Source organism: Durio zibethinus, chromosome 9 (genome assembly GCF_047325235.1).
Source record: "Durio zibethinus cultivar Kanyao isolate XHJ-2024 chromosome 9, ASM4732523v1, whole genome shotgun sequence".
Lineage (NCBI taxonomy): Eukaryota > Viridiplantae > Streptophyta > Magnoliopsida > Malvales > Malvaceae > Durio > Durio zibethinus.
The window spans coordinates 1,269,814-1,389,518 of record NC_143170.1 but is presented as its reverse complement, the minus strand read 5'-3'; the positions used below and the strand labels follow the sequence as shown (position 1 = coordinate 1,389,518).

At 34.7% G+C, this 119,705-nt stretch overlaps 15 protein-coding genes and 5 pseudogenes across 31 annotated transcripts; 12 read left to right on the top strand and 8 right to left on the bottom strand.

The window, feature by feature from the left end:
* The first annotated feature begins 465 nt into the window (after window positions 1-465).
* On the top strand, window positions 466-994 carry LOC149516688 (uncharacterized). Its single transcript, XM_089766168.1, has 2 exons — window positions 466-588; window positions 701-994. Exons 1-2 carry the CDS (start codon window positions 466-468, stop codon window positions 992-994), a joined length of 417 nt encoding a protein of 138 aa, XP_089622294.1.
* A 7,387-nt stretch (window positions 995-8,381) lies between these two features.
* Window positions 8,382-11,377, top strand: LOC111314716 (uncharacterized; annotated as a pseudogene).
* Window positions 11,378-14,275: 2,898 nt separating this feature from the next.
* LOC111304338 (secretory carrier-associated membrane protein 4-like) lies at window positions 14,276-18,604 on the top strand. The gene is made up of 12 exons (XM_022900887.2): window positions 14,276-14,713; window positions 15,437-15,532; window positions 15,624-15,686; window positions 15,879-15,912; window positions 16,014-16,136; window positions 16,621-16,683; window positions 16,782-16,875; window positions 16,981-17,026; window positions 17,106-17,173; window positions 17,517-17,565; window positions 17,852-17,917; window positions 18,363-18,604. The coding sequence occupies exons 1-12, from the start codon at window positions 14,657-14,659 to the stop codon at window positions 18,393-18,395; spliced, it is 792 nt and encodes a 263-aa protein (XP_022756622.2). The 5' UTR covers window positions 14,276-14,656; the 3' UTR covers window positions 18,396-18,604.
* Window positions 18,605-19,788: 1,184 nt separating this feature from the next.
* On the top strand, window positions 19,789-23,340 carry LOC111304319 (phosphoribulokinase, chloroplastic-like). The gene is made up of 5 exons (XM_022900864.2): window positions 19,789-21,119; window positions 21,882-21,966; window positions 22,065-22,149; window positions 22,457-22,701; window positions 22,857-23,340. The coding sequence occupies exons 1-5, from the start codon at window positions 20,554-20,556 to the stop codon at window positions 23,106-23,108; spliced, it is 1,233 nt and encodes a 410-aa protein (XP_022756599.1). The 5' UTR covers window positions 19,789-20,553; the 3' UTR covers window positions 23,109-23,340.
* Window positions 23,341-23,906: 566 nt separating this feature from the next.
* LOC111304329 (hyperosmolality-gated Ca2+ permeable channel 1.8-like) lies at window positions 23,907-30,660 on the bottom strand. Of its 3 annotated transcripts, XM_089765262.1 has the most exons (12): window positions 30,212-30,660; window positions 28,810-28,962; window positions 28,597-28,732; window positions 28,261-28,362; window positions 28,000-28,119; window positions 27,763-27,843; window positions 27,270-27,610; window positions 26,439-26,684; window positions 25,249-25,573; window positions 24,725-24,958; window positions 24,544-24,583; window positions 23,907-24,420 (listed from the first exon to the last, which is right to left on the bottom strand). In XM_089765262.1, exons 1-12 carry the CDS (start codon window positions 30,523-30,525, stop codon window positions 24,371-24,373), a joined length of 2,142 nt encoding a protein of 713 aa, XP_089621388.1. In that variant the 5' UTR covers window positions 30,526-30,660; the 3' UTR covers window positions 23,907-24,370. The 3 variants fall into 3 exon arrangements, with proteins under 3 accessions (XP_089621388.1, XP_022756611.2, XP_089621387.1); XM_022900876.2 differs by lacking the exon at window positions 24,544-24,583; XM_089765261.1 differs by having other exon boundaries at window positions 24,335-24,583.
* Window positions 30,661-32,343: 1,683 nt separating this feature from the next.
* Window positions 32,344-35,033, top strand: LOC111314896 (myb family transcription factor PHL11-like). Its single transcript, XM_022916516.2, has 6 exons — window positions 32,344-32,914; window positions 33,648-33,724; window positions 33,828-33,891; window positions 34,020-34,095; window positions 34,296-34,365; window positions 34,490-35,033. The coding sequence occupies exons 1-6, from the start codon at window positions 32,755-32,757 to the stop codon at window positions 34,898-34,900; spliced, it is 858 nt and encodes a 285-aa protein (XP_022772251.1). The 5' UTR covers window positions 32,344-32,754; the 3' UTR covers window positions 34,901-35,033.
* A 6,542-nt stretch (window positions 35,034-41,575) lies between these two features.
* LOC111304310 (isoflavone reductase homolog) lies at window positions 41,576-43,877 on the bottom strand. Its single transcript, XM_022900854.2, has 4 exons — window positions 43,439-43,877; window positions 42,519-42,759; window positions 42,168-42,371; window positions 41,576-41,952 (listed from the first exon to the last, which is right to left on the bottom strand). The coding sequence occupies exons 1-4, from the start codon at window positions 43,766-43,768 to the stop codon at window positions 41,789-41,791; spliced, it is 939 nt and encodes a 312-aa protein (XP_022756589.1). The 5' UTR covers window positions 43,769-43,877; the 3' UTR covers window positions 41,576-41,788.
* Window positions 43,878-45,702: 1,825 nt separating this feature from the next.
* Window positions 45,703-48,213, top strand: LOC111304301 (LOW PSII ACCUMULATION protein (DUF1995)). Of its 2 annotated transcripts, none has more exons than XM_022900845.2 (9): window positions 45,703-45,842; window positions 46,064-46,258; window positions 46,423-46,470; window positions 46,565-46,604; window positions 46,685-46,785; window positions 46,993-47,182; window positions 47,260-47,358; window positions 47,651-47,768; window positions 47,866-48,213. In XM_022900845.2, the coding sequence occupies exons 1-9, from the start codon at window positions 45,792-45,794 to the stop codon at window positions 47,984-47,986; spliced, it is 963 nt and encodes a 320-aa protein (XP_022756580.1). In that variant the 5' UTR covers window positions 45,703-45,791; the 3' UTR covers window positions 47,987-48,213. The 2 variants fall into 2 exon arrangements, with proteins under 2 accessions (XP_022756580.1, XP_089621386.1); XM_089765260.1 differs by having other exon boundaries at window positions 47,877-48,035.
* Window positions 48,214-49,287: 1,074 nt separating this feature from the next.
* Window positions 49,288-60,366, bottom strand: LOC111304272 (protein ENHANCED DISEASE RESISTANCE 2-like). Of its 2 annotated transcripts, none has more exons than XM_022900816.2 (22): window positions 59,397-60,366; window positions 58,871-58,945; window positions 58,382-58,435; window positions 57,840-57,905; window positions 57,548-57,651; window positions 56,833-56,900; window positions 56,633-56,749; window positions 56,433-56,473; window positions 56,226-56,326; window positions 55,973-56,068; window positions 55,105-55,169; window positions 54,937-55,008; window positions 54,686-54,841; window positions 53,926-54,146; window positions 53,803-53,842; window positions 53,524-53,678; window positions 53,315-53,416; window positions 51,693-51,737; window positions 51,470-51,610; window positions 50,125-50,220; window positions 49,932-50,033; window positions 49,288-49,554 (listed from the first exon to the last, which is right to left on the bottom strand). In XM_022900816.2, the coding sequence occupies exons 1-22, from the start codon at window positions 59,532-59,534 to the stop codon at window positions 49,447-49,449; spliced, it is 2,163 nt and encodes a 720-aa protein (XP_022756551.1). In that variant the 5' UTR covers window positions 59,535-60,366; the 3' UTR covers window positions 49,288-49,446. The 2 variants fall into 2 exon arrangements, with proteins under 2 accessions (XP_022756551.1, XP_089621385.1); XM_089765259.1 differs by having other exon boundaries at window positions 56,833-56,894; window positions 59,397-60,145.
* A 1,185-nt stretch (window positions 60,367-61,551) lies between these two features.
* LOC111314694 (uncharacterized) lies at window positions 61,552-62,807 on the top strand (annotated as a pseudogene).
* Window positions 62,808-63,749: 942 nt separating this feature from the next.
* On the bottom strand, window positions 63,750-69,091 carry LOC111304256 (MOB kinase activator-like 1A). 5 transcript variants are annotated; one of them, XM_089765258.1, is made up of 8 exons: window positions 68,781-68,934; window positions 67,606-67,654; window positions 66,547-66,655; window positions 66,154-66,247; window positions 65,260-65,393; window positions 64,871-65,034; window positions 64,162-64,243; window positions 63,750-64,045 (listed from the first exon to the last, which is right to left on the bottom strand). In XM_089765258.1, the coding sequence occupies exons 1-7, from the start codon at window positions 68,801-68,803 to the stop codon at window positions 64,184-64,186; spliced, it is 633 nt and encodes a 210-aa protein (XP_089621384.1). In that variant the 5' UTR covers window positions 68,804-68,934; the 3' UTR covers window positions 63,750-64,045; window positions 64,162-64,183. The 5 variants fall into 5 exon arrangements, with proteins under 5 accessions (XP_089621384.1, XP_089621382.1, XP_089621383.1 ...); XM_089765256.1 differs by having other exon boundaries at window positions 67,606-67,693; window positions 68,781-68,907; XM_089765257.1 differs by having other exon boundaries at window positions 64,165-64,243; window positions 67,606-67,693; window positions 68,781-68,907.
* An 848-nt stretch (window positions 69,092-69,939) lies between these two features.
* LOC111314887 (beta-galactosidase 15-like) lies at window positions 69,940-74,818 on the bottom strand. The gene is made up of 19 exons (XM_022916504.2): window positions 74,305-74,818; window positions 74,090-74,185; window positions 73,890-74,002; window positions 73,716-73,782; window positions 73,510-73,602; window positions 73,263-73,406; window positions 73,091-73,179; window positions 72,860-72,965; window positions 72,667-72,754; window positions 72,392-72,510; window positions 72,137-72,304; window positions 71,836-72,029; window positions 71,642-71,736; window positions 71,456-71,553; window positions 71,179-71,295; window positions 70,968-71,078; window positions 70,615-70,826; window positions 70,254-70,530; window positions 69,940-70,159 (listed from the first exon to the last, which is right to left on the bottom strand). The coding sequence occupies exons 1-19, from the start codon at window positions 74,461-74,463 to the stop codon at window positions 70,052-70,054; spliced, it is 2,454 nt and encodes an 817-aa protein (XP_022772239.1). The 5' UTR covers window positions 74,464-74,818; the 3' UTR covers window positions 69,940-70,051.
* Window positions 74,819-76,194: 1,376 nt separating this feature from the next.
* LOC111314877 (protein PAM68, chloroplastic) lies at window positions 76,195-77,915 on the top strand. The gene is made up of 2 exons (XM_022916493.2): window positions 76,195-76,380; window positions 77,049-77,915. The coding sequence occupies exons 1-2, from the start codon at window positions 76,339-76,341 to the stop codon at window positions 77,760-77,762; spliced, it is 756 nt and encodes a 251-aa protein (XP_022772228.2). The 5' UTR covers window positions 76,195-76,338; the 3' UTR covers window positions 77,763-77,915.
* A 311-nt stretch (window positions 77,916-78,226) lies between these two features.
* On the bottom strand, window positions 78,227-83,488 carry LOC111304238 (cyclin-dependent kinase F-4-like; annotated as a pseudogene). The gene is made up of 18 exons (XR_016344911.1): window positions 83,335-83,488; window positions 82,388-82,648; window positions 82,271-82,320; window positions 81,616-82,170; window positions 81,453-81,531; window positions 81,291-81,359; window positions 81,124-81,213; window positions 80,896-81,034; window positions 80,709-80,811; window positions 80,542-80,594; window positions 80,389-80,455; window positions 80,110-80,218; window positions 79,899-79,964; window positions 79,685-79,753; window positions 79,498-79,561; window positions 79,289-79,405; window positions 78,851-78,952; window positions 78,227-78,641 (listed from the first exon to the last, which is right to left on the bottom strand). The product of XR_016344911.1 is annotated as a cyclin-dependent kinase F-4-like (transcript).
* A 577-nt stretch (window positions 83,489-84,065) lies between these two features.
* Window positions 84,066-89,148, bottom strand: LOC111314866 (putative methyltransferase PMT21). Of its 4 annotated transcripts, none has more exons than XM_022916484.2 (8): window positions 89,013-89,148; window positions 87,156-87,455; window positions 86,923-87,071; window positions 86,605-86,800; window positions 86,175-86,385; window positions 85,216-85,891; window positions 85,007-85,084; window positions 84,066-84,540 (listed from the first exon to the last, which is right to left on the bottom strand). In XM_022916484.2, the coding sequence occupies exons 2-8, from the start codon at window positions 87,432-87,434 to the stop codon at window positions 84,315-84,317; spliced, it is 1,815 nt and encodes a 604-aa protein (XP_022772219.2). In that variant the 5' UTR covers window positions 87,435-87,455; window positions 89,013-89,148; the 3' UTR covers window positions 84,066-84,314. The 4 variants fall into 4 exon arrangements, with proteins under 4 accessions (XP_022772219.2, XP_089621378.1, XP_089621379.1 ...); XM_089765252.1 differs by lacking the exon at window positions 89,013-89,148 and adding an exon at window positions 87,740-87,944; XM_089765253.1 differs by lacking the exon at window positions 89,013-89,148 and adding an exon at window positions 87,725-87,894.
* A 1,418-nt stretch (window positions 89,149-90,566) lies between these two features.
* On the top strand, window positions 90,567-93,492 carry LOC111314855 (uncharacterized). The gene is made up of 5 exons (XM_022916476.2): window positions 90,567-90,966; window positions 91,194-91,324; window positions 91,663-91,788; window positions 91,889-92,016; window positions 92,915-93,492. Exons 1-5 carry the CDS (start codon window positions 90,768-90,770, stop codon window positions 93,195-93,197), a joined length of 867 nt encoding a protein of 288 aa, XP_022772211.1. The 5' UTR covers window positions 90,567-90,767; the 3' UTR covers window positions 93,198-93,492.
* Window positions 93,493-94,554: 1,062 nt separating this feature from the next.
* On the top strand, window positions 94,555-98,519 carry LOC111314685 (uncharacterized; annotated as a pseudogene). Its single transcript, XR_016344909.1, has 7 exons — window positions 94,555-95,536; window positions 96,061-96,138; window positions 96,387-96,731; window positions 96,903-97,015; window positions 97,206-97,370; window positions 97,517-97,656; window positions 98,229-98,519. The product of XR_016344909.1 is annotated as an uncharacterized LOC111314685 (transcript).
* Window positions 98,520-99,631: 1,112 nt separating this feature from the next.
* On the top strand, window positions 99,632-103,787 carry LOC111314677 (protein root UVB sensitive 1, chloroplastic-like; annotated as a pseudogene). The gene is made up of 7 exons (XR_016344910.1): window positions 99,632-100,511; window positions 100,600-100,879; window positions 101,043-101,099; window positions 101,305-101,501; window positions 101,588-101,703; window positions 102,504-102,680; window positions 103,110-103,787. The product of XR_016344910.1 is annotated as a protein root UVB sensitive 1, chloroplastic-like (transcript).
* A 388-nt stretch (window positions 103,788-104,175) lies between these two features.
* Window positions 104,176-108,496, top strand: LOC111304224 (ribonuclease H2 subunit B). The gene is made up of 10 exons (XM_022900759.2): window positions 104,176-104,445; window positions 104,543-104,602; window positions 104,716-104,817; window positions 105,303-105,379; window positions 106,013-106,136; window positions 106,523-106,587; window positions 107,024-107,093; window positions 107,652-107,727; window positions 107,883-107,973; window positions 108,181-108,496. Exons 1-10 carry the CDS (start codon window positions 104,394-104,396, stop codon window positions 108,301-108,303), a joined length of 840 nt encoding a protein of 279 aa, XP_022756494.1. The 5' UTR covers window positions 104,176-104,393; the 3' UTR covers window positions 108,304-108,496.
* A 998-nt stretch (window positions 108,497-109,494) lies between these two features.
* Window positions 109,495-114,768, bottom strand: LOC111304208 (WAT1-related protein At4g19185-like). Of its 3 annotated transcripts, none has more exons than XM_089765251.1 (7): window positions 114,209-114,768; window positions 113,844-113,906; window positions 113,611-113,727; window positions 113,190-113,475; window positions 111,362-111,517; window positions 110,155-110,306; window positions 109,495-109,965 (listed from the first exon to the last, which is right to left on the bottom strand). In XM_089765251.1, the coding sequence occupies exons 1-7, from the start codon at window positions 114,406-114,408 to the stop codon at window positions 109,815-109,817; spliced, it is 1,125 nt and encodes a 374-aa protein (XP_089621377.1). In that variant the 5' UTR covers window positions 114,409-114,768; the 3' UTR covers window positions 109,495-109,814. The 3 variants fall into 3 exon arrangements, with proteins under 3 accessions (XP_089621377.1, XP_022756474.2, XP_022756467.2); XM_022900739.2 differs by having other exon boundaries at window positions 109,495-110,025; window positions 113,328-113,475; window positions 114,209-114,767; XM_022900732.2 differs by having other exon boundaries at window positions 109,495-110,025; window positions 114,209-114,766.
* Window positions 114,769-119,705: the final 4,937 nt, after the last annotated feature.

The following is a 119,705-nucleotide window of genomic DNA, read 5'->3' as shown; positions in this document are numbered from 1 at the left end:
ACTAGATATCAAGGACATATTGATATATTGTGCTAACTTAGAAGAGGAAAAAAATGGCAATCATTGGTATAATGACATTATGTGATATCTAAAGAATCAGTAGTAACCAGATCAAGCAACAAAAAATGATAAGAGTCTTGAAAAGATTGGCTATGAGATTCTTTTTAGATGAAGAAATTATGTATAAAAGAGATAAAAAATCAAGTATTATTACGTTGTTTAGGTGCTTTTGAGGCCAAAAAGATTATTGAGAAAGTCTATAATGGCATATATGGAGCACATGCAAATGACCATATAATGACAAGATAGGTTATGTGAGCTGGATATTACTGGTTGACAATAAAAAATGATTATATCGATTTTGCTAAAAAATATCACAAATGCCAGATTTATGTTGATAAGATTCATGCTCCACCCAGCACTTTACATGTTATAGTGCCACATTGTCCATTTTTTATGTGAAAAATGGACGTCATTGGTCCTATTATCCCAAAAACCTCAAATGGGACTAGATTCATTTTTTTTATGATTGATTACTTCACTAAATGGGTTGAAGCTACTTCTTTCACTACTGTGACAAGATCAATGGTCTGTAAATTCATAAAAAAAAAAAATCTATAGATATGGGCTATCAAAAAGGATTATCTTAGACAATGTAAAAAATTTAAATAGCAATATAATGCAAAAAGTATATGTTCAGTTCAAGATCAAACATCACAACTCAGCTCAATATCGTCCAAAAATGAATAAAGTAGTAGAAGCTGCAAATAAGAGCATCAAAAGGATTATAGAAAAGATGACTGAAACATATAAAGACTGGTATGAAAAACTACCTTTTACTTTACATGCGTATCAAACCTCCATGCACACTTTTACTGGGGCAATTCCTTTTTCCTTGGTTTATGAAATAGAAGTTGTATTGCCAATAGAAGTAAAGATCCCATCTTTAAAAGTCTTAAGGGAAGTGAGATTAGAAGAAGTTGAATGGGTCTAAGAGCGCTATGAATAATTAAACTTTATTGAAGAAAAAAGATTAGCGACACTCTGTCATGGCTAATTGTACAAAAAAAATGATGAGAGCTAATGACAAAAAGGTCTGACCTCGTTAATTTCAAGAAAGAGAGTTAGTATTGAAAAGAATTCTTCTAAGTTAACATGATGATAAAGAAAAATGGATTCCAAATTGGGAATGATAATATGTTGTTAAAACAACTTTTTAGGAAAAGCCTTAATCTTGTCAGAAATGGATGGAGATGAACTTCCTAATTTTGTTAATTTCGATGCCATGAAAAAATACTTTGGTGAACAAAAAAAAAAAGAAAAAGTTCAAGTTGAAAACCCGAAAGGATGACTTGAACCAAAAAAAAGAGAGAGAAAAAGAAAAAGGGTTTAGTTGAAAACCTAGAAAGGTAGCTTGAATTGAATGAAAGCAAACTTAGATGAATAGAATATGATATCACTTGAAAGGTATACCAGAGACAGTGAATTTCAAAGAACTCTGAAGTGTCAGGGCATTGTATTTTGGTTGAGTTTTTGAAAAAATCCAAGATTTGTTGTCATGATTATCTGATCATATGTTTTGGGGCATTGCTAACCCAAATAGCCATCCCTACACACTCTCTTTTTATTTCTATGTCATCATTTGTAATTTATTGTTTATCCGAATAAATGATAGTCGTCCTATTTTCCTCTCTTAATTTTATACATCGCCAATATATATATATATATATATATTTGTCCCTTCTCTTTATACCTTGCCATGAATAAAAAAAGTGCATGACTTGCATCTTATATTTTAAAATTGAGATAATGATCAATAATTCAACAAAGTCATAAGAAGTTGTGTGTTACTTTGAAGAATTAAATGAGACAAAGATCAAGGATGAATTCTTTCAAATAAGAGAAAATCACTGACTTCCATAGCTCTTTTTGGGATGAAAATAAATATTCACGGTAATGAAGGATGGTCCCTTTACCAAATGTGTGCAGAAATGATAATGTAGAAGCCTTAGTACTATGATTAATGTTTCATTCGCATCCTAGATAAGGCATGCATTTACATTACTCATTTACCTGATCTTGGCTCAGTCCAGATCATTCTTATGATTCGTGGTTTCATCCTGGATATTTATTTTTGACCTCAGTAGGTCCTAGTCGTTTCATTTTTTACCTATGGTTTCGTCTCGATTACTTAATCTTGGCTTAGTTCAGATCATTTCTTGTAATTTGTGGTTTCATTTCGGTTATTTATTTTTAACCTCGACTTGATCCTGGTCGCTTTATTTTGACTCTTGGTTTTGTCTTAATCACTTGATCTTGGCTTAATCCAGATCATTTTTTATGACTCGTGGTTTTGTCCTGATCATTTATTTTCGACCTCGACTCGGTCCTAGTTGCTTTATTTTAAACCCATGATTTTGTCTCGGTCACTTGATCTTAGCTCAGTTAAGATCATTTTTTATGACTCGTGATTTTATCCCAATCATTTATTTTTAACCTCGACTCGATCTTGGTCATTTCTTTTCTAACTTGTGGTTTCACTTCGATCCCTTAATTTTGGCTCAGTTCAGATAATTTTTCTGGCTCACGACATCATTTTAATTAATTTCACTCGATGATTTGACTCGAACATAATGGGTATCTAGGTTTTTGCTCTATCCCTGTATAACAGTGACATACAAATAGGGTAGCTATAGACACTCAATTGTGTTCGACCCAATTAGATCGATTTCTTTTGTTGTTAATATTTTTGTTATTATTATAATAGATATTATAATATAATATTATGGTATACTATTGTAAATTATTATAGTATTATTAATATTATTGTACCATATTATTATTATTATTATTTTATTGCTATTTTCATTTTTTCTTTTCATTTTTCCTTTTGCTCTAATCCACACGTGAACAAGAAATCTAGAATTAGAATCAAAATCTCACTAGCTTGGTCAAGGTTTTAATGCAAAATCGTATCAATAGGATTGCTAAGATTTTAAGACCTAAAATCATGGTGGATAGGACTCAATCCTAGGATTTAAGCCTGGGATTGATTCTGTCCATTTCCTAAAATTGGTTCTAAAGTTGCCTATAAATTGAACTAGCACTATAGGGGATGAACACACTGAGATTTTTAGAGAAAAAAGGTTTGAAAAAATTTTGGTAGTAAAAGTTTTTAAAATTTTGGTATTGGGATTTGGGTTTTGATTTGTAGTTTCGGACTTGAATTTAGGCTTCTGGAGTTAGGTTTAAGGTTTTAAAATATTTTGGGAGAGATTTGTCACTTTATGGGAAGGTTTGAGGATTTTCTGGGCTTTTCTAGGTTTTTTTTTTTGTTTTTTATGGGTTTGAGAAGAATATTTGAATTTTTTGATAAAATTTTTTGATGAGGTTGAATTTTTTACGGGATTTTGGTGACTTTTTCAGAAACCGTTGGATTTTTTAGTTTTCGATTGAACTTTTTAGCGATTTTTTTAGAAACTAATAAGTTATCCAGTTTTCGGTTGAAAAATTTCTATAGTGTTCTTAGTTGGGTTTTAAAGAGAAGTCAGAGAGAATTCAGCTAGAGAGAGAAAGGAGAAGAGGCTTTTGAGCAAAAAGGTTCTGAACCTGACTTATATATTGCCTCTGCATGACATTGTTTTGGGTGACTTAAGATCTGCATGAACTTGAGTTAAGATTCGCGCGTTGACCCGACTCGAATCACAAGGTTTAATTTTTCTTTTTTCATTTTATTTTTAGATTTCATTTCATTTCATTTTTTTAATTATTTTTAGTTTTATAATTTTACTGGTTTTTATATTTTTTATTCAATATTAAATAATAATAATAAAAAATCTTTTGTTGAGGAACAGTAGAAGCCAGATTAAAAAAAAAAGGTTTTTTAAAGTTTTCAAAAAAATATTTATAAAAGCAAAAAAATCCTTTCAATAAAAATAATAATAAAATCTTTTTCAAATAAAATCTTTACAAAATAAATTTATGAATTCTACCAAACTATTGGAGAATTTTCATAGATTTAATTTTTAAATAGAATCTACCAAACTATTGAAAATTTTCATAAACCAATTTTTAAAAAAATAATAAATAAAAAATAATTTTTATCCTCTAAACTATCGGATGATTGTTTCATGAATTAAGTCTTACCAAACTATTGAGAAACTTAATGAAATTCTTAAAAATTTTTACAAATCATTTGGTAATAAAATCTCATCAAATTATTGGGAGATCTACTTCAAAATAAGTCTTACCAAACTATTATGAGACTTTACTGATTTTTTGAATAAAATATTATAATAAATCTGATGATGGAGCCTCTTTAGAGTGGGATACTAATATTTATGGATACTCTTGAGGTAAAAAAATTATTTTAAATTACTAACAAACTATTGGGACAATTTTAAGATTAATTTTCAATACTAAATATTTTAGCAAAACATAAACATTTTTGAGATTTGGATAATTTGAAATCAAACTAGTATCATCTTATGGATGAATGTTGTGGGAGTGCTATAATCTTCCTTACGCCTAACTGTACTCCTGAACCTAAAATCTGATTTCGTGGATCAGAATCTGCTTCAGGCGACCAATCACACCTAAACAAAAAAAATTGGTGATAACTCCTCTAATCCATATCTAACGATAGATCCACAGATCTATATGTTATGACAGGTTGCAGCAGATTATATTGAACTTAAGACATATAAGAATATATGACAATCAACTAATCTTAATTCACATATTCCCCTTTTTTTTTTCATTTTTTCTTTTACACTTTTTATTTTCTTTTTGTTGTCCATTTTTTTTCTTCTTTCTTCTTCTTCACTTTATTCTTCTCATTTTTTTTACCTTCCATATTTTATTCTTTCACTTTTTTTTTTTTGTTTCTTATTCTTTTAATTTGCCTACACTCTTTCTTTCTTTACTTTTGCTTTAATTTATTTATTCTCCCAAACTTTTCTTTTGTATATGTTTTCTTTATCATTTTTGCAATGTTTGCATCATTCTTTTACTATTTTTTTGTCTTGATAATTTTGGTTCTCTACTTCTCTTACTTTTTCCTCTTTTCTTTATTCTTAATAGCTAAAGTTAAATTTTTTTTCCATTGTTTACCTTCTTTTTTCTTTACTCTATCACTCTTTGTTGCTCTTTTTTCTCTTTTTCAAAATTTCTTTGTTATTTCTTTTTTTTTTTCATTTTTCTTTAACATTTCTTTCCTTTTTTTTACCCTTCTAGTCTATATGTTTCTTTCCATTTTTTTTTCTTTATTCTTAATTCTTCACCTTTAGTTCCTTTATTCTCGTTCTTTTTCACCATTTCCTTTAGTCTATGCTACTGATATTTGCTATGATAGTTTTTTTTTATTTTTTTTATACTTGATATTATACCAAAATTTGAATTTTAATTATTAGAACTAAGAATCCAGTACTTTATCAACAGACCTTAAGACTTTTACTTTCTTTTGATAGATAAAATTCTTTATAATCAGATTCCATTCAATAAAAATAAGTAATCGAGGTTTTACATTTTTATACCATCAGCAAATTGATGCATACCTAGATCAATTGTGGCTGTCACAAAAATATTAAAAAATTTCAAATGCTTTTATTGATCTTTGTGGAATAGAATTTTAAAAAAATTTCTTATTTTGTTTCCTCTTGCATTTCCATAACTTCTACTAGATATGATGCTATTATAGCATATGCCAAAATGGTTTTCTTTTTGTTTTTGATTAACCTGCGGTGATAATTATTGATTATTAATTTAATTATGGAAATACCCAAATAAGCCCTCAAATTTTACTAAAAAATGAAAATAAGTCCATGATATTTTATTGCATGAAATCAAGGCTATAAATTTTTATTTTAATGTAATTTGATCTTTTGTAGTGTGAAATATTTAATTTTTTAGTTTAATGATTTAATTTGTAGCAAACGCTTGCTTAGATTTATTTGGATGAGTTGAATAACAAATATTTTATGTAATGCTATTCTAAAAAGTTTTTCGTTTGAACATTATTCATTCATCTTAATATCTAATGGATATAATTACAATAAAATAAAAGTTTATAATCTTAATTTCGTGTAATAAAATTCAATGACTTATTTGCATTTTAAAGTAAAGTTTGAGAGTTTATTTGAATATTAAGTTATTTAATTATTACTTATAAATTATAATTTAGTTTGGCATTGGGAGGATTTACAAATCGCATGTTTCATATCTTGGTATGAACTTTTGGCAAAGTTTTCTGATTCATAACCTTTTTCTCTTAGTTGTTCTTATTTCAATCCTAGAACTCATTTTAATGTTGTTTAGTCCTCTGTTGCAGTGTAAATGAAGTTTTAAAAAATTTATTACTAGTTCTTTCGCATTTTCTCAATGCTTCTAATATCTTACAAAGTTTATTTCTGGGGTTCTTGCTGTTGGAGTTCCCTAGGTAGTTCTTTAAGCCAACGAACAATGACCTTACAAATAAGTTTTTTAAATAAAAAAATTCCATGCATATCTGAAATGGTTATTTTTCATCTACTAAATTTGAAATTTAAATTGGTAAATTTTGTGCCATGCTTTTTTATCTGTAATCTGTAAAGTTTAGAAAGTGTAAATGCATAATATAAGAATGAATCATTCCTTCCAATACTAACAAATGTGTTATTTATATAGTTTTCAAGTTGTCATGACTTTTGTTACATTCTTTGAGGTTAAATTGGGCTGCTTCTCCTGACATGTATATATGAAAATAATCATCAATGTAATATGAAATTTGTCGATGGGGCCTGTTAGTATGGGGGAAGCCTAGGTTTCGATAAAACCTGATATTATCAAGGATATGATTTCTTGCTTAAAAATGACAAGAAACTCCCTAAATCATTAGAGGAGATTGAAGATGCTTTTCATTGTCAGATTTCACTAAAAGCAAGTTTAGAGGTAGAAAATCGAGAAAAAGCAGAAACACGAAGAAGAACAAGTTATGATGGTGATTTTTAAAATAGAAGAAAAATTTTGTGTGAAGAAGCAAAATTGACTTGGGATTTAGGAAATAAGCATATTTCATATATATATATATATAAATAGTATACATATGTATTATTTTTATTTCAAATTTTATTTTTCAATTTAGTTTTTTATGTTGTCAAACATGTAATATATTGGTATATGAAATTAGTCTTTTTTTTTCAGTAACATAAATTTGTTTTTTAACTTGATAATTACCTCATATATTTTTATATACACATATACTCTCACACAAATAGAAGGAAGGCACCCAAAGTAATTAAAGGAGAATAATAAAGGATGATAAAGTTCCAAGAAACTTGGTGTATAAACCAAGCTTTAAAGGGCTAAAGCCAATTCCCCTTGCACGTAGCCTTGTACGAACAACAACACAGTGCAAAAAGACCACGAAAGAATACCCAAGCGAGCAAGCAAGCAATATATTCCCGAGCGAACCTTTCATTCAATCCCATCAGTAAATGAATTGCCTTCTCTTAATTAGAATAAGAATTACAAATTGTTCCTTTAACAACTTCTATAAAAAGGAAAACAAAAACGTGTACCTTGACAATTCTTTACTTAAGAAACTCAAGTATACCCTATTAATGCTTTTTCAAGAACCACAGCCAAGTATCTCATGATGCCAGTGAGGAAGCTTTTGTTCCAAAAAGAGAAGCCAATGAGCAAAGGTAGCCCATAGTGAATCATATTTATTAGCCTGTTAGGGCTTATCCAAAAAAAAAAACAAATTGTTTGCATGCTCGAATTAGGAAAAATAATAGATTGAAAAAGAAAATATGATTCATGATATGAATGATAAAATAGAGTTGAATAATCTAATATATTATTCTCTGAATAGTTTGATTAGTGAAACATTTGAAAAATAACATTAATAGTTGCTTTAAAAATTGAAGAAAAATAAATATGATTTGCTTCCAAAACGTAATAAATTGTTATTAAAAACTGAGAGGAGATTAATTTCATGTTTAATTGTCAAATCATTAATTTTGTCTAGAATTATAAGTATGATTTCATGTTTGCTTGGTAGCTATCATAAGCTTTAGCTTTAATGTGGATGAAGACAAAAGATTGAATAGGTAAAATCTTTTGTAAGTAGTAAGAAAGCACAAGCTGCCAAAACAAATTTTTACATAAAAAAATTTTATTGAAATTTGAGTTTTTAAATCCTCTACTTAAAACATCCATTCAATAGCCACGTGTGTATGCTCCCGAGTCTCAAAAGTGAGCCATGCACTTCCAATGGAAAAGTGCTTAAAGAATGGCTTGACTTTGTTTGTAAACTCTATTTTTATATAAATAATTGGCTCTTTCACTTTGTTGTGCTTAACAAGAGCGAAGTGAGAAGGAAAAGAGTGTAGAGGGAAGAAATGGGTCGACATTACATCCCTCTAACCATCCCCTTTGGTTTAAAAGAGCTTTGGAACGAATGGAGCATCCGAGGGGCTATTTTGTTTAGTCCCTGGTTGCAAATCGTGCTGATTTTTATGGCCCCAATCAGAAAATCCACAAGGGCAACATGGGTAATTTCCCTCATCTGGTATGCTTACTTGTTGGCGGACGCGACTGCCAATTTTGCTCTTGGTCTCATTTCCAACAGCCAACAGCGTAACCGATCCAACAATCCTGAGTCTAAACCCAAGGAGAGCTGTGATCTGTTAGCATTTTGGGCACCCTTTCTCATACTGCACCTTGGCGGTCCTGATACCATTACTGCTTTTTCTCTCGAAGATAATCAACTGTGGAAAAGGCACTTGCTTCTTCTTATTTATCAAGTAGCAACAGTTTTTTATGTCTTCTCCCACTCATTTCCCAACGAAAATTTATGGATCCCCACAGTACTCATGTTTATCGCTGAAATCATCAAGTACGTCGAGCGGACAGTAGCTTTGCGTCTTGCATGCTTGGAGAATTTACGGGATTCCATGCTCAAACAACTGGATCCAGGGGCCAATTATGCCATGCTTATGGAGGAATACGCTTCCAAGAGAGAAGCCCAACTTCCAACTAGAATAACTGAGATGGCGCAGACTGATGAACAATTCGAGGCTTCTTATGTTCCAACCGTGGCAGACGATTTGAATAATCTCGAAGTGGTGCATTATGCTTATAAGTACTTCCAAGTATGTAAGGGACTCGTAGTCGATCTCATCTTCAGCAATCGGGAACTTTATGAGAGATGTAAATTCTTCAATAGGAGGACAGCTGAAGAGGCTCTGAGGATATTTGAGGTTGAACTCAATTTCATCCATGATGCTCCCTATACCAAGGTGGAAGTCGTGCATTCCATTGCAGGATATATTTTCCGATTCATGGCTTTTGTGTTGGTTTGAGCTACTTTTGGACTCTTCTATTTCCAAGCAAAGAAAGATGAATTCCACGGAGTTGATATCAGAATCACCTATACCTTGCTCCTTGGTGTCATTGCCCTGGGTGTAATATCCTTCCTCATGCTCATTTCCTCAGATCGGATATTTGCTTCCATTGGTCCACATTCTTTATGGGCTGCTCTCTTCTGCAATTTTCTTGCTCTCAAGAAGCCCGGTGGCACCCTTGTAAATGTGAGATAAAGAATTCTGGCAGTGAAAAGCATAATGTCAAGCATCATATTTTGGCTAATCCCCTTGCGTGTTGAAGGTGGTCTGGATCCGTCTCAGCACAAAACTTAATAACGTATTGCGTGAAAAGCAGTTCGACTACAATCCATGAATTCCCCGGTTTGTGCGAATTTTGGCCTGTGCTGCCAAAGGCAAGCCCTTTAAGGGCAATGGTTTATTGTGCTCTTATATGAGGAAAGCAATTAGTTTTATAAGGAGTATTAGAGAAAATGTGTATAAAATTTTCAGCTCCGTGTTCAGAAAAATCACTATGCCCATAAAGGATTCTGTGGAAATATAAGATAATGAGCAAAGCAAGTAGTTTTGTAAGGTCTATTCAAGAAACTCCTGTTTTCCGAGAAATCACCATGCCCATTAAGGATTATGTGGATAAGATAATGTATGTGTCCAGTGAGTCATTCATTATGGAGTTATGGGCATTTATCTTTGGCGAGCTAAGAAATAAATATGAGTTGCAGATACTCCTGAAATTGCCCAATGGGTATCCTCGGCAGAGGTGATTGGGTTTTGGCAGATAGCAATTTACTGAAACATATGAGTGATGTGTTAGGAAAATGGGTCAGCTTCATGTAAGTAGTTTTGGACCAAATAAAAGTTATGAATCTTGATATTTTATTTTACACAGAGTCCTAATTATTTAATAAAATAGATGTGAGGTTGTTTTAAGTATGTGTCGAAAATCAAGTAAAAAAAGAAAAAAAATCAAAAAAAGCATAGAAAAAAAGGAGAAGGGAGAGTTGATTGAACGGAAGTAAATTTGTGGTTCGATTGAGTTGAAACCTTATCAGGATGTTTATGATTCAGAGTTTTATATTTTGAACGATGAAGATCAGATTTGAAGCTCTCTAAAAACAAATATAGGATGCATTTGTTGAGTCACTTATTTGGTGAGATTTCTCTAATTGTTTTTCTAGTTGTTGTTTAACTAGTTTTAGTTAGAGAAAAACTTTGTATACCTATTATTTGATAATGAAGATTTTTTTGGTGGTCCGTGATTTTTTTTCTCTACACTGAAAAATTTTTCACGTAAATCTTAGTGTGCTTTATTTTTTTTATATCTTTGATTATTGATTGTTATCTATTATTTTTGTATTATTGTGATTATTATTTCAGGTGTAACATGATATTCAATATGACGATAGCCTTTTATTGTGGCACATTGCCACTGATCTCTGCTACTACACCGACGACAAGAAAGTGAAGGACAGTTCACATCGGGAATTCAGTAAGATTCTCTCGGATTACATGCTCTTCTAGTTTTTCAACCAACCGTGATGTCTGCTGTTGCCGGTATTGGAAAAAGAAGATTTCGAGACACGTGTGCTGAGGTTGAAAGATTCTTTCAGAGTCGAAGTTTAGGACCAAATGAAGACAAGAAAGCCTGTGAAGAAATTCTTTCAGTGAATACGGATTATTAACCAGTGACTGTAAAGGGAAACAGAAGTAAATCTGCGTTGTTCGATGCAAGCATTTTAGCCAAAGAGCTAAACAGCATGGAAGGTGAGGAGAAATGGAAGTTATTGAGCAGAGTGTGGGTGGAATTAGTTTCATATGTTGCAAATCATTGTAAAGCAAGTACACTTACGAAAGAGATTAGCAATGGTGGAGAGCTTATTAACTTTTTTTGGTTGTTGATGGCTCACTTTGGTAGTGGGGCACAGTTCCGAACCAGCGAAGGATATGCAGGAGAGAAAGATACGGGGAAAGTAGACGACATGCATCACCCTATTTTTGTATCTCTCTCTTAATTATTGTGAAAATTTTCTTTGTCCTTTTTCTTCTTGTTTATTAATTTCCTTCTCTACTATTTTCCTGATTTGCAATAAATATTATTTAAGGAGATTAGTTTTAGTAATTAATATTCTTTTTTCATGCTTACAAATTACAATTCTCACATATATAGCGCAACACATTTCCAATTTTTAGATATAATTAGTGAGGAATAATAATAAGGAATAAAATCCATAATTAGGAAAAATGAAAATAAGGAGGAATTCCGTTTTAAATCTTAATTCCAACAAGAGAAGTAATTACCTATATATGCTGCGATTGTTCCCTTAAAAAAAGATAAATTAGATATCATGTTTTTCTTGAGACAAGAAATTAAAAAAAAAAGAGTTAGGTAGAAATGATCTCAACCTTTTTAGTTTGAATTCTATATAATGACCAATTAATTAATAGGAGTGTAGGATTAATAAGGTTGGGATACCTAGAATATGTACACATCTCGTGCTTTTAATTTGGACTCACCAAAAATATATATATATATATATATTTGCTTTCATTATAATCCAAAATTTATTTTTTAACAAAATCTTTTTAAACTTCTCATTTTGGTAGAAGAATAAGAATAACTTTGTACCGAAACCATTCTTTTCTTTCCTTGTTTGATGATAAAAAGGAAAATTAGTTTCTTGCGTCAGCTCAATTAAGTTTATAAGATTCGGACCGTAACGAAATAGATTTTTTTTGAATAGGTTGCTTGTCACGTCACCTTAGAAGAACAACTAGCAAAAAGAATTACCAAAAAAAAATATAGAAAGTATCTTTAATTTTATTTTTTAAAAGATTCACCGTACTTTTCTATAGAAAAAAAAATATATATATTTGTATATTATTACATGCATTAAACTTTTGCATAGCTGTTACAACTTACCCACAATCACTTCAATAATAAATAGAAAAAATAATATTATTACATGCATATTGAAAAAGATGATTGATGAAGTGATTGTGGGTAAGTTGATAGAATTAGAGAGTGGAGGAAGTTGTAATTTTTCAAGTCTGTTTCTTCTTTGTCTCTTTTGAAATTTGGGTGTATGTGTTGGCGTGGATTTGATTTTTGTATATGAGATTTTGTCTTGGAATTTTAGACGGATGGGCAGGATGGCAACCGGGAGAAATTTTTTAAAAAATGGTAAATTTTAATAAAGGTGAGATGCTAATAGTTAAAAGATATTTGAGATTATGACTTTCTTGTTAGAAAGTTATCATTGGGGGGTTGTGTGGTGGTTTTGGAAAAATTATGTTTCAATGCCTTTGTTTTTCTGTAACGTCAGATGTTTTTAGATTTAAGGGTGATGAGTGTTTAGGATTTTGATAGTGTGATGATTAATATTTTTGCTGTGTGGGATATCGGTATGAATAATTTGTGGGCAAATGTAATGGATTTGAATGGAATTTTTGCCTTAGAGGAATTTTTAATTTAAAAGGATATTTGATGACAGAAAGTGTGCTTCAACGAGTGTGGTGTTTTGTCAATCTATTTTGAATTTGCAACATTAGATTCTTTTCTTTACTCCTTTTTTTTTTTTTTAATTTATTTTAGTTTTGTAACCTTTGGTTAACTAATAAACTCTTTTGACTTGGAAAAAAAAAAGTCATCAATCTAATGATTTAATTCATTTTTTTAAGTCTTATTGAATCAATCTCTCTTAAAAGAAATAAAAAATTCATTACAGCTTATGAACATTAACCCTTTTCTTAATATGTCGGTTTGGAGGAAGAAAAAGTTTACTTGAGATTTTTTTTTAAGAGATTATTTAATTCATAAAATCTTATATTTAAAAAAATATATATGATCCTTAAGAGAAAGTGTGATTTTTAGGATATCCTTTTTTATTATTGACACATGTATAATAATTACAGTCATTTAGTTGTTATCAAATATTGTGTTTATTTCAAAGAAACACAATAAATAGCAACAACTATTGTGCTTTTAAAATACAAATGCAGTAATAGAGTCTGAATATAAGTCACGCAAAAAATAATTTCTGCTTTTTTAAGAATATAAGCATAGTAATAGAGTATGAATATTAAAAAAAATTATAAAAAATAATTATTATATTTTGTTCATTATAAATGCCATAATTAATTTTTTTTAAAAATTAATTTCATTATCAGGCCGTTACGTTTTAAAGGAATAAGATAAAAAAATAATTTTTTTATTCAAATTAAATGTGAAACTGAAGTAATTTTTTATCCAAAATCATAAAATATTATAAGCAAAATTGAATTTTTTATTTTAAAAATTTTTGAATATTATTAAAAATCTAAAATTTCTCTCAAAAATTAAATATTTCTAAATCGAACTTAAAAATAAAATATTCACAATTAAAATTCCAAATTTTTTTTTTTTTTAATTTCCTCGAACCAAATTTTACTTAAAAACTTCGTGGATCGGAACAACTTTCAACTTTGAATTTATGGGAGGTATGCAATCGGTTCATGGAAAAACCACAACTACACCTTCATGAATTCAAACTAATCAATCATGATGCTTAGATTGCAGTACAAAAATTAGTAGTAGTAATTATTATATCAACAACTTCTTTTCACAAAGGAGAATGTAATTTAAAAATAAAAAAAATTAGTATAAGAGTTAAATTTATGAATATTATTTTTAATTGTAATTATGTCAATTAATTTAATTATAATTCAAATTTTTATTAATATTTTTAATCACAATTACATTTGCTAGTTTCACTTCATATCTGTTTCATTAAAATTAAAATTTGCATTTTTATTACGACATGTACTAACGAGGAAAAAAAATTCTTCGAATCACACGACCTTTTGAAAAGAATTTAAACCTTAATTTTAACTAATTAAAAAGTAATAATAATTCAAATAAGTGACCTTTCTTCATAGCTGAACCGCTGAACGGAAAATGCAAGGGCAACCAAACCAACCGTCGCTCGCCGAAGCTGAAAACACGTGATTATCACGCCTCTTTACTCCTTAACGTGGCAACCGCTGATTTTCCAGTTTTAAGGTGCAATTACACTGGTACCGCCTCGAACAACCACAATATCCAGCTATAAGCAAGCCCAACTCGTAATTATTTCAAACATAAAGGGCAAATCTAGAATTACATCTAATATCCCAATATCCCGCGTTACTCACAAGTCACAAGCCAAAGCTACTTTACAAGAGAGTAAAGTAGTGTTTCTCTCTCCCACTGGAAACCCACTCAACAAAATTTGGCCTAAGTTTGGAGAAATTTTGGGATCTGAAACCGAGAGAGAATGAATCACCACCACGATCCTAACCCCTTCGATGAAGAAGAAGTCAATCCATTTTCGGTATTGAATTTCATTTTTTTGTTTTTTACTTTTTCTTTTTTGCCCATTTCAGATCTGGATTTTTGTTCTGTATACGTTTTGCGGTCGTCGGGTTTCTTGACTTCTCAGGGGTAGTTTGGGAATTAAGTGTCGGGAAGTCTGGATCTAATTGCAATTAATGGAAAAACTTTTGTTTATATGGTTTAACAAGCGAGATTTCAGTGTATATTTTTCGTTAAATGGCTTTTATTTTTAACCTTAAAATGTAATTAAAAAAATTTGTTTCCATATTTGTTTTTTGATTTCCTTTGAAAGAAAAGCAATGTGACAGATAGCCATTGTGAAAGTAGGGTGCTGTAATTTCATAAACCTGAAAATTTCTACAAATTGAAGTTTATGGACTGTAGTTTCAAAAATAGTTACTGTATTTGAAATTTTAAGGACTATAGAAGATTAATATAAGCCGGATTTGAGCCTAAGATGGTTCTTCCTTACCAACCGTGTGACCATCTATGTAATAACGCTGATAGCCTGATACAGGCTAGTCATGTTCATAGTTTATGTCTTGTTTAAGTGATGAGCTCTGGATAATTAATGCTTAATCATGCTTAATTGGCATGATTTATATCTCTGGTACAGATGTAGCTATCTTATTTCTTGTTTGTGTTTTGTTTTTTGGATGTGCATTAAATTTAAATATATTTTACTGTGCTCTTTGGTGTTACTTATTGTTAGTCATTGCAGAATGGTGATGCTGTCGCACCTGCACGACCACCGGCATCTCTGGGCTTTGGGCAGAAACATGATGCTAAAGTGGATATACCACTGGATACAATGAATGTAATGAAGGTTCCATTTCCTGTTCATTTCTATAGCTTGAATTCACATGGGATGACTGATTACTTTGTTGTATTGATGTTGTTAATTACAGGATCCGAAGAAAAGAGTAAAGGAGCTTGCAGCTTGGGAAGCGGATCTTAAAAGAAGGGAAAAGGTTAATTTTAACTTGGTGCTTGTTTAAAAGTGTGAATCACTTGCTCTTTTATTTTTTTTTCTTGTCAAATAAAGACTTATTGACTGAATTATATGTTGTAAAGCCTCCTTTTATGGACAGTGCATTAAGTGCTCTTATGGGTTTTGAGTTTAGTTTGCTCTTTATTTATTTTTTTTCATTTTTATTTCTCAGGACATAAAGCGAAGGGAAGATGCTGTTTCCCAAGGTAAGAGGATGGGAGCACAAGCAACCGTTTACATTTCCTTTCTTTTCAAGTTTTGGGGTAAGGTCCTAAATGTTCTCTCTTTTTCATTCATGGCATATCAGCTGGTGTTCCTACAGAAGATAAAAATTGGCCACCGGTTTTCCCAATCATACATCATGATATAGCTAATGAGATACCGGTTCATGCTCAGAGGCTGCAATATCTTGCATTCGCAAGTTGGCTAGGTATGGAGGCTAATCTTATGCATCCTTGCTTTTTAATGTTAATTATCTAAGTTTTTATATAAAAGACTATCTTGTAGATTTTATGGGTACAAGTGTTTGCACTGAATTTTATTGTTATAGTACCTTTCTGTCTTTATTTCTTTTTTACTCAAATAATCTAAAAGAGTCCTTTTCTTGTTTAATCCTCAAATACTTAATAATATTACTATTTTGTGCATACATGCTTGTGAATAATTCTGGGCAATTTCATGTTCATAAATCTTGCTGAAGCATCACAACTAAACAAGATTCAAAGTAGTTTTTCTTTTAATCTTTTTTTGGTTTAAACCTGAAACTCATGTTGAAACCATCCTTGAATCTTCATTTAAGAGTTATAGTATGTAATATTTTTTACAGTATTTGGCAATAATTGAAAACTTCACACTTTTCCCACCACCTCCTCTTTATTTGGTATCACTGACATGCTTTGATTTTATCGTTCCAGGCATAGTTCTTTGTCTTGTTTTTAATGTTATTGCAGTAATTGTCTGTTGGATTCAAGGCGGTGGTAAGTATTTTCTGATTCTTTGATATTTTGCATTTATTGTGGAATTTGGTCTAGGCATACAATAGTGTTTATATTCTAACTTGGTTCATACATTGTAGGTGTTAAAATTTTTTTCCTTGCTATAATCTACATGTTGCTTGGATGTCCTCTTTCTTATGTTTTGTGGTACAGACCTCTCTACCGAGCAATGAGGTAAATATATAGTGATTGGTTCAAATATTCTGTTTGTAGCATGAAAATTTAAAAATTTTGGTGTGCTGATGGTTGTTCTGCTGGGTATTTTGTTTCACCTTGCAGGACAGATAGTGCCTTGAATTTTGGTTGGTTTTTCATGTTCTACTTGGTGAGCTTAGCTGTGATCAGCCGAGGCATTATATTCTTTGTGGTTGATTTTTGTTTAACCTGTCTATTTGCTTGTGTAGCTTCATCTTGGGTTTTGCATTTTTGCTGCAATAGCTCCTCCTGTTGTCTTTCATGGGAAGTCATTAACGTAAGTTCTTCATTCCCTAACTTGTGCCTGTAGTCAGAAGGACCTTTGAGTTGGCAAATTTGTTGGTTGTCCTAGCAATTTCATGTACATGTTACTTTGTTGTGATTTATGTTTTAAATGCATTTGACTATACAGATGCTCCAGGCTTTTTTAGCTGCTGTTATAGACACTGCTATTGACTGGGACATTCTAGAACCTTTTTGTTCAGTTTTGCCTCATCAAAGTGCCGCTTATTAGCTGTTGGAATGTTCTTATGATTGTATCTTTTAATGCCTCTAGCGAATCACACTTTTAACTTTTTATTTTAAAGTTACTATTTTTTTTCTATTTTCTCTAATTGCAGTGGTATCCTGGCGGCAATTGATGTTATATCTAATCATATGGTGGCAGGGGTAAGTTGTATTACTTTTTCTTGATGGAATTAGTTCTCTTATTAGCGGCAAGTTATAGGAATTAAGGATGTGCATTCTTCTCACCAATCTCAAATAAAAAATTTTCTTATGGACAAATATAATTTTAATAATTTTGTACCATTGTTTGGACAATATACTTCAGAGGAGAGTAATGAGTGATATATGATCATACATGGATGCTTTTGCTGCAGAAGGAGTCCAACTTTTTTTACAACATTATTTTGTTGAATGTTTGGGCTTAACCAATATATTTGTACTTTTACAGATTTTCTTCTTTGTTGGTTTTGGGCTGTTTTGCTTGGAGTCACTGTTAAGCCTGTGGGTTATTCAGGTTGGAGATACCATATCTCTTGATTCGCAACTGTTATAAGTTATTGTCTTTTTTATTGAAATATATATGATATGGCTATGCCATCTGATTTTTCTCTTTAAGAGTTAATTCAACACTAATTATCCTTGTTGGTAAGATAAGTTTCTTGTAGTTTTCATTCTTCTCATCTGACATCTAATAATACATATAATTATTGTCGTGTTGCACTTGAACCCATTCTAGTAGCTTTTAAAGTTGTTGATAATCTGTGAAAATTGAAAAGATAAATATATGATGTGGTAGAGTTCATCAAACCAGTCTCAGAATAAAATAAAACCATTTTATATTTTTGAATGCGTAGCTTCTGGCACCCTTGATGATTTTTCTTGCACGTTTTGCTACTTTGCCTTGATATTTATTTTCATTTTGACTGAGTTTTGCCTTCTTTCGTTGGTGGTTTATGCAGAAAATTTACTTGTACTTTAGGGGGCACAAGTGAGATGTGAAGTGAGGCTGCGGTCCTCCTATTTGGAATTTTGCTGATGCCAAATCTCAGTGTAGTTTAGTATATATATTTTTTACCTTATAAATATTGTGTTGTCTTTTTGTGATTGTTGTATGGATTGATACAATGGGTTTGTATGTATCTAGGATGTTGCAGTTTTACTTTGAGAGAGAGGTCTTCAATTAATTTCCAGTTCTTCACCATCCTTTTACCTCGCCTGATTTTTTTTTAGTAAGAATTTACTTACATTAGAGTAAGTTTTACATTTTTCATCATTAAATCAAAATTAAATTCATGATTAATTTGGATCAAAATAGCACTTTTAATCTTTGTCTCTTTGATTTTGATCTAAAGGTAAAAATTCAAGAAATATAAGAATTATGCTAAGTGGATTTTTCTTATTTTTTGTTTAGCATAATACGATGTTTACCTATAAGGAAGACAGGTGGTCGAGGTGACGCTGCACCCGGTGAAGAGCATAGTGGTGTCGCAGTTAGTGTAAATGATTGAACCAAGAATTCTCCGGTCTGCATTTAAGTACTGGACATGGCATTAACGGTACACCCCCATCAAATAGGTCAGGATCCATTTCATTTATCAAATATAGAGGTCTTATAAAAAGGTTTTGCTCCATGTGATAGAACACTATAGTCAAAGATCGGTTTCATTTGTTTGATATGACAACCTAAAAAGGTGTTTGCCTGATACAATATAGATGTTATTTTCTTCCACTGAAATTGTTGGTGCTGCTGCTTAATTGAAAAGAAAAGTTTTATTTTATTACAAAAGTTTAATGTTGCAAATAAGTAATTTAATACATAATTATAATAATAAATATAATAAACTTGAGATCAATTTTAAATTAATTAATATTTTTAATATTCAAGGACATGAAATATATATAAGCTAAATTTAAATGATATAAAAATTGTTGAAAAACTAATGGTCGCCTCCATCAGCACACCCACCAGTTGTAAAACAACATGCTTCTGTTTCTTTTTATTTTGTTTAATAATTCCTCTTGGCTTCCAATTTCTTTACGTGTAAGTCAGAAGTATAAGTGTGTATATGTTCCCAATTATAATAAAATAATAGATTAAAATGTTATTTAAATCAGAGGCAATTCTATGCCGCCGTTTAAATTTTAATATTGTTGTCAATGTTTTTTGTTATAAAAAATATGAGTTGTGTTTGACTTGTTAAGTGGGAATGTTCAATTTCGATTGTTATAAAATAAAAATACTGATAATTTCAATGTGAAAAAGAACCTAATTTTTTTAAAAATAATATAATGTCAACTTGGGTGAAAGATGTATGCTGTCTATGAGTCTCGCTGCCAGTAGTATTTTATTATTTACTGACTTATTTTAAACTATTTTGATATAAGGTTGGCAAAGCTTCATATTCTATTTTTGCATAAAACATGCAGCTGCAAAGATCAATAGCGCCATCAAAGTATTTGCAAACCATAGGCTGTTCCTTCTGTAATTTTTTTTTTTTTTTATTTCCTTTAATTTTTTGTGGATGTGAAAATGAATATTCCAAAGAATGGTCCAAAGAATGAATTGCCGTCACCTCCGCCACTCCACACCCCAAAACCCTCATCTTTAACCAACCACACCCTTTGTGCCACGTGGCATTACAAATATCCAAACTAAAACAAATAGCTATCAAGCTTCACCGTAGTCCATTCCCCCTACGTTCTATCACATATCATAGCCACCAACTCATCCAGAATTCCCATTATAATATTAACTGAATATCTAGTATATATACTTTCGAAATTGAATTTTGAAATGACCCTTTTTTCCACTGCCAATTCAAGCCCATTCAAGTCCCTTTCATTCCCACCTTAATATCAGCTCCAGACTTTGTCCAAAACTAGGGTTAGTCATAGAAACCCACAAACAAAAAACACATCAGTTTTCCATCCACATAGCTAAGCTGTTTCCTTTCCTTACAAACTGCCATCTGTTTTCTTCAACACCATTTTCCTTGGAAATCAAAGGACAAGAATCCAAACTCGTTTTTATGTGGCATTTCAGTACCATCTAAACAATTTGCCAGGGCATCCCATTTTAACATTCTCTTCCCTGCCTCGAAGCTCTCTAAATTCCCTTTCTGAGTAGACATAACAAGAGAGAGCTAAGCAATGGCAGTTTGCACAGTATACACCTCCCAATCTTTCAATTCTACATGTTCAATCTCCACACCAACAAAAACCCACTTAGGTTTCCACCAAAAGCAGGTAGTTTTCTACAGCACTGGCAAGCGAACCAACAAGAGAGGTAGCAGCAGCTGCGGCCCATGTGTCATAACCTGCTCAGCTGGTGACTCGCAAACAGTCGTGATTGGTTTGGCTGCAGACTCAGGATGTGGGAAGAGTACCTTCATGAGGAGGCTAACTAGTGTGTTTGGTGGTGCAGCAGAGCCACCGAAGGGTGGCAACCCTGATTCAAACACACTCATAAGCGATATGACCACTGTCATATGCTTAGATGATTACCATTCACTTGACCGAACAGGAAGGAAAGAGAAGGGAGTGACAGCACTTGACCCAAGAGCTAACAACTTCGACCTCATGCATGAGCAAGTTAAGGCTCTCAAGAGTGGTATTGCTGTCGAGAAGCCTATCTACAACCATGTTACTGGTCTCTTGGATCCTCCTGAGCTCATTAAGCCTCCAAAGATCCTTGTCATCGAAGGACTGCACCCCATGTAAGTCAAAAACTAGAAACTAGAGCCATTCATTATTTCCTTCTCTCTCTCTCTCTCTCTCTCTCTCTCTTTCTCAGCCATACATCTGTTCATGAAAATTTGGAACTATCCTTCTCCCGCATGTTTTGGCAGTTTCTGATGAAAAAAAGAAGATTCCATAAAACTGATTTTGTAATTTTCTGGGATAAGTAACTCTCTTTTTTCTCTGTTTCCAAACCCGAATGTCAAAGTTAATTCAATTTGGATTATTCTATAGAATTTAGATTAATCAGCAAAGTCCCATGCATTCTTTGCATTCTTTGATTAAAATCGATTGGCTGATAAGTTTTGACTTTTTGGAAAGTTCTTTGTTAAGCCAGTTGGGCCTAAATGAATACTTTGGGCCATTGTAATTATTGGTTATAGCTTCTCAGAAAAAGCTTTCGGCCTCTATTATTTGTTTTTAGTGAATTTCCATGCCTATCGGCGCGGTAACCATATCAAACCAGGAATTCTGACTCAAGATGGGAAAAGAAAAGAGATGCTACGCAATGAATTTTGTATTGTACCTTATAGCCATTGGCTTGAGCTCAGTAACTTTGGAACTGGCCTTTTAGTCAATGCCAATAGTGTTACAGTTGTACTACTGGTGGTCTACTGCATATTACATTATTACTAGTTTAATTTTTATTTATTTCTAGTATATTTTAGTACTTTTTTTTTTCCATTCTACAACAACTATGAGAATTACCCAGTTAATGAGTTCCCTGTCCTGATATATAGGTTCGACGAACGCGTGAGGGATCTTTTGGACTTCAGTATCTATTTGGACATCAGCAATGAGGTCAAATTTGCATGGAAAATTCAGGTGACTAACTTACATGTGCACTAATGTCAAAATTTCTGCAAATTCAATGCCAGGATTTTGTTCATTAGTGTGATTTTACTTTGTTGAAAACGTTGCAGAGGGACATGGCTGAGAGAGGACACAGCCTTGAAAGCATTAAAGCCAGTATTGAAGCCAGGAAGCCCGATTTCGATGCCTATATCGGTAAAAACACTACATATTTCCCTTTCAATATTTAGTTTTTTTTTTTTTTTTTACAAGGAATCCCATTTGTACAAATAAAGCCTACGTGCTTGAGCTGCTGTAACCCCTAGAGCCAGGTGAATCCAGCAAAATCAGACCAAACAATGGTAGAAGTATACAAACTTGCTTACAACCTTGTCAAATCTCGTATTGCTATGGATGTTTTATTCGTATACAAAAGTTAGACAATTAACAATTTATGTGACAATGTCTTGTTTTGTTAGAATAGTACCTAGACATTAATCGTTATTGTGCTTGGTGGGTGCAGATTCTCAAAAGCAATATGCTGATGCAGTAATTGAAGTGCTGCCAACTCAGCTCATTCCGGACGACAATGAAGGGAAGGTTTTGAGAGTTAGGTTGATAATGAAAGAAGGGGTGAAGAATTTCAGCCCAGTTTACCTGTTTGATGAAGGCTCAACCATCTCATGGATACCATGTGGAAGGAAGCTCACTTGCTCTTACCCTGGCATCAAATTCTTCTATGGCCCTGACACTTACTTCGGCCACGAGGTATTCTTTACATGCCTTCTCCATTATATTCTAGCTAGCTCTTCTCGACAGCATTTGATAAGACTTTCAGTTTTTCTTGAATGAACTCAAATTCCAGACTTTTTTAATTCTTTAATGCCAATGTTTCTGTTTCTGTTTCTGTTGCTTCTCTTTAGGTTTCTATTCTCGAGATGGACGGGCAATTTGACAGATTAGATGAACTTATTTATGTTGAAAGCCATTTGAGCAACATCTCTACCAAGTTCTATGGAGAAGTCACCCAGCAATTGTTGAAGCATGCTGATTTCCCTGGAAGTAACAATGGAACCGGCCTCTTCCAAACCATTGTTGGATTGAAGATCAGAGATCTCTATGAGCAAATTACCGCGAGCAAAACTGCAGCTCCACTAGAAGCAACAAAAGCCTAGAAGTACAGTAGCTTCCTTATACATTGGACAATGACTTAGGTTCATAAAAAATTATCCTCTTTTCAGTTTTCCCCTTTCCACTTCCTCTTTCAAGTGTCATTAGTGTTAGCTTGTTCTTCTCATATGTATTTATTTTCTGTTGTAATTCTGTGGAGATCTGTAATATAGAGAAACAAAATCAAAGATCAAATTCAAGTTTAGAAATTCATAGAAAACGAACCTTTTGGCATCATCTATCCTCTTCTATTTTCCCTATTGCTTGTAACCATGATTTATGTAGCTATGATTTTTGGTTTTTTTCTGGAATAAGAGGATTGGGTATGGAGGATGGCCAAAATGTGACGTTTTCCTTGAAGTTGTTGTAACCTTTTTAGATAAAGATTTTACACGCTTACCTAGCTCATCTATGCATTTTTTTTCATTTACAATTCACAAAAGTATAATCCCACGCTTGAAGAAGAGTGAAGGAATGCCAAAAAAAAAAAAAACGAAAAACCTCCGTATGGGCACAAACTCAAGAATATGGTCATCAAGTCCCTTGGTACAGTCCAGATAAGAGATCTTCAAGGCCAAATGGAAATAGGGAAAGGCCATGCTTTTGCGAGGATTCTGGCTGGAACAGAAAACCCTATACGTCGTTATTAGTGTTACAGTTTACAAATGATTCTGACCAAAACCTGATAGGACTTATAGCTCAGTAATCTTCTGCAACTTGATGTGATGATGTCAGATGTGCAAACCGAAAGCTCCCTAAATCTCATGCTAAAAGGAAATGTTGCATAAAGTCAAGGTAAAACATAAAAGCATGGCAAAGGATCCAAACTTTTAAATTTACCAACAAATTTGAAGAAAGAGGGAGAATTTTTTTTATAATTACAGTAAAGGAAAGGACTCCATCATATCAATGCCTAGTAGTAAGTTAAAAAATATGACAAATTTGTTAAGACTCCTGAGCATATTAGTCCCTCGAAGTTCATGGCTCTACTTCATAATGATAGCCATAATGGGGAGGGGAGGAGAGGTTATAGGCGTATAGGGGTGGGAGGCCATGGTGATTGATATCTTGGGGTGGGGAGGTGAGTTGATAACTATAATGAGGGGGTGAGGGGGAACTGAGATCACTAGTTTGGACATTGTCAGCATAAGATTGGTGTCTATCAACTCTAACTTTATCAACTCTGACCTCCACCAACTCCTCTTCCTCAAAGGATCGGAAAATTGGGTGCAAGTAAGCATCAGCTAAGAAAGCTTTTAAGTTTAGATCAGGTTCTGTATCTGTGGTCCCATCCATTATGTCCTTGGCCATTGCTTCCTGCAAAATAATGATGAAAAAAGAACTTTGATCAATGCTTGGACAAAATTTGCAATTCTTATGAGATAAATAAAACCACATCCAGATAAAGATCATAAAAGCAGAAGTGCATCCAAAAGGAACCTCCATCTTCTTTACTAAAACCAACAACTGATTGCTGAGCCTACATACATATTAAAAGAGGAGATCAATTCTGATAGATGTCGAATGTTGTTTGCAAAAGTCCAAAGAAGACTGACAGACCTCACACAAGAAAAAACAAAACCTGTTTGCCCAGTTAGCTATTTGCAAAGATGGAACTTACCTCCAGGGGATACTTTCTGAATGCAGGTTCAAAACGGTTTTTGCAGTACTTGTGGAAGGATAATGTCAATACGGGTAAGATAACAAGCAGAGGAGTGGAATTAGCAGCCTTTTTTGTACTGAGCAGACCCATTAATAGAAGTTGAGAGATCAATAAGCTTGCTATTATGCGGCTGTGAACATGTGGCCAGAATGCAGCACCACTCTCATATTGTGGATTGTAGACGTTAATTATCTGCATGATCAAATGGCAAATGAGATCACAAATAAAATTAAACCTCTTAAAACAAAAACAAAATCCAAATCCACAACAAAATAATATGATCTGCAAATGAATCTTGAAAATATTAGTTGACATTTTCCCTCTTGAGAATTAATTTTTATCAGTTATGACTTACGAGCATCCTAAATAGAGTTAAGTTTAAAAAATGCAGACATTTTATTGTATGCTTCAAGTAACTGATTAAACTACCAAAAGACCTCACAGAAAGCATATAAATATAAAAGCAGTTTAGATAAACTAACCTGATGACTGTAAACCAAGTAGGCAAAGGCAAAGAAGACTAATATAAAAGGAAGAAGAATGGGAGTAACCACAGCATATACAATTCCCAAAAGGAAGTACAGTTGGAGACTTGGGAGAGTTTCTGGATAGTCCACACTGCCAGGGTCCATCGCCCTTTCTCTGTCTCGTTCAGTCTTCACCAGAAACATGTTCTTAACATGAAAAATAACCAATGGCTTCAATCGGAGAATCTCACTAGCTATACCAGCCCATCCATCAACCATTATATACGTAATAAAGAAAGTGGCCTTCATTGGTATTGACACCCCTATTGTTCTAGGAATCCTGCAATAGAATAGAATGGTAAGAACATAGGATAAGAGATCATGAAAGCAGTATACTACACATCATCTAAATTCTAAAATTTGCAAAAAACAAAACTGGCCCCAAAAGAAAAACAATACAAAATCAAAGCAGACAGTGATTGCAGGATGAAAGATGAGTTATATGACTTAATGTTGCTATCAGCTAAATTTATGTTTCAATTTTGGCATGCTATTACCCTACATCACAAGCACAATTCTCAGAGACTAAATACTCTTTGCTGTCTTCATAGTTCACTACTATTCATAGCTTGCTAATGTTAACGGGCACCACAAAATCTTCTGGAACCAACTTTAAATACCACTATACATGATTTGTGCTTGTGTCCGTATCTGAAAAAGTTTGCAAGGGGTGCAGCACGTGATGGATTGCTATCCCCATATTAGGCAGCTCCATCCTAGATATTGAGGTCCACCATCATCACAGCATCACAAGAAGCCCATATTTCAGCATCTTTGAGAGGCTCCACATCAATACATGAGGGACTTTCCTCTCACTGTTTAACATTTGAAAGGATTTCCCATATTAAACCTTATTTGGTACTGGGGACAGTCGGAACTCAAAAGCAATCTTTTATATCAACTACACCATGTTTCCAAGGGTCACTGTTAGGGAGTGCATCTAAGATTGCTATATATAGTAGTCAGGTTCCGTTCAACGGGATCTTGATTCAGAGGTCACTGTCAAAGGGACTTACCAGGCATTCCTTTTGAGATTCATAGGTCACACTAAGAGATACCAAGTAAAAGAAATTAACAATTTAAGACAATTATAAAAAATCTTAAAATAAAATAAAAAAGAGCACCAAAGATGCATGGAGTATTACTGAGTTGGAGATTGGTGAAGGAAAGAATGCAATTGCTGAAAAGCTGTTCCAGTCACTATACTCCCCAAGAACACATTCACCAACATAAAGTAATAGTACTTTGCTGATGCTCGTCTTTCAAGAGTTGATAATGCTATATGTCCCTCAATCCTTGACATGATCATCAAAATCGTAGGCAGTATATACAAAAAGATTTTAAGAGCAAGACCAGGAAGGAAACCTTGCAAGAAAGATTTGATGAAGTTCCTGCATATCATTTTCAGTTAACACTTTATGAGGATACCGAAACAATATATAAAGTTTCAAAATACTAATCTTTTGCATGATAAATAATATTTATAGTCTGAAAGTTTCTATAATGGCTATAATATCATTATGTGAAAGTCTCCTAAGTTCCAGAGACTATGATAATGTTAAATGGAGCCCAACAAACTATTTTTCAGAAGAAGTCCTAAAATTCTTAGCTTATGAAAAAAAAAATGATATATATAATGTACCAGCTTTTCAAATTTAGTCCTTTTATTTAGCTTCCAATAACTTTGCTTTTGCAGGTAATTAAGGCAATTATCAAAGAAGAAAAACAACAACAGTATAACCCCTACATGGCATGAAAGAAAAGCTTGTTGCCCCAATTGTTGTATACAGTACAGTTTATACAAAATAATATAAACTCTCATTTAGCAAGAGATCTAAAGAGATAAGTATGAAAACCTAGTTCTAGATCTAAGGATGAATTTTAGCACAGAATGTTTTGCGCATCTAAAAAATAAATGCATGTAGGTAAATCACAATAGTATTATCTACAAGCTAAGAATTGATAGGCTAACTTACAGTTCTATAACTGGCCTAAGGAAAGGAGCAACTCTTTCAAGACCCTCTAAATTTGCAAGGGATTGCACGAAAGCAATGGGTATCATGTAGAAAAATACCAAGGCAAATACGGATAATGAAATAATTAGTTTTCGAATGGTTAACGAGACAAATGGTATAGCCAGATTCCTCCAATAAACATCACGGGGTTCAGGAGCCCAATTTGTTATCCACAGTGTCGGGTTTTTGCTCTGTTGTGTCTGTGCACAAACAGCTGCCCCCCAACGTGATTTGAATGATACAAAAGCAACTGGAAGAATAGATTTTGGGTCTTTGACAACTTTCTGGCGCTCTTCTGCCATCTGAGACAGTTAAAATCAATGCAATAGACAGAATATCAGAGCAGTCCAATGGTTCAGGAAAATGCAGAAGGAAATTAGGTTAAACCACACGTGGAAAATTTAAATATTGAATGCATTGGAATAAACCAGCAGCAGCAGCAGCAGAAGCTTACTTTTTTATCAAATTCTTTTATTTGTTGTTTGTAGAAATCAATGGAATCAACTCTTTCACCCCATAGCCCAAAAAATCCTGTCTGAAAGTGGAAAGCATTCAAGGCATCAAATTCCCAGGTGCATAAAGTATTGGATGATTTGTTAAGTTGATAAAAATCTCAAAGAACAACACAAAACATAATGCTGATAACTAAAGTTGCTACCAAGAAGGTTTATAAGCATACACAGTGCACTACCTTTTTAGTTGGTCTCTTCTCTGGATGTCTTTCGAACTTCAGTTGGTTATAGTCCAGCCAGTTTTGGAGCCTATTTCTTTTTCTCACCAGTTTAGCGAATTTGTTTGCATCATAGACTGCCTGAGTACAAAAATAATGCCGGAATTATATAGCCAAGTAAAGCCCCATAAGAAAGGACAAGGACATGCTATATGTTTATTATGCATCTGCTACTCTCTAATTAAAAACACAAGAAATTCTTATGCAGAAGAACTGTATTACCTGGTGACAAAGATAATGATCAGGGTGATTTGTTTTAAAGAAGTGGTCCAGAGAATCTGATATTGAGTGACCAGGAATCTGTGGCACGTTCCTCACAACTACCTGTAAAATTCACCAAAATTTACCTACAAATGGTTGAATAAACCACTGAATAGCAAAATCTAAGCATTATAAGAAGTGGAACAGATATTTCTACTAGGTCATTCAACTGAAGTTAAAAACAAAAAGTCCCAATCCTCAAATATTAATGATGACAACAACTACATGACAGTTTCTTCTCAACTTTAAATATGCTGTAATTGTTCCTAATAAAGTAAAATAGAATATTCAACTCACAGTGAACTGTTCTGCACGCCTATGTTGTGAGGCAAAGAAATGCAACCTCATTGTTGCTACATTATCATATTCCTGGTAGAGCATGTAACAAATCCAAATTGTGAACAAGTATTCCAATCCTATATGAACAAAAAACCTGAAATTCAAGCACAACTCATTAGAAAAGCTAGAAAATTCTCAAAGAGATATTTATTGAAGATATACTAAACTTACCTTATAGATTGAGGGCGAACATTTGATATTGAGAGCTTATCAATGTCACTCACAACCAATTCTTTCCTCAGGAAAAATAATGTTCCACTTGACACATTCACTGGAATAAGGATAAGAAGTGCCACAACTGTTATGGGAACAAAAATCTTTAAGCTGTACGAGAGGAAACAACAGTGTTAACCAATGGTCAAAGATATTAAAGATTCTTTCTCTTATCTTGAATGTGGATATAAATTCTTCAATTATCAAAGCAGCAATCAAGGTTCTGAAGCAAAAACATAAAAAGTTAAAAGCATGAGATTTAAGCTCTTGATTATGGAGGCAATCTGCAAATTATTTAAAGAAATTTCATCTTTTCTTAAAAAAGAAAAGACAATATAAATAAAATATAATGTTAGAGTTATAATACCCAGAGAAGATGCATAAAAAATCATCTATTCCACAGAGCTCCATATATGAGCAACTTCAAATAATATCAAGATTTCATGACAGAAAAATACGGTGACCAGATGATAAAACATACTATATCCGTAAAAACCATCATTTAAGAGTTGGATGTACAAAAAGAAACATCATGAACGAAGTCTGCTCATCCTTTCAAAGTCATAGAAACAAGGCTTAATCTATGCAGCAACCAACAGGAGGTTGCAAGGCAAAAGGAATGAGGAACAGTAGTACTACAACAACTCTTAAGTCATGTAAAAAGGCTGCTTCAGATAGTTGTTCTACAACTAGTTGCCAAGAATGCATCTTCAGCTAAATTTAACTGATATCCAACAGTCAATAGTAGTCCTTGAAATATAAAATGCTAGTTATTCGTATACTCCAAATAAAGAGGACATTAGGTTCTAAAACATCTAAAGGGCGTATAAATGCAACTAATGAGACCCTGATCCTCACTTAATTTAACACTTCATGTATAAGTTGACACAGAATTATACTATGATTTTAACATAGGTGGTAACCAGAGACTGTGGTCAGCTTTGATAGTTAAGGCAGAGTTACCGAATCAAATGAATAGGCAACAAGAACTTTACCAATTTAAAGAACATAAGCGATTTGATTCCTAAAATCAATCACATAAATATAATTTGAAACTCTTTTTGTTACAGGTTATTATCCTTCAAATTCCAGAACTTCCTCAAGAAATAACTACTAGCCAGAACCCAAGACAAGTAGAAAGGGACATTAAAGAGTAAAAAAAAAAAAAAAATTGATAACCGTAGAGTATGAATTCTAAAGAGAAAAGAAAAGGCAAAAGTTTTTGACCGACAATATGGATAACTTGAAAGAATGCAAATTATAGTACAAAATTCAATCTTTCTGTCAACAGAAACAACATATTAAGAAGAAGCAACGAGGAAATAAACGCGAGGGAGTGAAGGACAAGAGCAAAGGGTACCCGAGAGTGTAAATTCTGAGGAAAACAGCAGAGTCAAGGCCAGCATGGTTGATAAGCTCGCTTTCACTCATCTTCAAAGCTTGAGGCATCCAATTCAAGAAAGTCAGATAAGTATGGAAATTAAGGTTGACAAACTTGGCCACAAAATTCCCACCCCTTCTTGGGCTTGATCTTCCTCCATTGATATACCACTTTGGGAAGTAAACTCTGTCATTAATCGGTTGAATTCTCAGCAGAGCAAAAGCCAACAAGAATGCAAATGCAATCAGAATATTGATCAAGGCAGACACCCCAATATCACCAAGAGTAGCCATTGGAGAAAAAACGTAAAAGCAGAGCAAAGGCTACAGAGCAAAACAAAACATGTAAAACTTTGAAAGAGATAAGAGAAAGACACAAAGGATACGCAGGATGCGACCTAATGGTCCAAATTAAGTGACTGCCGATGCAAGAGAGGAAAGAAAGTAACAGAAGTTTATAAAAAGAAAAAAAAAAAAAGAAAAGCAACAGAAAGAAAAGAAATATATATTTTAATTTGCAGACTATACTTTCTATCTGTTATAAGTAGGAAATTAGTGGATTTTGATCTGTGAGGCATCTCTGGCTTTGATTCCGTTATAATTAAGTAGTAGTATAAATTAAATGGGGTTCTTAATAATTTAATCAAGGGTGTGGTTTATTTTTAACTAGGAAAGAGTTTTCATTTGCATGTGAATGTGAGAGCATAATTGTTGTTTATGGTTATGGAATTGATTTTGGCATGGGGTTGGATTCATGTGTTGATTGTTGTTAGTTGGATTTGTTTTCTTGTCAAAGTCCTTTGATTGATTAGAGAAAGGGAGTGGGGGAGTCTTGGGTCTTTTTCACTTTCCAACTTTTTCCATGCGATGGAAAAGCTCATAGTTGGATGTCATGATGACAAAGTTGCCACCATCAATGCCTCAAAATCAGGCAATAAAATATGATTCTTATCCAGATTTACTAAAGATGAGAGAATAAACAAAGGAATTATTCTTCATCTTTTGTAATCTTTATATCATTTTCCCACTAAAAAGCTAACATGATTTATTCCCTTGATGAACAAAAAGAAAACTGATTTATTCTACTGGTATTCATAAACCATCAGCTCTTGCAATCCCAAGTCTACTAAATCCCGAAAAGATATTTTGAACTCTTTTCTCCCCTTTTTAATGCAAATTATTTGTTTGTTTTACACCTTTTAATTTGTGTTTTACACAATTAATTTTTATAGTTATTGTTTAAAAACTTAAAACACATAACATTAAAAGATAAAACAATGAATGTGGAAAAAGGCTTTAAGACAGAAGAGGTGAACAGTTTCCTTAAAGCAAAAGGGAAAAAAGGGTAGTAAAAAAGTTTGGTCTGCAGATGAAGTTTTTGCCAGTTAGTAGTAAGGGCGGGGGAGTGAGTCAACTTCTTACAAGTCTAAGACTAAGAATATGTGAAATTAAAAGTCCATTTTTTTTTATAATAAAAAATATATCTGTTCATAGTTTTATATATAATATTCATCGTGGATGGATGGTCCTTCTGCGTTGTACTTTTAGATTATATATCCAGGCACGGTTACTTCAAACCTTAATTGGGCTCAACTCATACATCTTCACTAGAGAGCAAACATGGCCGAAGAAGAGACTTACGAAATTCAAAGCAATCGATAATTGTGAGTCTTTGGTTTTTGGCTATTAGCTTATAACAAGCTGGTTTTTTTTTTTTTGGTTCTAATTCCTTCTTAAAGAATAATAAGCAAATCTAAGGATTAGATTATGAAAAAAATAAATAAAAAGTGGATAGGGCCAAAACCCAAAGGGATAGATTCATAGGATAGCTTATTTCACGGGCTTTGTACCTCCTTGTTCGGGCCGAAGCGAATATTTTGTAGTCTCTTCTAACTCCCCTGTTCCTTACGGAGATATCGACACGTGTACCTCTTGCCGGGCCACTCATGTGGACCCTTACTATAATGCTGCGTCCTCCCCTGTGGGCCCGCCACGTGATATGATTCCTCAAATATTCCATTCCACTCATTCACCGCCGAATATTCCACGCTGGCACTTACGTGGCACCGCCAGGAATCCTTTATACGAATCAGCTACATCGCCCTTTAGGCTGCAGCTGTTTCTTTCTCTCTCAAATCGCCTTTAGATCATCATTCCTGATTATCTAAAAGGTCCAACACCTAATGCAGACGTACACGGGAGAGGATGAAGAAAATTATTCGTTTTGTTTTGTTTTGTTTAGATTGCAATCATGTTTGTTTGCTTAAGATTCGTCGCCGAGCTTTCCTCTGCATGTTCTTAGTTTAAATATAAATATTATCTGTCCGTTTCTCATTAAAAATAAATAAATAAAAAGCTCTGCTAATATGTATGAAGTTGAAACAGCAAAAAAGTTTTTTTCAGTTTACATTCTTATGCTAAGGAGAAATAGGAAATTCAACTCAAATTGATTCCACTCAACAACCTGCTTGAAGAATTTCAGTTTAAGGAGCGAATTGAGGTGGTTTGGTGTGGTCTGATGAGATGGAGAGATTATGCTATGGCGGTGGAGTTGAGGGAGGAGGGAACTATAGGTACGAAAATGGGGTGGTGATGACGAAAGACGCAAAGCCCAGGCTGAGATGGACGGCTGATCTTCACGACAGATTCGTCGATGCCGTAACTAAACTTGGTGGCCCTGACAGTTAGTCTTCTCTACCTCCTTACCCTGTTTTTTCCTTTTGTGAAAAAAACATAATTTTTACCATTAGACATCTTTCTTTTATGAACTGCTGCAAATATATATGATTAATTAAGTATAGCACAAATTTTGGATCTTTGTGAGATAACTAGAAGCGGGTGACATCAATTTCATAAATCATAGTAGTAAAATTGTGATTGTAAGAAACTTATTCCAGTTTTGGTTGAGTATGATCTTATAAATTGTAGCTGTGTCAAAGTTAAAGCTGTTGAATGGGAGCAGCCACCCCTCTGATATAGACTATAGAGGAGCTAATTACCATACTTTAAAGGTCTTATTAATCTTGCTTGCATTTTTTGTCACCGCCAAGTAAATTTGGCAAAGTTTATATTTGTTAAGTCGCTTGCTCAGGGCATTGCCTACATCAATGTAGCTTTTTATGTCTGTAATTGGTTTTTGAGAACATACATCAAACAAGTCCAAGGCTGATTTGCTGCAAATATTTGTTCCTAAAGATCAGAAAGACTTCTCTGAATTAATGAATTTTTTTTTTTTTTTTTGCAAATAATCGTGAAATTCTAATTGCATTCCTTCTTTTTAGTTTTCATATTAATTAAAAAACCAGTGCATGGATTAGTAAAGTTTTACTCTTAATGTAACGCTATAAGCATATTGAAATATCCTCTTGGCATAGTTTACAGTATAGTCTAATATTATTGAGAAATTCTGCTTTCAGAAGCAACTCCCAAGTCTGTCCTAAGGTTGATGGGCTTGAAGGGTTTGACATTGTACCATTTGAAGAGTCATTTACAGGTACATAGGACATGGACATTAAAATTTCATGTTTCCTTTTTGCTTGTTAATTATTTTGAGACAATGCACTGGTGTAATTCTGCTTAATTCTGTTGTTTTGCAGAAATACAGACTAGGACAGCAAGCGCGGAAGCAAAATGCAGCAGACCAAAACAAAGAGAATGGTGGTAAGTTTGTAGATGAGTAATACTTTGACTCAAATTCTAGTAAGTCGCAATTATTTTTCCACTGCGAATATAGGATTAAATCAACTATTAGTACTTCTTATGGTGATTGGTTGCAACTCCTTATCTAGGGAGTTCGTATGTACAGTTTAGCAATCATTCTTCGGATACTATCACCAATTCACCAAGAGATGACAATGAGCAAAGGTAGGTGCAAATATCTTAGCTCTATTTGTCATTTCTGTTTTGTAACCGGAATCTTGTCTAGAGCATTTAATTGTCACGTCAAACTTTATAGCAGTTAGAGATTATGAATCTAGTTAGGATATCTACTTTTCACATTGCTTTTATGTCCGTCAAATGGTTCCTTCCCAATTTCTAAGTGACAATGAATTGCAATGGAACAGACAAATTCCAATGACAGAGGTACTGAAGACTCAACTGGAAGTACAAAAGACATTGCAAGAGCAACTTGAGGTTAATTTATACCTTTAAGGACAAGATTCTTTCTCATTCTTTTACATTAAAACATTATGGCATGGAACGAATTTGCTTGTAATTCTGTTGATTGTTGTTGAATTGGTCTTTGTTATGACTGTAGGTACAGAAGAAATTGCAGATGAGGATAAAGGCTCAAGGGAAGTACTTGCAAGCAATATTAGAGAAAGCCCAAAAGAGCCTCTCATTTGATATCAACTCATGTGATGGGAATGTAGAAGAAACAAGAGCACAACAAGCAAACTTCAACTTGGCTCCGTCGAATCTCCTGGAGAATGTGAACGAAGCAGACAGGAAATCAAACGCAGTACAGATGAATGACGTTTCCAAGAAGACCAACTATTCTGCTTTCCAAAATTATGGACTACTGGGAGAAAGAGAAGGAAGCAAAGATGTTAAGCTTAAAGTTGAAGGAGATTCCATAGATTTTGACCTAAACACCAAAGATAGCTATGAGTTTGTTGCTATAAATGGAAACGAGCGTCAATCACGCATGTTTTCATACAAGGGATGAAATTCAAAATATAGATATCCAATTTATGAGTTATGCATTCGTTTTACATCTGTTTGTATCACGGATCGAGATTTAAGCTCCGATTCGAACGGCTCCAAGATTCGAATATGCACTCATCAGACGTCTTAAATCAGTCTATCTGTCACAATTCAGATTCTAATGAGGTATTATCCGCTTTAATTTTTTTAACCTCACGATTTTATCCTACAAAAAATACTTCATAAAATAGAGGTGATGTGAACCCTTATATGTCCCAATAATCTTTTTTTTATATGCGATATGAGATTCAAAATTTCTCCTTAGATCCATGACACTTACGATTCAGTTAGTTTTATAAACCTATTGTCTACAAAGCTAACATAGACTAATTAGGCTCATATCCTTTGCTAAAGAATAGAAATTTGGTCATTCACTTTTTTGTCGCCCTTTTACTTTATACGCTATGCTTGAAACAAAGAAATCTTAATATCTATTGCTTGATTAAATAATAGAGAGTGAAAGAAATGACTTATTATATTATTTTTTTTAATTATAATTTTTGATAATTTTTGTTTTTATTATAACATTTATATGTTTATATTAATGTATTTTATATTTCAATTTTTTTTATTTATTCATAAAAATAATCATCATTGAAATTTATGAAATTCATAAAAATAAAAAAATAATAAATAATAAATTTATTGATAAATGATATTTTATATTTTTAATCTAATTTTAGAGTTCAAAATCAAATACTTTATAATTTAAAAAAATTAATAAGAATATAATAATTATTTTTTATTTTAAAAACTTTATTATTCTCCTTTCCCTACCTTTATTTCCAATTTAAGGTAATTAAAAAATAAACAAATTGTGAGAAACTACAGGAGCTAAGCATATCTTCTATTCTTTTATTTTTATTTATGTCATATATAAACAAAAAAAAAAAAAATTCCTCATTTTCTTTTGTTTTTTTCCATTCTTTTTTTTTTCTCTCTCCACTTACCTCAGTTCAAACTTAGGCTTACCCTTTAGGTTACAAAATATAAGTACTTTCTGCGGTAGCTAGCTAAGAGCAGCAATCTTTTGAGCTAGCTTTTGGTGATGATTAGTATATGTATTTAAATGGGACCGGAACTGTTGCGCCTGAAGCAATAATCACAACAATACAGAAGCAATAGACAACAATCAATAATCAAATGCGCAGAAAAATAAAGCACACCAAGATTTACGTGGAAAACCCTCCAGTGTAGAGGGAAAAAAAACCACGGGCCGCCAGAAAAATCTTCACTATCAAATAATAGTTATACAAAGTTCTTCTCTAGCTAAAACTAGAGCTAATCAACAACTAGAGAAACAATTGGAGAAATCTCACCAAATAAGTGACTCAACAAATACACCCTGGATTTGTTCCTAGAGAGCTTCAAACCCGATCTTCACCGTTCAGAATGTAAAACTCTGAATCATAAACCTCCTGACAAGGTTCCAACTCAATCGGACCACGGATCGACTTCCGTTCAACCAACTCTCCCTTCTCCTTTTTCTCTCTCTGCTTTTCTTGGCTTTTCTTCTTTCTCTGCTTGGTTTTCGACACACACACAAAACAACCCCACCTATTTTTTATTAAGTAGCTAGGGCTCTGTGTAAAATAAAAGATCAAGGCCCATGACCTTTACTTGGTCCAAAACCACTTACATGGGACTGGACCCCATTTTCCTAACAATCTCCCCCTCCAGCCCCATTAGGAGGAGATTCATCACCATAGCAGTTTCATTTGGAACTTACCTTGGCCAGGGAACTCATTCCGGCCAAGTTACTACAAAGCTCAAGCTTTTCCCTGGGAAGTATCTTAGTCAACATATCTGCCACATTTTTATCAGTATGGACTTTCTTCAATAGCATCTGCTGTTCTTCAATCACTGAACGTAACCAATGATATCTAACATCAATGTGCTTTGTTCTAGCATGGTACATGGTATTCTTACTCAAATCTAAAGCACTCTGGCTATCACAAAATACCACATACTCTTTCTGATTCAACCCTAATTCAAGAAGAAAACGTTTCATCCAAAGCATTTCTTTACATGCTTCAGTTGCTGCAATATACTCAGCCTCTGTAGTTGACAAAGCAACACACTTCTGCAACTTAGACTGCCAAGATACAGCTCCTCCTGCAAAAGTAAACAAATACCCTGAAGTAGATTTCCTACCATCAAGATCGCCTGCCATGTCAGCATCAGTAAACCCTTCTAGAACTGGTTGTGAAACTCCATAAGTCAAGCACATTTTTGAGGTACCCCTCAAATATCTAAAAATCCATTTCACTGCTTCCCAGTGAACCTTCCCTGGATTAGAAAGAAATCTGCTCACTACACCAACTGCATGAGCAATGTCAGGCCTTGTACAAACCATAAGATACATTAAAGAACCGACTGCAGAAGAATAAGGAATACTAGACATAGCTAGTTGCTTTTCCTTAGACACTGGACAAGATTTCTTACTTAGGTGAAAATGGTTGGCAAGTGAACTGCTAACTGATTTAGCATGTTGCATGTTGAATCTACCAAGCACTCGTTCAACATACTTTTCCTGTGACAACCACAGCTTTCCAGCTCTCCTATCCCGGATAATGTCCATACCAAGAATCTGCTTTGCTGGACCTAAATCTTTCATATCAAAAGACTTAGACAATTGTTCTTTCAACCTGCAAACCATACTAGCATCTTGTCCTACAATCAACATATCATCAACATATAATAATAGGATAATGAAGTTACCATTAGAGAATTGTTTAACATACACACAAGAATCCGCTGCTGTTCTTTTATAGCTATGACTCACCATAAAAGAATCAAACTTCTTGTACCACTGTCGTGGAGCTTGTTTCAAGCCATACAAGCTTTTCTTCAATTTGCAAACTAAGTGCTCTTTCCCTTTCACTTCAAAACCCTCAGGCTGATTCATATAAATGTTCTCCTGCAAATCACCATGCAAAAATGCAGTTTTAACATCAAGTTGCTCAAGTTCAAGATTCAAACTAGCTGTCAATCCCAGTACCACTCGAATAGAACTCATTTTTACAACTGGAGCAAAAATCTCATCAAAATCGATGCCTGGTTTTTGAGAAAAACCTTTTACTACCAATCGAGCTTTGTACCTCACTAGTTTGTCACCATCCTTTTTCAACTTGAACACCCATTTATTCTTTAATGGCCTCTTTCCTGTTGGAAGTTTAACAAGATCATAAGTACCATTCTTTCGCAATGACTCCATCTCTTCTTTCATTGCTTTTAACCAGTGCTCTCTATCCGGAGTAGCCTGCACATCTTGAAAGCTTTCTGGCTCCCCTTCACTGGTAACTAAAATAAAATCTGAACTTGAATACCTGGTAGATGGCCTGCGCTCTCTAGTAGATCTTCTGGGCTGAGACTCTACATCACTTGATGCTGAAGGTAGCTCCCCCTGCTCAACACTCTCAGGTAGAGAAAATTGCTCCCCCTGCTCAAAACTAATAGCATCTGGCTCATCACCAACTGTAGCTGGCTCATCCATATCCCCAAGTTCTGTTTCTGGCTCATTTTCACCATCTGTGGCTCTTTCCTGTGAAATCCCTGTCGGTGTTGAAACATCACACTCAACAGTAACTCGTGTAGTCTTCTCATTTTTTTCAAGATCTGCTATGGTTTCTTTTTCATGAAAGACCACATCTCTGCTTCTGACTGTCTTTCTCTTTACTGGATCCCATACCCTGTAGCCAAATTCCTCATCACCATATCCTACAAACACACACTGTGTAGCTTTACTGTCAAGCTTTGATCTCTGCTCTTTCGGCACATGCATGAATGCTTTACATCCAAAAACTTTCAAGTGAGAGTATGAAGCATCTTTCCCTGTCCACACTCTTTCTGGAATGTCAAAGCCCAAAGGAACTGATGGTGACCTGTTAAGTAAATAACAAGCTGTGTTGACTGCTTCACCCCAAAATGGCTTTGGTAATTTTGCCATCCTCAACATACATCTGACTTTTTCCACAATGGTGCGATTCATTCTTTCAGCTATACCATTATGCTGCGGTGTTCCAGGTTCTGTCCTCTCATGCCTGATCCCATGCTTTGAGCAATACTCTTCAAAGCTTTTAGATGTGTATTCCCCACCATTATCAGTTCGAATACACTTCAAGGGTAACCCTGTCATCCTTTCAACCATGACATGAAATTTTTGAAAATTCTGCAGTACCTGACTTTTATATTTCAACATATACACCCAAGTCTTACGTGAAGCATCATCAATAAAAGTAACAAAATATCTGCTACCACCTAATGACTCAACCTCAATGGGACCACATACGTCAGAATAAATTAATTCCAATCTATTTTCTTTTCTCTGAGAACTTTTACGAAAAGAAACTCTATGATGCTTACCAAACAAACAATAATCACATGAATCGAGAGACATACCTTTGGTCAAGGGAATGAGAGAGTGCCTTGCCAAAACCTGTAACCCTTTTTCACTCATGTGTGCCAGCCTCCTGTGCCACAAGTTTGCTGAAACATCATTTTCAACGGTATTTACCTGGTTACCGTTCAATTGCATCCATGTCTTATACATTGTGCAGCATAATTTTCCCCTTGCAACTACCATAGATCCTTTGAGAAGCTTCCACTGTCTATTCTTTTGTCGGCTTTCATATCCCTCCTTATCAAGGACATTAATAGCAAGCAAGTTCATTCTCATATCTGGAATGTGTCTGACATCCCTCAAAGTCAACATGCAGCCTGTACTAGTTTGTACAACAATATCACCAATCCCAACAATCTGTGACACACTCTTGTTTCCCATCTTGGTACAACCAAAGTCTCCTGCTTTGTAAGTTGTAAACAACTCTCTCTTAGGAACACAATGATATGCCGCTCCTGTGTCAACTATCCACTCAATACCGGGATCACTAACATGATTACAATCACCATGTGTACAAATCAAAGTAACTGAATCACTATCTGAATTCACTGCTGCAACATTGCCATCATCTGAACTCTTGCCTTTCTCATCTTTTCGCTCTTGCTTTAAGATTCTACAGTTTCGTTTTATATGACCCGCCTTACCACAATGGAAACACTTCACTTTACCTCTAGACTTGGATCTATGTTTAGACTTACCACGGCCTTTTGAGTCCTGACCTCTGTCGATGTTTCTACCCCTGTTCTCTGTGACTAGAGCTTGATTTCCAGGGTCTACATCTTTTCGCCTCGCTTCTTCATTAAGCATACTGTCATTTACCATCTCCAATGTCACCTTATAATCAGGAGCTGAATTAAGAACAGTCACAACTAGAGTATTCCAGCTGTCTGGCAATGAACCCAAAAGAAATAATGCCTTCATTTCATCATTCATCTTAAGTTCCATAGTAGTCATCCGATTAAATATATCTTGAAAATCACTCAAGTGCTCTGTAACAGATCGTCCATCCCTGTACTGTAAAGTTGCAATCTTTTTAACAAGCATAACTTTATTCATACCTGTTTTTCTCTCATACAATGCTGCCAATTTTTCCCAAACAATGTGAGCATCTGACTCCTGCGCTACATGATGGAACATGCTGATATCAACCCATTTTTTGATTGTAGCCAGCGTCTTTCTACCTAGCTTTTTCCAGCTTTCATCTTTCATATCTGCTGGTTTAGCCGAATCACCCAATACTGGCTCATACAAATCTTTACAGTATAGATGATCCTCCATCATAGGCTTCCAAATTGAATAATTCGATGCTGTCAATTTTATCATGGAACCTGTATCACCCTCCATGATCTCAAACAGAATTTACTTCTATCCTGGGTTGCTTCTGTATCGATGTCTCAAAATAACCCTCGCTCTGATACCACTTGTTGCGCCTGAAGCAATAATCACAACAATACAGAAGCAATAGACAACAATCAATAATCAAATACGCAGAAAAATAAAGCACACCAAGATTTACGTGGAAAACCCTCCAGTGTAGAGGGAAAAAAAACCACGGGCCGCCAGAAAAATCTTCACTATCAAATAATAGTTATACAAAGTTCTTCTCTAGCTAAAACTAGAGCTAATCAACAACTAGAGAAACAATTGGAGAAATCTCACCAAATAAGTGACTCAACAAATACACCCTGGATTTGTTCCTAGAGAGCTTCAAACCCGATCTTCACCGTTCAGAATGTAAAACTCTGAATCATAAACCTCCTGACAAGGTTCCAACTCAATCGGACCACGGATCGACTTCCGTTCAACCAACTCTCCCTTCTCCTTTTTCTCTCTCTGCTTTTCTTGGCTTTTCTTCTTTCTCTGCTTGATTTTCGACACACACACAAAACAACCCCACCTCTTTTTTATTAAGTAGCTAGGGCTCTGTGTAAAATAAAAGATCAAGGCCCATGACCTTTACTTGGTCCAAAACCACTTACATGGGACTGGACCCCATTTTCCTAACAGGAACTTGAAGACTACTGGTCAAGTGGATTAGGTCATTGTCTGCCACTTGTAAACGATTTGTCTTCCAGCAAATATCCTTATATTCCATTAGAAATAAATCAAGAAATTTCCTAGATTTAATTTCTAACATCTAAAACCACTTGCTCGAACTTGAAGGATAATTAGAACACGATAAAAAACACTTGATGAACTTAGGATATAAAATTGAAACTGAAAGATCAACAATCATATGTTATTAATATATATTGATGCAATTAAAAAGGGAAATCATGTACAACGACCACCAAAACAGGAGTTGGAGTCACTTCCTACATAAGGTAGACGTCTAAAATTTTAGGAGAATAATATTGGAGTACAGTCCATGCATAATTAGCTTTGATAGCCATATATGATTTTGTTTGCTTGATCAGGTAAAATTCGTACTGCAAGTTACATTTATTATTATGTATAAATTTTCAGGTATTCATCCATGCGGATGTAATCCACCTCGGGATAAAGCTTTGAAGCTTCTTCACCTTGTTCCCCTATTTCAAAGTTTGTTAAGCAGCCCTCGTAGAAAATATGATAGAAATGGCCCACTCCTACCTGCCCTGCAAAGTCCATCCCTGCACGCGCAACAACCCAATCATAAAAATTAACTACTTAATTACATAAATATACATCGATCACATCCTATCCTGCATGAGTAAGATTTTCAAACAAGGGTTTTCTCCCAAGGTTTTGTCTTAAATTATTGTCAAACAAGTTTTTTCTACCCAGCGTTTATGGTCAAACAAGACCAATGAAGGAAAAAAAAAAAAAAAAAAAGAGCTAAACGTACCTTTCATGGAGGCCAGGAAATCTTGCGCAGAAATGCTTATTTTGTCTAGTTTCTTCTCAGTAAGCTTCTCCCAGTTCTGGATTAGCTGTGATTGCGTGAGAATGTTCTCTGGAGGCCTTATGTACAAAGTTTTGTTCAATGTTCTGGGATCATCTATTGCTTTAATCGTGTATGTTGCAATATCGTCTTCGTCCATAAAAACCACTGCAGGATCATCAACAAATTAATCAAGAATAATATATAGTCTCAAAATCTATATATGGATCGACCTTAATTATATAACTATGCACACTATATATATATATATATATATAATTGGAGGAATATTAATTAATAGTATCTTGGTTGTACCTTTAACATTTCCGTCCCCATAGAGATAAACTTGGTGTTTAGGAGGAGTGAGCCTTTCAAGCTGAGAAAGGTTACCGACAAAGTAACCAGCAAAGCAGTTGGCAACCACATAGGTGAAGGGGATGTTGGCATCTTCTATAGCTTTTCTCACAACCATTTTTTCATAAAATGTTACTCTTCCAGGTTCAAGTGCATGCCCCATCCGCGCTGGATCCATACCAAACTCTGAAGGCAAGAAACGCTGCAATGCAAATGCTTGTTGGCTTCAATTTAATAATTATTGCCAAAACAAAAAGTTGCTTCTTCTGACATTGATGTTTCTTCAATATTATTAACTAATAGAGGAAAATTAAAGATCCAAAAATATTTAAATAGTTTAACAATGAATGATGAAATATTTAAAAAAAAAACTTCTGTTTGCCTCTATTTATATATTATAGAGGTAATTTATAACTTGCATGCTTGTTGTATTGTTTTATAACTTGCATGCTTGTTTTGTTCTTCACTGTATGCTTGTTTGTAGTTTTTTTGAATGGGAAAATTTAGTTAACAGTAAACCTTTATTTATGGAATTAATTAAGGCGTAGAAAAACCTGAAAAGGGAACCATTCTAGTTTTGAAATAAAATAATTAATTCTTTTTAATTAGATAAAAAATGGTATTTGTAACTATTATAATTACTTCAAAGAACAGAAAAGAAAAGTGAATAATCAAATTAGATGAAATAAAAAATTGGAATGACGAGGAAACCAAAAGATTGACATATTAGGTTGGGAGAAGTTTTAGATTTGTATATATAATATATTACTTTTAAGCATTGAAAGACAACGGAAAAAAAAAAAAAAAAAAAAAAAACAGAAGCCAACTATATTGTATACATAATAACTCCTCTACAACGTAATTGTATAGGTATATGATACCTTAACATTCCCAGCTTCTTTGATGGCCTCCACAAGCTTGAGCTGCAACAAAAGGTTATGACTGCGGAAATGCACGCCAGACATGGTGGAAATAACAACATCAACTTGCTTAATAGCCTCTACCAAGCTTTTATGATCATTAAACGAGCCTTCGATAAGGTGAGCCCCTTGCTTCTTGAATGACAGTAGCATCTGCAGCTTTTCAATGTCAAGCCCAATCTCCGGGCGTTGAAGGACATAGGTTTCATGCCCCTGAGCTAAGCTTGCCTGCACAATCCTCCGCCCAATATACCCAGTTCCACCAACCACAAGAACCTTACTCTTCGCCATATTCACTCTTTAATTAATTTGTTTTGTCTTAATCTGAAGTAGAATAACAAAACCAAAGTGTTGTATATATAGGGACTGACTAGGGAGTTCAATTGTCACCGCTTTGTTTTGTTGCTTTATGTAAAAAATTTCTATAAAAGAAATAAAAAACAGTACATGGGATAAATGAGAGATGTATATGCCTTAACTGTGCAGTGCAAGTTACTCTTGATAATTTGATGCCCTATTTGGCTCGATCACTATATATCAGACAAATGATTTTATTATTATTATTCCTGTTTTATTTTAATTTTGCACTACACAGATTGTGTGTTGTTGATATTTTTGTTAATGGTCATGATGGAGAGTGGGTTGGTGTGTTAGGTGGTGGAGGCTGAGTGCTTTTGCAGTTGTTTTCCTCAAGAATTTAGGCCTTGTGGGGTTAAGTTTCAGTGGTTCGTGTGACTTTCTAAGCAATCGACACATACTACGAAAATAATTAGTCAAACCTCACCGGCCGATTGATGAAAGTACCTCACCGTTTCACATATATAATTTTGTTTACAAAAAACTCGTCTGCTGATAAAATTTTTGTCTTTTGTGAAAAGTGAAAACTGACTGTAGTGTATTTGATCATTAGGTTCTATGTACGATTTCTGCTTATAAATTAGTAATTAAGTACTTCGTTTTAAGAAGAAACACAGATTAATCTTTCACACATGTATGCTTGCCATATCTGTTACATCCAAATACTTCTTTGGTTTTTGTTGTGAAAACGGATAGAAAAACAACCATTAGGTAAACAGTAGTTGATTTGGTTGCTTCGAAAGTCATCCCTTTCCTATGATACCAGCAGGCCCGGAATCGGGATATGACACTATGACTGCCTATCGATTGATGATCAATTTCTTTCTTTATTTTTGGTTTTGACAATTAATTACTTCAAGCTCCTTACGGTCTAATTCATCTGCTAAACAAACCCACTTTGTTACGTGTTGTATAGCAGTAGCCAGGGAACGACCTTGCATTAATTTGAAGTAAGTGGCCATAGACCATAGTTTCTTCGTATGGTGCATCAATTTTCGCTCTCCTAGACAAAAGCATGACGAACATAACACGCACGCACTTGTCCAATCTGGGATTTTTATTTTTTCATAAGGGCAGCCGGGTCGAACTTCAACTTTAATATCTTTTTAAAGTTTTTTTAACCATTAAATCAAAAAATCGAAGATCAATCGGAGATATTAAACATTCAAATGTTTGCGTCATTTGTTAATAATTAAATACTATATATATATATATATATATATATATATTTGCTTTCTTGAGAGCCTTTGAAATCTAACCCCAATATTTAATTTTGGCGATGACTCCATCTTCCCGTTACTCTTTACGATTCATTCAACCATACTATAAATTTCACTAATTAATTGGGGTTTTTTTATTTATTGTTTACCTAGAATATTACTAATCTCTTTTAAGGGGTAGCTAGGGCTTTCCTAATTAGTCCTATATACGATCAATTTAGATAAAAAGAAAGGATTTTATACTAATTATTTTTAGTTAATTCTATTCTACCAAACACGTATGTTTGCTGAACCAATTACTTTAAAGATTTTGCTGAAAAATTAAACATGCATATATATAAATGGGACAAGAAGTGTATATAATAAATGCATTTTTTATTGTAACAACTAATGTTGGATGTTATACTCTTCCATCCCATTATTTCACCTCCATTTTTAATTCTTAAATAATCAATTAATGTGTTTACTTAACGTACATATAATAAATTTTGTATTTATCCAAAGAAGCAGCATAAGCTGCTACACAAAATTTTAGTTAAAATTTATAGTAGAGAACAAAATTTTCGTATTCAGAAAAAAAAAAAAAAGTTGTAAGGACTAGATTGAAAGAAGATAAACAAACCTGAGTGGCGAAGAACGCAACACGTCAGAGATTGCATTGTGGGAGTTTTAACTAAAGGTTGAATTAACAACTAAACATAAACGGTCGTTGTGATTCCAAAAGAAAGGATCAGGAGATGCTGCTGTTCTGTCCTGTCTTTGCAGTATCCTCAATCCCACAGCGGAAGGTAATAGAATGCTTCATCTATTTAGTTCAATGCCCGCACAGATAAAATTGCCTGCCTAGAAGATGATGAGCACTCTCTTTTGGTCACTCGTGAACTATTAGATTCAGAATTCTCCTTTGCTGCTTTTGTTTTTCTTGATTAAGTTCATGTTAGTGACTGATAGAGGAACATCTCTGACAATCAAGTGAAATTTTGATTAATTAGTTTGTGCCAAATTGTAGGTTCTTCACAGCGGAGGCCATTGGACAGGAGCTAACCCAAATGCTTGTATGAAAGAAAATTTTAATTTGTACCACATTATAGGCTTTTCGAGGAATCTCAAGTTTATTAGTCGTTCAGTTCCTAAGCAGGGGAACGCCTCGGTTGACTATGATGATACGCCGTTCCCCAATGACTACTTTGACCTTCTTAAACAAGTAAGCTGTCAAACAGAATTAGAACTGCAATTCCATGCCAGCCCATATCTTCTCTCTTGCTAGTTGTCACACTCTTCTTCCTCCTTTTTACTGTGATTATTTGTGCCATTATTTTAATTCTAACAATTATTAATTCCTTTGGGCATGTGTCAAATTAATAACAGGCAAAAAAGGCAACTGAATTGGCTTTGAAGGATGGCAAACAGTTAATGGTGAGATAGCGCTGGGTAATAAATGAAGAATTAGAAAAGCACATACTTCGTTCAATAACAATATAGTTTGTGACCTACAAAATGTCTGTTACAGGAGATTGAATTCCCAACAGCTGGACTTCAATCCGTACCAGGTTCTCTCCCCCCCTTGGCCCCGTGTCTTTTTTCTTTTTTGACTTCTATTTCTTTTGATTATATGCCAAATACACATCAGGTGATGGTGAAGGAGGAAATGAAATGACTGAAAGTATGCAGTTGATTCGTGAATTTTGTGATATCTTAGTAACTCCAGAGAAAGCTACACGAACCAGAATCGTAAGTTTCAATCATCTGAAGCTAATCCTACTATTATGATATGAGACCTTAATTTGTTGATACTTATAAATATTTAATACCTTTGTCATGTTTGTAATGAATGAGCCCTTTTATGAGTGAACAATTGATCCCATTGATCTCGTTATCAAGTTTCTCTATTTATAGCTCATAATTTATGGGTACAAAACCACTGCTGTAAATTTTCAGTTTTTCCCAGAGGCAAATGAAGTTAAATTTGCCAGACAAGTGTTTGAAGGAGCTTCTTTCAAATTGGACTATCTAACAAAGCCATCATTCTTTGAGGATTTTGGTTTTGGTGAGAAGGTGAAAATGGCAGACCGGGTAAAGCCTGATGATGAACTGTTCCTAGTTGGCTATCCATATTTTAACGTCAATGGTAGTTTCAAGCATTCTGTATTCTTATTGATGTGCACTCCGTGAAGCTTATATTTCTGTCTGCTTTCTATTATGCAGAAATGATTGTAGTGGAAGAGCTTTACAAGGAAGCCGTAATGAATACCACCAGAAAACTTATTATATTCAATGGAGAACTTGACCGTATCAGATCTGGGTGTATCCTTGGTGAATCTTACATTGTTCTTGCTAATTTTGAATTCAGTTTCATCTACATATATAATCGTTTCAAATGACAGTTTCTTGATGCCCTCCTATTGTCACCCAGTGCATTACTCTGAGATCTATAGCTGGGCTTTTGAGAAAATTAATGAGTTCATGTATTAATTACTTTTAAAAATGAAGAAAAATCTATCCAATACTAATAGAATTTTCATCTGCATTCTATCATCTTGTTGTAGTGGTAGACAGTTGAAAAATTATAAATAGTTGTCCTTAAACGAGCTATAAGATTATCCACCTTTCTTCTACCCTAAGCTGGCAGCACTTACCAAAACCCTCCTGCCCATGATGGAGACCGTATATTACATACATAACTTTAAGGGACGCAATGGAGGAACCCTTTTCAGGTTTTGCTACATGATTTAATTTCTTACCGAATTTTCTTCAGCTTCACGACTAAATTTCAACAACTATATATATATATATTTTTTCTTTCTGAATTAGGTGCTATCCAGGTCCTTGGAGAATCCTTAGAAACGTGGGGGACAAATTTTTGTGTGTGCATCAGCGGGAAACAATGCCATCCCTTAAGGAAGTTGCCTTAGATATTCTCCCTGCTGCTTGAGGATTCCATACAGACCGATGTGGCAAGTAATGCCTCTCCTCCAGCAATTGCGAACACACCAGTCTCTAGTACTACACATATCTATCCGTTATAGCATGATGTGAATGTGACAGTGAAACATCCTACCCATAGCCCATAGCTACTGAATGTTAAGTAAATCAAATTTTTTTGTTCAAGTAGAAACATTTAAAAACTTCATTTTGGCAAGTAACAGCAGCCTTCTATAACTTCCTTAATTACTATTAATTAATAAACATCAATCATTTAGAAAGTCGCCAGTAAAGATACCCTCTTCTCTCATCAATCATTCAGAAAGTCGCTAGTAAAGATAACATCTTCTCTCTTTCTTGTTCATCACAATCTACTCCATTTAAAGTTAAGTGACCAACAATGAAAAAATGGCTGCTAAAATCCTGGTTGTTGCAGAGACTGGCCAAGGTCACCTCCACCTCGCATGGAGCTCTGCAACCACCTCTCCTCTCCTCTCCAACTACCAATCTACCCTCATCATGCCCTCTTCTCTCCCCACTTCTATCCCTTCCTCTTTCTCCCATAAAAACGCTGCGATCGCCTCCCCTGCTCGTATCAACCCTGATCCGATCCGCTGCAGAAGCAAGCGGCCCAGAACCTCGAGGGCCACCTGGTAAACCGCTTTCAATTCCCAGATTTATCCTGGCTATATGCCCTATTGTTGACTGAAAATGGGCTGGATAAAGGCCCATCTCTGGAAATTTAACATCTCAGTAATTGGGCTCTTCAACTTCTGCGCTTGCTGCCGCCATAGAGTGGGGTTGCCTTGAAGGCCCAAGTGAGTGATGTTAGGCAAAGCGAGACCCATTTTAGTCCCAGGATTGGGAATTACATTCGGATCTTAAAAGAAAACCATTAGGCCCGCCACGCCCACACGGCGGTAAACCAGTGGGAAGAGGTCCTCCAAAACCAGTCGACTAGCCGTTGAAGGTTAATGCTATGTAAGGATCAATAGCTTTGACATTCAACAGTCGTGGCACATGCAAAGTCGTCTAAATTTTTCCTTGAAGTGGTCTTCCCCTCGATTGTTCTAGCTCTCACGTCAAACCGAAAATTTGAAATGAAATGCTAACTTGATATTGCCACTACATTTACTAAAGATTTTCCTTTTACAATAAATAAAACGATAGCAATAGCAGTCCCATCATCCCTTATCCTCTAGCCCTCTTCCGTGTGCTACAGGGATACGTTAGGATTTATTTTCCCTTGCATCGTATGAAATAACAAAAAAAAAATTTGCCAGCCAGATACATATAATTAGACGAGCTTGCTGATCTTAAAATTTTCATCTTCCTTTCACTACTTTTCCTGAAAATCCCATTCGGAAAAAGTTGATGGCATCTTCCTGTAAATGTTAAATGACAGAAAATGCGACTGAAATATGAATATCAGAACAAATGATTAGTATAAATCAGCTGTGGTCAAATCAATCACGATGGATCGCCTTCCAGCTTTGGAACTATGGCAGACGATAGCTCTTTATGAGAAACACGAACTGCACCAATTAGCCGCTCTGGCAGCTCATCTGTTGTATTCGCCTAAGAGGGAGAAAAAAAGAGTATGCAACCACTTTTAAGCTAACATATATAAAGTAAAATCACAAATGTGACTTAATGCCGCATGCCTAATTTCTATCAGGAATGGGCAATGGCCCCAGACAGCCCAATGACACCCGCACTCGGGTTAATTATTAGGTAAAACTACAAAAACTACAGTGTATAAAACTACATACCCCATGCATTATTATGATCTACAATTTGCACCTGACATGCTATTAATAATGAAAACAATGTGTATTGCAACAGTAATTGCTTCAGATTATGCTAGTTCAAGCTAAATCTCTTTGCTTGCAAGGCAACATTAACAAAGCAAGTAATTTTTTCCAGATAACAAGTTTGGGACGGCTAACGTTTACCTGTACTAGGAAAGCCATGTCAACCACCAAAGTCGTAATCACACCAATGACAAGCCCCAAAACTCCATTAGCAACAGTAGAAGAACCTATGTCAATATCAACCTATAGAGAGAAATAAACAAGTAAACCGATATCAATTATAAGGATCCTTAATGCTACATTTAAGTATTAAAGAAATCATAAGGATACGTACTTCTAAGTACTTGGGACCACGGATATAGTTGCAATCAACCGCTTTTCCCAACAAACAAGGGGTGCTACCAACACTCTGTCGTACAATCCATGACCCCTGCAGGATTCAATTTGAACAATTTTCAAAGGAGTAAACTGAAAAACAGAATTACCTTGCATTTTTTCAGCAAAATTAACCTCAGTGGAGAGGATCCTACCATTTAATCCATAAACATTTCCCACATTCACATATAAGATAGGACAAAGGCGATTTATGCAAATATTAATAAGGCTACGTTTGATCATTTAAAAAAAAAAAGATATGCTTGCATCAGCTAAAGAGAATGTTGACCCAGTCAAAACTAAGACCAAACAAAAAAAAATATTTTTACTTTAAATTTTAAATTGGAAAAGCAAAATCAGAATAGCATTTCAGGTAATGATACAGCATTAAACCTGGATATGTACTCAGTAAATGAACAAAACAATTTACAACAAAACATAACTTGAATGAAAGTATTGGCAGGATTATTTTTGCAGATAAGGAACCTGTATAAGAAATAGTCTACTTCATAAGACAATACATGCCAAACTGTAATTTGAGACAGCTAGGGTAGAAACATGGCTGATCAATTTCTTACACAAGCTTTAAAGGATCATATCAAAGGCCAATTCATTGTGGTTGGGTTGGAAGCAGCCTTTAACTTTAAAACAGCAAAAACCAATGTCATATGACCAATGCACCTTGTTATGCCTTAAAGTACACATATTCAAGCTTGGGTACATAAAAGGAAATCAAAAGACTCGAGAACATTTTGGAGAACATTACTGTGAACCTGCAGAGAATCTAATATGTGAAAACTAACGCTCCATTTTTCCTGTAGTATAATAAAAACCAATCCTTCTTAAAATTCCGGAGCAGAATTTCCACTATCCCATTCAGCAATTGCTCATGAGAGTCTAGATAGCATTTTCGCCCAAATTCAAGAGGGCTTTACAGATTATCAATAAGATTTACAGTATTAATTTAGTGTCCCCGAAGTACAGGAGTTTTTCCGAATATTTGTCAGTTAAAAAAGAGCAATCATTGATAAATGATTTGCTTTCATTACAAGTAATCATAATCTTTAATATATTAATGGTCAAAATGTAGAATTTTCAGCTACAGATTTCATTTACCTACCAATTCATGCACGACTGATTGTTTGTGTGGTGACACATGTCAAGTGTGTGATATGGACTTGGTAGACTAATAAACAACAGATGACAAGAATTATGGAGGCATAATTACAATGAAGAGTGCTTCCGACTGTCTCAAATATCCTGATTTAAGCATTAATCCAAACACAATAAAGAAAGATAGATACCTTTGGCACTGATGGAATAAGCTTTAGCCGACTATTGCGGAATTCATCATCACCATCAACAAACCGATGCAAAAGGGATCCGGGTACTAATTCCCTTGTCACAAAATAGAAGACCATACTATAGTGTGTTGAGCCAGGAACCTGGTACAAAAACAATATAATCCACTCGACCTCCTGATCCATCAATTTAAGATACAACATTACCTGCACTATGAAGACTTACTTGAAAATTAAAGACCAAGGAGAAAAGCCCCTTTTCTGAAGCAACCTACAAAGACAGAAGCAAGGAGGACCAAAGACCTGTAAAATATACTCCATAAAGGAATTAACAACAGATTTTCTACATCAATAAAGTTGATATTGACAATCCAAGAAAAACTCAAAGCAGTATATACTTGGCCTCTTAGGAATAGGTGAACAATCAGTTCTGATCCAACAAGAAACCAACCAAACAAACTTGGTCAGGGCCAAATATAGTTCTGATAATTCATAACCATACAACAGATATCAGCCTAGCATGCTCAGTTATCGGTAAATTCATTCAACTGACAGGTTATAAGTTTAATGTGATTTCCTATTTGTTCTTTTTTCTTCCCCCATAGAAAAAGGCAGCTTGCTCACAATAGTAACATAACCATGTTACCCTGATTTGAAGTTCCTTTTACTAAATTTACTGATTCAAGTTAATCCTTCATTATTTCCATTAAAAAACCGTTCTTTTTTAGTTGTACAAAATCTGTCAGATATAATTTGTCTAATAAAAAATATGTTAACTCTTTATGCGAAAAGAGACCAAAAACAAAACAGATTGAGAATAAATGTCAGCCGATAGAACATTCCAAGTAACAACGACCAAGCACTAATACAGTGGCTAGGATGCAGATAGGTTTAAAGGTTGTTGGTTCTGTTCTCAATAAACTATTACAGAAATTTGAGGTCCTAAGTTAAAGTCTTAGCATGAAGATCAAGTGGGCAAAGAAATGAGAGCCTTTGGCTCCATTTGGTTTGAAAAATGTTTTTTGTTTTTATTTTCTATTTTTATTTTCTAGAAAATAGTTCTTATTTTCCATATTTTGTTTTCTAAAAAATGTATTTGGTAAGTGAAAATAAAAAATGTTTTCTAAAAATGCAAAAATAAATAAATAAATAAAATATTCAATGATATTATTATTAATGTCATCTAATAATAGATATAATACATATTTATTATTAACGATATTAAAAAGTGTTCAAATATGGAACTTGCAAAACATAAAGAAAAAAATAATGTATATCCCTTGTTTTCATAAGTGAAAACATCTTTTTTTTGTTTTCATATTTCAATCAATTTTCATTTTTGTTTTTTAAAAACTTGTTTTCATTTTTAATTACGAAACACGTTTTCACTCATATTTTTCATTTTCTAAAAATATAAAAACAGAAAATGGCTCTGTTTTCTGAAACCAAAGACTACCACTACCTCCCATTTTGCAACTTAACCAATGGAGCTAACAAAAGGTTTTGATTTCCCACATCCATGCCAGAATCCAATTCCAATAAATATTATGCAGGTTGTGGAGTTACTACAGCAAGGTATGCAACTCAAAAAATATAAGTGAACCAATCAGTTAAAGTATAACCAGATTCCAATCTCCCATGAATATTACTATATTCACCATGATTCCTAGTAAAGGCTTAGAGATATTGCAGAACAGAGAAACTAGGCATAGCAAATGGAGCAGGAAACTATTAATATGCCAACCAGATATTAACAAACAACTTTCTCAAGAAATAAGATACAGCCTTCTTAAGTCAAGCAGAACAGTAAAGGGCTAATAACATTAAAAAGGTAACTCTAAGACTCACTTGTGTGGCACAGCCTCGACGCCTAGCAACATGATCCATTCTTTTTGTGTCTTTAAACCAATCAACAGCAACAAGATCCATTAAATATTTCCCTGCAGGAATCTTCATAGCAAAGAGGGGGAAAAAGTGATAAAACAAAACAAAGACATAAGATATTGATTTGGATGGAAAAACAAGAAATTAAAAGAAACAAGCAGAATAATGGGAACCTTTGTTTTGCTGCAACAAAACTGCTTGCTACGAACTCTGAAATTGTTACCATCGGATATTCTCCAACAGTCACGAGTATTTTCACAGTCATCACGTCGTAGATTACCAGAAAAGCATGACAAATCAATTTTCTCAAATGGCTCTTCCTCCAGGGCTTTAATTCATAAAAAAAAAAAGGAAAAAAAATTTGTATATTTGAGATGAGAAGTCGGTCCCATAAAGTAAATATCTTATCCAATTACATCAAAACAATCACATATAACACTATGATGACCCACATGTTCTCTTGGCATCATTGTCGCTTTTGGTAGGATATCCCTGAAAATTGTATGGAAATAAGAAACTCATGGTTAGAAACAAGTCAAACAAAAACATACATAAAGATAACGGTAAGATAAAACCTCTTGTTCTGCTTCAGGCATTTGTTCTTCATCCTCATCAGAGAATTCATCCATCATCACAGAGTTTCTGCTTGCTGCATTTATTTCATCAACAGAAGGGGCAGGGGGAACAGACTTTTGAGTCTTCTTTGAGGAAACTGAAGTTAAGGCCATATTGACCATAACTGGGATCCTAGGAGGAGCACCCCTTTCATCTGTTTGGGCAAACCATTCACGTAGTCCTGTTGTAAGAGGTAAACAACAATTTTCAATAATGTAGATGCACAGAGATTGAAACAAACAACAGACAAGAGGAAGTTTTCTTAACGTCCCCTCACACCATTGTTTCTTTTTTTCTTCTTCAATCTTTTCTTGGACAATAGTCGGATGTCGAGATGCAGACCACACTGGTATCAGAAAAAAAAGAACTTTTTTTTCTATATGTTGATTGAAATAGTGAGAACAAGAAGCCATTATCATTTCTTTTAGTTCTTTTAGAAAGAACTGAAATTATGTTCAAGTAAACAAATATGTCATGGTTGCAGGAGTCTATACATCGCATATAGGCTTAGGCTTTAAGTTAAGGGCATCGTGGTATAACCCTCGAGGTAAGGTAATGCAGGACCTAAGAGATCGAATGGAAGGGTACATAGACAAGTAAATCCCTTATGACACTACGGTAAACCATGGAAACATTAAAAACATCCTATCTTTCACTGTGATATCAAATTGCCAAAATACTGCAAAATTTGAACATGCGAAATAGAGAAAAAGAACTCACCAGCAACACTATTTAACATATGAAGAAGACAGTGTTGCTGAAACGATGAAATATAACCCACTCCCCATCCTTTTAAATCAATCTGCATGAGATGCTGCACCTGGGTCCTCGGCTTCCCATTTCGAGATTTCAGAGGGGAAATGTTGAACCCTCCACCTGAGCAAATTACAGTATAGAATATGCATTATAATACAAACTGAGTATTCATCTTTCAAGTCTCAGCACAACCAAGGGATTCACATAGAGCTTACTCTCAACATGAGCCCGCACGTATCCTGGTTGTGGGCCACAATTCTCATGCTCCCTAGAACGGAACAATACAACTGCACAATAAACAAAAGAAGAAAAAAGGAGATATTTCTGAAGATAGAAAAATAAGCATATAGTTCAATAAACAAAAAAATCTGCAAAGAACTTACCATAGCTTCCATCATCATTTCGACGCCAATATCGCACGTAACAAAGGTCACGGGGCCATATAAACCTGCAAAAACATGAGCCATGCATTTGAAAAATTGCCCATACTTCATGAAGGAAGAAGAAACAAGATTGCTTTTGAAAACGGTGCATAATTTTAGAAACATTCTACAAGTATAAGATCACATATATAATCCTCAATGAAGTGATCAAAGTATAAATAAACCTTGGATAATAATAACAGTATGCTCACTCCTACAACAGTAAAGTAAAAATTCAAAAGTTCCTTCTTTGTCATCAGAAAAAAAAATAGTGAATGTATCATACAAAGGTTTATGGTGAAGAAATTTTAGAGGAAAAAACCGTCAACCCTTCACCAGTCTTGTTGACAGCCCATTTCAGATTACTAGCCAGTACTTCTGTAAAATAGCAAAGTTAGAGGGCAACAACCAGAATGCAAAAGATTCAATTCTTTGATTCTCGTAAAGACACCAGCACATACTCATCTCTCTCCCTCTCTAGTTCTTTTCTTTTCTGTTTCCACTTGCTCAGTTTTCTTTTTCTTTTCCTTGCATTTTATTGATACAGTGAAGTTTGATCTTTTATCATTCCTTCTTTTGGTGCTTACCAGCATTCATCCAGCATACTAGGATTAACCTATCCAGTTTTGGCATTATATTGTTAGAAATTAAAGTTTGTCTTGCATCAAAGAAATGGGCTAAAAGGGGGTTTAGAAGCTCTGATTTGTACTTTCCTAGCAATTTTGGTTCCCAAAACACCAAAAACTATACTGGTAATGCTTCAAAGATAAATATTCAATACAATGAAAGCATAAAAAGAAAATGATTTAAATTGGAGAGAAATTATTACGTAGGGAACCAATCCAACTGAAGCCTGTGATAAAGTATAGCTGTATGCCCGTCTACCTCTTCAACTAAACTACCATACTGAAAACTACAATCCCACCTGCAGAAGGTAAAAAGGATGAAAATGAAATATGGAAAGTTCCTAGATTATTTAAAGCAAATAAATTTTCAGCATATTCTCCCAAATAGTATGGACGCATAAAGGCATGCATTTAAAAACCTTAAAATATATTTTTTTTAATTGCAAAAACACCTACTCAAACCGAGTTCCATCCATGCTCATTACAAGACCAAATATTTCCTCACAAGTAGCTTCCACGACACCCACAGCCTTCATTGCCCTACAACAGCTCTTTGGCTAGATAAAGAAAAAATAAGCAACGTTTAACACCCAGAACATTTTAATGCACTGAAAAAGATAAATAAATAAAAGGCCTAAAGCAAGCAAAGAAAAAGTTTCAGACAAGGTAATCAACTTCAAGAAGCTCTTCAAAAATGCGAAGTCCTGTCATATCAAAGAAAGGTTTGGATTCAGAATGATCCATCAATGCCTGCAGTATTATGGTAATTAAAACAACCTTCCACTCCAAACTATTTTTTGAGATTTTCATACATGGATTGAACTTTAAAGCCAATAAAATGGAATAATAAATGAAAAACTAACCATTTTGACATTGAAGGAGGCGCCAATGTTTTCCGGAAAATGCTTGGTTGTTGGCATTTTGATTTGATAATTCTGAGTAAAATTCCCGTGTCCAGTCAAATACTGAATCTGGAAGACCTGACATTATTATAAAAATGTTGAGATTCCGATAATTGTACAAAATAATGTAAAGTAAATTAAAATGGAAATCAAATGAGAACCATTTCCCATTGTCCTTCTCCTTAGCAAATTTGGATGAGCATCATCTTCGTCCTCCAGGGCACTGAACCTTAAGAAATAATTAAGAAATTAAAGTTCAACCAAGGATCACTTGTCTTACCATAGCCAAAAAAATTGGGGAAAATACCAACAACTGATAAGAATCAGGGCATTTTAATTCTTTTTAATTTGACAATCAGTCTTGAATAGGAGCTGGAGCAAATGAACTGTGCTATGTTCAGTTAGTCACTAAACAAGGAGAAGAGCAACCATGCATTGAACCAGCAATAATGCAAGGATATTGAAAATCACTTGATATTCATCTATAACCAACAGATTAGAAACAATGCTTGGCCGCTTGGGCTCACATTGAAAATGAATTCCTTTTCCAACCATGAAATATTTATATAATTCATGTATGCTATATTTTAAAAGTGGCAACACTTGGAAAGATGTAAGATGTGCATGAAATCCCAGAAAACATAAGACCTCCTTTTATCACATTTGATTATTCTAACCTTTCCCCGCTCATTTATGACAATAACTCTCTAGAATGAGGATTTGATCCAAAAGAATTCAAGGCACCCAGGTAGCTTGACTTAAGCCCACAGCCCAACATCCACCATCCACCTGACTCATGACTAACATAACACATTCACTTTTATCAACACACATAGCCAACAGCAAATAGAAAAATAATGACAAATAGGCACTTACTGACTTTCATGGTCCAATGAGGAAGCAGTTCGCCTGCTATCCGTCCCAGATTTATATTCAAAAGAAACATATTTGTTGCCATTTGCAATTTGTGACTCTTGATGCTGCATATGATAATAATGTAACTAGACAATTAACACAATATGTATAACATAATATATAAACACAATGTATTCAGTTCACTAAGAAAATTCTCACCCTAAACCCATTGCAACAGAAGTTGATAAGGGAGAATCAACTTCAAAACACAAATCTAAAAAGCAGGAATTAAGTTACGGGCTCAGAGATGCACCTGATCAATTACAGACTCAATTTTTTCCTTCCAGATTAAGGCCTCCTGGATGTTGAAGGCTGCCATCTAGAAAGAAGAATGCAGAAATGGATTTATTTTAGGTTCCCAATATTCAAAAGCATAAGATTTTGAAACTGGATGTACAGGACACAACGAATTGTGAGAAGAAACACATTAATCAAAGAGGCCAAATAGTAAATCCAAAACATGTGTCAATTATGCTCGCACAGCCGCAGACAAACACAGTGGATAGTATCACCCTGAAAACAGATATCACTCTAGTTCCACAATGAACATTTTTCAGTCCCATGTTATGATAAATTCAAGTTATAACCCCATAATAAAGAGATTAACTCAATTAGGAATACACCATAACCATTAAGAGCAATCAAAGTGGAATCCAAGGATGTGTCTACATAATAAAACCAAGTGCAAAACCAAAAACATGTTTCAGTTTCTCTATTCAAACAACTAACCAACCAAGCTCAGGTTATTAAGCATCAAAGAATACAAGCTATTTCCATAAAATAAAAACAACAAACCGTGATTCTGTGGTACTTCTCTTTCTTGCTGTAAACAGACAAAACATAAACCATCTGCAAAAATAAACCATGAGTAAGTTAAATGAAGTACAAATAAGTGTTCTATCTTAAGGATAAAGTTATAGCGCAATTAGAGTATAACCGCTATTGGAACATTCCAACAGTATCGGAATTTCATAAACAGTTATGCACAAAGTTAGATAATAAGCAAGAGTGTCCACGAGTCTCTCTATGAGAGAAAGAGAGTGAAAGGGGAAGGGAGACAGAATATATGAAGTATATACGATTGATGATTGAGGATCAAGAATGCATATGTATACACACATGCGTACATAGATGTATATCATTCTAAGTATATATGATGTTGGACGGTCTCATCTCTCAGCGACCAACAACAACGTTTTGCTTTGTCATTACCATTATAACATCAACAGGCTAAAATGGTATAAAGGCAAACACACAGATACACACGAGCAGACGACAACTCACATGTCCATGATGAGTCTTCAAGCCTCGATCCTCCACCCTACAGTTTCCGTCTATCAAAAGGGTCTTGATCGGGACCTAAATTAAGAAAACACACACATACAAAAGCAAAAAAAAAAAAAAAACTTCTAGTTGTTAACAGCAGTTCGTGCATTTAGTTATAAAATGAACACATAGCACAAAAGCCAATAGTCAAAAAACTGACAATAAAAATTATGCCGCTCTCTTTTTCCTAAACAGTAAGAATCCATAGATATCAGACACCTTTGTCAACAAGATGCTTCTGCTTTTACTAAAAGCATAGCAGCATCAACCGTACAAGTTCCATTACTAAAAATTAAATTAAATCAAACCGAATTGCACTTAATTTAACATTCTAAAAACAACTTTCCTCTCTTCTCCGACCTAAAAAATAAAGGAAAATTAAACTTTAAAAAAACTATAAAATACTTCAAAAACATGTTTAATTTAAGAACCTAAACAATGCCTACAGAAAATTACGAACACTAAAACAAAAGTAAGTAAAAACCTGATTATCTTGTGGCTTTCTCTTGTAGTAAGCCAGAAGCCGATTTTCGAGCACGAAATATCGCATGTGAATGAAGGATCGCCCGATCTTCCTTCTTCCATATCTCACCATCCATCCTTCGTACACCACCTTCGACATTTCTGCCCTCTCAAAATCCACCAACAAAAACCAAATTTCCAACTTACTATGCAAAATCGGAAGCTTAGATGGCAATCTTTGCTTCCGCGAGATCACTGCCGCCTAAGTCATTTGATCTTTAATCGTCTCTCACTTTATCGTCGAAGTCTACAAACCGGCGAATCAATGATTCCTAATTTTCATTTTTTATTTTTGAAGTGTGCCAAGAATTTGATTTCCACATTGCGGTGAACAAGAATCACAAAAGCGAAATTTTATTTTGTATATTACAATGAAGAGATAAGAAAAAAAAAGCGGCAATAAAAAGTAGTAAACTTAAGAAAAGAAAAACAAAAGAGAAAGAGACAAGAAAAAGCAGGATCAAGTGAAGTTTACAGTGGAAAAACGGAATTTTATAGAGAGAGACGGATTTTTAATTATTATTTATATAATATAAGTAAAAGTGGCAGAAAAAAATAAAAAGAATATTATTTTATTTCGTCAATAATTTTGGAAAATGGGAAATCTAGGGAGATAGATATCTAAGCGGGCGACGGTGGCGGTTATTGGAGATGCGCCTTGGGAAATACGACGACGCAAGTAGGAGGGGAGGAGTGGTAAGGCTGCAGGGCAATTGAGGAAAGATTCCAACGGACGGGATTTGAGAGATCCCACGTCAGTGCGAAAAAAGCGGAGGGCAGACGAGGACAATGTCACGTGGATGATTATGATTGGGTGAGTGGGGAATGAAGTATCTTTAGAACCGCTGACGCTTTGCCAAATTTGAAATAGGGGGGCTGACTTCAACGTTTACTTTCCGGGCTGGATCTGAGAATATGATTGTTGGTTTGACAAAAAGGAAATGTTGTGGCCCCTGGTAAATAGGTTAATTTCAAGGAAGTCCTAGCTGCTAAGCATGAGATTACGTAAATATCCTTCTGCGTCTTGGGATCTTTCAGTGTCAGCATATAAAATTGTTTGTACACAATGATTAATCACGGGCACGTTACCCTAGAACGTCTAAACATGTCATTTTGTATAAAGATTTTCTTCTTCTTTCGATTTTTTTTTTCAATTTTACTGTTATTTCCTTTTTCCCAAAAAATATTAACAACTTTTTGGAATTTGATAATTTACAACTTTCAACAAATTATAGATTAAACAGTAAATATATCTTAGAGGAATACAGTGATGATTGTGTAAAAAAGGATAAATAAAGATTGTATTATTGTATACATAAATTACTTTAATACTGATACAAATAAAGACAGGACTCTATAAATAGTCAACCATGACTGAAATCGGAGTAATAAAGGTATATAAATGGTAGTTGAATATAGGATAATAAACTGGGCAAGGATTATTTTTATTATTTAAAAAGTAATAAAAATATTCATTATTTAATTCTAAGATATAAAATTCATTTATAATTAAAATTTAATGATTTTAAATTGAGTAAGAAAATAAATAAAAATTAATTCAAAAAAAATGTTTTGAATAAATAATAACCATTGGCAAAAAAATAAATCCTAATAATAAATTTATTTGAACCTGCATTGTAAATATTAACTTGAAATGATGGATATTTTCATTATTTTTTAAATAGCAAATAATTATTTTCTCCATAATATATAAATATGAAAACTCAATATTATTTTAATATTAAAATTAATATAAAATTCACGTATTTTCATGCTACATTCACATTTATACAAAAATATAAAAGTTATCATGTGTTTTTAATTTAAAGCCAGCTCAGCTTTAGTATATTAGGATTAATAAAAAAAAATGATATGTGAAGATAAAAATCTCATTTATAGTATTTAATTTTCGCTTTTGTAGTATATTAGGATTAATTTTCGCTAGTTTTAGATTAAAGCATTATTGATTTTAACATTCAAATGCTTCTATGCATGACATCTGTCTTATTTTTCAGGGGCTGTGGGCTGAGCAAAGATGAATTTTCTGGTTTACATGAGTATAGTTCACATCATTTTGATTTTCTTCTTGAGTTTGGCTTCTGATTAGCACCACAGTAATGGCAAAATGCATTTATGAGAACGTTTCTGCTTTTCCTATATAGTGAATAGAATTTAAAAAAGAAAGAAAACCCTAGTTTTCTATAGCATGCTTTTGAGTTTTGACGGAACATTTGATGTGAACTAGGCAGTCTCTGCCCTGGTTTACTTGATAAATCAGTAATGTTTTGAAAGGCAAGACTGTTTATCAAGTCATAATTGCAGAGTTCTAACCACGTGGAGTTGCTGCTTTCTGACTGTGAAAGAATGTAATCAGATGGTAATGATTCCATAAGAGGCATAAAGCCATAGGGGAATGGACGGTGGAAGTTATAAAGGTTCTATAAGCAGCAGATTTTGCATAGACAGTTGATTTTGTGTCTTCCTTTTTCCTTTTTAATTTTGGGGAATGAATGCATGTCTAGTGCATCAAAAGTAAATTTCATTCTTATCATGAAAAGTCAGTATTATAATTTCTTTATGTCTGAAATCATGGTTATTTGATTACAAAATGTTTATTCTATCTCATAAATAAATACTTTGTCATTTCTAACTTCCACTTAACCATTTGGAATTGATCATGCAAATATTGATATTCTGCCATTTATTGTCAAATATAGCTAACTTTACAACCATCTTCGTTGGAATCTATTCTTGTTCAGTTTTCTTTCCACACCACAAGGAGCCCTTTCTCTTATTGCGGCCACAGCATTCTGTGCAGAGTATCTGCTATTCTACTTTCACTCAACCACTCACAATGGCCTCGGGGGTACTACCATCTTGTGCTTGTCCTTCTAATAGGACTTTGCATTTTGACCACTGTTGGTGGAGCTCTCTTGCCACACAGCTTCCCAGTTGATTTGTGTAGTGGAATTGCTATAACTCTCCAAGGCCTCTGGTTCTATCAGAATGCTTTCACCCTCTATGGCCCCGTGATGCCAGATGGTTGTCGGCTCAAGGGAAATGCAATCTATTGCTATCCAGCAGATAGTGAGGTTCGAGGCGAGTTGCTTGCTAACTTCCAGCTCTTCTCTCTGGTACTGGGTGTCCTTGTTGCTGTTTTGGGATCATATGGTTTTGCTGCTTCCAGATACGGGAATTCTGATCTTGGAACCATGAATTCAGATGAGGATAGATAAGAATGAGATTGAATCAGGGCATGCAGTCTAAACTCTGAATTTAAATTAATTTTGATCATATTGTTCATTCTCTTTCAATGCATTTCCGTTGAAGGTACTACCTTTAGCTGGTATTGGTTGAAATAAAAAAGAGCCACTTCTAAGTAGAAAGGAAAATGGACAATCTTGTCTTTCTCTAAAGTTAATGCATTTTAAAAATGCCATTGCAAAATCTTCATATGCTTCTGCTGTTTATAATGACAGGAGTACTTCTCTGCTATTTCACAGGTTTACGGTCCATATTTATTCCGGGGGGGGGGGGTAAACATGATTGATTGGAAGGACTTGACTTTACATTGTTCGAGAAGTACTCGGTTTTACATGTAACTTAGCGACCACAGGCATTCATATCAAATCAGTTCATCAGAATCAACAGGAATAATGATGTGATCTACAAAGACAAAAATCAACTACATCTGAATTCAATATTCTTGTTTTCATTCTGGCTATGGTTAACTTTCCTTGCTATCTCATTCTCGACTTTTGTCCGAGATGGTTAGCCCAGCTACCATCCTCTTCGACCACAAGCATTCGGCCTAGTGATCTGGTCATCGTAATTCCCTTTGCCAATGGTGATTGGCGCCACTATTGTTCTCAAATCAAATCCTGTCCCCCCTTTCCCAATTATGGATTGTCTAAAAAAGTGCTTATAGTAAGTCGTATAGAGAGCTCATGGTCATGCTTTTCTGTTAGAGATTACTACCATTATTATCTTCCTTGGAATTAGTAGAAAGGTTCTTCCTCTTCTTCTATGATTAATTTGAAAGAGATTCATTCAATAATGGCAACACAAAGATAAAAACCCAGCAGCAATTTTCAGTGTTTCTCTAATTTTCTAAACCAAAAATATATTATGAAAACAACTTTGAAATAGAATACTACTTTTCTTATCTGTAATACTAGCATTAATATCATTTTTAATTTATAAAAAGTAATAGTACCAAAGACCACGCAAAAACAATTGGATAGTATAATCTTTTAGAAAAAAGAAAAATCCCATTCATCAAACTATAAGCACAAATAACAAAAATGGCAACGACTAGATGGAAATTAAGGCTTTCATTACTTTCAGGAAAAGCTACTCGCTTTTCGCAATTGCTTGATCTATGCATCCAAAAAGAAAGAAAAACAATGTTAATCCCTGCAATGTTTGAGAACATAGAGAAATAGAGAACTTTATATGTCAAATACTAAAACAGTCTTACTTTTGCATCCCTAAAATAAAAATCTTTCTCAGGACCTCCAACCCTATATTATATACTCAGTAGGGGACTATGATGGATTCTATGAGCTCTTGAAGTGGAGCCAGCTCTTTCTTGTCAATCAGCCCAAATTCCTGCACATGCAACACAACAACAAACTCAATTAACCTCACAACTTACCAGTTAACTAAGCATTCTTGCATTGTAGAAAGCATGTTTCAGAGATTTAACGAAACATTTCAACCCTTACCACCTTCACTTAACTCCGGTAGTTAGTAGGTGAGGTCTGGGGTAAATATCCTAAATTTGAGCCGTACTACCCCCTCTTGGTACTTAAGAAAGAACAAAATGAAAAAAAAAAAAAAAAATTAGCCTCTCTCATTTCACAACTAAAACCATATTCTGGGCTTTGTGACTATAACAGGTTCTTTTGTGAAAACCATGATACATGTGACAAGAAACCATGTCTGCTAGAAAAAAAAAATAATGGCAAGCTTACACTTATACCCTTTGTGGTTTAAAAAAACCGTCTCCTAGTTGTTCTAGAAGTTGCATCAAACATCTTTAAGCTATTCTCCCGTAGTTTAAGGGAATTGCTTCCACCCTCCCTATCCTCTTCTTTCTCTTCCCTCTTTTCCCCTTTCACCTTTGAATTTGGTTTATCAGATTATGCACAAAGCAAAACAAGCAAATTCTATAGATAAGAGCATCCCTAGATAAAGGAAACTTTGAATACTACTCGTGAAAAAAAGGAGAAAGGTTTAATGAATGAGTAAAACTAACCATATTGCAGCAAATTTGAACTATGCAACACAACTACTGTTATTTAGTAGTACTAGTAGATAAACTACTGGGTTTTATTGACATTTGTATAAATAGAAAAATAGTGGCAGAGGTTTCCCCTGAACAAGAGGACAGCGAATAAAAAAAAAATAATTATCAAGCAGAAGAAGACATACACAAGTAAACAGTATGAAATGCTTGAAGCATGTGTTCAAATGGGCTTCCTCCTTAAGGCTCACAATTTTCTGAAAGTGAGAGTGATAGATGTGGGCGTATACACGGAACAATCTTTTGAATATTGTCTTCACCACTTCCTTGAAGTTGGAAGGAAATGGTGCACCTAGCAAATTTGAAATATGCAATTAAATATAGGAAAGTATTTAGCATAGATACAAGACATAATAATTTCGTTTCTTTTTTGGACAAGTATAAATATTAGAAAAAGTTAATCATCAATTGATGCTATCATACGTAGATAAATAACTATCTTTCTCTAGATGACAATATGTCAGACTTCATCACAAAGAATTAAGATGATTAAGCACATGACTTATGAAGATTTTACCAAGCTTTTGAGGAAATATGGATTCATCATCAAGCTGTGCTTCAATCCATTCCATTAGATATTCAACGTATTTTGGAGCAGAAACCTCAATAGGTTTTTTGATTTGCACACCATCTGCCCATCTATATTCATACCTGTAAAGTTTTGTAAGACAGCAAATCATCAACTCCAGAAAACCCAAGATATATACTTTGAAAGATATTTAAAAATGAGTAGACTAAATTAGGGTGCATACACATAAGTATGGAATGATTAAATTGATTGATAAGGCAGCAAAAGGTACAAGAACCAATCTTGAAAACAAAAAATTTACAGTAATTTGGGAAGGAAGATGATCCAATTTTCATAGTTACATTCTGCACAAGTTCTAATTATTTGACAGAATCAAATGACTACAAGGACTTTGACTCTTAGATCAATTCTGGCTACAACAGATTCGAAGTCTTCTACAGACCTTTGAAAAAGTAAGGCAAATTTAAATTATTACAAAAGGCTAAGGTGAATTAATAATAATAAAAATAAAAATCTCACCACATACTAATCAAATCTATGAAAAAATGATGCATAGTCTCACTCTCGTCCCACTTATCAGACAAGATTATATTAAATAGCTTGACTTCATAATTCAATAGCATTAGCAAGCTATATATCTATTTTTGTAGCAAAAATAAAGCAATGCAGTTATGTGTCTGTTTCAAAGAGTTAAAGATCTAAATTTAAGTCAAGGTTCCTGATATCCATATAAACTTAATGATCCATCATTTGAGAGAAATACTTTTGATACCAGGTTATCCAAACATAACAGGTTATATGGCATGCTGAAATATTAAAATTTAGGATTTGTATAACTAATTTATTGAAAAGGGAAAAGGGATCTGGTTTGATATGTCATACTTAGGGCCTGCAGTCATTGTAGGACAGTTCTCAGGAGTACAAAACTCTGTGAGGGTACCATAGAGCAAATTCACCTGGTTGAAGAAATCCACAGCTGAAAAAGATTCAACAATTACACTTTAGCAATGAGATTCAAAGAAAATTTGGCAATAACCTGGAAATAGGGAAGAAAACATACTAAAACACTCTAAAAAAAATCAGCTAATGAATGGAATATAAATAAAGTAGCAGTTATACCAGTAAGTAAACAGCATGGCCATACTAAAGTAGAATATTCATGGATAAGTTATATAAACAGTTTCACAAATATATAGAAGGATTAATACAGAATGTTTGCGTAGGTGTGTGCCGAGTGTATGTGAGTAAGAAAGAAAGAGAGCGAGCGAGAGGTACTGTTGACTGCAAGCCATTCATTTAAATCCTCCCCAGGAGGTAGCCTTACTGCTTCCCTTAGGTTCCCACTGCCCAGAGTGGCATCAATGTGCTTTTTAAGCTGTGCACCCTGCATTATGTCAAGATTACAATACTGGGATGAGAACTGCAAATTCTTCTAAGCCACTAACATAGCAGAATGAAGTCCAGAAAACATTTTATATAAAGACACTGCAAAGAAGCCAGCTCACAAGAACTGGAGAGAAAGCACAAAAAGGCTATTCAATTATTGTCAAGCTCAACCACACAGTAGTACTAACCATGTTTAGACATAGATTTCCATTTAGTAAAAGAATTATCACATGTAGTACGCGTACAGAACGCCTTCTAACATCCATGGGTGGGTCCCACAGGTGGGGCTGTATGATCGTCATGCATGTCAGTAGAGCATTGAAATTTGTAGATTTCAATGCCACTGAAAATTTAAGTAAAATTCCGTAACGTAAAGTTATTATTTAAGACATGACTTCAAAAGCAACAAAATTTATTAAATAAAAATATTAATGATAAAGTGAGCTTTTTTTCTTCTTTTCTTGATAGGTTTGGTGAAGTGAATTCTTACTTTAGAAAGAGAAAAATAACAAGGTTCAGAAATAAAGGCAACCATTTAAGTGGATGAAAAACCAAGAAGTAGAAGAATCAGCAAAAGGCATTCAATCAAGGATTCAGGAGTTTATTTTTTTCAAAGACAACTTTCCAGGGCTTTTTTTAGGATTTTTGGATGCATTAGATATTAGGTGTTATGTTATGCTTGCTTTTATTTTGTTTCTACTTCTGGACACTTTCTAGAATACTTCCAGTGTGCTAAAAACGCATGCTCACACCCAAGAACTTCTTAGTCATCGAAAAGAGGAAAAAAAATTATTTCCCAATGGGAAAATTGGGAAGGTTACAATAATAATCAAAACAATTCAAGCACAGGTAAAGAGAGCCTATCACATCAAATTCTAACAAGCAGGAGATGAACAATATTATTTATGTTTTCTATTAAAGACAAAAGAGGGAACAAAAGTAACCAACCTTACTTCCTGAAGGTGCACTTTTTTTCGGGCGGAATGTTCGCTGATTTCTGTTTTCAGAGCAATTTATTATCAGGGACATGCATCAACTGAAAAGATACACAAATATTTACCAGCTATGCTGATCAGACTTGGGAGTAGGTCTCAGAAATATACCCACATGCAACATGGATTGGTTAAAATTTTAACAACTTGTTCCATATATTAGGAGGATCATACACAAAGCTCATCTACATCCAATGCATTTCATATTTGTACAGCAAGGTACATTAGGATAAAGATTCAAGGTAACATAGTTTAGAGGAACTCAATTCATGCATGATTTAAAAAAAAAAACTTCTTGACATAGTGAACAAACTGGTCACACATACATGGATACATAGGGCTTGACAGAGAGCAAGATAGAAAGCCAGAGCTCATATCTTACTGAAAACTATGGAGGATCTCCAGCATCCTTTGAACCTGATTAATAAATTGATTTTAGGCAAATTAATTAGCTTTCCTTAGACTATATTTGTACATTCCTTTTACGTTTGTTCTTGTTAATTCAATTTTCTGGACTTCAGTCGGCCACCATTAGTCTTCTAACAGTGGCAGCAAATTGTCAACAGATGAAGTTGGCTACTCACTCCATAAATTCATCTTCATGAAGCAAAGCTTAAAGCCATCTACTTTAAGGTAAAAAAAATCAATAATTTAAACTATGTTCACCTTTTGGACCTTTCTAATTATAAGCAAACAGAACATCAAGACAAGTTCAACATGCATTAAGAGTCACTATCGTAAATATATAGACTTCAATTTTATTAACATATATGCAAAAACCATAATTGATGATCAACATGATTGGACTGTTTTAACAACAAAAAGCTTTAAGAATTTAGCTTAACCATAGCCTAACAAAGCAATTGGATTGCAGGGAGGAAAAATAGGAAGATAGATAACAGATTTTAAGAATTTAATTAAAGTTAATGAAGACAAAAAGAAGAGTTCATTGCTGATCTTGAATCGGAAAAAGGCTACAGAATTATAACAGATTTGACATAATTTATCAACTCAACATTGCAAATATGAAAAATAAAGTTAAAGAAAAGAAGAGTAATTGATAGGAAACGAATTAAAGCGTTTAAGAGAAATTAAAAAAAAAAAAAAAAGAGCTGAAGTTATCACTCTCACCTGCCCAGACCGAAGAGGCTCATAGTTAGAGAGAGAGAGAGAGAGAGAGAGAGAGAGAGAGACTTTGATTTTTTCTCTCTTCAGCAGGAGACCTGAAAAAAAGCCTCTTTTCTCTGTTTACCTTTCCCTTATCCTTTTTGTTTTGGAAAATTATTATTCCTCGCATCAGCTATTCTTCACGTAATTTTTGAGTAGTAAAAATAATTAGTGTACGAATAAATATTACACAAAATAATTAGAACCATAGAGCTTTTTGTATTTTGTTTTAAACCAAAAAAAAGGGCCGGGGGTCTTTCGGAATTTGGAATCCTGGAAGGAAAGGTGTCGGCCTAGTTTTTTAGGCCGATGTAAAAGAATTATCCAATTTTAACGGGCGAAAATAAAGAGTGAAGAGCGGCCTTTTCAAGGGGCGGAAACCCCAAAATCCATCCATCGGACCCATCCCATAAACAAGAAAGAGAAATAACGTGTTGGTGAACAAAATTTTGGACAGCTCTTTAATTGAGTTTGAGTCGAGATTGGGACCCTAAAGGGTCTAAGATTTATAAGCACAACACAGTGAAGCCTTGGCATTTTTTGTCATATTGGATGTTATTAATTGTGCTTTTGTCCAGATATAATATAGCCTTGGAGAAATGAGCAAACATGGTCCAACAGAGTACATGGAGATTTATACAACTTGATTTGAGGTAAATGATAACTACCACGTTCTGATTTGTAATTCTTTTGACAGACCATTTAATCAGAAGTCGGTTGCCAAAAACTACTACTTGAATTGAGCTAAAGAAGACGATCTACTGAATACCAACTCTTTCTACAGCTAAACTGTAATATTCCCTACTAATCCCATTAATTATTATTATTATTATTTTGTTTATCGGAGGGCAAAGCCCTAGTATAATGAAGGGGGGAGGGGAAAGCTTGGTTCCAAAGAATCAAAACTAAGCCTTTAATGTCCCCTCAATGGCCTTTAACTCTAGGCTAAAGGCTTGGGACAATTCCGTCAATTATTGGTTTCCTGCTACCACTCCTTTATCTGGTAGACGACGACACAGTGAAAATTAAATTTGAGTGATTTGGGAATGGCAGCTTTTTGACACAATTTTGCCAACTACTTGCTTTTATGGAAAATGAACTCGTAATACAAATCATACAAGAACAGGAAAATAAATGATTTCTAGATTGCTTCTGCTTTCTTAAATAATTAAGAAGCAGTTAGTTTTTCATAAAATACAACTTTTTCTTTTATTTCTCTGGTAGAACAGTTCATTCTAGCAAATGGCTTCCACAGCTAACTTCTTTGTAATGTTGCCACACTTTGATGATCCAAATGTTGCTTCTGAGACATCAATTGCACAACTCTCCTTCCCAACACACGCCTGCAAGACAGGAGTATATTTATTTACTTTATTTATTTGAATATGGAAATATATATAATAAGAATCTTGATGCCAAGAAAACTGTCTTAATTACCTTTTCCACAGCAGACAGGCTTACATCTGCCTCACAAGTGCCTTTTTGCAATGAGCCACATTTTCCCTGAGGATCACCAAAGCTGGCGAATTTAATACGAGAGATGGTTTGGCCTCCTTGGCATGATAGTTCCAATGCGTTGCCTTCATTTGCATTTGCACAAATTGAACCCACAGTTACGGTCTGGAAAGACACTTGTGAAAGATTTCCACCAATTTCCTCAAACAAAATCAACGTGTTGCTGTCACTAGCAAGGAATGATCTCGGAACATGGTACCTGATACAAATTTTACGTATTTAGTTTTACGCTTTGGGCTTTATTATTTGCTAATCCACTGATACATGAATGATGGCATTATACCATCTTTGTGAAGGATTGCCACAGTTTGACAAACATTTATTGTCTTTGTATTTCCCACGATAATCGCATTCGCCATCGCAGCCATTACTATCAGTAATTTCTGCAGGCCAGAAGCGGCCAATGCTGTTTCCATTTATCCAGGCATGCCCCTTGCCCATGCCCTGTAAATCCACCACTACAGGGTCTGTTCCTGACGGAGCTTTGAAAGTGGTCTAAACAACAAAACAATTCAAAGGAAGTTTGAATTATAGATCTCCTTTTCTATTTCGGCAAAAACCAAAATTGGTATCATATCACTTATCAGATTATTAATTCAACACGAAACGGAAGTTCTAATGTGAATCATTAAATACCTTGTACCAAGTCATAGGCCTGCCAATGGGAAGTTCTGCTGAGGTCCTCCATAGTCGAGCATGAGGAGCTTTTGGATCATGAAGTCGTTTGGCTTCACCATTCAACCCAATCTTTATCCAAGTAAAAAAAAAAAAGAGAGAGTTTCAATCATAGTTTGTATAGAATGCTGTGTAATTGAGGTATTATAATTCTTCTACTTTCGAGAAACACCTTATAATTCCAAGTAAATGATGACAAGTCTATAGTAGTAGCATTCTTGTTGTCAGTCAATCGAACTGGACCTCCTGCTATTCCTTCTGGTCCCAAATCAAAAAATTCTCCATAGTTCTGCCCCGGTTATGGTAAGAATAAAAAATAGAGTGCAATTAGCATAGCTCAGTCTTTAAAATCGGTAGCTTACACAAATGTTAAGTTATGAATCATACAATTAATGCAGACTAGTGAAAATTTCATGTTAATCATGCCTCTACCATATTAGGCTGCCTACCTGTAGCCCAACTGTGACACTGAGGAAAGTTAAAATGTTTCTGCCAGGTATTAATGAAACTGGGTTTTGGAACTGAAATTTGTATCCTGATTGAGAGCCTGTAAAAAGCTTAAACAAATTAAATGAATTCTGATTATCATTTGAACACTAGAAAATATTTATTTGCCTTGGATGGTAAGAAGTTACCTATAAGCTTCCCATTCACATATGCATGAAGGACTTGCCCAGATGAATTTGCAAACAGCGTCGCATTGTTCCAGGTTGTTCCATTAATGTCAACACTGTGTTAAATGAATAACAACAACAAAACAAATTGGGATGTATTCCATTCCTAACAGACTGAATCACCATAAAGCACAACAACGTGCCTTGGAGATTACCTAGTCGTGTACCACAAGTAGTCGCTAACATCAGAAGTAGCTCTTTTTTGTTCAATAAGCTGCCTAGCTCTAAATCTACCTTTACCATGGAGGGTATCTTTCGTGAATTCGGGAGTCCACACCCAGGATAATTTAGCAGCTTCGTCTTCATTATCCATTTGTTTTTTTACCATTATAGAGGTCTGTGTGTTAACCTGTGGACAAATTTAAAAAAAAAAAAAAAAGAAAAAGAGCCTAAGCAGCAAATTTCGTGGCCATTTGAAGAGAAATAAACATGAAAATGATAACCTGGTGATTTTACCTTTGCAGTGTTGTAAATCTCCTTCTTGCAGCCACCAAGAATACTAACAGACCAAGCCGGAATAACGAACTTGCCATCTTGTTGCAAGTCAACATTTGCCTCTTCTGTTTGGTTATTACTCAAGAAACAGAATCTCTCCCCAGTTTCATCGTTCCTATATGTGGTCAACTGGCGAGAAGTTGAATTCAAATCAGCCAATTTCATTTTGCTATGAATATACATGGTCAAGCATTTCATGAAAGTTCTATCACTTACATGAATTCCATTACCGTAAACCTTTGTCATTGCTTTGCCACTAGTGAGAAGCTTCTCCCCCAATTTAATAGCCGCGTGAAGTTGTTTAAGATGTCCCCATTTTGGCTGGTTTAAGTTTCCTGAAAAAAGATAGACTTGTTTGGTGACTTGATGAAACTAATATGAACAATTTATTTGTTAAAGCTAAACGAAACTAAGTTGGAGTATCACCATGAATTTCCATTAGACAGGTTTTTTTCTTTTTATTTGGACCTGGAAAATTGTTCTATACTTACCGAATTCATCGAGGGGAGCATCATAATCATATGATGTTGTAATGAATGGCCCTCCAGATGTGCGTCCAAAGTTTGTTCCTCCATGGTACTGTGTATTTGATAAAACGATATATAGGAGTAAAGAAGAAGCAGACATCACAATTCACTTGACTGAAAAGAATGGGGAAAGTTCAACAAAGGAATAGGTCCAAACCATATAATAGTTATTCAACACTCCACCGGCTTGGTAAAAGCGAGCAACTGAATAGGCTAAATCTTCTGCAGTTCTGTGAGGGTCTTTCTGGCCCCATTTCTTGAACCTAAAATGGAAAATTGAAGTTCAAGGCTCCACATAATGAATTGAGAATAGATGGAGTTTAACCAGAAAATGGAAAGAAACAACAAAAAAAGGAAATAAAAAAAGGAAATCAAGATAATTAAATACCATCCACTCCAGTTTTCAGTAAACATTTTGGGGCTCTTGGTATTGTTTGGAGTAAACGAATCACAGTAATACCCATTGCATGTGTTAATCTGTACGAGAAAACAACACTCACCATTTTGAAATTAATTAAAAAAGATTAAAAAGAACAGAAAAAAAGAGCAAAAATGAATACAATGGGCGGTGGAGCATCATCCTGCTGGCACATAATCCAAGGGACTCCAATATTCTGAGCTAAAGCCATCTCCACACACCATTTGACGTATGCTTTCCCTGCATCTTTATAAGCCCACATAATATTTCCATACTCGTTCTCAATCTATCGTAATAGAAAAAAAGAACGTCCAACTTCGTTAGAAGAGCTCAAAATTAATATCAATGGCAACACTTACAGATACAAATAAGAATGAGATCAAATTTACCTGTGCTAAAATGATGGGTCCTCCTTGTGAGGCAAACAGTTTTGCTTCTTTGCACATGTCAACAATCTTGGTCGTGAAAATTTGCATTTCTTTCTGCATTTGAAAGATAAAAGTGGTTGAAAATCAGATGTTCTGAATTTTCTTCTTCTTTTAGATATAGAGACTAGAGAGTGAATAAAAATCACTACTAAATCTTGGGACCTAACCTTGAATATTTCGTTATCTGTCCTAAATTCAATTCCGTTAATATTGTGTAGCCACACAGGGAAGCCCCTGCACACAGTATAAAGAATATTAATACCAAAAGAGGGAAAATTTTTTCATTCTTCTACAGGGAAAAGAATGTTGCAATTTATCAGTTGAAGAAGAAAATGACTTACCCATAATTCCATTCAGCACAGACGTAAGGGCCTATTCTCAAGATTCCGTATAGTCCAGCTTGTTGAACTAGCTTGAAAAACTTTATGAAGTCCAGATTTCCCTCGAAATTATACTGTTTTTAAGGGTGAAAAACAAGTTAGCATTGGAAGATTAGTGCCTGATTATTTACAAATACAGGAGTATATGAACAAATTATCACTTGACGGCGGCGAGGCTCATGAACGTTCCAGAAGATATATGTATCGATTGCATCAAGACCACCATCTTTAGATTTCTGTATGAGGTCTGGCCACATCTGTAGAGTGAACAAAACAATAATTTCATGTAAATAAATCTTCAATATAAAAGTTGGAAGTCGATGGTGTAATTAAGATCAAAGCATTGATGGGATTCAGTAAACAGAAAACAAAATACCTCTGGGGTGCTACGTGGGTAATGAATTGAACCAGAAAAGATAAGCTTTCGTTGTCCATCGATGATCATGGCATTGGAATCATAATCAACCTGTATTGCCAAGCTTGTGCATAACAGTAGAAAAGTTAAAGCAGCAACAAGAATGCAAGTATTCCACATCTTTGCAAATTGAAGCTGAAAATGATTTTGATTTTGTGGTTAAAGAATTATAATATATATAGGGTGTCCTGAATCCTAATAAGCGAAAAATCTTCAAATATCTAAATTTTAACAACCATGATTCATTCAAAATCAAATTTTCTAAGTTTATCCTCTAATTAAATTTTATCTTAAAATCAAATTTGGGAAAAAAAAAAAACCTAAATTTTCTATAAAGATAAGTATATATATTTGTTTAGCAAAATCCAACTCCATAATTGCACATTAGAGGGAGTTAAAGTTATATCTAATTAAAACTTTACTTTAATTGCTCATTATAGGTTTTCTAATTAAAACTTTAGATAAACATTATCAAATTTAGTCATGATATCATTAATTTTCAGGTTTATTGTTCAAACCATTTACCGTTTTCTAATTGTAGGAAAAAAAATGTGTACGTGATATGTATCCCAAGTCATGATATTGTTAATTTCTAACAATCATTGTTAAATGAAGTCATCTTTCGGTGATATATGGCATGATATATTTTTTTTAACTTCGAGTATCAACCAAAGATCCCTAAAGGTTTTTTAAAATATTTTTTTCTGGTAATATTTTTATTTATATAATTTAAAACAAAAGTAATAAATAAACAACTTATATTAATCTTGGGCATTTATGCAACATATATGGTTACCATCAATTATTGAATGGCACGAATGAAAAATAGTTAAAAAGTGTTTGAATAATATTGTAGATCAATAATACTTTGGCCTCTATTCTCACTCACTCTCTTTCATTTCATCTCTCAAAATATAATTTCCAACTTTATCACTACCTCAAAGAAAGATGGATTTCATTGGGATATGTTTACAAATTTTAATTTGATATACACATGCTCAAAGAGTACACTTGAAATAAATTAATTTATAAGATATATAAATTGAACAGATTTGAGTATTCAATTTTATTTATAAATCTAAACTTAAATACTACATGTATAGTATTCTCCGTATAACAACAGAAAAAAAAAATTTTATAAAGAAAGCCAGGGCATAGTTTTTTTTCTGATTTTTTAGTTTCATTGCGATGAGAAAAACCAAGATTTACCGCTTTTTAATATTTAATTAATTCTCTAATTCAAAATTTAACTTCCCATAAATCTATTATCTTTGCTAACAATTATGATTTGACGATAGAGTATTTAACTTCCGATAATGCCTTTTCGACATTGTAACTCTGCGCAGATTCCATGAACAATTTCTACCTGGACATTTGATCACACCATAGATAGATCTCAATGAAATACATCTTTTATGTTTATTCATGTTATTTTTTTATGCTCAGATGGTTCCGCGTCAACTATTAGTTAATTATTGTTCAACATTTAAGCTCAAGGCTTCATCTTTTATTTTCCAGGTATGCCTCACTAAAGTCCAAAACAGAAAACGTAACCGTTTGACAGATGTGCTACTGTACATGGGCTTTATCCGAGTCTGCAAACGTTTACAAAATTTACAAAATTTAATCATAAATTGCTTTGCCAGAAATAAATCTCACGAAAATTTGTGGGCTGCTTGTAGTTTTGATATTTTAAGGCCCAGCCCATGACCAGTCCGATGGAAAGTTGCACGTGTACGATTCTAGCCCAAAAGGGGAAAGAAAAGCAGCATTCACGAGTGACGAAGTACGTAACCTTATCGCTTCTTCGCTTGCTGACTGGTAAGTGGTAAGTAGAGTTTGTGAATGGGATTCTGTGGGCCAACTATAGTTCGGCTTCCGAACTCAGCAACATCTTTAACTTAATTGGGTTCAGTAGTAGTTTGAATTCTCGCTTCTGGTTTCCTATCCGGACGAACTCAAGAGGGACTTGGAGAAGTGAAGTAGCTGAAGTGAATGGCAGCTGTGGCACTGTCATCTTTATCCTGCCCTTACAAGGTATGTTTGCTGTCAATGAACGCTTAAAACCTTGTTAATTATGTGTTTTAATCACGAAAATGGCTCTCTTTTATCTAAACCTTTTTATTCATCTTGGTTTGAGTCTGGAGTTGGGTTGTATTTTCATTTATTCATTCATAAATCTGTTGTGCTTCGTCTTATTTCCTTCTTAAAAATCTGATTTTCGGTGCTATTCTTTTCATTTTTCTTTTTCCTTTTCTCTAATTTAGATTACAGTGATGCCCAACGTTTTCCCTGAAAAGATATATTCAATTCTAAAGCTTTTGGTCATCCCTTGTCACAATTGGTTTATTGAATATGTAAATATCCGTGTTATCAGGTTAAAGGAAACTTAAATGAAACAATGTCATAAAGCTTATCACATATCATAGGACCTTCCAAGCAGATGTTTCTCTAAATAAAACTTATATGCATGAGCTATTTGTACGAATAACAAATTGGATTTAGGTTCATTTCTTAAATATTCTGGTTGAGTATCTTTGTTGCCAACAGAATACGTACAGTTCAAAGCAGTTTATCATTGATTTTTTTTAATGGTGAACAATCATTAAATTTCATCTGTCCTGCAAAGTTATTGGTTTGCCAAATATCTGTCGATTTTGATATTAGTAATCAGTCTGATATATAAATGGCATATGCTTTTGCAGATTGACCATTGTAATGAAAAATCGACTTTGGTATGTAAAGTTAGGACATTCTCCATCACCAGCCAGTTGGAAAGACATGTACTGATAAATGAATGCCTTCGAGCTGGAAACACCATGGAATTCTCTTCATTTATGGGAATGCCAGCCTCAAAACCACCGTCCTTAGTTTCTTCCAGCATAAAAATTTGCCAATTCCCAGTTATCCCCACAAAACACACCCAAAATCAAATTCGATCGCTAGAATTTGCACCCCTTTATGCCGCCGCCCTGAATAGCCCAAGAGGCTTTGGACCCCCACCAAAGAAAAATAAAAAGACAAAGAAGTCAAAGAGCGGTAATGACAAAGATGAGGAAGAAGAAGATGATGATGATGATAAAGAGTTTGACCGAGAGGCAGGCATAATACCTGAGGTAGTGACCAACAGGATGATCAGCAGAATGGGTTTCTCGGTAGGAATTCCACTGTTTATAGGGCTCTTATTTTTCCCATTCTTTTACTATCTCAAGGTTGTTTTAAAAATTGATGTCCCAACGTGGGTGCCCTTTATTGTTTCCTTCTTCTTCTTTGGGACTGCCTTATTAGGGGTGAGTTATGGCATTGTGTCCTCTAGTTGGGATCCGCTAAGGGAAGGCTCACTCATGGGATGGAATGAGGCTCAGAAGAACTGGCCTGTTTTTTGGCAATCCATTTGGGGTGGATCACGGAAGAAGTAGGACTCATTCACATTTTCGTCTGCAACTAATTCACATTGTGATGCCTCTTATACCTTCTCTTTGCCTTCTTGTTTTCAGTTTTGCCCACTGATGTTTTCATTCTCAAACACTAAAATAACTTTGATGAAGTTTAACTGTAAATTTACATTTCAATGCCTACAAGCTATATATATATATATATATATATATATATATTTCTTTTTTTTTTTTTGGAATGGAGCTAGCTCTCTTAATTTGGTCCCGCGTCTTATAAAAAGGTTTACTGGTTGCTCAAGGCAATGCAGCAATTTAGTACAAGGCTTTTAGTGTTCTTTTTTCCTCTCTTTTTGGGAACTATATCCTAGGCCTGCTCAGAATCTATCTTCGCTTTCTAAAATTGACCCAAATCTGCGCAGCATGATACTTACATGTTTTTATAGTGGAAAATAGGATTCAACCCAACAATCATGTTAAAACTCAAGATATTGAAAGCAAATACTCGCATTTTATTATCAACCACTGGTCAACATGTTGAAACAAACTAGTCTCATGGTTGTAATAATAATATGGTTACTGATAGGAAAACACACAAAACAGGGCAAACCAAAGCACTAGTTTTGATATTTGGACTCCATGATTCCATATACAATGAAATGCAATTATTATAAACCCTGAGGCTGGGCTATCTCATCCCGCTACTTTTCTGGTAAAAGTTTTGCCAGACTGTTGGTTTGGTCTAAGAAACATGTCCTTAGATTCTGCAGTCCATTGTACCCGTCTTCATAGCTGGCGCCCTTAATTGCCCAACATACTGCCTGCGATTTCCAATTGTCATGTTTGCAAACTTCTCCTTTACATCACAAGTTCCGCTAGCAGTTCCATCCTTGTTCATGGATGTTGCTGGACCAATATATTTTTGAGTCGATCACTAACAGTATCAAACAACATTAATGCAGAAATAGGTGCTTGAAAATTGTCCATCTCAATGACCTAAAATACATGCGTGTATGTATATATAAAGTTTCATTTTCCTTATATTCCAAGGGCTGATAATATTCAGATACAAATAGCCATGATATGGTTGAATCTAGATAGAAAAAAACACTTACTTGGACTCTTTCTTTGTGGTGGTCGATACCTTGGTTGTTTGGCAGAGTTCTTCAATGATTTATCATTCTTATTATTAACCATATCCAGCTTGCATTGTACACCTGCAAGAATTAACCATAATCACTGGATCCACAATATAAGTTGGAAACAAACAGCACTTGGGAGTAGCAATTTGAAAGAAATAACAAGGAAAGGATAAAAGTATACACAGCTCTGAAAAAAAGCATTACTGCTGATTTAATTGCTAATAACATTACCAAGCAGAAGACTCAAACTAATAAAAAAGTGGTTGTACAATTGATCATAAACTTAGAAAGAACAATTGATCATGCTCATAATATGCAAGAAAAATCCTCTTAAGAGCAGAGAGATCATGCACTCTAAATCCAATATCATTAGTACAGTATTTCAGCATTAGTACATATTCTACAATCCACCTGTATCCAAAGATGCATTTGTCTTCAGAGAAGAAAGACTGCTAGTGAGCTCTGCAGTCGGTAGAACCCCAGAATACCTCCTGGCTGCTTGCTGTTCCAATGTTCCTCTCACTCCAACTACAAGCATGCAAATTAGAAATTGGCCACAAATCAAACTAAATAACATACCCACTCCCAAAGAAAAATCTAAAATTGCATCTAGAACAAACCAGATAGAGGAGTTCTAGAAACAGCTGCTCTGGAATGAAGAGAGGGTGGAACATAAAAACAACTCTGCACATCATAAGAAAATTCTGTGAGCAGAGCACTTGTCACAACATAAATTTCATTTTGAACTCATAAAAGAACAATTCAAAATATTCTTAAGAACACTAAAACAACTATAATAACAGGCACCTGAAAGAAAGGATGTTGAAGGGCCTCGGCAGCACTAGGCCTTTTGCAAGGATCCCACGAACAAAGAGACTAAAGAAAAGCAGCAAAGCAAATGTCAATGATTCTTCAAACAATCCAAATAAAAATTTTAATGGTAAGAATCACATAACATAACGCTCTATCCATTTTAGGGTGAAAATGAATAAAGAGCAACAGAGTCAGCATACAACTTAACTGTAATAAGGTTGATTGCATCATCACTTGCTGACGGTATCAACATAGACAGAGGCACACCAGCAAACTGAAATGTTCAATAACAGAAAGCATTGTGAAACACATTACAACATATTAGATTCCATACACTCATAAGATTACCCAGCAACTGCAAATTGCTAAAATAATTTGGAAGTCATGCTACGAAATTAACATCTAACAGAGAGAGAGACCTGTGGGAATTGGTAGTTTATAACCCTTGCAAGATTAAGCCCATCAAGCCACGAATCCTTAATTGGGGAACCTATCACACTGCAAATTTTGTATATTTCATCTGCCTCACTGCACGCATAATAATAATGAATGGTTAGCATCAATCCTGTGAATAACCAGGCAATCACCCATTGCCAAATACATTAGAAAAGATAATTAGATGTAATTCAATTCCTTTCTAAAATGCAGAATCTCAAGAAGAAAGTTCACAACAAAAAATAATAGAAAAAGGAACATGCCTGGTACCAGGAAAAAGTGGGCATAAGGTGAACAACTCAGCCATGATTGCACCCATCGCCCACAAATCTGTAATTACAAGAAAAAAGATAATTAAAAGGGCTGTCACACTTCATTTCTTAAGTGAATCGCTATTGATTACACTGAAAACTTACCAACTTTTGAAGTATACAAGTATGACTGAAGAATTACTTCAGGGGCACGATACCTGAAATACAATGAATCTAAGGCTCATATAGTTGTAATGAATATAAAAAAGAAAAGGACAGAAACAGGAAGAAAAACCACTAGATTCTCAATGTCTTCAATGTATCAAACGTACCAGCGTGTTGAGACATACTCTGTGTAAGGTGGATGTGAACTTATTTCACGTGCAAGACCAAAATCAGCAATTTTGATTATATCTTTAGTAACCAACAAATTCTCTGGAAAGAAAAGGGCAGAATGTTTCTTTGAGTAGATAAAAAAAATAAATATGAATTTCACAGAAAAGAAGTCAAATATAACACCTGGCTTTAGGTCACGATGAAAATATCCACGCTGGTGCATGTATGCAAGACCTTGAAAGACTTGGAAACACCAATTTCTGATTTCAACTTCTGAAAAAAGCTTTCCCCTGTCTTTCATAAGTTGGTAAAGGTTGCGTTCCTGGAACAATTTCATGTTTTCAGGAAAATAATTAAACCTGAGTAAAGAGCAATTTATAAGTAGAACACAAATACAAACTGGTCACTTACCATATATTCAAACACAAAGTATACAATGTCATTTTCCCTGATGACTTCCTTAAGCTTCACAATATTGGGATGATTCATTCTCCGCAGTGACTGTCCAGAGAAATAGATTATCATGCATATGAAATAAATAACTAGGAGCAAAAACAGAACAAAGCAACTCACATTACCTTAACTTCTCTCAGATTCACACACTCTTCCCATGAATAATATTTCTTCTTCATTTTCTTAATTGCAACCTTAAAACAGACAACATTTATTTGAAAAGGATATATTACTATCAAAATATTAAAAGAAACATATTCTTACAACAAAAACCCAGGCATACTCACAACTTCACCAGACAGCTTATTAATAGCTCGCCACACACTACCAAATGCTCCATCACCAACTTCCTTAATTAACTTGTACCTAAAATCATTCCAAACATTGATAAGCATAAATCACCGTGCAGATAATATTATCATCCAGCACATCCTAGATTACACAACTTACCTCTCCATTTTCTGGCAGAACAAAAAGTAGCCCTTCCTTTATTTAAGAGATGTATACGAACTAACGATAGACATGTGACATTTACCTTCGGTAGAAGATTGCTTGTATTAAAAACCATAAAAAATAAACAAACTGCCTTGCTGGTCAGCTAAATCCACCATTAATTTCCTCAAGCAACATGCAATAACATAAAAACAGAACTAATATGGTGGATGTGCTTTGCAGCCTTATTTCTTACTAAATCCACAGCTTCAAGATGAAAACAAGGCATCAACAGAAGAAACAGATGAGCTCCACAAAACATACTGATACGAACCAACCAGAATGATTGCTCCAGCCAACAGGAATGATCCCAAGCTCAAGATAAAATCACTCTGTTAAAAGGCTTAATTGCAATTAACTCATCCATGCTAAACAGAAACTGTTGCAGACTGCTCAGTAAACGAACATCTCATCACTAACCAGAACCCATCAGTAGCAACAACAGAACATTAACTAAGAACTACAGCTGCTAATGCTTAGCAAGTTTCAACTGTCTATTGGGAGAGTTCAGTCCTGTGATGATAGAAGAGGAAAAAAACCACTATAAAGGTTAGAAAAGAAACAAATAGTTAACGATAAGAGAAAAGATATCTTTGCTAAATAAATTTTGCACCTGGAAGGCGTTTTCCAAAATCTTTGAATGGATGTTGTATCAGCAATGCACTGACAATAAAATATTTAGAACATACCTATCTGATATTAGTCAAACAGAGAAGAAAAGATAGCTTACTAGCACAAGTGCGCTAAAGATCCAACATCTATCTCAGAAAAAACTTGCATCGCGCCTCACGTATTGAGTATTGAAAAGAGACTGGGCACTAAGTGCAATTGACAAAGGAAACCAAAAGAAAATCTCCATGGACAAGAAACCGCCAGTCGAGTACTTCTTGGACTGAAAACACCCGGAAAAGGTAGCAATTTGACCAGAAGCACACTTGTTCCATGTCTTGTAAAGGAAACTAAATCCCTTTAAATCCAAGTCCACCTCAATCTATTATTAAAACAACATCAATTGAAACTTGAGTCAAGATAGATCCTACAGGATCAAATGACCCAATACAATACACAAAACTTCTATAGAAAATTGGAAAGTAGCACAAGATCTTGATGAATAATCCTTAAACCGAACTCATTGCTGCTTGTCTAGAAAGGGATGAGAATACCGCATAACTCAGAAAAGAATAAACGCAAAATCAAGCATATGACATACAACGATGTACAAAAAGTGGAATAATATCCATCTTAGAAAGCGAATTGTCAGGAAAAGAGCTGAGGCTAGCAAATTTAAGCAATATTCAGCCAACAATTCTCAACTGGTAGCAATTCTCCAGATCACAACAAAATCAATACCTAATTTTAGATAACAACAATTCCTATGTCCGGATTATATAGCAAACAAGCAGGAAACCCGTGAGACAAAAAGGTGGGAAAAGATATAAAAAAAAAATCCCCAGAAATATTCCGATGTATCAAACACGCAAAACCCAATCGATAAGTCATCCAAACAACACCAATCCAAACGAATCCTTAAATATGAAACAGGCGACAAAGCAAAAGTATCGAAAAATAAATCCAATGACAAAAACTCTAACATAACCCTAAACCCAAAAAATCAGACGAAAAAGCAAGAACAGAAGAGACTGGATCAGATCTAGGTGTAAAGAGATCGAGAGATACCTGAAAACAAACCGGCATAAGCACCGTCGCCAAGGACGGGAAGAGGTGGAATCCAGAGCTTCGCTATTCCCCCTCTTCCAGAGAAGTAAAAATAGGGGTTTTTTTTTTTTTTTTTGGAATATGAAGCGAAATATCTAAACTTAATATTGTTGTCGGTAGAATCACGAACTTCTCGTGTGAATTAAAAAAAAAAAAGCCTTAATTTTGGGTATTTTATATATTTATATATTTATAATTGCCTCTATTAGGTAGTCTACGTTCTACCATTTATAGTCGCCCAGTACACACTGAGACCGGTTCGTTCAGTCTGTTTCTTGCCTACGGTACGCCCTACGCTTTTATGCTACGCTGGTACGATGGATGCTCAGATGTCCTCGCAATCCGGGATATCTTTTGGTTCATGATTGGGAATTTGGGACAACCTACTCCCACGTGTCATAAGCCCATTCTTTTTCTTTCCTATCAAATTTACTTCCAATTTTAGGTTGTTTTTATTCGTTTTGTTTTTTCCTTGAGATTGTTAGAATTGATTTTTAATTATTAAAATTAAATTTTTAATATTTTGTCAATAAATCATATGTTTATTAATCATGTTGGCTTGTTTGTTTATGATTTAATAATTAATAACTAATTTATTTATTTATTAACATTGAAAATCATTAATTTTTCAAAAATTTTGATTTTGGGCGAAGTAAATGGACCATCTGTCCCAATTCCTTTGGGCTTCACTTGCACAAAGTTGCAAAACTAATAATAATGTACTACTTACTAAATTACAAAAGTTTGTAGATAATTATGTTATTGGGAAGCTAACTCTTCAATTGACGAATATGAATTTAGTGATATCTATGGGGGAGGATAACTAATCTCTTTGTGCGGTATGGAACTTCCTTGTTTCAGCTCCTACTCTTGGGGAACTATAATTATACTTTTAACCGGGCAATAGACTTGTCACCTTGACTTGGATAACTATATCATCTTCAACTGCTGTTACTGTTTGAGGAATACCAGAGTTTTTTCTGGCATACTAATATCTTCTCAGACTTCTGCACACCATATTCAGTGTCTTCTATATGGCAGCCCCACCTTAACCCCTCGGCAATGGCGGCAATGGCATCAACAAAATAGCTGGATTCCCTTATTAACGCATACCCCTTTGGGCGCAAGATACGATCCATCTCCAACAGCACATACTTCACATCGCACCTACCAAAGCAACAATCATTTTCAGAACATGCAGAGCAATAGTTCAAAAACTACTCAAATTCGGAATTCATTATTTTCACTTCACATCATATCAGTCAATTAGCATGCAATTATATAATTATCAAATATATTTATGCTTCTAAAGGAAAAATCCTAAGCCTTTAACCACCAGGATTCAAAACACTAGACTACTGCTTTCTTTAATGCAAGTTCTTATCATAGTCAACCAAGCAGCTTACCTACTTCTATTCAGCCTTTTAATCTAATTTTCTCAGGCACAAGGCAAATCTATGCCCTCTGTTAATGCCACATTTTCAAATGTCAACTCTATCAAATCAGCAACCGCCATGCCTAACGTAAATCATATAGTTGTAATAATAATCTATGTCATTGTCAACCCAGAATAAAGTGCAAAAGGTTAAAGAATCCGTTAGAAATCAAATGGGAACATAAGCCCAACATCTACCTGTGGCTCTCAGCAGTGAAGAGGCCATCGAGCTTAAGGAGATCATATGTCCGAGGATATGTTGAAAATGGTTCACACCTAGAAAAGAGTTAATAAAGTAAACGCCATGTAAAATCTAGCATCAAAAGAACAATCATGTCACAGCCACAGAGCTATGCTCCTGATGAATGCCCGGGATTCAAAGTCCATATAAATGTATTTGAAATTACCAATCATGATAAGTTCCAATAAGGCCCCGGTCATAGACCACAGGTAGTGTGTTGGCAGCATAGGAAGAGACAACATTCATGACCCAGAAGGGGTCATCAATAAGAGCTGTAGCGAAACCTCCATAAACTGTATTCATGTCCATAACATTTCTTATCTCATCGGTCCCAATCCCAGGGAGTAACTTTTTGTAGTGCTTGGCCCGCACCTGCCACTTGCTGTCATCATGTTTTAAGGCACTGGCACTCCCACCAGGAACATCTGAAATGCGTTCTGGTGCAACTTGTAACCTCTCCGGCCACTTTGGCAGGGATTCTAAGGCTGATTTCTTGAGTTGAGGCCCTGGAACTACAACACATGGACGTAGCGGAGTGTACCATGCTGAATCAGGTTCAAGACTGTCATCGCACTTGGCAGGGTAGGCGTCTGGATCAGCAATCTGATCGTAGCAGCTATTATCTGAAGATTTCTGCCACACAGCAATATCATCCTTTTTGGCATACAATTTAAAGCACATTGAAGTCAACAAGTCCTGCAACTTCTCATAATCTGATTTCTGCTCTTCCACAGTCGTATTCCATCCACGCCAACGGTTTTCATAGTTTACAGGAGGGCCAGACAAGACCCAGAAACCACCGGGACGGAGTATGCGATGGACTTCAAGGAGATAAATTCCACCTGAAATCAAGAGCATCTATTGTTTAAACATTGCAAGTGGTAACCAAAAAAGGGTGCTTGCTCGATGGATATGATAAGCAAAGCAAAAAGCATGCAAGGGAAATATCTGATAAAGCCTCTTAATTTTCAGGCCATAGAAGGAACTCTATCAAACAAAACCATTCAACATAAAAGCAACAACAACAATGACATATAACAAATTATAATAAATGGAATCAGCAACTATGTTAGTTTGTACGAAAACTATATTTAAGTTTGAGCAGAGTTCAGGATAATCATTTACCAAATTCCGTCCATGGGATAAGGCATCTTGAGCAATGAGCCATATCAAATGAATTTGAAGGGAAAGGAAGGCGCTGGGTAGAAATGACACCAAGGATTGCAGGTATTCCACGTTCCAACGCGAACTGGACCTGAGCTTCATGATTATCTCTTGGAGCAAGAGAAATTGTCAGAATTCCACGATCTAATAGATCACCTCCCCAACTTGCAACCTGGAATTATATCAATTAAAAGAGTTTAAAATTTAGAAAAGGATAGAGGCAGAGAAGAGCATGGGGGGGGGGGGGGGGGAGTGAGAAGCTAAGAGATGGACAGTCAATTCCCTTCCAAAAGTCAATGAAAACATAGACAACAGTACATGGAACAGAGACAAACAAGTCCGATAAATATTTAGTATGAAAATTCAACACACTTTAAGAAAAGCAACTCACCCCACAACCAGTATCAATCGCAGTTCGAACCGTGCCATCTCTCATTTCTGGGATCAGATCTTGCATCAAATCTACATATGCACCAACTCCTCTGGGGAACATAGTACCCCCACCAGGAAACAGGAACTTCTCCCCTTGTTTCCTCAGCCAATTCTGATTAGACTTCTGCTTGTTAATCCAATCATATGGGACGTTCCTGAAAGCCGAACAACATTTTATACCATGTAAACTAAAAATAAATAGATAAATGAATAATTTAAGAAAGCAACTCACCCTCCCGAGGTAAATTAGCAAAACAAGAAAAAAAAACTACAATACCTGTACCAACATTCGTCGCGGCTCTTTGGCCATCTGATTGGTGGCTTATACCCATCAGGGGGTGGAACCAAGCATTCCTTCCTCTCAAACACTGGAGGACAGTGGCGTTCCAAGAAAGTAAGCCGATGAAGACCATACTGCCTCCACCTCTGTAGCAATAAACATAACCCATCACTCAAGCATTCTAACTTAAGTTAAGCAGCCTGTAACATCATTAAATGAATATGTGTTACGTTGGGATCTGTGCATGGAGTGTAGTCTTGATAATCAATGCTGCATTCAGGGAAGGCAATGGATTTGATTTGAAGGGGGTTTGCCGCAGGTTCTTTTGTAGAAGGAACGTCCTTGGAAACATCATGGACTGTCTTGTCCTCCAATTTATTTTTCTCAGAACAGAAGATTCCGCCAAGATAGAAAGAAAACCCGCATAGCACAAAAACCAGTAATGTTGCAGGAACAATCTTGACACCTTTATCAGGTTGGGAATGATATTTTCCATCTTTATGCTTCATGATTTCAGAAATAATTAATTACTGCAACATCAAAAGCCACCAATCAGTCAAAACAGAAAGGAAGAAATCAACCGAGAAGCTTGCTTTTGACGTAACTGAAATTGCATCACTTCATCCGTGCTTAAGGACGTGTAAAGAAAACCAGAAAAAGGCAATACAACATAGCAAATTTAATTTTCCTTAGGTTCATGGAAACAAGTAATTAGATCCAGTTAAATGAACTGTTCTGCAAAAACTTAAAAAGCAACAATAGATAACGATGAAATAAAGAAAATCCATCAATATATTACATGGTGTGGACGTACTGATTGTTTAAATTTTACAGTTGAGAATGACAAAGACCGATAAAATTGTAACCAACAAATGAAAAATAAATTAGCTTTTTAGGGGATCCAAGTAATGGGTAGAAAAAATATCCATCAACCCGTAAGAGAATGGAATGGGAAAGCAAAACCAACTCGGCTTCGAACACCAAGAATTAAATTTAATGTAGATCCTGCAACCAATCCTGACCATGAGACAAGACCTTAAAAGCTCTAAAACTCGAAGATCTAAAGCCAACTATTACCGACATCTACTACTTTACATGTCACTTTGCCTTTGTATCTTTCACACAGCCAACTTATGTCGAACTCAGCTGTTCTAGCATGGTCCCATTCATTCTCAATTGCTATACTCTTTCCCACCGAATCAAAAAGGCAACAGAGGAGCTATGGATTTCTTATCCAGCATGGAAAGGAAAAAAAGGAAATAATATTAAAAGGAAAAGAAATAAACAAACACAGCATGTGGTTTATAATCATTTCCTTGACATAGAAGAAAAGGTTGAATGATTTCATTGTCAATGCAGGCCAATCAGTTGTTTTTCTTTTTTTTTTTTCTCACCAGAATTATCGTTAGATACATTGACCTCATGAACAACAACTAATCAATTAACAAAATGCAAAAAGCACACAGGTCCAATGCCATTTTGCATAACCTTACAAGCAAGAAATCTTTTCATCCAAAATTTGCAGCAACAAGAAATGAGAAGCACCCAGAAAACCAGAGAAGAAAAAGAGAAGATTTTGTTTGACTACGGATTGGAATTAAAATTGGTAAATATCTAAAAATAGTAATTTAGAGGAGGGTAGTAAAGGTGGAAGAGAGAAGAACCACAATTTCATGCTTTTTCCAATACGTGTAAGTTAAAAACCAAGTCTTTGCCAAGTAATTAGCCAAAAATAGGAAATTGTTACAGAAAACAAGCCTCACCAGTACCCAAAAAAAAAAAAAAGTCAGATTTGTTGAGGCAATGGAAGACATAAAACCCAAAAAAAAAAAAAAAAAGAAGGAGAAATACAGAAAGCACGTACAAAGCAAATGGAAGGAAGAATGAAGGGATATTAAGATAAGAGAAGCAGAGAGATCTGACAAGAGAATTATACAATTATTATGTGTGTGGATAAGGTACAAAAGAAGAAATGAAAAGGGTGGTGGGAGTTGTTGAATGTAGAAATACAAATAAAAATTCTCTCTTTCAAAGGAGAAAAACAAGAGAAAGAGAGCCATAACAGAAAGGGTTTGCATTAAACTCACTGAGATCTCGCCTGCAAACTTATAAGTAAAACACAAACACAGAACAGCTCAACCTTAAATAACTCCCCTCAACTTCCTCGCTCTTTGTTTCTGGCTCGTTGTCCCCCCTCCTCTCTCCTCTATTTCCTTCCTTCTTCCCGTCACTCTTTCCTTTCTTTTCTCTCTCTTTCTTTCGTTTATTAATTAGAATTACTTATTTCTTTATTTAGCTTGTTTTACTTGAACTATTTTCTTCACTTTTTTTTAATAAATTAATTGCGGTAAAAAAGTGAAAGGCAGAAAAGAGAAATGATTGTTTCTAACATGAGCTGAATTACATGCAGAAAAGACGTGGGATTTTTTTAATATATAGTAAAAGATCCAACCATTGCATGCCACGTTCAAGAGGCTAAATCTGATAGATAGGGAATTTTGTTGCCTTGTTCATGTTCATGTTCGTGTTGTCGATGGAAAGATTTTAAAGGAAGCGAGCGATGGCTTCAATTGGCTTAGCTTTGATGATTCCTTCACCCTTTTTGAGTAGCATGAAAAAGATTCTTCTCTCAGTTTTTTCTTTTCCTTTCTTTTATTCTCACCTTCTTCCCTAACAATTCCACTGCATTTTCTTTTAACAAATGATGATGAAATCCACATCAAACAAAAGTACATCAATCCTGCGTAGTTGAATAACTGTGTTCTACTATATTAGAACTTTCTTTTCATTTGTTATATTTATTCGGATATTGTAACATATTTACATATATAAAGGTGTTTGATTGGTTATCTACTAACACCATCATTAATATATATATATATATATATTATAATATATATAATGGGTGTTTCAATTGATAATTTGGTGAACATTGGTCGGACGGTAATGCTATACATATAAAGAAATTAAAGTCCTTTCATTGATCTTCTGATGCCATGCTATATTTATATTATATAGAAATAGGAGTTTGATACATAAAATTTGAACCCCATTCTTTCACATTTCTTATTCATACCTTAATTTTCACTTGATTAATTAATAATATATCATGATATAAATATGGGTGAGTTTGTTTTATTCCTTTTGACCGTCTGACACTGCACATGAACTTTGACCTCGTTCCAAGTCAAAGTCAAAGTTGATTAAAAATATTTTAAATTTGTCAATTTGATATTCCCTTAACTAAGATGTCTGATTTCATGTCTGGATCAGTTGATCCAATCATAACAGGTCGGTTCTTATGTTGGACCGATTAAATGAATGATTTCATTAAAATTTGGTCAAATTTGCGGTTTTTTATTCTTGAGTTTTTTTTTTTTTTTTTTTGGCATTAATTCGGTATCCAAGCTAATAAACCAGTTGAATCTCGATTTCAAATAAAAATTACCCTTATAATCACTTTGTCATGTATTATTTTTGTTTATATATATTTAAAATATTGTTATTTAAATATATAATTACAGATATATTTTAATGAAAAATTAACTATACAATTTAGCCGGTGATCCAGTTGAAGCGTTGACCTGATAACCCGACCGGATAGTAATTACATTTTTAAAGTCCGCTCTCAAAATTATTTTATCCCACCGTTTTAACACACACACCCACTCGCCGAAAGAAAAAAAAAAAAAAAATTCTAAAACGCAACGATCCCTAGCGTAGCGTACTCTCTTTATTCCTTCGACTGTAGAAAACTCTCCGATCACGGGATAAATGGAACCGGTGACCGGCGCATTCGTTAGAAAGTCGTCTGCCTTCCGTTGATTTGCGCCTTTTAACGTATGGATTCTCAAGAAATCCCCGATAATCGTAACAAGGGTTTTCACTGCATGTTACTTCGAATCGCTTTTGCTCTTCTCTTCCCTATCTTCGCTTTCTTTTCCTTATCAGTTTTAGTTGCACTCGTTGCCATTTTTACTGGGGAATTATCAATTTCGAATCCGATTTCTCTCCCCACACAGTGCAAGATAGTCTCTAGCAGTAAGTTTCTCTCTGTTTCTCTTACCAATCAACTTTGACTTTTTTTCTTTAAGATTTTGACTGTCTTTCATAATTATTATTTTGTAATTTTAGCATAATTCTCAGGTGTAACTAGCAATTTCACTTAGATTATCGTTATTGTTTTTATATTTTCAATTTGTTTTTTTTTTTCGGGTAATGCAAGGTTGCTTCTTTTTGCCACTTTTTTGTTTTAAATTTAAAATCAGGTGTGGATATTAGGTCATCGAAGATTTGTGAGCTTGGATTATTGAACAATAAAGCAAAGAATGGGTTTTATCCTTTCGAGAGAAGGAAATTTAGATGCCGACATGATTACTATTGGACCTCAGTGTTCAAGGTAATGTTATCTTATCTGATTTGAGTCATGAGCTCCTTTTTTACTAATTTTGGAAAATATGGGTTTCCTTTAATTGTGGCAAATATGCATTTTGATCTCAACTATTTCCTATTATGATATATTGAATGGATTTTGGATTTGCATTTTCATTCTATTACTTTCCTATATTACTGAATGGGGTTTGGATTTGCCAAATCTTGTAATTTAGCTATACTACTGAAATGATAGATTAATGATATATTAGGATAATAAAAATACTATGCGGAAAGGCTGCAATAGTGAGTACTTCAAAATATTGTACTTTTTTTATATTATTGTTTTTTGCTAAACAATTTCAGGTGGAGTACAGAGACCATTCTTTGGGTCAGACACGACTTGCCTTCACAGAGGCACCGAATGAGGCCCTTCCTCTTAACTGCAGGCCTAACTTCGGTGCTGCTTGGCTGACCAAAAATAAGTTCAAGGTAGCATTTTTCAAGTTTCTATTGTTACTCGTGGTGATTTACAGAGTTCTTTTGTTTTCTTTTTAATGCAACTTTATAATCTAATTAGTCCCCTTCTCAGGTTAATGAAACCTATGAGTGCTGGTACACTTCAGGTATTTCCACAGTAAAGTTGTATAATGATGGTTTTTTCAGTTGCCAAACAAAAGATCCATCCACAATCGAGATGATTATACGATATTTAATAATGTGAGTTTATTACTTAAGTTCTTTTCTTTTTCTTACATTTAAAGTTTATTTTATATAGTTTCAGGAGTTCTGTTCGGCTGTCTTTTCTCAACAATGTGACTATTGAGTTGTTAAATTGTTTGGTTGGGATGAAATAGGACAGTTGGATTTATTTGCATTCTGGAACACTATCATTTTGTTGACGTGGGTTTTTGGTTAGCTTTTTTACATTTTGGATTGGGGCTTTGTAACTTTTTTGGAAGTCCACCTGCAATGGTGATGGGTGGGTTTGGTTTGAAAAATTGGAAATTCAAGGGTTTGGAATGACGAGGTTCATTTTGTTTCAAGCTGAATAAGGGTTACAGCAGCAATAGAAGAAGGGCTTTCCTCAGTAAATTTTGAGGATCTAGTAGTGAGAATGGTGTAGGACATTTGTTTTGTGATAGTGTAGCTACAGGGGAAGGTTTGGGTTTATAAAGAGTGAAAAGCTGAATTTGTTGGGTTGTTTTAGCTATAGTGAACAGTATTCTGAGAACAACTGCAGAGTTCTTTCTGAAGTTTGGGAAGAGAGAATGAGAATATTTTAATATTGGTTTCAATGAGATTGGACTTGAAAAGCCTTAAGAAGGTAATGAAATGTAGTAAAAGGGAGAAAGGTAGAGATGGAGATAGGGTAGGGTTTTAGTGGACTTGTTGAAGCTGAATGAAGATGTTCCTCTAGCTTTAGTAGGTGTCAAGAGTGATGCAAACAGTTTTATTCCTTCTTTTTCTTCATTAAGTTAATGTGAAGTGATAGCATTTGCTGATCATAGTTGCAATATGGTTGAATAGGACATATTGTGGATGTGTCTGTTTTGATGTCTTGGTGGGTTAATGCTGTTTTCCTCTATTTAATTACTGGCTGTTATGATACCATCAGATCCACCAAGATTTTGCAGTCTTGGTTTTCCAGCGACGGGAGAGCTATATATTTGAGGTGGGAAGCAATAGCTGGTGCTGTCACTGGCTTTTCAACTTCTATCATTACTATCAGCTTCGTTAGGATCCTACAACTTATGAAGTCTCGGTTGCCTCAAGCTGTTAACACCGTCCATATCAAGCGTGTTTGTTTTCTACTAGTGTACTTTTCTGTTTTGGGTTGGTTGGCATTCCAATACTGGAGGAGGCTCAATATCCCGGTGATTAGAGTTTATAACTACTAAGAAGTACTCTTTTTGTATGTGCTATTTGATATTTTCCCCTGGGAATTGGTATGCGTTGAGTCAGTGTAAGCTTGAGTGGTTACCTGATGTATTCGATTAACAGGTAGATACGGCTGGTCAAAGATTACAAGGAGCAGAGAGAGAAAGGGTCATGTACACTTGATTTACTGTATAAACAGTTGTATTATGATGTATAACATGCGTCACTGTACCTGAGAGATTCCGGAGTTCCCAGTGCATGTTTGTTTTCTGCATTCTTGTTGGAATACATTTTGCGATATCTTGCCTTGTCCCAGCGTACTTGAACCCCGGCTAATTCATATAATCAAATTTATACTATACGACAGATTAAAGGGGTAAATCACCTGCCAACCATAATTGAAAATTGCCTGGAACTTTTATGTTTCTTCCAATTTTTTTCATTCACCAGGAAAGAAAATAGGGAGATTTACATAATCCTTTTGTATCATTTAATCAGTATGATTTAAATGTAACAATACTTTAAATACTTTATATAGTCGATAAAATCTTCTAATGATTATATCAAACATTAAGATAAAATTTTGTTTTCATTTGACAGGAAAAATTTATAAAAATTATGAAAATTCTATAAAAAAAAGTTCATGAAAATGAAATAGTTGCTTCTTTAATGTAGCTGTAGCTAAGTGATAATAATAATAATAATAATAATAATAATAATAATATTATTATTATTATTATTATTATTATTATAAAATAGATAATACCCATGTAAGTCCTCAAATTTTACTAAATAATAAAAGTAAGTTTTTGATGTTTTTATTGTAAGAAATTAATGTTACAAACCTTTATTTTATTGTAATTATAATTTTAACGTTATAAAATATTTAATTTTTTATTAAAATCTTCTGAATTAGATGAATTCATTTATAGAAAATGCTAACTTAAATTTATTTTGATGAATTTGATGAAAGATATTTGAGGGAATGATATCTTAAAAATTATAACAATTAAAGTTTATTCATCTATTTGTAAAATTCAATAGGTATAACTGTAATAAAATAAAAATTTATAAATTTAATTTTTGTAATAAAAATTTGAGGGTTTGTTTTTATTTGGAGTAAAGTTTGAAAATTTATTTGGCTATTATTAAAAAAAATAAAAACAATTCTAGGAAATGCCGAATAAAACAGCGAAAAAAACGGAATACACATTGACATGATAGAGAATTAAAGTGGACTTAGGCCCACCAAGGAAAAGTAGCTGAAAGTAAACGTCATGTGGGGCTAACCCCAAATCATAATCCAATTCATTGCCCTTACTAATGAGAATGGCCTTGAATTATATTATTACCATCATCCAGCTTTTCCAACCAATCTGCTCCGTTCTCTTCTCTTCAATTCTGTAAACCAAACCAAACCAATGTTGCAACTTAGTAGCGAATACCCATATCAATAATTATTACTATTATATTTAAAAGCTTCATTCTTTTCTTCGTATACCGTCCTTCAATCCACCAATGATAATAATAAAAGCTTCTTTTTCTTTTTTTTTGAAAGAAACATTGCCCACATTGATTAATTTCTTCTACCATCCCTTTTGTCTTTTCAACTTGGCATTTTTAGTATTTGCATTTCACTCTATAATCAGTTTTTTTTTTTTAATTAAAGAGAGTTACAAAAGGGCTTCTGCAAGAAAAAAATTAAAGCCAAAATGCAATAATATTTATTATATACAGATCCCTGTTCTTAACTTTGTGTTTAGGATTTAAAAATTAGTAAAAGAAAATAGAAGAGAGAAAAGAGCAAGGCCGCTGAAATTGTGATCCATAATTTGGCATTAACTTAGCTCTTACAATAAATTTTTATCAATTTCATGCTACAACTCTTGTTCTTTTTTCTTCTTCTTCCTAAGCAAAACTTCCATTTCAGTCAACTGAAAAATCTAATTTGGTTAAACTTCAATTCACCTGCCAACTTATTATGGATTTTGGCAATTCTTGTTTCTTTTCCTTAAATCACTCTTCATTTGCTTCATCTTCCAAATCATCCATTTTGTGTTTTGCTAGTAGTTACCCGGGTCCCAAGATCTTACACTCTATCTTCAGACCCTCTTCTTCTTCCAAATTCACTGCTGCCTCGTCTCCCTTTAGAGAAGACGCTTGATCCTCTTCCATTTTATACCTTTCTTTTTTTTTTCTCTTGTTTTAGTGATAGACTGCTTTTTTTTAAGCTCTATATGTCACGTTTCCCCAGCTCAATTTGCAAGGCAAGATAAGGAATCAAAATGTTGTGCACATCATATTGCGTGCCAGCGGCAGCTATGGCATCTCCAACATTTCCTGATCATTGCTTTATCAGGTAATTCTCCGATGATTGAACTTGTTTCTCTCTCTAACTCTCTTTTCCTTTTTTTTTAATACTCACTTACTCAGTACTTGATTTTGGTAAGTGGGTTTACTATAATTTGACTGTTGGGTTATGGGAATTAAAATATTTTAGTAGCATAAATGTATAATGAATATAGAGATGGAAGAAGGATTTGTAGTAGGAAAACCCCTGGAATATCCGTTTATTCTTTACGATCATCAGGTATGATCATCACTATCATCATGATCGCAAGGACTTGAGGGGATGGAGGATTAGGATCATTGCTGCTACTTCAGCTTCTGATTACCCTCTTTTTTCCAATCAGATTCAGCTAACTAAAGACTCTTCTTCCCGTCACAAATTTTACTAGGAGGTTGATCTATAACAATATATACATAGATGTTGTTCATCCATTATGGATATCCACCTCGACGTGTTAATCATTATTTTTATTACTTAGATTATCTTCCATTTCCATTTCCTAATATTCTGTTGAACTCTAATACGATCCATAGGCTCTTAAGACTGCAAGGGACAAGTTCACCAAGGAGATCTCCTTTCATTCCAAGGACAAAGACATCTCTCTTGCTAAGGTACAAATATACCGATTACCTGCTTACTTCCTCATTTTTTTTGTTTGACCTTGTCAAATGGTAATGGTGCTACCTGCTAGATAATTTATAAGGCCTTCATTAATTCATCGTTTATATGGTGAGTGGTTAGAAGAAGAGTTTTTATTCGGTGAGGTACTTATTATTGCTTAATTCATTCTTTTGAAATGTAAGTCGGAAGTTTTATTTTGCTTGATATCTTTTGTTGAAGGCTTTGCTTTATGTTGCAGCTGAAGATGAGGCATTCATGGCTTTCAACCGAGAGATGGATGCTCGTGCCCTCCTGAATGAAAGGATAAATGTTTCTTCCCCATCTGATATCAAAGAGTGGGATTTTGTGGAGCAAATGCCTTTGGGTGGAAAGACCATATCTGAATGGCTGAGTGAGTTGGATGCAATTGCTAAAGAAGTTGAAGCAGAGCTAGTTTCAAGAGAGATAGGCTGCCATCTGGTTGAAGTTTTGGAGGCAATCAGTTTAGTTCTTTTTCAGTTAAGAGGCTTCAAAAGATTCCTTGTTCTTGTAGATTTTAAGTATTCATACTTACACTCAGTACTGAGCTCTGGATATGGCAGTGGTAAAGCCTCATTCTACTTCTTCAAAAAACTTACCTTTGCAACACATTTCCCTCATAATTTTGATCTAATGGCAATGTCATTGCAATTGTTTTTCTTTACTGTAATACATGTTTCCTCATCATTTCATTGTCATTTTAGGCAGTCTAATAATATGATTTTGTTAATTACAGCAATTTTGCTTAGCATAATTTACATTGAAGTTTGTCGACAGCTTGGTCTAACGATTGTGGGATCTTGATTTGGGGAAGATTTTTTGATATGGCCCCAAACAGGGTACCTGGAGGTACTTTAATCTTGAAAGTTATTTTCATGGTACATAATTCTTAGTTCATTCTTGTAGTGATGCGCATTTGATGTCTCACTGTATCCATAGTTATGTTTCTGCTTAGAAAAATTGCAAGTGAGTTACTTTTTCTTCTGGCCAATTGCCTACGTTGAATAAATTCACTGAATTTCTACACTTCTCTCTGTAGGAGCTCTTCAAAGTGACTTCAGGACACAGCTTGTTTGCTATTGTCAATGGAAGGTGTGTGGAGGACCCTAGATCCATGGCATCAGATTTAACTGGCACTTCAATTGTAGGGCTTGAGATAGCTACAAACCGCGATATTATTGGGATTGCTCTAGCCAATTTAATTGTAAGTCCTAATTCTTATCATCAAGTTATGTTATTTTTTGGATAATGTGTGTCTACATTTAATTATTTTCTTGTAAACTATTCATGCCTCAAAGTATACTTCCGAAATTTCTTTTCACATATGAAATAAACTTAAAAAAATTGCAGAGGCTTCACTGGAAACGTGCTTCAAGATCAAATTATGGGTTGATGCTGACTTCTCCCCTTAGTCATGTTCATAATGCTGATGAGAAACCTAACAAGTTTGATAAATCAAACGTCCCTTTCTAGTGCCCTCAAGATCTTCGGTAAATTCTAATTTATCTTTATTAATTTAGTAGCATAACTTTCTTCCTGATATTTTCATGTATGTAGCAGTTGCATTTGTGTTCTTATGCATCATTTGACTGTTTTGAACTGCCTCTCAGCAATTTCATCATGCATTCAAAGCTGAAGATGAGATGTCCTGTGTATTTGGCATCATATATTATGGCATCATGAATGAATGTCTAGTATAGTAAAGGCCATGCCTGCAACTTTGGTATGTTTAGTTTTATCTATTGTATTCAATTTATTAATATTTTAAGAGATGAGGTGGTTTGCATCACTTGTTCATCTTGTAAAGGTAAGTTGCATAATCATCCATACTTTTTCACCGTACATTCTAAATGCACTTTGCAAGGAAGTTATCTCAATAAGAATGACAATCGGGTAGGCTTGGGCTGGCATTACTTTCCACATCCAGCTCTACCTAGAAAACACTTTCCCTGTCCATATGTTTTTCCCCACTATTTATGGTAAAACGGTAAATGTAATACTGACATGTTTCCAGAGAGGTTTTTGTATTTTGCTCATATTCTTTCCATTTGAATACTGGTAGTGGGATTAGGCTTTTGTTCCAATAAATAACTGACTGGTAAGGAGCTGCAGCAATGAAGATGGTCATTGATAAACTTTCTGCAGTCAAGATTCATAAATCTTCATCGACTATGTAGTGAAGACACTTCTTTATAATTCACTCATCTGACTCGGTTACGAGAAATCAGAACCTGCTAGTATTTTGTACATTTTTCCCTTTATATGCAATTTCTGACTGGCAATGTTAATGCCATATTAATTTGGTAGGGATGTGATATGTGATGCAAAGTACATTTTAGAGTTGAGCTTAAAATTGTTTCCCCATTTATCCCATTCTTTAAACTACATAATAACATATTTGTTTCTTGTGGGTAGGATTTGTTGGTGTAGTTTCGCTACCTTGGGTAGTATGGATGCAAGTTTGATTGCTAAAACTTGCGCCAAAATCATGCTTGAAGGTGGTTAATCCAATTTATACCAAGCAAAGAGCATCATCATATATGGCATGCTAAACATTGGAATTCTTTGCAAGCTAGCTATTATGGCTTCAGAAAGACTGTTGATTCTGCAGCCACATAATTGGGCACTAAGGAGAGACCATGGCATGATGCTGTATTATAGTAGGCATCATTTCAGATACTTGTTAATTTTAAAGAAGGTGGTTATATAAAGCTTTTTCGGTTGATGGATGAAATAATATTTGATAGTATTAAAATGTCAGGGAATATGGCAAGGCAGTGCAAGAGCTTAGCATTTGCATGGCCTTTGCTCCGGAAGAAGAGGTGGAGATTCTTGAACCATTTGTTGGGAAATTGCATTTGATGCGGCTGGAATCATCATGGAAGCCTTTGGGGCACGCTGGTCGATTGACAGTTCCTTGATTTTGTATATAACCTTCTTTCTCTCTATCAAATCCTCCTTGGCCTCCTATAGTTGAAGGGACGGATTCTGATTAGCATGGCTTTTTTGATCACATGAATAGATGAACTCCAAAATATAGCAATGTATTGGAGATGTAGTCAGATCCTAAGTTGAAAACTCCAAACAAGGGGAACTGTACTCTGCCTTCCCCTCTATTTTTCTTGTGGCGCATCCGTTGGTATAACATCAAGGAAAATTATTAGTCGGAATGGCTCTTTGCATAGCTATTAGGGTACTCAAATCCCTCATTTTTATGGCTTGGTAGTACATTATAAGGCTAGCTTAGGCTTATACATTGTCGTTGATTATATGACAATGACATTAATGATGCATGAAAGGATATTGAAGCTAAGATCTCTCTAATTGAGGGTAGATATGAAGCCGCCGTTGATTCTTTTTAATTCTTGTACCAATTTGTACAAGTGTCTCCTGGCTGTTATATAATAGTGGTAAAGGACTCTTCTCTCCTCTCCCCTTTTAAACTCTCTTATGACAAAAATATATGAGCCAGCGCCCAAACAGAACCGCAAAAATCCATCCTTGTGCTCTGACTTCATACGCTCTTCCACCCTAGTCTGCACTCCTTCCCAGTTTCCATTACCATCACCAAATGGAGACTGAGTTAGTTGTAGCATTTTAGTCAAGAAACCTGATTCGATTCGACCCAACAACAAAGAAGAGGGACGCTGATTTTATCTGTTAGTGAAAGAGAGAAGGAGCGAGAGAGATGCCCTGCACTTTCAGTTGCGCCTCCGTCTTCCTTTCTTCACCCTTCGCCTTCCCTTCGTCATCTTTTCCCTCAAGCTACGTGCCCATAGCCCGTTTCTCTTTTCCCGTTTGACCGTCAGGGGGTCTTCTAAACCAATTAATAACAAGGCTACTGCTAACTCCGTGGCCTTTCCTTTGCTATCTGTTGATGGCGGTTGTGAATGCAAGAACAACAACAGCAACAATGATGATGATGGCCCATTCGGGTCTGATCCTTGGCGGTGGAACGACGATTCTTCATCTTCTCATTCATATCCTTTTCTTTTATTCTTTTCTTCACTTTTTGCTTGCTTCTGCCCTTCTGAATTATCCTCCACCCTCGCAAGAACTAATGGGAATGCCGAGGAGGATGACGACGTCGTTTGGGAAATGAGAGGGAGCAAGTGGACTAAGCTCATTCCTGATTTCTCCGAGGATGCATTTGTTGGTTCGAATGGGATAGCGAGTTTAACAAAATCGTTGTCTCTGTCAACTATTTGGTGGCATGCAGAAACCTTGTAATGCGGTTGTTGCTCCCTGAAGGTTTCCTCAACAGCGTTACCAGTGATTATCTTGATTACTCTCTTTGGAGAGGGGTACAGGGCGTTGCTAGCCAAATCAGCGGTGTTCTCGCCACCCAAATAATTATGTCTTAATTTCTTGCTCTTATTTTCTGATTTAGGGATTTGGTAAAACGTTTGGTGGTCACTTTTGTTTGCTGTTGTTCAGGCGTTGCTTTATGCTGTCGGATTGGGGAAAGGAGCTATTCCCACAAATGCTGCTATCAATTGGGTGTTAAAGGATGGAATTGGGTATTTAAGTAAAATCATGTTGTCCAAATATGGAAGGCATTTTGATGTCAATCCTAAAGGATGGAGGTTGTTTGCTGATCTCCTTGAAAATGCTGCCTTTGGGTTGGAATTGTTGACCCCTGCTTTTCCCCATCTCTTTGTTCTCATTGGTGCTGCTGCTGGGGCTGGAAGATCAGCAGCTGCTCTCATCCAGGTATTGAAGTTATTTTCCACCATTATCCTAAAATTAAAACTATGTTCTTCTATCTTTCATGCTGTTCTAAAAAAAGTACCACGTTGTCCTTGTTGCCATTATTTCTTATGTTGATCAATATAATGGTGTTTGGTTGCTGAAATCTGACACTGATCATTTCCAGGCGGCTACTAGAAGTTGTTTCTATGCTGGTTTTGCTGCTCAAAGGAACTTTGCAGAGGTAAGGCATTATTTATTCCTATTGTTTTTTACCTAATATCTGATATGGTATGCAGTTTTGAATACCCAATGGTGTCTTTCTTTAGTTATAATCAAATTGGAGTTGGCATGACAGTGGCATTCCTGTTAATGATATTGTGACTTTGGCTTTGACATGGGCACATGGCCTATATTATGTCTTTACTAAAGGTAATTAGTTATTGTAGGTAATTGCAAAGGGTGAAGCTCAGGGAATGGTTAGCAAGTCCATTGGAATTGCTTGGTATAGCATTGGCTAACTGTATAGGCTCATCTACATCTCTTGCCCTTGCTTTGTTTGGTGTGGTTACTTGGATCCATATGTAATGCAATCTGAAGTTATATCAATCTATTCAACTGAGGACTTTAAATCCGTATCATGCAAGTAATATATCTGTCCTAAAATTGTTGTTAAATGAGGGTTCTAGTTCATTATATAATGGAAAGCCTATTCCTTCAATGTTTTAACAGGTTTGGTTTTCAGCAAATATCTCCTGAGCCGCCAGGCACCTTCAATCAAAGAGGTCAACAATGAGGAACCCCTTTTTCCAGCTGTACCATTCCTTAATTTACTGTCTGCAAACGGAGTGGGTTACTCTTTCTCTCTAAGCTCTCTCGAAATATAATTACTACTAATTAGTCCTATACTGAACAAAATTAATATAAGAATATGGTTGATTGATTAGGGTCAATACTTCAGGTGGTCTTTAACAGAGATGTTTTTCTAGGTTGCCTCGTTATATTGAATCCATATCGTGATTTTTGAATTAGTAGAAACTTGGATAACCTAAAAGATTAAGAAGGCTAAAACTTCAGAGAATAAACAAGCACATCTGCCCAATGTTATGGTTAGTAATGGAACAAACTGCATCACAGATAATTTACTAAATGAGAATACCTCTTATATAATACTGCAGATGCATTTTGGCATATACTAAATTCAAAAAAGATCATACACCATTACTCATTAAAGGGAAGCATTCAAAAATCTCTTCATTTTTGGCTTGCTTAACTAATTTTCTTGCGCAATTAAAAGATAACTCCTTTGAAGCTTTCCTTTATAATTGTGGTTCTCAAAGAATATGAACTTGTACTGTTACCATGGCTCAAGACTTCTAGTCCTTCATGTTGCATTCAGCTGGCGGTGGATAGGAGCCTGGTCTATGGGTCAAGAATGCGATAACATCTTCAACACTCTTCCAATCATTCTTATCAATTTGACTTTGTAAAATTTACCCCTGCACTAAAATATTCAATTTACCATTCAAAAATTTCTAAAATCTTTGACTAATGAAGTAGGTTATGAGCAAAAAACATATATAAGTTTGGTTGTAACAATTTGTCAGTGTATCATCTGGTAGATTCTATCCTGAATTTCCATTTTCAGGAACAATCGGTTGTACTATCTTCAGAAGCAAAGCAGGCGGCTACTGAAATTGAGTGTTGGCTGCAATTGGGGTCCAAACTCAGTGATATTGTAAACAACAAGGAGGATGCACAAGCACTATTCAGTCTGTATAAAGATGAAGGCTACATTCTGACTGAGCAGGAAGGACAATTCTCTGTAAGTAAATAACCATTGTGGCTTTTAGCCTCCATTCCTTCTCTCTTTACTTGTTCTTGGGAGAGAGGACTTAGCTTGATTTCTTCTCTTCTCCCTTGTTGATATCTTCTTATTTTCCACCCTTACTAATTTCTTGGTAAACACAATTTGGTCTTGAATTTCTTGAATACTTTATTTTTTCCACCAGAATAGGAGGACCTCAATTAATATATTATTTAGTAGTTAAGTCATAAATTAGGCTCTTGTAGAAGACATCTTTGATAAAAATATGATGATGTAATGCTATAGGTTAGCTGCTATCTTTCTGTTACTTTGATGAGGCATGGAAATGATAATCGAAGGGCAAATTACTAACCATCCCAAAAAGAATTATAATAAAGACGACCATACTAATTCCTTTTGTGTTATCGAATTTTTTGCATAAATCAGGTAGTGCTTAAAGAAAGTTCATCACCACAAGATATGCTCAAGTCACTGTTCCAGGTAAATTATTTGTACTGGTTGGAGAGGAATGCAGGGATCGAAGCAAGTGGTGCTTCTAGTGACTGCAGATTAGGGGGGAGGCTACAAATATCTCTGGAATATATACAAAGGGAGTTCAATCTGTTAAAATCGACAGTGAATCAGTGGGTTGGGTAGCTGATGGACTTATTGCAAGGCCTTCGTCCTGGTTAAGTGGCCATATCAACTGTCTATTGATATGCAATGGATATAGCGGATTCTGGTCGATTACCTTCACATGGCTTTCTGTTAGCAAGTAAATGGTAAATGAGATCACCATATGAATTGGATCATGATGGAATGGCTAACTCATTCTTTTGCTGGGTTTTACAAAATCCTTGCAGCAAAATCAGGCACCCATTGTGCTGGTGATATATAACATTGGAAGCCTGCTTTATGTATTTCACCCATTGAATCAGTGTCTGTCATAGAGGTTTAAACGTTTTTGTTTTTGTTGTTTTTTGGTTGCTATAGAAAGTAGGAACAATTTCACATCTGGAATGAATAGAAATCGCAGTACGTTTCTGACTAAATTGTAAGTAGTTACCTTACGAGACAATTGAACAAGGTAAGGTATATATTTAGCGAAACTTTTATTTTTTTTCCTTTGGTTTAGTGAGAATAATATATTTTTATCTTCTTTGATATAATTGACTTCATTGGTAGACATATGAGATGCAACTTTTTTAATGTTTTTGTTTTCCTTTTTTAAATGGGCAATTTGTACATAACTTGAAAGTGGTGAAACATGGGTAACCATGGTCCATGGATCAGAAATGTGGGCCTACATCTGGATTCAGTTCAGCTCTGTGCTTAAAAAGGCTTGCGCAAACCTTTCCACATAGGGCCAGCCCTATTTTAACTCTTTTTTAATACTACTTTTCTATAAATTTGGCCCTGTAGTATGAAATTGGGCTTAAAGAGTTGAAAATCTTTGTCGAGGTCGGGGCAGACAGCCTGAATTCATTACCCAGATTCCAGACTTAGTGGGGGCCTTTTCATCTTCACTCTTCCTTATCGCCATCATCTGCCTTCTCACTTCCACTTTTCAGCCCAAAGAATACGATACAGTATACTACGTTGCGTCGCTAAACGCTCGACACTGACTGGCCATTCCTCACCTCCAAAGTTCCCAAATCTATTCTAATATCCTGAGAGCAAGAGTAGCAGAGTTGAGAATTTGGCTCTGCCTCATCTCTCTGACTTTGACTAATGGGCTGTTGGTGGGAAGGTGTTGACGAATGCCGTCTTTTAATTGCTCCCGGTACCTCACAATTCTTCTCCTTCTTCTTCTTCTCTTAGAATTTTCAGTTTCTTCTCTGTTGCTATTTATCATAAAGATTTCTGCCCTTTCGTCACAGACCCTGGCGCTAACGGGGACGGTTCCGCTCGTTTACTATCACTTCGTCACCCCAAATCAGGTAATTTTCATTGCTATGCTTAAGAATGTGGGACATTTATTCTCTGGCATCCTACTCAATTTCGTTTTATTACTGGACCCTCCTTAAGGTTATGGTTTTAATTTATTTGACAGGAGTCAGGACATCCTTTCTTTTGAGTAATGGGTTGCTTCAAGAACTTCACTGGTTTAAGCAATCTTATGGGTCTTGGTTTTTGGGAAATTACGTTTCTGAAGGTAACCCTTCTATTTTACACGCTTTTAACCCTTCTATTTCCCTTCACTGATTTATATATTTTACACGCTTTTGGACTAAGGAAAAGAAAAAAAAAATGACCTAGGTGCTGTTTTTAGTTCATGAGCAAAAACCCACTAAGTTTTAGGGTTTCAAGTTCAAGTTTTTAATAGTTGCTTTGGTGTTGGATTGTTTAAGTTGGGGTCGACAGCTATTATAGGGTTTAAAGAGAATGATTAAGAAGAGTGTTATGACCCTTTTTTTTAAACAAAAAAAAAGGTCATGTATTGTGAGTCAAACTAAATATGCCTACACATAAATCCATAATTGATGGAATTTAGTAGGAGTATGACTTGCAAACCTTATTTGGAGCACAATTGACATGGTTTAACATGTATCTTATAATGCCAAAAGTAGGCTGTCCCCCTGACTACCTTGCTTTTTATTTTACTCTTACTTGCTTCCCTTGCTATTACTTTGTATGCAGATGGGAGCCTATATATTGCTACTCCTATTGATCCTGTTTTCATCATGTTGCCTATCTTTGAAGAAGCAAGAATGAAGGTATGATCATTGCTAGTGGCCCCTAACTGGAGATGCTTGCCTTTTTACTTTGACAAGACCATTCACTCGAACAGCACCTTAGAGCCTCAATTCATGGCTTCTTCAACAATGCATTATCCCTTTGAGGCTAGCCAAGGGCCTCAACAGACACTAAAGACACTTGAGGAACTGCACCATTGAAATATCAAACCCTGCATGAAATTTACTTAGATGGCACTTGCTTAGTCAGGTTTTATTTATATAAATGAGGGCATTTAATCTCTACTAAAACAAATGAAAATCCGTCAATAATAACTTGTGAGGATTGCAAGATTCTTATTCTCTATGCAGTAATGTAATATCTTGTTTCAACAATATGTCTGCCTTTTTTACCAATTTGAAACTTTCATCTTGTCTTTCATTATTGTAATAGTCAATTTCCTAATATGCTGCTTTCTTCAATGTTATGGTGCCTACTGTCTTAGGTGATATTGGGATTTGGTGCTTTAATGGTGGCTCTTACCTATGTTTACATTGCATGATTTTGCCTAGTTGTTGATTTCATTTTTTTTTTTTGTCATCTTTTTTTTCAAATCTATGAATCTCTTATCTGGATTCTTCACCAATAATGATACAGTTTTGATGTGAACGCAGAAAGTGGATGATCCTGGAAAGTTTAGGCAATTAGATGAGATACTCTTCATTAATGACTATCCTGGATATCAACATTTGTTCTCCATTGCAGAGAACTGTATGCAAGTTGTTTGTGAAATCAAAGGTTTCCTACTACCTTTATATTCCTGTGAATATCTGTTTGAGAATAATTCTAAGATATTCTAAGATAATATCAGCTAAGTTATTTTGTGCATATCATTTTGCATATCTTTTTGTGAATTGTGATTTTGGCATGCAGTTAGGGGGTTTAAATGATCTTGCAGTTGCATTTGACTTGATTGCTTTATATTCTTCTATAGAAGTGTTAAACTTTTTAGAATAAGAACAAATGACTTCAGAACCTGAAATGGTTAAATATGAGTGTCAAAGCTTGGCTGCTGACTCTCAGGAGTACAGATGCTAACATATTGATTGTTATATGTTAAAATGACAGCAATAACTTAATAATGAAAATAATTAATCATTCTCACCTGCTCTGGATATATGCAGAAATTGGATCATCAAAATTTTTTAGGCTTGATGACATGAAGGTTTTAGTGTGGTTATATTACAAGGTGAGCCTTCTTCTGTTCCAACTTTTTTTTATTCTTTTTTAATCAATGAAATGTTTAAAACCTCCTTTTTGTTGGTAGTTTAGTTATATTACCGTGGATGAGTACAGAGCCTTAGTGTGGAGGCTTTGTTATGCTGTTCTGATGTCTTTAATTGGAAAAAAGATACCTATCTTTTGTAGGTCAATTGAACATACTTTTTGCATTAATTATCCTCTTGGGGAATAAAATTGCAAATTTTATTTTTGTCTTTAATATGTTTCATGATCTTTGCTCTTGAACTTGTTGCAACATTTATTGGCCAAAAAAAAACTCATTTCAACATTATCTGTTATTTTGTGCTACTTGCTTCCGTTATCATACACACATAAGTCAAAACTGCTTGGTGATTTATAGAAAGCTTTCATGTTTCTTAAATATAGTGTCTCTCGAACTGCAGGTTTGCCAGTTAAAACAGACTCTACCAGCATTGGACAAAAACTATGCCGCACGTGAACAGAAGGATACATGTATGTTTTTCTGGGAAATTACTATATTCAGCTATGTATTTTCATAAAATTTATGCATTCACCTTATGCACATAACACACACACACACACGCGCGATAGACATATGTAGGTGGTAGAAATTCATATGAAAGATTCTGCTGCAATATCAAGGGATTGAAAAGTGAAACAAAATTGTAGGTTTAAGTCTTTAGAGGGTTCAAGCAATGTAAAATGTAAAAGATTGCTTTCCAATTAATTCCTCTCAAATTTCACTTTCTTAGGACTATAACTGGATGATGACAACAACTAGTTATATATTTATTTGGTGCTGAGATGATTGGATGGTAAAGCTATCAGCTAAAAGGGATTGTATATGGGTATATATACTATTGTGTGTTTTGCATGTGAGCATGTGTCTGATGAGCTCATTTGAGAAGCCATTGGCTTTGAATAAAAGCTATAAATAACAGTTTTAGTTTCCATATCTCATAAAACTTGTTGAGTGTCTGATTTGACATGAAATTTATGTTGATTTAACAACATATGTCACAATTTGATTTACTTATTCTATTGATGCAGTGGCTGATGCTGTATCAATATTGGGGGAGTACTTGAAGGATGAGCCTTGGTTGAAGCTTTTGTGTAATCATTTTAAGTATTGTCTCTAACTTTTTGAATTTTTCAAATGTATAGGAATATTTTATTCAACTCCATTTATTCTGTTTTAAGAAATATACAGATAAAATGAATATATGCATAGAGTGGTTTCCTGTGATGCATTTGAATTACATATTTCTGAGGTTTTTGCAGATTGAATTTACTGGAGGCAAAAAGAATGGCATCAGATTTTGAAGTGTGTGCAACTGCCATAGAAAGTCCTATTGGTTCTAATCTCTCACAGGTATGAACGGCCTTACGTAAGGTCCAGTAGTTTATTAAGGCTTGCCAATTGCTCGTCTTGTTTGGCCTCCTTGTTTGAGGTAGGATGTGGGATGCAGCTACCACTAGGATATTGCTTTTACTAAAAATGCTTTTGTTGAGTAAGCTTTTATATTTGCAATTCTTGAAGATTAATGCATAATCTTTTTATTGTATTTTAATTTCTAAGGGTAAGAATACGAGGGAGAAAAAGACTGCAACAAATGTAAAGCAAGCTAAAAAGGCTAAAGTAGAGACAGAATCAAGGAACATCAAAGAAATGTTTACTAGGGCTTCACGAAGGAAGAATTGAAGTTTTGCGTGTGCCAAATGTGGGGGGAAATGGGATGGAGGAACGTTTATTAATCTTGTTGAAATGCTTGTGTTAACTATTCTCCTGTCATCTCTTTCCTTACATATCCTGGTAGTGACTACTTCGGGTACTTTGGATTTTAATGTCGGTACAAACAAACTAACTAGAGATAAAGCAGTTGTCTCTTTCTCTCTCTCTCTCTCTCTCTCTCTCTCTCTCTATAGAATGGCTTTAATGCTTAATTTTGAAGAGGTAATCCGAAAGGTAGAAAAATTTCTCCGCCTAAATGATTAATTCTGATGGTTTGTGGATTAAATACTACTTTCAAGTCAAACATTGACCGCGGGGGGGGGGGGGGGGAAGCCAGTTGCTTCTACTTTCCAAAATGCATTGTAAGCGGCGACCTTGGTCAGGAGAAACTAATTGCGTTGCTTAATATAAGTCATACACGGAAAACAGAGCAAAGAGAAGTGGCACAACTATGCCAAAAGAATACAAGTCATACAAAAGATCTCACCTGAGTTGATAGGACTCCAGCGCTTTAACTGGAAACGAGATGGTATATTAAGAACAGATGTGGCGGATGCACTGTCATGCCGGAAAAGAGGGAGATATGGCCTCAGGAAAAATCTAGGCATCCAATTACTAAAACATGATAACGCACATACAAAAAAAATGGCAGTAAGAATCATTGGATCAATTTTTGTCTGCACGGATCCCCAGTCTACTTGAAAATGAATCCCCAGCTTCCAGCGATGCAACACCCATTGTCCATGTAATACTCCTTCCAGAACCAACGACAAGTTGATTATCGGTGATATGCAGGCCCTCTCTGAACAGTGATAGTATTTATGGTGCTCAAAAGCAGTACTGTTCAATACGGGGCTATGGAGCAACACTGTTTTTTGCCACTTCCCATTGTTTTTCACAAAAATCCCTACCCTTCTCCAGTACATTATCAAGTGCTGCAGTCAATCAACGAATTATTGGACAAGTGAAAGTGGAATAATATTGAGGAAAAATTTTGAGTCTTCCTTTCTTTAAATGGCAATGCAATGGCCTATTAACCATTCACAACCTGAAAAATCCTAATCACGCTCTCAAGGATCAGTGAACTGCCAAAGAAAAGCTCTGAAATCATGTTCCACTATGACGGACCAACTTAAAAAACTTCTTGTCAAAGAGGGCTGAGACAGAAGAATAAGTGTCCATGCATTGTGTTCATAACAAAATTTGCCATTGGAATTAGGCAAATATTTGAATACAATAAACTAATTTATTGCATCAAGTGTACAAATCATAAAAATGTGCAAAACTGAGTTTCCAAGAACAAGGGGGAAATCCCCAGCATGTCCTATGTTGCCTATTGAAGTTGTATTTAATGATTTTCTCTTTTGCTATGCATACGCATCAAAGTTGACAATGACATGCCTCGTGACACCATTTGATCTTATAAAATGTACCTGTTGATAGGAGCTCATGGGAACTTTACATCACATCTGATTACATAGTTAATCACTGGATTTTGGTAATAAGGCAGATGTCCCCGAGAAAATGTGTCCTCTCTGACAAGGGTTGTTGTTAATTAATGCATCTTTGTGAATGAGTGGTTCAGAGGACCGAACAACCTGAGCCATCATCCCCATAGAATTATGTCTTTCCCTGTAGGATGCCCAAGTGACCATATATAGACCAGCAACTATTAGAAATCCCCCAATAACACTGTTACCACATGAAAGAAACCAAATAAGTGCACACCCGCGTAGAAACGAAGTGAAGAAAATTAAGCACTATCTTGTACTTGAAGAGAGATTAAGATCTAATTTGTAGTGGAAGAGACAGAAATAAGACCTTCCCAAATAAATTGGACTTCCAAGGAAAATCCTGGACAGAAAAGCTGATGCTGCAGGTTGAAGTGGATTATAAAGAGCAACTAAAGCAGGCCCCAAGATCTTATTCGACCATGTCAGGAGTCCATAGTTAAGCGCAGATGCAACAACTCCCTGCAAAAGCCAAATAGCCATAGCTTCACGTTTACCTATTTGGTAGGAAGCTAAGTTTTATACAAATAAGTACCATAACAGGGACATTATTACATTATTCTTACTTCCATGATGTCAATTTTTAATTGTTTCCCTCTTTTCTTGGTGACCAGAAGGGATTTCCATCATCCACCATAGGTAGCTTTTAAAAATCCAGATTGCAAACCCCCAAAGACAGTAGAAATCTGTTTAACCATACCTAATGTTCTCACATTTTGAGAAAACCACGGTTACCCCTTCTACAATCAGTTTTCTTACACTTTCCTTATTGAAATCTATGTCCATACTTAGTGCTTCTCTCTCCAAGAAATCATGTGCTTCCCTTTACTTTACAGGGCCTTCTACAGGGGAAGTGCCTTACCACCTTCTATGGTAACTTTTCTTACACTTATGTGCCTAAAAGGTGTGTCAAGGAGGAGGTGAGTGTCGGCCAAATAGTGGGGACGAAAGTGTGTTCTTCGAAAAACATCAGGGGAGTTACAGCAATTTACCATTTATCTATTAAGTTTCTTTTTACAACACCTAATAGACAAATAAACCCATATTAGCACACCAATTCTTAAACTGGATGGTATTTAATTACATGAATTTGTTTCCTTCATTTCCATCTGCTATAGTTAAACTCTACAATCAAAATACTAAAACAATCGAAAATGAACCTCGGTCTTGGTTGTTAAACTAACAAATCAAGCATTGGCCCAAAAGATTTTAAAACAAACAAACACACACACACACACACACATATCAAATAACATTTCAAACTCAGATAAACCACAGCTTTGATAATGGCTAGTCTTTTAATAAATTGACATGCAAAGCTTTTAAGATTTGAGATAATACCAAGTCCACAAGAAACTTCAGCATACAAGACCACAAAAAGCTCAGATTGTGCCACACACATCAAATAACATTTCAAACTCAGATAAACCACAGCTTTGATAATGGCTAGTCTTTTAATAAATTGACGTGCAAAGCTTTTAAGATTTGAGATAATACCAAGTCCACAAGAAACTTACAGCATACAAGACCGCAAAAAGCTCAGACTGTGTCATACTCCAGTCCGTTGACTCATTGGTCATAAGAAAGGATGTTGCTACCATCAATATAGCACCAAAAAAATAGGAAAAGGCTGTGACAGAAATACTGGCAGAATACTTGGCTAAAACCGAAGCCTGAAATTGTTAAAAAAAGTGCATTTAATATAAGCAAATATTAGTTATATGACGAAACACACATGCAAAATTCAAATTATAGTAATATAGTTGCAAGTAATAAAATAAGTCAGCACTATTTTTTCAGGAAATTTAATGTAGTTGTTAATAATGAAAATCTATAAAAATCACTTCCATTACTCCTTGTGAAAACCACTAAGCAAAAGGTAGATATTTCATAAATACATAGTGTTGTCTAAGCAAAGACAGTATGTAAGAACCACAAGTTGGTACTACAAGATATGATTAAAACATGCATTGCAAAGCATTGCAATGGACCTAAAGGCATTTTAAATGCTAAAACAGAAACCAATGCCAAATGGATGATTAAAGGAAACAGTAGCTTCATCAAAATGTTGGCTACAGACAAGATGAACCTAATTATATAATCTTAAAGCCTCATACTGGAAGGGATTGAATCATTAAAAATCTAATGAGTCACAGATCAAAGTGGTCAGGGAACAAGAATGGCATATCAAACCTCAACTCATATTCATCACCACATGGACTGTTTTTTATTTATTTTGCTCAAACAGAGTAATGCCTCCAGCAAATGATTTATGGCATTTAATCTATGTATAAAGGTTCTTTGCTGAGGTTAGGAAGTGTTGCAAACAAGTAAAACGGGATGTGCTAGGAGATGGAAGAGAGGAAGACTGAAGTAGACCTTGAAGTATTGAGTGCAGCAACAGGTGGAGTAGACGGTGAAGCAAGGTTGAGTAGAGAGGAGAATAAGGCTGAGAAAGGGATTTGGGAAGAGAGAATTGCAGAAAGAATTTGAGAGAGAATTGAATGAATTTGCCAAAATCTCCAAAAGTCCCCAAATGAGCTGTGGACTCCTACTTATTGGTTTCAACAATAGGAGTTACATATCTTGAGTATTGAATAGGAAAAATGATGGAACCGATACTTACAAAAGGTGTTAATGCATTGTCTAATGGGAGTTTAGTTAGCTTTTGGTGATAGGTATAGTGAACATAGAAGTTCACTATTTATTCTAAAAGAAAGAAGAAACACTCATACTTCAAAGAAAGGTTAAAACGAGACCTCTTAACTATCTTCATATTGATCCACCAAGCCAAGCTCTCCGAGATATCCCAATAGTGGAATTAACCAAAGAACCTGTCATATTCTGGGATTATTTTCATTTTTTTTTTGGTGAGATAACATTTGGTGAAACATCTATTGTAGAATATTTCTCAGTGAAGCAATTTTCAATTAAAAAGCTTTCGGTAAATGTGTTGTTGTTGTTCCTTGGAGAAATTGTTCTATGAATAGCTGTTCTATGAAGTTGGTGTTCCATGAAGGAGCTGTTCTGTGAATAGTTGTTCCGTAAATTGTTGCTCCATTAACAACTATTCCATAAAACAACTTTCAATGAGACAATCTTGTTACCTGTTCTAAGTTATCTCAACTTTAACAGCTTCAGAGAAATTTAAAGGAATAAAATATTAGTAACCAAAATCAAGTACTTACAATCTACTACAAACAAAGAACAGCTTTTACATGATAATTACAGAAAAGCAGTCTCGGTTCTCTGACTCATTTTGCACAATAATTATAGAAAAGTGGGAAAAAAACCTCCTACAAGGGGATTAATAATCATCCAAAAATCAACCACATGATGGCATACCTGAATAGCCAGGAAAGCAGCCATGCACATACAGTTGCCTATCAGGCATAAAACTCCGATATGCCAATGTTCAAGTCCAAACTCAAGAAAACTAGACATAAGCCATCCAGCAGGTTCTGGCTGACCCCTGGCACTTACTTCATTTTGTGCAGCAAAGTCTGCATTCTTTTGTCCAAGCAAAGCTGGACCACGAAACAGAACCATTAATATTGCACCTGAAACACAGATTAGGGTACCTCCAACCTTCGCTTGACCTTCAGTTTTGAGCAAATTCACTCTTTCTGCACTGCATGTATAATTCCATAAAAAAATGGCAAAAAGTAATGGATATCAAAATATATGCATGTGTTTATAGAATATAGAAATGAACCAATATGAAAAAAAAATATTAGGAAAAAAAGTATAAAGTTGTTGGCATTACCCCATCATTACAGCCAAGAGAAAGGTAAAGACTGGAATTGAAGGCTGTATGGCAGCAGCATAGGTTGGATTTGTGTAGCTTAGACCAATGAGAAATAAAAGCTGGTTGCCAAATATCCTATTCCAATTATCAAAACCCATATAAGTTAGCTAGCAGAAAGTTTTATCAGGCCCAATTTATGTAGATAATATATTGCCAGATCAATTAGGACTGTTTAGAGAAGCAGTACTCACCCGGTTAACCCAAGAAAGAAGAATGACAGGAGGAGTCGTTTAGTCATAGGAGGTCGAATCCTTCTGAGGGAAAGTGAGACAACATGACTTAAGAACAAGCAGAGTCAATCACAATTTGGAACAGTGAATGTAACTTAAGACAGCGCATCAAATTCTCAAATTGTGGATTCAAACAATGAACAAAAATCCAAACATTACAACCAAGAGAAAGGAGCCCATATCCAGTTTCATCTTTATAAGAAACAGATGCCAAAAAGAGAAAAGGAAGGACCCGATTTTTTTTAAATATACAATTTATTAATAATGATAGCTAAGAACAAGCAGAGTCAAACCCAGAAAAAGAAATGGAAAAAGAAACGTCATACTTTTCACGAACATAGGCGACGGGGGCAAGAAGAGAGAGAGCAAGAAGATCACGGAAGACGCAGAAGACAAGCTGGTTGACGCCAACATTGAGGGCAACTTTAGTAATTACATGATAGCCTCCATTGATGAGTTGCACCAACGCCATGGAGGCATGAGCTCTCCAAGCCTCTGTCTCGAACCCTCCACTGATTCCTGCCATCTCCTTTCTTCTCACTCCACAGAGACACCAAAGAATCACAAAAACAAAAGGGTATATAAATGAGAAATTTTGGTGATTTGGGTTATATGAGTGAGAATATTGGAGAACAGCCTCAATTGTTTTTCTATTCAGATAGGGTAACAAAAAGGGTGTCTATGTCTGAAAAGGAAACGAAATTAGGGTGTCTGTGTCTGAAAATTAAACGAAATTAAGGTGCTTTGAAAACCATGCTGCCTTTGGAGCTTGTGTTGCTGCTGCTGCTGTTACCTGCTGCTGGCCGGGAGTTTATTCTTGCCTTAATGGCTAATGCCTTTGCCTTTTGTTTTGGTACCTTTTTTTTTTAGTGTGCTTCGTGTTAATTTGCAAAATTAAATTTCTATTGAATAAATAAAAATATGTTATTTATCAAAAAAAAAAAAAAAGAAAAGAAAAGAAAAGGAGTGATAGTAATAATAAATGGATCTATTTCTTTTCCTTCCTTCCAAACTAAGCACATTGCCTAAAAAACATGTTTTAGATCCAACACTCGAAAAAACCCAGTCATGATTCATCCTTTTAATGTACACTAGCTTTTAATTAACACGTCAATCATTTATCATGATTTATTGACTGATTAACGTCCACTGTTTCAGTTGCCTGCCGATGGACAAATCAATTTTCTCGCAAATAAAAATTACTACTACTGCTACTACAATTATAAAGAAAGTTTTTCCACCAAAAAGAAAAAATTATCATAAAGGTCTGTATTTCAGTTGGGCTTTCGGTTTCTGTGTTGGATTGGTAAGTACCAATATAACATATATACTCCTTTCTCCGCTTTCAACTGTGGGCCTTGCCTAATCATAAATGGAAGAAAAATACAACTTAATTCCCGATGTTTTATTTTAGATTCTTCGTTTTCACTCAATGAAACCCTAAATCCTGTAGCAAATTCGTAATTATCATTATCCAGTTTTTCATACTAACATCCCTCTTCCAATTCCATCCATATGGGTTTTTATTTATTTTGCTTCATTATGTATTATTTACATCTTTACGATCATATCTTAATATTATAATATTGAATTATACGTGATTAATAAACGTTATCGTTATTTATAACTTGACATTTATGTTATATTTCTTGATTTTTTTTTTTTAATCCTAACAACAATAAGACTCAAATGACATGACCAAATAACTAACCAAACCAACTGCTTGCTAATTTATCTCAACCTTTTTTTTTTTGGGCCAAAATTTATGTCAACTTTTAAGACCTAGAAAAATGACTACTAATTTTCGCTTCAACTCTCTAGTCTTACATTTGCCTCTTTGCCATGAAAAGCTGAAGATTCTGAAGTCTAAGATGAGTGAAGGAAATCTGTGACAGGATGAATGTGATAAATGGAAGCTGGAGAAAACAACAACAACAACAAAGAGATTGATGGATCCTAGCAGTTCCAGGACGTGACTAGTACTTAAATGCCACCAATACACTTTCAAAGAAACAATTAATTCCAATTGGAGACGCCTAGCTAGCTAGTTACAATAATACTCATTCTTGACTTGCATTTGGAATTGCATCCTTAATTTGCATCAACAAATACACATGCATGCATGCATCCAGGGCAATTGATAGGTCCTAATCTTAGTACAAACAAGGATATATACATTTGGGCTTGGCTAGGGATCCGATAATATATATATATATATATATATTGTTAGGCGTAGAATCATTTACATATCTAATTGTTACTATTTGTAATGTCTCTGCTTACTAAGATAATTTAGGATGGATGATAGGTAAATATTCCAACAACATGAATAATCATTCCAGTATATATACATACATATATATCCTTTTGCAGTACCCTTTGCAATGCGTCACCTCATTTTGTTAGATATGCTAATTAAGCTTATATAATTTATTATATGTATGCTCTAATATCCAATTACCAGATGATAATGATCCATGAGCAACTAATCACTTTAAAAAGTTTTATACATATTCATTTTGAAATCTATAACAATAATATTCATAATTATTCCAATATTTCAAATTGATCAGTCTCTTACTGGCATTTCTAATGCCTAACTTGAACTACAGGGAAAGAAGACGACGGTAATTAAATTAAATCACCTTTTAATTTGTATACACATCACTCAAGTTTATTAGTTTAATTAAGAAAAATAGAATTCCGAAATCCATAACAAAAAAAGAAAAAGAAAAATAGTATACATATGTATATATGCGTACCCAGCAGCCAGTGGCCACCTGCAGGCATGCACCAGACGTCGGCCACACATATTTACACGCATCGCATGTAAATCTTTACCAGGTTGCATCCAGATGATTTGTGTGGAAAGGTTCTAAAAGCAATTTTGTTTGATGCAGACAAAAGGCCCAATGAATGTTTGATGCGGAGACCCCTTTAAGGCTTTAGTCAGTAGGTGGGGATTGGAAAGGAGAGATGACGATAAAAACACATTTCAAGAGCCCCATGTGATAGATACCAAACCATGCCACTGCCATTCAACAATCAACATTCCCCATTCTCAAACAAAGCGCATCAAAGTGGGGATGATATGGAGGAGATGACATCCCTTAATAACCAAATATCAAAAAAAAAAAAGAAGCAAATTGGGTTGTAACTCTACCCAGTACTGATCATTCACTTTTTTTTTTTCTCTCTCTCTGATATTTTTCATCTGTTTAGCATAGGAAGAGCATATATGTTGGTCGTTATTATTGTTGAAATGATCATATATGAAGATCAGTAGATATATATATATATATATATATAAATCCTAGCTAGCAATAATTTATAATACCGCATAATTTTTGCTGTCGATGGGTTGTTGTGTGCCAATACAAGCGAGTATGTAATTAAAAAGGAAACCGAAAACGCAGATCATATATTGTTGTAAGTGCAAGAATAATATATGATAATTGAAATGATCGTGTGGCATGAAAATCTTTGCTATCATTCTTTTTTGCTTCTTTTTATTATTAGGGTTGCAAGCAAAGCACCCGCATTATAGGCTTTCTCATTAATTCTCTAAGCACTAACGTTTTGCTCATCATCCTACATATCGGTTTCAGTTTGCCTAGCTACCTCTCACGCCCTCCCCTAATTATCATCATCCAACCTATTACTAATTAAATAGGTTATAAATATGTGGTTTTTTATATATTATAACTCACATTCACATGCTTGTGATCATTGGGAGAGAGGTAGCTAGGTTTGGTAGTTTTTTCTTACAAATTAATTCATTCATGCTTTTTAATTTCAAATTAGAATTAGAAAACAAATAAGGCATGATTATTCCCAAATTAAGCTTCATTAAATAGGACTCATAGTTAACTAGAATGGTCACATTTATTTAAGAGAAGATGATGTATATATACGTAGTTAATTTTTGTGTTCCACAAAAGAAAAAAAAAAACAGAGGCGAATGTTCATTTAATTAGTTAAGAATTCTGATTAAGAACAAACAGAGCTAATTAATTAAAATTGTTAAACGAACAATAATAATTACAACAAGAAAAAAAACAAAGAGAACATGTAAAATTCAAAAGACTAACCCAACAATTAACACCCAATCAACATATATGTTATGTTATTACGATATGCAATTTTAATTTCCACAATTACAAAATGATAATTAATAAAAAATAATCAAGGAGAAGATAATGAGTGGATGGGGCCCCGTCGGCCTCCACCAAACAATTTGGTAGAGATCGCATCGCATTGCATAAAACCAAATCGTAAAACGACGCCAAACTTCCCAGCATGCAAACGTGTTGACTTCCCAACTCCTTTTTCAAACTCACTGTGACACACACACACCCAAACGTTAAATGTTAGAGATCCCACACACTCCCTCCCACTCCCTCCTTTCTCTTTTGATGCAATTTTTTTTTAAATATAAGCAAATTCTCATTTTTTTTTACGGGAAAGTTTAGGGCGGGAGACATTATTCCATATTAAATATCGGAGTATGACACAAGTCTCTCTTGAAAACTTATATTAGACTTATAAATCATTTATCAATAGATAATATCGAGTCAGCCTTCAACTTGATGAAGTTAAATGGAAACCATGACCATCTCTTTTTGGATGTTTATGGCGCCTCCTCTCAAATTTTGATGAATGTTTGAGTTTTTCTCATTAGTTGTAGAACATTTGTTCAGCAAAGGTTTTTTTTTTTTTTTTAATTGTCACGAGTAAGAACATGAATTATATATTCGTCCACAATATCTGATCAGTGTCTTCCCTCCATTGGGAAGGAGATCATTTGTTAGTAATTCTCTTCAAGAAAAGGAGGTCTTTAGCCGCCTTTTTTTTTTTTTGGTAAAAAAAAATGTTTAGGGTGAGGGATCAGATCAGATTCTTTGAGCATGACTATGCTGTGATGTTGTTTACAATCATGCAAACAAGAGAGAGATTCTTTGTGATGAGAAGTTGAAGAGGATATTAGCTGGGAAGGACACTGTTGGAATGTTTGAGAGATCAACAAATTGGACTCCCACACGTTTTCTAAAATCTAACAGATGTTTGGGTGAGCCTTTCTGGAGCTTTATATATGACCTACGCTGCAATATGATGAATCCAAAAATGCTAATGCTTTTGTCATCAATCTTTTTGCTACATATATATGCTTAAACCTAATGGTTGAATATCAATGCATGTTTAGAAAACCCCGTATTAAGCCACCTACCGGAGAAATGATCTTGAACATGCTTACCATGATGCTGCTCATTTTTTTTTTTGTTTGATCAAATTATGTATAATTTTCCTTCAAATTCTAACTTAACAGTTTGTTTTTAAACATCATTTTTGGATATATATTGGAGAATTCAAATCATCATGTTTAAAAACACATTATTTTGTCAAAATGTAAATAAATACTAGTATAATATTTGAGGATGTGGATACTAGAAAGAATAATCAATTTAGGTGTTGCCAATAGAGTTGTGATGGCCTACCAGGTAAAATACAGGCGCTAGCTCATGTCTGGTTGTAGTAGTTAACGACTTAGGAGGACAAGGAGAAGGACCCTCTTCTAATGCCCTCTGGCAAAGCCAGCATCCAGCTGGATGTATATACTATTCCATCATTTAATCCAAATCCAAGTATATCAGAACCACTAAAAAAGACAAACATAAATAATTAAGGAAATGATGATTATGGATATGAATAATTAATTACTACTAATTTTTTATGATTTGGATCATTATAGCTATTTTCAAACTCTTGATTTATTAATTATTTTTCATAATAGGAGTAATAAAATAACACTTGCTCAAGGAATCA

Bases quoted from the DNA above. Each gene is read 5' to 3' on its own strand.
- LOC111304272 (XM_022900816.2), bottom strand. From the start codon at position 59,534: ATGTCGAAGGTGGTGTACGAAGGATGGATGGTGAGATATGGAAGAAGG. The intron at 57,652-57,839 runs GTGCATCTCTGA...TATCATATGCAG, and splicing joins TTGAGTCTGTAATTGATCAG to CATCAAGAGTCACAAATTGC. The intron at 56,474-56,632 runs GTTAGTTTTTCA...TTGATATGACAG, and splicing joins CCTCCTTCAATGTCAAAATG to GACTTCGCATTTTTGAAGAG.
- LOC111304310 (XM_022900854.2), bottom strand. From the start codon at position 43,768: ATGGCGAAGAGTAAGGTTCTTGTGGTTGGTGGAACTGGGTATATTGGG. The intron at 42,760-43,438 runs GTATCATATACC...TTTGCATTGCAG, and splicing joins AAGAAGCTGGGAATGTTAAG to CGTTTCTTGCCTTCAGAGTT. The intron at 41,953-42,167 runs GTACGTTTAGCT...TTGCGCGTGCAG, and splicing joins TTTCCTGGCCTCCATGAAAG to GGATGGACTTTGCAGGGCAG.
- LOC111314866 (XM_022916484.2), bottom strand. From the start codon at position 87,434: ATGAAGCATAAAGATGGAAAATATCATTCCCAACCTGATAAAGGTGTC. The intron at 87,072-87,155 runs GTAACACATATT...TTATTGCTACAG, and splicing joins CTCCATGCACAGATCCCAAC to AGGTGGAGGCAGTATGGTCT. The intron at 86,386-86,604 runs GTGAGTTGCTTT...ATATAATTCCAG, and splicing joins CGATTGATACTGGTTGTGGG to GTTGCAAGTTGGGGAGGTGA.
- LOC111314855 (XM_022916476.2), top strand. From the start codon at position 90,768: ATGGATTCTCAAGAAATCCCCGATAATCGTAACAAGGGTTTTCACTGC. The intron at 90,967-91,193 runs GTAAGTTTCTCT...ATTTAAAATCAG, and splicing joins GTGCAAGATAGTCTCTAGCA to GTGTGGATATTAGGTCATCG. The intron at 91,325-91,662 runs GTAATGTTATCT...AAACAATTTCAG, and splicing joins ATTGGACCTCAGTGTTCAAG to GTGGAGTACAGAGACCATTC.
- LOC111304301 (XM_022900845.2), top strand. From the start codon at position 45,792: ATGCTGCTGTTCTGTCCTGTCTTTGCAGTATCCTCAATCCCACAGCGG. The intron at 45,843-46,063 runs GTAATAGAATGC...GCCAAATTGTAG, and splicing joins CCTCAATCCCACAGCGGAAG to GTTCTTCACAGCGGAGGCCA. The intron at 46,259-46,422 runs GTAAGCTGTCAA...AATTAATAACAG, and splicing joins ACTTTGACCTTCTTAAACAA to GCAAAAAAGGCAACTGAATT.
- LOC111304329 (XM_022900876.2), bottom strand. From the start codon at position 30,525: ATGGCTACTCTTGGTGATATTGGGGTGTCTGCCTTGATCAATATTCTG. The intron at 27,844-27,999 runs GTAGTGCACTGT...TTCCACTTTCAG, and splicing joins AGAAGAGACCAACTAAAAAG to ACAGGATTTTTTGGGCTATG. The intron at 25,574-26,438 runs GTAATACTCCAT...ATTCTATTGCAG, and splicing joins CTTCACCAATCTCCAACTCA to GATTCCTAGAACAATAGGGG.
- LOC149516688 (XM_089766168.1), top strand. From the start codon at position 466: ATGGACGTCATTGGTCCTATTATCCCAAAAACCTCAAATGGGACTAGA. The intron at 589-700 runs GTCTGTAAATTC...GTATATGTTCAG, and splicing joins CTACTGTGACAAGATCAATG to TTCAAGATCAAACATCACAA.
- LOC111314896 (XM_022916516.2), top strand. From the start codon at position 32,755: ATGGAGAGATTATGCTATGGCGGTGGAGTTGAGGGAGGAGGGAACTAT. The intron at 33,892-34,019 runs GTAAGTTTGTAG...CTCCTTATCTAG, and splicing joins CCAAAACAAAGAGAATGGTG to GGAGTTCGTATGTACAGTTT. The intron at 34,366-34,489 runs GTTAATTTATAC...TTATGACTGTAG, and splicing joins CATTGCAAGAGCAACTTGAG to GTACAGAAGAAATTGCAGAT.
- LOC111304319 (XM_022900864.2), top strand. From the start codon at position 20,554: ATGGCAGTTTGCACAGTATACACCTCCCAATCTTTCAATTCTACATGT. The intron at 21,967-22,064 runs GTGACTAACTTA...AAAACGTTGCAG, and splicing joins AATTTGCATGGAAAATTCAG to AGGGACATGGCTGAGAGAGG. The intron at 22,702-22,856 runs GTATTCTTTACA...GCTTCTCTTTAG, and splicing joins ACACTTACTTCGGCCACGAG to GTTTCTATTCTCGAGATGGA.
- LOC111304338 (XM_022900887.2), top strand. From the start codon at position 14,657: ATGAATCACCACCACGATCCTAACCCCTTCGATGAAGAAGAAGTCAAT. The intron at 17,174-17,516 runs GTAAGTTCTTCA...CTCTAATTGCAG, and splicing joins TTTCATGGGAAGTCATTAAC to TGGTATCCTGGCGGCAATTG. The intron at 17,918-18,362 runs GTTGGAGATACC...TGGTTTATGCAG, and splicing joins TAAGCCTGTGGGTTATTCAG to AAAATTTACTTGTACTTTAG.
- LOC111314887 (XM_022916504.2), bottom strand. From the start codon at position 74,463: ATGTGGAATACTTGCATTCTTGTTGCTGCTTTAACTTTTCTACTGTTA. The intron at 74,003-74,089 runs GTGATAATTTGT...CCTTAAAAACAG, and splicing joins ATGAGCCTCGCCGCCGTCAA to TATAATTTCGAGGGAAATCT. The intron at 72,030-72,136 runs GTAAAATCACCA...ATTTGTCCACAG, and splicing joins AGATTTACAACACTGCAAAG to GTTAACACACAGACCTCTAT.
- LOC111314877 (XM_022916493.2), top strand. From the start codon at position 76,339: ATGGCAGCTGTGGCACTGTCATCTTTATCCTGCCCTTACAAG. The intron at 76,381-77,048 runs GTATGTTTGCTG...ATGCTTTTGCAG, and splicing joins CTTTATCCTGCCCTTACAAG to ATTGACCATTGTAATGAAAA.
- LOC111304256 (XM_089765255.1), bottom strand. From the start codon at position 67,686: ATGTCCCTGATAATAAATTGCTCTGAAAACAGAAATCAGCGAACATTC. The intron at 65,394-66,153 runs GTATGACATATC...AAAACTTTACAG, and splicing joins ACAATGACTGCAGGCCCTAA to GTATGAATATAGATGGGCAG. The intron at 65,035-65,259 runs GTAAAATCTTCA...CAAATTTGCTAG, and splicing joins CATATTTCCTCAAAAGCTTG to GTGCACCATTTCCTTCCAAC.
- LOC111304208 (XM_022900732.2), bottom strand. From the start codon at position 114,408: ATGGCAGGAATCAGTGGAGGGTTCGAGACAGAGGCTTGGAGAGCTCAT. The intron at 113,476-113,610 runs GTAATGCCAACA...TTATACATGCAG, and splicing joins CTCTTGGCTGTAATGATGGG to TGCAGAAAGAGTGAATTTGC. The intron at 110,026-110,154 runs GTCTTATTTCTG...ATGTGGTAACAG, and splicing joins AGTCCAATTTATTTGGGAAG to TGTTATTGGGGGATTTCTAA.
- LOC111304224 (XM_022900759.2), top strand. From the start codon at position 104,394: ATGGGCTGTTGGTGGGAAGGTGTTGACGAATGCCGTCTTTTAATTGCT. The intron at 104,603-104,715 runs GTAATTTTCATT...TTTATTTGACAG, and splicing joins ACTTCGTCACCCCAAATCAG to GAGTCAGGACATCCTTTCTT. The intron at 104,818-105,302 runs GTAACCCTTCTA...CTTTGTATGCAG, and splicing joins GGGAAATTACGTTTCTGAAG to ATGGGAGCCTATATATTGCT.